Source organism: Ictalurus furcatus, chromosome 23 (genome assembly GCF_023375685.1).
Source record: "Ictalurus furcatus strain D&B chromosome 23, Billie_1.0, whole genome shotgun sequence".
Taxonomy (NCBI): domain Eukaryota; kingdom Metazoa; phylum Chordata; class Actinopteri; order Siluriformes; family Ictaluridae; genus Ictalurus; species Ictalurus furcatus.
In genome coordinates this window covers 6,229,066-6,373,244 of record NC_071277.1, presented here as the reverse complement: position 1 = coordinate 6,373,244, position 144,179 = coordinate 6,229,066, and the positions used below count along the sequence as shown (strand labels likewise).

Below are 144,179 nucleotides of genomic sequence, written 5' to 3'. Positions count from 1 at the left end.
AACCTGCTTTAATATCATGCATAAATTTAACAGAACATTGATCCAGGGCTCTTTATTTAGCTGTTAACTAGCCGAGCGGCTTACGTCCCTCATTAGTTGCTCAAGCTGGTCACTAGGTGTAATAATAATTGCATCATTAAAGCTAAAGCTCAGAGACGTCCTCCGAGCAACTCTCTGAGCGATTTCCAATGAATTCCAGCCCTATAAGCATCATAGGTTTGTGACAGGTTTAATTAATTCTCCCGAGCCTGAATTTGGATGAAACTACGATAAAGTGACTCAAAGGAGAATAACTCATTTTTATCTGAAAGCAATAATCGTGGTAGTGTAACCCAAAATGCACCTTACAGGCTGGTTTATTCATGTGGACCAGGCCTCCTTCATCTGGCATTCCACATCGGCAGATATAAATTATTGTCCTTACACCTTCACGACCCTGGCATGCCTGCTGTGTTACATAAGATACTACTCATTTAATGTGTCTCTTTTATTTGGCCTCACTGTGTAATTGGCTTAATCTGGTGAGGACATTAAAAACATCTTACAGGGAACTTTTACATGCACTTTTGCAAGTTCTTTCCTTCCTGCTAAGGCATAGGATAGACCAGAAATGATGCAATTGACTGATCTTTATAGAGCTTAAATTTAGAGTTCAGTATCCAATTAATAGCATAGAGTTTAGATCAAAAAAATAAAAGAGGCCCGTTTTCTATCCCTAACTCTCTTTTCTTCCAATGTGTCCACTCGAATATGTTTAACCCTGCCATGAACTCTCATCCTCTCATATCCATGACCACACGAACATGCGTGCCCGCGAGTAACCACAATCCCTCATTAATGCAGCCCTCCATGTCTCATGAACACAACATGCGTGTAAATCGCATATAATAAAGGACATTGCATTCGGGAAAATGGAAAACAACAGAAAAACAAATGCAAATGAGTTGCCTTCAATGGACCCAGAAAACAAATCGAATAAATGAAATAAATAAATAAATAAATAATGTGCTTATGTGGTTCCGAGAGCTTCTTGTATAAATATAGCCACTAATTCACTTTTAAGAGAAACAATCTGTGTGGTGGTAATTGATTGTTTAGAAATGTGTTTTTGAGCTTTTCTACCCTCCTGCTCTGCTAATCACGTCAGTATGAATAGAAATGTGCCGTTCGTTTCAAGTGCACAAATGTCTGGAGTAAAAGAATAATTGTGTGACGATGTTAGGCCATATGAAATACATATGAAGCTGTCTATCAAAAAAAAAGTTAAGTTGCTTGAAAGAAAAACACAGTTTACAACAATACACCCCCGTGGGAATGGAAAATTTGAATAGAAAGCATCACAAAGTCACTTGTCGTGACGTTCTAACGTAAACCAACCCGGAAGGTGTTATAGCACAACCTCATGTCAATAGAAATCTGTTGCTTGATTAGAAATGGATGACAACAATGCCATGTTGGGCTTATGTTAGGTGCCATGTGCAGTGGGGTCCAAAAGTCTGAGACCACTAGTGAAAATACTCCTATTTCGCAGTGTTTTCTAATGTAATACAAGAATTTTACACAACAACTTGAGTGAAAAGTAGAATCTTTGAACTATTTAAATGACTTTACATTTACATTTATGGCATTTGGCAGACGTCCTTATCCAGAGCGACTTACAGAAGTGCTTTGAAGTCTCTATCGATACATACTTCCTGATACTGATTCACTAGGTCATGGACTAAGAATACCATCAGTCTTAAAACTCTGTTGGGAGGTAATATAGTATGAAAATACTGATTTATTTTTTTTTTCAATGAAAAGTAAATGAAATTTAAGTACTTCAGGAAGAGGTAGGTCTTCAGACATCGTTTATAGACTGCCAGTGACTCAGTGGAAGTTCATTCCACCACCTAGGTGCCAGAACAGAGAAAAGTCTTGATGCATGCCTTCCTTGTACCCTGAGAGATGGTGGCACCAGTCTAGCAGTGCTAGGGGTTCAGAGGGAGCATGGGGCAGTGCAGGGTGTAATAAGTGATTTGAGGTAAGTAGATGCTGGTCCATTTTTGGTTTTGTAGGCAATTATCAGAGTTTTATATATGGCAAGGGCAACACAGCTTTATGTTGTTCCCATTGACAGCAATGATGCTGAGACTTATTGGCAGTCCCAGCCACCTCCATAGGAAGTTGCTAATCTTCCTGTCAAAGCTCTCAATCATTCACCAGCAGTGGCCACAGGATCTTTGGTAGGACGCTGTGCTGGTATATCAATGCTTTGGATTTACCAGGCAAAGTCTTGACCAGTCACCTGCTCTCAGCGAGTTGTCCAGCTCCTGGCAGGCTGCCTGGAGTGATGTTCTGTTTGTCAGCCTGCTGTTGGGGCTTGCCAAGGCTCTTCACTGAGATGGTATAGAATTATTCATGTCTTAACACACACTTTTGTATGATTCTTAGTGTTCTTCATCTTATCATGTGTTCTTAGAAAAAAAAAATGGTTAAGGTTTTTTTTGGTTTTTTTTTTAGATTTTTCTTTGACTGGACTGTATCCTGTATCATTCTTTATCATCTTTAGAATTCTTCAGTCTCTTCTGTTTTGCCTTTTTGCACAAAATGGTTTCTTAGTTACAGTATACCCTAAAAGACCATTTCCCCAACATTTCTCACACTCAATGTGTGGACTTTGGTGCCAGATGATTCTGCCAGATGCCGAGCAAGCATTTCACTAGCTTTCTTTCTGCCCCATAAGGATTTGACCTTTAACCACTGTTCATCATGCAGACAGCTTTTTGGATATTTCACTATTTCCTGCATTTCTTGAACTTTTAAACATCCCATCTTGAAAATCTAGTTTGGCAGGTGATTACCATCCAATACACACAGGTTTTTCTCAATTCTAGTTATAACACACATGATTTCAGCGAAATAATGGCTTATTTAGGTTTGGGCACCAATCTTGTACTTTAGACTGTCTCACAAGGTGTCAATAACGTAAAAACTTTATTAATCGTAAAAGTATATTTTCTTTTCTCCCCTTTTCAGTTAGGGTTAGGGTTATATATATAGATGATCTCATAGACTCTTGGTTCTTTGGTTAGTGGTTCTAGCATTCTAATCGGGTTCCTATATAGACATTTCTGATGGGAAATTTTCCAGGTAGGGTTCTACATAGAATGCAGAACCATCAGAGGAACAAGTTTAAGAACCATTTTCTGGGCTAGATGGAACATTTTAGAAAAATGATTCCTTATGTGTTTTTTGGAGTGTTTTCTTTGCTTTCTAATGGGACTCTAATTGGAACCCTCTCTAATAGGAAAGCACCCTATTGTAGGGTTTTACATAGAACCTTTTTTTGTGTTTTCCCTTGAGGGACAAGCCAGAAATGCTTAAATCTAAAACCCACAAGGGTTCCTCTACCCTTTGGGGTTCTAGATTTATGCTTTTATGGCTATTGCTGGCAATCTGGTGAGGAAGAGGTGTAGCCCAATAAAATAAAATGCACCACTTTGGTGTCAGAAATGTCATTCCAATGCCACAGGAACTTCTTCATAACCACTGACGTTTGTTGCCATGCCATAATAATTCCCAATAAATGCATGTAGCTGTCGTCTGAGCATTCTGTTGTTTTGCTCTTATCTGTAATTCATTTGGATGTTCGAGGTCTCGGATTAGCATGTAGACTTGTGCATAATGCAGATACATCAGATAGTAATTGTATTATTGTCAATATCCTCGATGCTCTTGGCAGTCCTGATTCGGCCCAGTGCCTGAGAGCTTGTATTAACCACATGCTTGTGAAGCCAAGTCGACCGGATTTAATCAGTCCACGTGCTAGACTTAATTTCCTCCTGGAGCGCTTTGTTGGAGGAATTTGAATGCATAAAGCATTGCAAATGCAGTCACGAAGCATTTTTAATTTAATTGTGCCGGGATGAAATGACTTAGAGTGGGAGACTCATTTGCATTTGTTAATGAGTGCTTTGTGAAAGATGAAAGCTGTGTGTCGGTTTTTAATAAAATTTCATTTTGATAGGCAGAATGTTCCAGTGATTCCATAATGCATACAGTAATATTGTATATTTATGTATATTTGTATTTGTATGTATATTTGTTCTGATGTATAGTCAACACGGGAAGATTGGTTCATAACCCTGAGTGACAGGGTAAACATGGACAAATTCATAATCATGTACAGTCCCCTCTGGAGCTATCGGAACGGCAAGGCCAATTCAATTGTTTTTGCTGTAGACCGAAGACGTTTGGGTTTGAGATCAAAAGACGAATATATGAAGAGAGTTTTGAATTTCAGCTTTTATTTCATTTTCTTTTATGACATAGAACATAGCACATTTGGTATCAGACCACCTAATTTAGGTAGGTGAGCAAAAATATTGGAACATGTAACTGACAGGTGTTTCTTGTCTTGTTTGATTGATTGTTTAAATAGCTCTGAACTTCTACTTTTGGTTTTAGCCTTCAGTTTCACCTGTGAAGATCAGAGAGCTGTCTATGGGAAGCTGAGAAAAGAGGGAAAATCGATCAGAGGTACTGATTGCACAATGCACAAAGATTGTGCATAGGCAGTACAACAATGTCCTGAAGAAGAAAGAAACCAATGGTGTACTGAGTAACAGACACCGAATGGGTCGGCCAAGGAAAACAACAGCTGATGACGAAAACATTGTGAGAGCTGTGAAGAAAAACACCAAAAACAACAGTCAGTGACATCACCAAAAACCTCCATAGAGCAGGGGTTAAGGCGAGAGCAGATATATAGAGGCCATACTACAAGATGCAAACCACTCATCGGCAGTAAGAATTGGAAAGCCATAAAAGTTCTGGAACCAGGATGAACCTCTACCACAGTGATGGAAAGACCAAAGTGTGGAGAAAGAAAGGAACTGCTCATGATCCAAAATGTACAAGATCATCTGTATACAATTATAGAACGATAAAGATTTATAATCTCATCATCCAGCATCACTCATTAAAGGTTCCCATTTGAGTCTGGTTCCTCTCAAAGTGTCATCTCAGTGAGTTTTTCCTTGCCACTGTCGCCTCTTGAGCTAAATCAAAATCGGGATTTCTGTAAAGCTGCTTCATGACAATATCTATTGTTAAAAGTGAATTAAAACTGCGAATTAAAACTACGCACTGCTGAAAGCACTAGCAAGACCCGAACGTGGGCAGTACCAAGCAGGCGGTGTAAGGGGCGGAACCACACTCTGCCAGCCAATCAGCAGCATAGAAAGTGATGTAGGGCAAGAAAAATTCCTATTAAATGAAACAACTGCAGCATTTTTTCATAAATCAAATCTCATGATCAAATACAATTCATAAAGCATGCGCGTCTCTTCATTATATGGCAATAAATCAGAAACTGGTTTCTAGTGAATTTGTGGGAACTCAAAAGGCAGGCCACCGCAAAGGAAAACAGCAAAAATATCATAATGAAGTACTTTTAAATCCCCCTCCTGATCTAAAACGTCATCCCTCCAGCTCGCGTCCTGCAGCCGAACAGCAAAGCCTCCTCTAAACTGGTTTTAAGAGGCTGTGGCATCGCGGCCATGTGGTTTCTGGTGGAGCCTAGCTGCATGAAGGATTCCCTCTCGTCATCTCTCCATTTCTTTCCCTCTCCCTCTGACTATCTCTCCATCTCTCCCCTGGGGCTGGTGTGAAGTTCAGTGATATAGAGCATTCCTGATTTTTGTGCTGAACATGTTGCAATGTCAGGCTGGGAACCTTATACATGCACATATAATAAACACCATGTGTGCGTGTGTGTGTGTGTGTGTGCTGGCATGGTTAGTATGTATGATGTATATCATGTGTGTACCTATGTGTATAATGTGTAACAGGTGTATAACATGTATGACACGTGTGCTAGCGTATAACGTATAAAGTATAAATCATGTTTTACATGTATAACTACATCTAGAATGTGTGTGTGTGTGTGTGTGGTGACATAAACTCTAATCTGATTGGTCAGAAGGTGTAGATTAATTATCTATAACAGCAGCTCTGACAGTAGTTCAAATTGATCGTTTCCATAGTAACCGCTCATTCACAGGGACTTGTGTGTGAGTCTAATAATAAATCAGTTTAGAAACATGTTGTTATTTAGCAAAGAAAAACATATAGGTGACGTGTTATTCTGAGGCGTTTATTTAACATCGATGGAAGGAGTCTCCAGTGTCAGCGCCAGTATATAACAGAGCGAACGACTGTTTATAGCTGCTATAACATAAGTGGTAACAGGAGCTACAGGAACTTGTTTTAACAGACATGTTTCACAACATGACATGTAACTCTAAAAGGATAAAAAGCACAACACGTCTTGCTTCAGTAACTACCCTTGGACGTCACCCTGTCCCTGATTATTTTCCTAAAACACGATGCCCTGTCACGTTTTATTCCTTGCATGTTATATTCCTGTTTCGGGAGCCACAACGTATACACAGTGTGTCAAACGTGTATAACTTTATCTGTGCGTTTGCTAGCTAGCATGCATGCTAATACTCATACTAATACATGCCAAAGGTTCATAATATGTATCAAAACATGTAACAGGTAATGTATGTGATTTTATAACACATAATATGGCATGTATAACATATGTGTGTGTGTGTTGGTCTGCCTGTGCGCAATGCGTAACTCATCGCATGCAACACATGTAGCTGCTAGCTCATTATATACTGTAGGTTACAGTATGTATGCCAGCTAGTGCATGTTATACACATTATATACATTATAGTGCTACGTTATAGTGCTGTAGTGTGTTAATGTGTCTAGCTGCATGTATAACATGTTCAGTGTGTGTGTCCTGGTGTCTTTTGCAGCTCTATACACCAGGCCATTAAAAGCTCTGGCTTTTGGAAACTGTTTCCAGTGGATGTGGCCACACTCGGCACACTCGAGGGCTGTTATGGCTGAAACTGTGTGGGGTTTTAATGGTTCACTTGCTCAAAGTGGCCTTTTGGCCCGTAGTTGACTGAGGCTCACCATAACTGGGTTCACTGCAGCCGCTGGCCTCTTATACTTACCACACACACACACACACACACACACACACACACAAAGAAATGCATATAAAATGCACACACACAGCTTCTCCCACCCACATGCATACCAGAAGAGATCTTTAGATGTGGACGCTCACATCTAAACAGGGTTCTCATATTGACTCGTCAACATGGATTTCACTTCTTAAGAAATTGGATCCATATCTCCCAGTTGGACAGAAGGGTGTCCAAAAAGCCTCGGTCAAGACCTCACTTTAGCAGATCCCACTTGCCGCTCGTAAACGGAAACGCCGGTTTTGTGTTCGGCCGATAAACAACTCCGGCCATCTCAAGCAAGCGAAAGTTTCCCTCGTGTGTACGGAATTAAAGACTCATCGCGGTTCGCGTTGCACGCACGCATCATGATCAATACCTACAATTGCCTTTCAAAAGCCACAATCATTCTATAGCGAAGACCACTGCCTTTCTTTTCCAGATCATGATGTCACTGAGAAAAGTCCTTGTCTGGTTGGAGCATTCGGTGATCCCGCTAATATATGGGCCAGAAAACCACAAGAGAAAACACTGGAGCGGCAACAGAGGGAACAACAAAAAAAAAAAACGAGGGATTAAAATCTCCACAAACATTAACATTGACATGCATCGGTTAAAATATGTCTAGTCATAATTCACTAAACGAGTTCTGTAAAGAGTTTTTCAAACTCGTTTGTCGTTACAGAGGACGAAGACGAAGACACTCGAGAGAAGCCGAGTTTTCCACATGTTTAGACTAACGACAGTCAGACGGGTCGTAAATTCCGCTAACGTCAGACCGTGTGGGCTCAGAGGTGTTTCTTATTTGTGCGTGGTTTGTCTGGTTCTCTTTCAGGAGACCAAACACTCCCATGATGATAGGAAAATGGGAATATTCTAATGCTGGGGAAAAGATAGTAGTACAAGTAGCCGAATACTGTCAAATAAGTTGCACCCTTTTTTTCGAATGCACCTTGTGTCTTCGTATAGTCTCCATGAGGTTCCATGAATTCCTGTCCGATGTTGAAACTCTCATTTATCAGAGTTATATACATCCATACATCCATTTTCTGTACCACTTATCTTACACAGTGTCACGGGGGAGCCTGGAGTCTATGCCAGGGGACTCAGGGGACACCCTGGACGAAGTGCTAAACCACCACAGGGCACACAAGTTCACACACTACGGACACCGCATGTCTTTGGACTGGGGGAGGAAACCCCCGAAGCATGGAGAGAACATGCAAACTCCGTGCCCTAGTTGTTATACATGTGCACTCTACTGTGTGTGTGTGTGTGTGTGTGTGTGTGTGTGTGTGTGTGTATATAAATATATATATAGCCTTCCTGTCAGCTCGAACCGATCTGGCTTCAACAAGGCTTTTCCGCCTGCAGAGCTCCCACTCACTGGATGTTTTTTGTTTTTTGCACCAATCCGCATAGTGAGACCGTTCTGCGCAAAAGTCGCGGGAGATCAGCAGATCAGACGAGCGTAATTTCTTTCTTGGTGGGCGATTTGATCGAGGCCTTGATCTAGATTTATATTCAGTTCTCTTTTATGTATTTTTTATTACATTTTTTTTTTTTTTGTCATAAGCTTAAAATTTTCTCCCAAACTGTGCGGTTTATCGTTTCTAAAGTGCAGTAGCAGAACTCCTGTCAGGCACCGTGCCAGCCGTCATGTCCTTCTTGATCGTTTGGATTTAACGATTGCTGATTCGACGCTCACCCACAAAACGTTCCTCATTACCCATGAGCACTTTCATCTCCGAGCTGTGTGGTTTTCACTGTTTTTCTAGCGCATATTAAAATTATAGTTGCCTCGTTACAACAGATATGGTTTCTTTTCGCTTCTTATGACTTTCTTCTCTCTCCCTCCTTTTGTGTGTGTGTGTGTGTGTGTGTGTGAGACAGCGCTATCCTGCATGGGCGTCGGACGTGAAGCCGGTGAGAGGCACAAGCCCACAGGCACAGCGCCGTGCTCTACAGCTGGAGGAGCTTCTCTTTTCTAAAGAGCTGGAGAACATGGGCAAGCACCTCGCTGGTTAGTATTAAACACACACACACACACACACACAAAACAAAACAGGCGGTGTCTCTGTTTTCTCACATCAGAGAACATAGTGACAAAACCCTCTGCTTACTCCAGCTATCTTTGATTCATTTCCAGACGTCTCTCAACACAGTTAAAGCTTGTGAGTGACAGAAAAGGAGCTCAAGCGGTGTGTGTGTGTGTGTGTGTGTGTGTGTGTGTGTGTGTGTGTGCACCAGGTTTGATCTCGCATCTCTTTGGGTTGTGGTCAAGCTCGAGAAGCATGAGAAATCACTCGTTTATTAAAAGCACAAGCACACAGAGTTGGAAATCTCTGAGATCTGACATGTGTTAAGCATTTGTTTGTTTATGGCGGTTCTCCATTTATTTAATACATTTTTAAATCTGGTTAGCTGTTGTACAGGACATAAATTTCGGATCTTAAGAGGGGCGTAGAACTCGCTGAGAACACTTAAGGGCTTTGAGTCAGCATGGTTTGCAGCTGTGTGTTGTGTTTGTACCACACCTACAGTATGTGTGTGTGTGTGTGTGTGTGTGTATGAGACACAAATATTATACTTGGTCCTTTAATTATTGAGGAAAATGATCCAGTATCACATATCGTATCTGTGAGTGGCAAAAGTATGTGAACCTCTAAGATTAGCAGTTCATTTGAAGGTGAAATTAGAGTCAGGTGTTTTCAATCAATACTGTAGGATGACGATCAGGTGTGAGTGAGCACCCTGTGTTATTTAAAGAACAGGGATCTATCGAAGTCTGATCTTCACAACACGTGTTTGTTGGAATTGTATCATGACAGGAACAAAGGAGATTTCTGAGGACCTCCGGAAACGCGTTGTTGACACTTATCAGGCTGGAAAAGGTTACAAAACCTTTCTCTAAAGAGTTGGGACTCCACCAATCCACAGTCCGACATGACCAAGTATGATATTTTTGTCTCATTTGTTTAATTGGGTTCTCTTTATCTACTTTTAGGACTTGGGTGTAAATCGGACAGTGTTTAAGGTCAAATTTATACAGAAATGTAGAAAATTCGAAAGGGTTCACAAACTTTCAAGCACCAGCATACTGTATCTAGGAGTATCCGTAATCATAGTCGAGAAAATAGTAATGAAGGTCAAAAGAAAAGCAGAAAAACACGGAAATAGGAAAACGAGGCTAGAAACAAGGCTCAGTAATGCGCCGTAACACTGGTAAGACTTCGAAAAGAGACAGAATCAGTACGTTTACACGGACAACAATAATCCGATATTAACCTGATTAAGACGATACTCTGATTAAGAAACTAGCATGTAAACAGCAATTATTCATGACCTTAATCCGATTAAGGTCATACTCGAAGTAAACACAAATGGAATTAAGACGTGTAGAGTAGTCCTGTTTTAGTTGCATTATCGACGTGCGTTACAGACGTGTACACACCATAATCACACTATTAACACCGTGTGGGAGTTTTCACCGCATTTTGCGACAGGACACGTACACACACGGCAAACGAGAGAGCACGGCTGTGTCCAAAACCACGTACTTATGTGTCTCGGCTACTATATAGTAGGTAAGTACGCGATTTGGGACGCAGCCCACGGCTTCAGTCAGTCATCTATTTGCACATGACAAATAATTAATCGCACTTGAAGCGTTCGTAAAATTAAAAATAAAAACACCCAAAACTGTATACGGGACCATAACGAAGATGAACCGTATGTCGATACGTGAAATTCTGGAGGGAACGTCGAACAGCGTGGCGCGGGGACGTAATGACGTGTGACGTTAATCGTTCTATGTTCTATGACATGTAAAACCTGAACATGAAAGGAATATTCTAAACGTATATATATATAAACATAATATTCTATGACTCATGTAAACACCTTAATCAGAATATTGTCTTATTCAGAATAAGGCCAATAATTAGATTACTGCTGTCCATGTAAACGTACTGAGTGAAACAACAATATTAGAGACTAATCAAGAACTAAACACAAAGCAGGTGAATACAATAGGGTTGCACGTCAATGACAGGACGGGGCAGAGACAAGGATGGAACAAAAACAATGAGTAGATGTTTTTAAAAAAACACGACAGGGCCTAATTACAAAACACGGAAACAGCACTATTTGGACGAGAGAAAATACAATGCAATGTTTTAGAAAACAAATTCTAGCTTGATCTTAAAAATCACTATAGTCTCCCGTGACATCAAAGTGGAGTGTATCTATTCCATCCATCCATTTTATATATATATATATATATATATATATATATAAATATATGTATGTATATATATGTATATATTCAGATAGCCTTTAAGAATGCCTTTGACAGAAGAAGAACATATTAAAATCATTCTCATGGCTGGATCGGGGAAACTGTCGCAAGGTTGCAGTGCAGGAAACATGGCAAGCACATCACACATGACACTGCTGCCAAACTTATTAACAATATTCGAAAAGACCAGAAGTGTTACGGATCGACCGAGAACTGGATGTCCGCGAACGTCCGCCGACGAAGGCACGACCGACGTGGTGCTGGCAAACATATGTAGTTCCCTGTGTATGGAGACTTTTGGGGCACCTTGTATAACAGATCAATGGAATTCCCAGATTTTTTTCGCTAATTTTCCCCATGAGGAAGTGGATTTGACCGTCCAACAGCCTAATTCACTACTTTCATGCTTTTATTAGCTGTTAATGCCTTCCATGTTGAGAGCTAGCTCTTTTGCTTTTGTGTACTTATTCCACCCAGTTATGTGGTCAACTAAATCTCCTGGCTATTTAATAAAAATAAAAAAATTCCTACAGTATAAAGCAGTGAATCTACATTATGGCTGTATCGTTATTATTATTATTATTATTATTATTATTATTATTATTATTATTTCCTCCTGTGTAAGAGCGTTTTTTGCTTCGTGTGGATAACTCGTGTATGCTGTAACCCCAAACGTCTGTCTCTTTCCGTAACAACGTTCCACATGACTTATCTTCCTGCTTAGGGATGAGTTTCGTACTTCATATTATTCAAAGCGACAATACATTTTTCCTTCTTTTTCTGATCAAAGACTGTTGAGAAAAGCTTCGATTAGATCTACTCCCGAGCTTACGTTTCTTCGCCGTTTCTTTAAAGTCATCCTCTCTCGTTTAATCAGTCCTAATCGAGACCGAGATCGGATCTGATTTAGCCACACGCCACTCAGTACACAGACATAAACAATTATTCCAGCCAGCCATGATGATGTGAATTTTTCCAGAAAAAATAAAAAAATCATTTCAGTAAAGTGATACGCGTACGGAGAACGAGAATGAGCAACGTGATAGACATTAGGGAGATGGTTCCAATATCCGAATTAAATCTGATGAACATCTGGATATGCTCTGAGAGCGGAATTTTGGCATTCCGTACAGTAATATTAATTACGAACGCGATCGTTAATAACGTCAGGGTGCCAAGACAGCATTTTATTTAACTGAAAACTGTGAATTTGCTCCAGCTGTTGAACTTTACCACAAAATGAAGGGTAGACTATTAATAGGTTAAAAGATATCCGATCTCCAAGAAGCGAGTCTGTCTTAATTAGACTTTGGTCAAGCCAAAAATGACTTCATTTATTAACGCGTTCATGCTTGATTTGAATAGCATTTCAAGATCAGCAATTAACACACATCCTTACACCCATACAGTTGATGAACAGAGGTGAAATTTATCTAAGGTTGGTTCCTGAAAATGTGGAAAATGGTCAGGTTTTAAATAACATCTGCTCGGCTCAGTACAGTCCAAGAGACTGTGTTAGATTCCAGCAATTTCCTCGGTTGACGTGAAGTTTAATTTGTGCTTAAACCATATAGAGTTCATGGCCCTACTTAAAAATAACAATAACGCAAATATAGTAGTTTAGCACCTGCAGTGTGATTTAGCGCACTTCAGAAGCGACAATGGTATGTGCTCATTGTTAAAACCGAAGAGCAGGTATTTTATTTGCACAAGCCCATTTCCATCAGTTGAAGACAAATTTATACTACTAGCACTATGTTTAAGTAATGAGAAGGTTTATCATGATTAAGCTGCGTTCAAGCCATGTCGTAATTACCGTAATTACCAGATTCCGAATCGTAAAAAGGCGTCCAACAACTTTCAACTTGTAAACTAGGAATTTTCTGAGCGCTCCGACTTGTACCACATGACTGCTGCGACATGCGTCATGCGGAAACACTCGAAATGGGGCGGCTTCAGCGGTAAGATGTAATAAAGTGTAATCATTTGTATAATTGACTATTATTAATGTCTTAAAGTGCACCTGTTATGGTTTCTCAAATAATTACCTTGCATGTAGCGTGTTATAGAGATGTTTGTGAATGTAAAAACGTCTGCAAAGTTTAAAAAATCAAAGCGCACGACAGACGGAGTTATCGACTCCTGAAAGAAGGAACCGATAGCTGAAACGAGTCGTTAGTGATTCCAGACTTTACTTCCTGTAATAACCTACGTAGGTTTGTAACAAAAAGCCCCGCCTCTGGTCTTCATTGGCTGCTTGCTGACAGCAGTAGACCAATCACAACAGACTGGGATGTCTGAGCAATCAGAGCAGAGTATGCTCTCTGAAAGGAGGAGTTTAGAACGAATCCTTTAGAACGGATCATTTAACGAGTCGTTTGTGAGACTGGGGGGAAAAGGTAATGCTACAGTTTAAATTATGAGCACATTAAAGTGTTTTTTTGACCTCAGACATGCAATACAGTTGCAATTGTCAACAGCATAATCTGAGTCTGAGGACGGGAACAGCTGGATACAGCTCCGGGTTGTCATCTAGTATTTACGATAATTCTGATATGGCGTGAACGCAGCCTTACGCCTCAGTAACACTAAATGTTAAAAATGATGACTTAATATTATCATGGATCAACCTATGACTTTTGGGACTGAGCGCAACAAAAAAGTCATGGGTTAATCATCATTAGAACGTACTGAATATGCATTCATTGCATTCACTTGTTAGTGTCAGTGTGCTTTAAAATGATTTACTTATATTACTTATGTATATTACTTATATTAATACATCAAGGACAGGAAAAAAAGGAAAGGAAAAAAACTTCTGGAATGGGGTGGGGTGGGGTGGGGTGTGGAGGGATTGGTCCAAAAAATAGTTTTATGGATTTTTATTACTTGAATTAGTTTAAGTAATAAAAATATATTTAAAAATGTGAAAGATTTTTTTTTTTATTGGGGGTAGTTAGTAAATTGGCAACACTGTGCAATGGTGGAAATTATCATATAGTAAAAAAAACAACACAAAACCTATCAGTACAGATCAAATGAAATGTGATCTATCATCACATTTTCAATAATAAAAGTTGCATTTTTCAATAATATGAGTTTATTATTGCCTATCAAAAAAATTGGAGATAAATTAATTGTTGCCATATGGCAACACCATGTAGTAAAGAGTTACATAAATGGTGAGCTCTGATGCTGTAGTTAGAAATAATGGTGATAATGTCTAATGTCTAAACCACTGGCAACAAAAGTGAGTACACCCCTAAAACAATTCCACACTGCTTTATGGAATGCTTTTATAAATAAATGTAAAATATAAAATTTTATATATATATATATATATATATATAGTGTGTGTGTGTGTGTGTGTGTGTGTGTGTGTATATATATATATATATAAGAACAGATTCTTAGCACCAGTGAAGGAATTAGTGCATCCCCGGCATCCTAAATCCAGATTTAACCCTGACTGTTCCCACCAGAGCGTGTGGCAGAGTCATTCCCTGCATCCTGTTTACATCTGTGAGTGTGTAGCTGCGGTTTTTCCACTTTTACAGCATAAACAAGATCATGTGACATATCTAAACACAACCAGTCTTGCACCGGAGCTATATAGCTAACTCCTTCACTAGCTTACACTTACTTCTGACATTGCGAACCTGTTTTCAGTGACTTCTGACCTTGCTAACCCATAGATGAGCTTGGCTAGTAACGTAAAGCCGAATATGGTGTACTGTACAGAATATTATGTTTACTTTTAGTGATACCGTACAGTCTAGCACCTTGTTCCAGACAGTTTTAGATGTACCTTCAACTGTGTTTAAGGTATTGTCATTAACCAGGGTTGCCAGGTCTCAGCAAAAGTTCTAGCCCCACTACAAAAGACCTGAAGCTAGCCCCAATAAATTTTGGCTTTGGAAGAGGATGCATTTCCGAAGCATCCACTTCATTATCCCTAGAAATTGTTCTGTACATCATAGACACATTGTCTGCAGTTACACTTTGCCTTTTTTTGTAGAAATGTATTAGATGTAATCAGATCATTAGCTTTACAACTAGATCTTGATGAGTATTTTTACACTCTGGGAGCCTGCCAATAACGACCTGTCTGCTGATCGTACCCCTAGAATGGGGCAGAGTGATTTGTGCCCCAGTGGGCCTCTTTTAGTGCTTTTTGCAGTTCCCATTTTTGACCATCAGGTGCAATGATAACTTTATGGACTATAGAGTAAGTGTGTCAGTAGCTGCCCTATGATTGCCTTACATCAGCTTATAGCTGAGAAATAACAACATTTATTTATTTATTTTTTAAAAATGTGGACAAGCTGCCACTGTGTGCTTGTTTTTTTTTTTTTTGCTCTTTTTTTTTTTTTAACTGTTTGTTAAATTACAATTTGGAGTAAGAATGTCAGAGAAATACACAGTACAGTAGAAGTAAATTCTGTCACAGAAGGTACAATGTAAATGTAGCCTTAAAGGTACAGCAATGGACATTAAGAGTCAAAAAGGTGAAAAATGTAGATTAAACACACTGTGTCTTTGTAGCACAGTAAGAGTCTTCAGTGCGGAAGACATTGCGCGTTCAGGTCTCTCGGCTCTCGAAGTCTTCGTATGGTGGATTGTGATACCTTCACCCATGTGGAGGTTGTTGGTGATGTCACTGACTGTTGTTTGAGGGGGTTTCTTCACAGCGCTTGTTGTTGTTGTTGTTTTTCTTGGCCGACCCATTCGGTGTCTGTAGCTCGGTACACCAGTGTTTTTTTCTTTGTCAGGACATTCCAAATGGTTGTATTGGCTATTTCCAATGTTTAAGCAGTGCCTCTGATTGATTCTCTCTCTTTTCTCAGCTTCAAAATGACTTGCTTTTCTCCCATAGTCAGCTCTCTGACCTTCATGTTGGTTTATCCTTTTTAACAACAAATGCAGTCCTCACAGGTGAAACCGAAGGCTAAATCCAAGAGTAGATGTTCAGATCTATCTATTGTTTAAACAGTCAATCTAACAGGACACACCTGGGAAACAAGAAGCACCTGTCAGTCACATGGTGTTATGTCCTATGTTGTTTAACACATTTACATATAAATACCAGGAAATAAAAGCTAAAATTCGAAACTCTCTTCACATATTCAACGTTTGATCTCAAACCCAAATGTCTTATACTAGAGCAAAAACAAATGAATTGGCCTTGCCGTTCCCATTAGTTTCTGAGGGGACTGTAGATAAGATTTATGTCACAACATTTCATCATTCTTCACTAACCTAAGTTTACAAAAAATTAACTCGGTAGGGACTGTAACAAATAATACATTACGGTCTGACAAACACATGAATCTAAACTGATCAGAAACCAGGAAATATCTACAAAACATAGATAAATCTGGAATTAATTTACATAGTTTTTTTTTTTTTCGGCCATGTTTCCCGCAATAGACGTCTGACTCTGTGTGTGGACGACATGTGGAATATACATACTCTATGTGATCCGCATTTGTAATCTCGTAATTCTGTTATGAACATGATCATTTTTGGCCATGGTAGAAGAAGTGATGCTTTACGAAATACATATCACCGCGTTCTTGCATGTCACGCATGTGTGCTTCCCAGGACTCCCAGGAGTCCTATTTTGGAGAATAGAACTCTTCCATGAAGGAAAATCCCAGAAAAAGAACGGTGCTAATCACATAAAAGCGTAGTGAGAACAGCCCAGATGTTCTTTCTGAGAAAGACGGAGCAAACAGCAACATCTGAACACCTACCAAAGCCAACAAGTATATTTCGGAATCGAATACTGAAGCTGTGGCTCTGTTAAGTGTGTTTTGAACGCTGTCAGAGGAAGCAACCTCTCACACAATTTACACAGCCAGTAAATACTCCTACCCGGAGCTATTAAAAACACTCCGGGACAAACAGCAGGAAACGATGCTCTCACGCTGCTGACTAAATATGTGAGGGATTAGACGGCAGCCGCATGTGTGTATCACCACACGCATAAGTGGATGTGGGTGACTGTAACACTTTTAAATAGTTTGTACATTCATTTATCCCATTGTTCATTCATATATTTTTTTTAAATTACCACAGCTCTTGAATTCTTGAATCTGATTAGGCAGGAGGTCCATCCATCCATCCATCTTGTATACCGCTTTATCCTTTTCGGGGTCACGGGGAAACCTGGAGCCTATCCCAGGAAGCATCGGGCACAAGGCGGGGTACACCCTGGACAGGGTGCCAATTAGGCAGGAGGTGTTTGATTTAATTTTCTTTAAATCACAGGTTTATATTAACCCTTTCTCGGAGGGCACGTGCGTTCCATTACACCGGCGGAATGGAAATCGAATGATATTTTCAATCAGTATAAACAAATGAGTTATTTAATCGCCACAAGTCTGCTATACGATTAGTCAGGACACTGTTGGGTTTCTGTTTGTAGAGTATCGTGACTCTGTGTTTAGCTAGTGAGCAGGGCGATGGGAGAGGGGAAGAGTTTGAGCCCAGTGCTGGGCAAACAATTCACACGTCTCTACAATAACACTGGTACATTTATATTTATGGCATTTGGCAGACACCCTTCTAAAGACCGACTTACTTTCATCTCATTTATACATCTGAGCAGGTGAGGGTTAAGGGCCTTGCTCTTTTCCTATTACAGCACACCACGTTGTATTTTATTTCTTACTTCATTTATTTCTTTACTTGCTAATGAATTCATTTAATATTTTTTTAATATTCATCTATCCCATACATCAGCTGGTTAGTATTATGTGGAATGTTTTCTTAAGTTATCCCAAGGTAACATTGTGCTGCTGTTCATCCTACAGTAATGCCAGTCTTTGAAACACAGCGCACAGCTTATTTCATGGGTTTTTGTTTCGTTTTCAACAGTTGTTTTAATTCTCAGGTCAAAATGACCCAAACATTTGCCAAATGTTCCTCTACTTTACAGTTTATTCATTAAAAGAACCAAAAGCAAGAAAGAGAAGTTTTATTTAGGCCCTCTTATTCGAATTGTGAGGATCCAAAAGCTGGTCAGATAATAGGAAGATGTTGGAGACAGCTCTAATGGGCAAAACGGTTTAAAGAATATGTTTATCACTGTCAGAATGAAAGATTAACGAAAATGATCAACGACAGGGTAGTGTGATGTGGTCCAGTGTAAAACGGAGTTATCTGTTATTGCCACAAAGTTGATTCTTTTCTTATAACAGCATGCATGAAGTGCTTTATCCCTCTTACACCTCTTAAATTGTCTGTCAAGTTCGTGATGATTAGTCGTTACTATAGAAACGATAACATATTTGAATGAGTGGCCTCGGAAAACTAAGCAGCACCTTTCAACCAATCAGATTTTCGAATTCGATGACACTCTGGTATAAGTACCATGATAAAGAAAGAACGCCTGTGGAACCGTAACCCACAAAATGAAACCATTGTGCATTCTTCGTTTTGTCCTAAGGCTTATAAAAACTTTTGGACTCGATGTTATCGGTTGAGAAGCTACATTCATTTATTCCATTAATCCACTTTTATTCTCTCCAGAGGTGGAGAAGGACTTGGCCAAGCTGGCTGAACAAGGGAAGCTCAGTAGAAGTCCCATCAGCCCTCACAGCAGCCTGCTCCTGCCCGTGAACCCCCACAGTGCCAACGCGCTGCCCATGTCAGGCTTCAGCTCCAAGCCCAACTCGCCAAGCAAGACTCCCATGCTGCCGCTCATCATCAGCCGGACTAAATCTCCCAGCAACCCCTGCAGCCGAGCCCAGACTCCCAGCAGACCACAGACGCCCAGCAGGCCCCTGACCCCCAACAGCCTCATGATGCGCTCTCTACCCACTACTAGCCACGGAAACCCAGATCGTATGTACAGGCGCTCAAGGAGCAGACCGGTTACCCCGACTGGGCAAATAACACGACCTCTTCTGACCCCGCCAGGTCTCAGCAGCACGGACAGCTTCAGTCTGCGCAGCACACTGTCTGAGGTGAGCCGCGTGACACACGGCCACGAAAGCCGAATCTTTCCAGATACGAAAGCAAAGTTCAAATACAAGATGATGTCTAAACAGGAAGTAGACCAAAATCCAAAGGTTTACTAACAGCACATACTGTCTATTCAGTGCTACACTTTTATAGAAAATAAAGAGTGGTAAGTAGAAAGCTTTTAGGAAGCCAAGTACCCTTAACTGTCCAAAAAACCCTTGAGGAACCCTTTTTCTAAGAGTCCTGGAGCCATGCTTATACAGTAGATGTTTGGCTAGAAATGGCGCTGTCATGGTGAGGTTGTTTATTAGCTGTGGTTGTAGCAGGAGTCACAGAGAGCTTTTAGCTACAGGACCGGCATGCTAAGCTAGCTAAATCTTAGGTGGTATATGGTATACTTTGACAGGTTTGGCGTCTGTTATAGGTCATGGAGAAGATGCTGATCCATATCGAGACTCAGATATTGAAATCCTACAATTGTCTATCTATTAGCAATGCAGGCTAGCTTATTAGCAGTTACGAAATTGTACAAAGGAGCAAGAACAACCGGATTTATTTGTCAATTGTTTTGCAGGCGCATTTACTCCGGAATGGGGGTGGGGGGCGGTTAGGGGGGTGGTTAAGAGGGGTTATCCTATGAGAACGAAAATGAGCTATGTTAATTCTATTTCCAGGCCATTTTTGAATTAAAATGACTGGAAATGACACTTTCATGGATACTAAAGTAATTAATCTGAGCCAGAAGTTGGAGCAGGGTTTCTGGAACAGATCTGTGTGACACTCAGACATCACATCAGTGTTAAATCAATCTCGGCCACGTTCAGATACAGCAGCGCAGCACGACCGGAGCGTCTGTCATGGGCCCAACGCAGGCTTGTAAAGGATCTGGGAAGCGTGTAAAGCTCGTAAACCTGAGGTCGGTGATTTAGCCACCAGTAAAATTTGACACATATCTGAGATTAGATATATATATGGACTGGTTTTCTCATCTTCCTGTATTTCATTTTTAGTATTTTTCGTGGACCTCATCACAGGAGCGCTGTTCGACCCGAAACGGCTTTATTAGGCACTATAATCGTCACTAGCGGGAGTTTACAGTTTCACCGTGGCTCCTTAACAGATCCTACACTTAATACTCTAGTGATGTTATGAGAAACATCAGGTCACTGAACGCTCTTTGATTCGAGCCACCTGGCGTGCTGTTGAAGTGGAAACAGTTATTCGGCAGCGTGCCTCGCAGATCGGATGTGCAGGAACACAGGCGATGGAGGACGATTTGTCTTTCTTTTTCGCCTTCCTGTGGGTAATTAAGGCTTGAAATGTAGCAAAGATGCATGACTGCATCCTCTGCCTGGTAGGCCTTGGACCACCGTCACCTTATAGCACTGAAAGACAAGAAGGCATAAAAGTGCACAGAAGGGAACGCAGGGCAATTTATTTATTAGACGGTGGCCCCGAGGACCCGACTCCGAGGTGCACTTTAGCTCAAAGAAAAATAAAAACATCTGTAAAAGTAATGGGTCTGACATGCACGCGTGCCAGCTCTCTTCCTTTCTGCTTCGAGTTTGCCGTAGATGAAGATCTCAGCGTAATGCGAAGATTGGACTTTTCCGTACGCTAATACACCAGCACTGATAGACTCATTCGACATGGGAGCAACTAGAGTGCTGACTATTATTAGGGCTTTGACTGATTTACTCAAAGTTTTCCTTAAGCACTGATATCATAGCTCTAAAGAATATTAACAACATACAATATACAGCTGTTATTTCCTTTCTGTCCTTTGACTATGTACAGTATCTGAATGTGATCTTGAAGACTTTCTTTTGACAGAAAACTGAAAATGACAGTTTTACCTCTGAATGGTACAAAGCTCTGACACTGGAGACTCCTTCCGAAATGTAGAAATAAACGTCTCCGTACAGAAAACTTCAGCATTGTAATGTACAATATACACATTAAAAAAAATCAGTATATGTGACGTGTCTGCCGTACAAGTCCCTGTGTAAGAAGCAGGAATGTTACTGTGAAGCCAGAACTATTGTCAGAGCTGCTGTTCTAGAAAAATAAACACATTCTGACCAAAGCATACAGTAATAATCCTTTACCATCTCAGACCATGTGCTGTATATCAGAGTGTCCAGTTCAGCGTTCTTTTTAATGTTATCATGAGTGTAATTTTCAATCCTGTGTGATCTTGTGTGTGTGTGTGTGTAGGATGAGTTTTACCGGCAGCTGCAGGCCGTCAGACAGCCTTGGCTCATCCCCAGTGACACTGAGAGTGAGTGCATGGAGCGTCCAGAGCAGGACAAGTGTGAGTATATGAAAGCTTTCCAACACGGTTACATTTACAATCAACTTTACTCAGCACTTACCGGAACTGCTGTAGTGCTCCCTGTCTCTCTCTCTTTCTGTCTCTCTCTGTCTCTCTCTCTCTCTCTGTCTCTCTCTCTGTCTCTCTCTCTCTGTCTCTCTCTCTGCCTCTCTCTGTCTCTCTCTCTGTGTCTCTCTCTCTCTGTCTGACTCTGTCTCTCTCCCTGTCTCTCTTTCTGTCTCTTTCTCTCTGTCTCTCTCTGTGTCTCTCTCTCTGTCTGTCTCTGTCTCTCTCCCTGTCTCTCTTTCTGTCTCTCTCTCTCTGCCTCTCTCTCTCTGCCTCTCTCTGTCTCTCTCTCTCTGTCTGTGTCTCTCTCCCTGTCTCTCTTTCTGTCTCTTTCTCTCTCTCTCCCTGTCTCTCTCCCTGTCTCTCTCTCTCTGTCTCTCTCCCTGTCTCTCTTTCTGTCTCTCTCTCTCTGTCTCTCTCCCTGTCTCACTCTCTGTCTCTCTCTGTCTCACTCTCTGTCTTTCTCTGCCTCTCCCTCTCTGTCTCACTCTCTGTGTCTCTGTTCTCTCTCTCTCTTTCTCTGTCTTGCTCTGTCTCTCTCTGCCTCTCCCTCTCTGTCGCACTCTCTGTGTCTCTGTCTCTCTCTCTCTGCCTATCTGTGTCTCTCGGTCTGTCTCTGTCTCTCTCACTCTCTGTCTGTCTCTCTCTCTGTCTCTCTCTGTCTGTCTCTCTCACTCTGTCTGTCTCTCTCTGTCTCTCTCTCTCTAAAATACAAATTGATAAATACAAAAACTAACCCTAAATTCACATCCACATGGTCTCAGACTTGCAAAAATCGTATCTATTCCAGCAACTTGAGTCGTATGGAGTGATACAAAATTGAAGATTAAGGTTAAAACAGGATTCGCTTTGGTACTAGATCTCCGTCCACGCTACACGAACGAAAACGCATGTCACATGACCATTCATGCACACTAGGCATGCGCATACAAGTGTAAACAGGAAGTTGGTTTCTAGTCCAAACCGGCGTTCCATGTAGGCGTTCTTACGCCGCTTGAGATGAGATTTGTTGCCGATCGCTCTAATCGTAGCTCACCTCTTGCGCATGTAGGCAGCTGCGGTATTCTAAAATACAGAACTGAATTGCGCAATGGCTGCTAAGAATGACGACAAAGCCAGCAAAGCTTGCGGTTCAGTCTCCGTGTTGTTGTGTGTACGATCAAGGTAGTGTAATGGTCATACGGTAGGGGCTTGACGAATCAGGGACGGATACACAATGATCTAGAAGACCCAATCAGGAAGTGAATGTGGGCGGAGCCACGCCTTCGTTTTTAAAAGTCTTCGTTTTGGTCTGTTTACACTGAAACGCGAGCCTGGAGTTTTCAAAAAAAGGGCTAGAAAGGGCTAAAGAAGTCCTTTTCCTATTATAGGATTTATAGTTTACATTTAATGTTGGGGAACTTCTGCAAGACAAGTTACTTCCTGTTATCTCTTACGTTGTAGTAGCTCCCTCACCAGCCTCTCTTATTTTCTCTTTTATACAGTTAATCAGACAAAAAAGAAACATCTTGTCATGTTATCGAATAACCCTGAATCGCAAAGTCCTGAAGACTTACCCATGGAGAAAAACTCGTTGACACTGGAGACTCCTTCCATAAATATTATATAGAAATATCTCCTGCTTTTCGTTGTTAAATAACAATCCGTTTGTTATTGGATATCGGTTTCTTATCCGTAAATCATAATCGAGCACTTAACGTCGCAGTGGTATAGCGGTATATTAAACACATCATCAAATAGAGAAGGATGTAGCGGTGGGGGTTTAAATTAATATTGATTATTGGTGTGTATACAGAACGGCTGTGTTTGTGTCTTTGCCGTGATATCTTCTTACCAAGAATATGAGAGCGATCTGATTACAAATGATATATACCCTGTTTTTATTCATCGCAATGCTTTTGATGCGACATTCTTCTAAAGTAATAGACACTGTCTATTAGGAGAGGAGCTGAGGTAGAACTGCCTGTGAGTTCCTTCAGCGTGCCAAGACGTTTTTAAAGCCCACCTCTCTCGGTATCACTGCGCGGCTGCGCCTTGTTTGGCTTGGAGGCTGAAATGCAGCAGGCGCTTTGATTGTGTTCATATTGTCTAGTGGATTATAGCTAGGGTTTCGTTTTCAAAGGAAATACTGAAAGATTTAAGCGTGCACCAAGTCAGCAAAGGGATGGTTTTCTGCCCAAACTGTACCTCGGTGTCATTAATAAATACCGCTGGCCTCATTTTTCTCCGCTCGCATGGCTCGGCCGGTGCAGCGCGTCCTCCAGGAGCCGTTAGTCTTTTAATGACATTAATGTTGTTTTAAATCAAAGTCCTGGCCCAGAAACAGTGCCTTCGAGCTTGTGCATTACGTAAAAGTGTGTGCATGTGTGTGTGGACAGCTGATTACTTCTTAATCTTTCTAAGTATTGTATTTAAGGGATTGCACAATGTTTTTTTGCTCCAGCAAATGACTTCATTCAAGTGGAAAGGTCAGCCATTTTGGCTTAACCTTCATGTGTTATTAAATCTCAGTATCTTTTTTTTTTTTATCTCAGCTGACCCGTCTGTTCTCTAAAACGCTGAAACGTTCTCCGATTAACATCCAGTAAACAACGTATCCAGATCTGAAACTGCAAAATTAGCAGGACAGGGCTTCGTCCAATTTTTAATCGAAATCATGGGGCAGGAACAACCGAAGTCTGACGAAATGCTACGCAAGAATTGCAATCAAATAAAAAAATGTAACTGTATACGAGAGCTGATCCAGTGGAATGCTGGTTTTCTTTTGCCAAATCAAATCTCATCAGCATATGCAGTAAAGCATAGGTTCCTATATAGGACGAGAGTCGTGAGCCAGGAAGCCACTGGCACTGCCAACTAGCAGACATGTCTGTGTACTGTCTGGCATGCTGAAAGAGGTGCTCATTGAGTCGATCAGCAGGGGTTCACTTACCCCTCCTTTCCTGTCTGCACTTCCATGCCAGTGGTTGTTTCTGAGCCTGTTCCAAGCCTATGGTACGAACGCGAAGAGAGCGGGCAGCGCTCATAACCATTTCCTGTTATTCCGGAGACTTCCAGAATGGGCTAACCACTAACCCTGAAAGATGAAACACGGCCTTTTCGCCTTTCTCCTTCTTTTATTGTGGTTCGTGCGTTTGACCCAATTCCCAATGTTAGTTGATGAACAACCTGCTGTGGGCTAAAGTGTGTGTTCCACAACATGTGCAACATCACACTAAAACATCAACCACAAAGCAAATATTGGTTAAATCTCCCCAAGGATAGCCTGGATAACTGATTCCTTTATTAGAATAGCATTGTGTTGGAGTACAGACAGGGTTTGATGTAAATCTAGACCCAGTGGAATCTTGGTACAGGATATTTATATTTAACCCACCCATCCACCCATCCGTCCACCTATCCATTTATTCTTTAATTCATAATGTAGGTACTTCTATGTATCCATCCATCCACCCTCTTCATCTATCTTTTTATCTATTCGTTCATCCATCTGTCCAACCAAACATCCATCCAGCCATCTATGTCAGTGATTCAACCATCCATCTACCCATCCATCTACCAGCGTCATACTGTCCCCGTGTCAGGTCCACTCCGTTCCGGAACTCCAATTCCCAGAATGCACCGCAGCCTAGAAACATGGCGGAAACGGACTACAACTCCTAACTGGCACGCTTTCAGTCTCCAGAGTACTAAGCCTATCGTATTGGATTTGTTTGCTGGACTGTACAACCTTATCCCTAACCATCCACCTATCTATGCATCCGTCTGCGTCATCCAACCATTCATACACCAATCCCTCCACATCATTAATTCATCCATCCATCCATCCATCCATCCGTTTATCAATCCATGCATGCTGGAGGTGCTTCTGTACATTTATGCTGGGTTGATACTTGCAAACCCATCTTTCATCCTACTTTCATCTATCACATCATCCATCCATCCATCCATCCACACCATTCATCTGTCCATTTATCTATCCACCCAGCTATCAACATCATCCTTCCCACCTTGCTGTAAAACCATTTCTTACATGCATCCATAACCATCTATCCATCTACCTTTCCATTAGGCCATCAATCCTTCCATCCATCCATTCATCCATCCATCCATCCATCCATCCATCTGTGCTTCTAGTCATCAAGCAATCCATCCATGTATGCATACATTAATACATTTAGACGTCTTTTGTCCTTATGATCCATCCATTCAACCTCCACCCTAGATCTATCAATGTATATATGGTCTATAAATGATTTATTTCAGTGTCTTTGCCTGTTTCCTATTTATCTATCCGTCCGTCTGTCCAAACATCTATTCTATTTTATTCTAATGTAGAATGGTTCCTTATGAAATCTTTTCCATCTTTGCTTGTTCGTAGGTAACCCTGGCGGAATGAGAGACGCCAGTAAGCGATCGGTGTTTTCAGGTAAGCCTGCTAAATGTTTGCTAAGCTACGAAGGCGTAAAAGCATCACGACACCACGAGTGTACGAAACCTGACAACCCATTAGGAGAATTTAATGTTCCCCCACGGTCTGTGTCAGTGATTTCATCCCAGACAAATCTCTGACGCTTAGCGTTTCCCTCCAAATTAGTCACGAATGAGTCAGATGCCTTCGCCTGCGTTTGTAGAGCTGCCTATTATTACCACATCTTTATTAGAAGATATAGAGCGCCTGCGAGAGTCGATGGCGCACCAGACTGCTGCTGAGAAAAGAGGCTGTTTTTGATGCCCATTTCCATTGACTCAGGCAGCTCCAGAAGTAAAGAAGTGAAGGAAGCGTCTGGCGGCTTCGTCTGCGGTCGTCGTTTCTTATGAGGGGGGGATGGGTGGATTTTACGGAGGTTTCTCTGAGCAACCTCATCTAGATCCATGCACAAAAACACACATCATAAAATATCAGATTGGATGGCAATTCATACAGCAGTTCATTTTTCCACTTTCATGTTTATCTTTGGCATGTTCGAATATTAAAGGGTGTGTTTGTGGTCATTACCACAGTCATTATTCTTTTTAGTGGTTGGATTTGAATGAAGCCCGTTTCCAAACAGCTAACGATTTTTGCCTCTGCTTTCTTTTTATTTACAGGCTTATAACATGACAACTGCAGACCGAGACCCAGTCATATTTATGCAATCTAAACGGGCATTTTGAACATTGTGAATAAGCCAGAGAGACTTATTTTTTATAATTCCTATTAAAAGAAAAAGGATTGTGTACTCTTTTTTTTTGTTTGTTTGTTTTTCCACAGAGGTTAATATTTCTTAGAACCTGGCACATCTGTATGCTAAAGTACAAATACTTGAAATTAGAGAATGTAGTATGTTGGTAAGAATGCTGTCTATCTGCTCTGTTTGATTTGTTTGCCTTTTTAGCATGCTTCCCATTACTGAATTTTGGGAGAAAACCTTGACCCATGGCCTTGCATTGAAGTTATTTATGTATACGATTTTATGTGCCAACTGATTTCAAAAAAAAAGAAGAAGAAGAAGAAGAAGAAGAAGAAGAAGAAGAAGAAATTTTTGATAACCATTTCCAGCAAAGGAAATGGCAGCCTTCTTTGGCGTTAGTTGGATATGTGAATGTTAAAGCTTGGTAGAGAAGCACCCTTAAGCCGGGTTTACACTGTATGATTTTCAGCCCAATTTTATCATTGCATATCACAAAAGAATTCGGCTGCGTGAGTGCGGCAGATTTAGTGCGATCTCATACAAAGAAATAAAGTTCTGTCAGTGTTTGAAATGTTTAAGTAGCAATGTCGAAGCGTAAAGAAAACCCCATCCTTATTACCTCAAGCTCACGTTGAAGAATGTTTCTGTTTTTCTGCTCAAGCCCGAACTTGAATGTAAACAAGCAGAACGTAGACATTTTTCTTTAATCGCAGGTCTATCGCTAGAGAAACTTCATTTGAAATAGAATTTGAGTACGATTTTTTGGGGTTTTTTTCGGGGATCATCTCATACAGTGTAAAAGGCTTTATTCTGTATCACTGCCCTGGATGACCAACACAGCAAGCACTCTTTTACTTCCTACGATGAATGACAAAAGTAGCGTGTAGAACAAGATGAGATTTATTTGTTATTTTGTACTAATGATGCAGTACGTATATAGCCTGATACACCTTGTATGATGCAAATTAAACGGATTTATACGGTTCCTTGTCTTGTCCTGTGTCCGTTTGTACGGGATATACGATATACATGCGTACCGTATAGCCGAATGTATGTGGACACCCCTCCTAATGATTGAGTTCAGGTGTTTCAGGCACACCCATTGCTAACAGGTGAATAAAATCAAACCCTGGGAGGAAACCCCGGGAAGCACATGCAAACTCCGCGTACACAGGGAAGAGGTGGGATTCGAACCCCAAACCCCGGAGGGGCGAGGCAAACGTGCTAACTACTAATCCACCGTGATTATGAAAAAATAAATAAATAGAATAAATTACTTTCAAGATTCCACTCTCAAAACAAAGAGGGGTGAGGGTGTTGTTGTTGTTGTTGTTGTTGTTCTCTTTCTTTAAACCTTGTCATGATGGAGGTGGTGTCTAATAGCCGATTCTGAAACTTGCCAACCCCAAAAATCTTACTGTGCATATATGCATTTTAATTTATGCCAATTTTTTGTTTTTAGACTTTTTTGTGGTGCTGATTGCGCTTAATGCCATGCACTTTATGCACTTTTTAACACCTATTTGCACCATCATCAGCCATCTGTATCACATGTTGACATGGGCATTGCCCCAAGGGTGTGTAAACTTTTGCATATATTTCTGTATCAGTTGACAGTCTTATTTATTTATTTCGATCATCATCAAGCCTAGTTCCATTGCTGTGGTGAGACCCACTTCAGTGAAAACAGCTCGAAGAGTGACATCACTTTGAGCACTGCTAGTTGTTGCCATGGCAGCGGTGAGGTCAGAAAATAAAAGGAAAAAGTAACTCATTCTTCTCGCTCAGCACTTTGGAACCGCACAGAATAAATTCCATACGTCTCCGTATTTTGAATAGGACCTGATATTGATAGAAGTCTCAGTGACGTCGAAAGCACGGATCCTGTTCAAGCTTGACCTCTGAACTCGGCGCTGTTCCTAAGTAGGCTGTTTCGTTTGTTTAGAACCGTTCGGCTCGGGGGAAACATGAAAGTCCGGCTATTTTGTTTCTGGGCAGGAATTTTGCTGGAAAAGATTCATTCGTATCTGAATGGGGTCCAAGTCACACTTGGTTTTTAACCCTGGCTCCACCACCGCTGACATATATTACAACAATCACACATTCGTGTGACATTCACTGTATACTCTGGAAGTTTTACTTCTCTTCAGAGTCAGTAAAGCCCCACGATTTCTCCATCAGCCTGACAGATATTGTTTTCCGAGCTGACGCGATTGCGATTTCAGCAGCTCTTGTTTCATGCCTCGAGTTCTTCGAGTTGTAACGATCTTGGCGTTTGCGAAAGCTCAGCACGGCCTTAGATAAACGCAAATCAGCTGGATGCACCTTCCTCGGTACGCGATAAGATTTACTGGAACTAATATTGAACTTATTTTATCAACCTCTCCCAGGAATGAATCTCTCCAGGCTCCATCACCTCCCTTTTTTCATTGCAATTTCTCAAAAATATCACCGGGGTGTGTGCGAATGACCTCACGACTGATCGACAAACAGCAGCCTCACACTCGTTTTTCAGTGCAGACCCGTTCTTTCAGACAGGAGCGTGAGATCACCAGGCCGCTGCCAGCATCCTAAGTATACTAAGCTGGCCCTCTCCAAACCCGAACACAGCTTTTAAGCAGGATGTGGGTTTTGACAAGCTTCAGCATGTCTGCTTTTCCAAAAAGGAGTCATGATTGAACGATCATAAGCGTTTCCCGTGTAAAAATGATTTTTTTTAAATTGCAATTTTATTAACTGTGGTATGTGTACCATCTCAATCAGGTATTTCCCTTATAATGTTTAGACTGCTGTTAGGAATGAGGGATGTGGTTAAAGGGTTCGGAGAACATACCTCACTTTGGATCGACGTTATTAGCCTTAACTGTTCGCATGTGTGCCGTTCGAACTCATTCGAAGTCACTGATTTAGTGCTTCGCTTGTCCTTACTCTGAAGCATCACATTCCTGCTTGAAGCAAACGGAAATCGGCTAGATGTTATTTTCAGTTCATCTCCATGGAAGTTTATACTTTTAGTGCTTTCTTCTTTATTACTTTGGTTTTGATTGCAAGCACAAATTGAGCAGATTGGGGACTTTAGTTGGGTGTAGATTTGTCCAAAGGAACACTCAGTGTATATCTGTGTAATTCAGATTGTTTCGTGTGCAGAGGAGGTAAAAGTACACTGATTTTTTTTTAAATGCATAAGCTGGTCCAAGTGGACGTAGAGCTGCAAAATCTTTACAGAAGTTCAAGTAAAAGTAGAAACGTTTCTGCATAGGGGTCCTTCAGTTTCCTTCCACCTTCCAGAAACATGCCAGTAGGTGGATTAGCTATTCTAACTTACCTCCAGGTCCTGCCAATTCCTTGCTTTTCCAGCAACTTGTGCATATTTGAGTCCTTTCCAACGGCGTCTATATGATGTTGAGATCCATCTTTTCACACTGCGGACAACTGAGGGACTCGTCTCATACACGACTATTACAAAAGATGCAAACGTTCACTGATGATCAAGAAGGTAACACGATACATTAAGAGCCGGGGGGGTGTAAACTTTTGAACAGGCTGATCGATGTAAAGTGTTATTTTGTCTTCTGGGAAACATGGAAATATGTATTATGTAGCTTCTAAATGAAAAAAATAAAGATCTTTAAACTAAAATAATGACAGTTTACACCGATGATCCTGTTCAAAAGTTTACACCCCCTGGGTCTTCATGTAATGTGTTGCCACATTGTGTTAGCCTCCGCCATTATTTTTACTAACATCAACGTCGATCATCTCTTCCAAATATACTGTCCAACTTCCCGTACGTCCTCTGTTTAATGCTCTCTCTGCTATAAACTTAAGGGGAATCCTTTCAAAGACCATGGGCCACCCAAGAACAGAGCAGAGACCTTGAAACACAATTTTTGCGGTCAGCTGCCCTCGCCTCTGTACTTATTACTGAACTTCGTCGTGTTAATCCTGACATAATGCACGTATAAATCTACAAGTTATGCTTTGAAGGCGTGCACATGACATGCTGGCCACGTTCTGCTCCCATGTGCTGCATGAATCCAGTCTGCGCTGTAAAGCCCAGCTCTTCGGGTCAAACCCAGCTCTTATGATGGTGTGGGGAAATATCAATTTCACCTGCTTCATGAAACGCCCTTTCAGTCGAAGCTTTTGGGCAGCAGTGCTTGGCTGGAGGAGAATGCAGCAAACTTCCAAGCAGATGTTTCAATCCATGCCGTGTGAATCGGAAACCAAAGTCTGGCCTCTGAAAATTTTGGGGAGATAATTTCTCATTTCTAGTACTGTTTCCATTTCCCAACAAGCCTGGCTTGAAGAAAATTATGAATTTGGCCATAGATGGCCACAGATGCGTCACTGGTCTGGGTAATGGGAAGTACTCAATAGACATCAAGGTTTGATCCTGAGTTCAACCCACAGCATGAATAAACATCCGAAAACAGCGTGTAGAACACCAGAAGTTTGTCAACAAATGGAGAGCAGGAACCAGCTGGGGATCCTTGATTAGTTCAACCCTTATGTTCTGTTCACTACACTCTTCTTCAAGGGTTTCTTTTATGTATTAAACGCTTCTTAGCTTCCTAAAAGTTATAGTTTGGAATCTTTTCTGTTGTAGGGTTTTACATAGACCAGAGTCCCACTGTCCATTATTTGTTTTACACTTAGTCCACATACACACACATAACAGATATTTACATATAATCCACAAGACACAATAATGAGTGAATTTACACAAATGAACCAGTTCAAAAGTTTACACACCCTCGATTCTTAATCCTGTGTGTCGTTACCTGGATGATCAACGACATGATGTTTGTATGTTTTGTGATAGTTCTTCACGAGTCCCTTGTTTGTCCTGAGCAGTTAAACTGCCCACTGTTCTTCAGAGAAATCCTCCAGGTCCTGCACATTCTTTACTTTTCCAGCATCTTCTGCAGATTTGACCCCTTTCCAACAGTCGCTATATGATGTTGAGATCCATCTTTTCACACTGAGGACAACTGAGCGACTCGTCTCATACACGACTATTACAAAAGGAGCAAACGTTCACTGATGATCAAGAAGGCAACCTGAAAAGAACAGAATGGTTAATGCTGTGTATTAGATCCAAATGCAAGTTCATGAGTTAGCGCTACTGGATGCCTACTGTACACTGACTCCGTTTACACGGACAGCAGTAATCTAATTATTGATCTTAATCTGAGTAAGATAATAATGTGATTAAGGTGTTTACATGAGTCGCTTTTAGAATACTCCTGTCATGTTCCCGTTTTACATGTTATAGAACATAATTACATTAACAGCCCGCATCATTACGTCACTGCGCAACGCCGTCCGACGTCCTTCCAGAATTTCACGTATCAACATACAGTTCATCTACGTTATGGTACCGTATACAGTTTTGGGTGTTTTATTTTTTGTTTGTTTTTTTTTACGAACGCTTTAAGTGCAGTTAATTATTTTTCATGCTGTACGTGCTAATAGACAACTGCTTGAAGCGGTGGGTGTGTCCCAAATCGCGTAGTTACCGTCTATATAGTAGCCGAGATACATGTATTTTTCCCCACTACAGGCCTATAGTAGGAAAGTATGCGGTTTGGGACACAGCCGAACTCTCTTGTTCGCCGTAAAACGTAAAACTGCCGTGTGTGATCGTGTCCTGTCGCAAAATGCGGTGAAAACTCCCACACGACGTTAATAATGTGATTAAGGTGTTTACATGTCACTACTACACGTCCATAATGCGACTAAAACAGGAGTACTCCACCTGTCTTAATTAGATTATTGCTTACTTCGATTATGACCTTAATTTGATTAAGGTAAGTAAAAATTGCTGTTTACATGGTAGTTTCTTAATTAGAGTATGGTCTTAACTGGATTAAGAGTGGATTATTGTTGTCCATGTAAACGCAGCTACTGTCCCTCACTGAAGCAGAAACTGGATCTAAAGCCGTGCTGAATGATACTGAATACATAAAATGCAGTTCATTAGGAAAGTTGAATTCTATCTAGATGTATTTTCCTCCCCTTGAAGAGACATTTGGAAGGCTTAATGCTACAAAAAGAACTATTCAGACTAATCCAGACGTGACTGCATCACTTGTACTTGCCATGATATACACCAATCTGCTTTGACATACTGTTTAGTAAAGTAGTCTGCAGTTTTGGACACTTCTCCTGGGATAGAAAAGGATCTGTCGTGCTTACATCCTTCAGTTCGAATGAAATCGCTGTCACTAAGTCTGCTGGATCCCATCTGATCAGCCAGGCACACTAGGCCCATCTCTCAAGGTTGTAATCTCACTAAAAGAAAATAAAAGTGTACGTTGCTTTTGTAGTTTGGTCACACGGCCCTGCAGTGTTGTGTTGCTGTAGGGTCTGTAAATCAGCCTTAATGCTCTTATTAAATTGAATAATTCATCATGCAAATATCCCCAAATTTTACATCATGTTGAACTAATTACTAAGTGACTTTGCCTACAGCCTTACAAAGTCAAAGCAGCATGTTTACATGGACGCGTTGAGTGTGTTTCATTAAAAACACAGCCATGCTCCTTCTGGATGCATTATGCAGATTTTGGTCAAACATAACGATGAAATTATTGAAAAGAAAAAGTATGGATAAAATATTAGCTAGCGCATGAGGTAATAGCTTTGCAGTAAAGATACTGCACCTAATATACTTGTACCAACGGCATAAAGTGTCACTGCTTTTTCATATTATATATATATATATATATATATATATATATATATATATATATATATATATATATATATATATATTAATATTTTGTCATATTAAAGGTGGCCCAGATGTGAGAAGGGTTATTCGTTTATTCATTCATCTTTAGTAATTCATCTCGTTTATTCGTTCATCTTTACTGTCGGGGTCACTCTGGATCCAGAGCCAGATCCGAATGTTTTTAGGAAACCAGAGAATCCGGAGGAAACTCTCACGGACACGGCCGAGACTCCACACGGACATTGGAACCCGAACCCGGGACTCTGGACCTGGATGGGGTTTTTTTTTTGTCCTTTTTTTTTTCCAGAGAAGTTTAATTCAACTTTGTTATCATTATACCAATATAAGAGTTCTACAGTACTATAATGATACACTATTAGGCTTCTTCTCTGGCACAAGACACTTAGACAAAGACAAGCAATAGGTGCATAGGCAGTGAAAATAATACATGAAATGAACAGTAACTGTACAGGAGGTCAAAGGGAAGAGATAGAATTTTAATGTGTAAAGTGTATTTAAGCAATTTATACAGCATCTTCAGGCAGAAGGTTTAGAGCACATCCATCCATCCTCTATACTGCTTATCCTTTTCAGGGTCACGGGGAACCTGGAGCCTATCCCAGGGAGCATCGGGCACAAGGCGGGGTACACCCTGGACAGGGGGCCAATCCATTGCAGGGCACAATCACATACACACACACCCATTCATACACTACGGACACTTTGGACACGCTCCGCACACACAGGGCCACGGTGGGAGTCGAACCCCTGACGCTGGAGGTATGAGGCAAATGTGCTAACCACTAAGCCACCATTTAGAGCACAGCTGTTATTTAATAATAATAATAATAATAATAATAACAATAATAATCCCAAAGCAGATAAATCCTGCTGAAATACTGCTTAAAAGGAGACAAAACCAGGACATTTATTACTCCATGTACATTTGTGTACTTCTTTCTCGCCTTGCTGCACTTTGCTAGTAACAAACTCATTTTGGATCCTCGAGAAGATCCGCGGGGGAAACCCTAAGATTCCTTAAATATCTTGAATAAATCTGTAAAGAAAGTCCGTGTATTTACATGCTTTCCCTGTGTTGTAAAATCTGTTTGCTAATGTATGTTAACAACTGTCCTTTCTGCGTCCCTGACATGTCAATCTGTTGGAAGATTGTGTTAATTATGTTCAATTTACATATTGTTGTTGTTTTTCATGCAATTGTAAGGAATTTCTTTGCAATGCTTATTTTACTGTTTTTCAATTTCATGTATTTAAAAAAAAAAAAAAGAAAGAAAGAGAAAAGGGTTTTGGGTAATAGATGGTGTCCTGTGTGGCGCATAGAGGGCGCTGGTGAGCAGCGTGCACTTGATGATAATGAATGTCTGGAAAATAGTTTCCTTCCATTAATTAACTCCAAGCCATATTAACCCAGGCGAAAGGAGAGGGAGGGAAACGAATCAATAGCTAACTTTAGTGAGCTCCAGTGAGGTCGTTTTAATGAAGGAAGTTAAATATAATTAGGTTGTTTTGAATTTTTTCAGGCTGTAGGCTACAAACTCTTTAAACTCGTTAAGGCATTAATGGGCTTCAGACTTCTGTTTAAGCAGGTAAGTGATCCAGCACTTTAACTCAATTCTTTATTTTCTTTAATGCACAGTCATCTTTAAAATCAGTTCTGTTTAAAATGCTCAAGCAAACAGCTTTTCATCACATCATTTCATATGAAGGCCCAATAAAGGGGCTTAATTTAGCTTAGAATCCCTGGTTTTAATAAAGTTATTTCTTGACACTCAAATTATGTTGTAAACAAACACACTGGTGAATTTTATTTGACTTAACTAAAAGATGCAAGTTAACGTTATACAGATATTAGGCAACATTAGACAACCTGGATGGTTGAATATTAGAAAAAGACCAGGTGATTCCTCCTTCTCCTAATCCTAATTGTCAACTGTCTGTCTATTTTGGGTGAGCCTGCACCCATGATTCCTGTTCTTGGCTCACAGGAGTGGAAGTCGATGTGGTCTTGTAGCCCATCCACCTCAAGGTTCAATGTTTTGTCCATGCTGAGATGCTTTTCTGCTCACCACGGTTGTAAAGACTGATTATTTGAGTTATTATATTCTTCCTGGCAGCTTGAACCTGCTCAATCTGGCAATCTTCCTCTGACCTCTCTTATCAACAAGGAGTTTCCACCCACAGAACCGTCGCTTACACAATGTATTTTGCTTTCCGCACCATTCTGTGTGAAATTCCCAGGAGATCATCAGTTGCTGAAATACTCAAACCAGCCCATCGGGTACCAACAACCATGCCACGATCAAAGTTACAGAAATCACACTTCTTTTTTTCTTTCTTCATTCTGATGTTTGACGTGAGTATTATCCGAAGCTCTTGACTTGTATCGGCATGAATTTTACCTTTTTTTTTTTTTTTTTTTTTTTTGCGTAGCGTTGCTGCCACATGATTGGCTGATTAGATAACTGCATGAATGTGCAGGTGTATAGGTGTTCCTAATAAAGTGGATAGTGAGTGTATTAGGCTACATTGTCGATTTAAAAACATACCATTTCAGCTATATTGCTCAGTAAGGTTTAAAAAAAAAAAAAAAAAATTCAACCAGAGGATAGTCTTTTATTTCTTTTATACTACAGAAATCTGTAAACAGCTGCATTTATTTATTTGTTTATTAAAAAAAATTAATTTAAACAAAAATGTAATTAAAGAGCAACATGTCATACATTTTATGTTGTTGAAGTTAGTTCCTGTTATCATTTATATTATAGCAGCTATAAACAGACGGCCCCTCGCCATCATCTTTATTTATTTATTTATTTATTTATTTATTTAATTTTATTTTAGTTATTATTTTCAATCAAAACAATAAAACAGCATTTGATGTTACTGAGGAAAGTGTAAACTCCTATTGTGAAGACTGTCATGTGGTGGAAAACCTGACTGTTACAAAGTACCGAAACCGGAGACTCCTTCCGTGTTATTAGACATGGAAGTCCCTGTGAATGACTTGTTGCTATAGAAACAATAACGTATTATGCTGGGAGGTTCGGGAGTACGATTTCGGAGGTAGGGATTTACATGGTTTTTGTTTTTATTAGTTTTTTTGTTTTTTGTATCACGATTTTATTTGTATTTCTGACAGTGACTCGAATTGCAGCCGGAGCTCCTGTCAGAGCTGCTGCTGCTGCTCCAGAAAATGAATCGACACCTTCTGACCAATCAGATTTGAGAAATCGGCACCACTGTGGTGTGATCATTTTTATATTGCAGAGCAGATGATGATGATCATCGCTCGAAGGAGGAAGCGACCGAAGTTCCGAACACTGACCGTTTGCTCTTCACGGTGTCTTCTGGTCTCGTCCACGCTGAGCTCTGCGTTCTGCTCTACTTGCGAGGATGGATTTTTTTTTTTTTTATAAATTTTTTTTTTTTTTCTTCTGCTGACGTACTGAGAAACTTTTTAAACTCACTTTGCATAACGTTTCCCCAGACTTGTGCTGCGTGACCCCGTGCGAGTGATTTACCAGAATTTCTTAGTCATTGTGTGTTTGATCGTACAGCGAGCGGACTGGGAACTGCTCTGGCGGTTTTCGGTGTTATCCTGAGAAACTGATTGTGAAGACTGCAAATCATGGAAGCGCTTATGAGAAATGAATAACTGAACCGAATGACTCGTATAAATAAAGCCTCCTGGGAAAGCTGCACTTCGACCCGTTTGTTTGAGCGTTCCTAAGATAAGCCGTTAGTTAGAACAATGCCTGGAGGCTTTTCCAGCGTTCCTGGTTTGCGATTGCCGGTCACTTCGCTTTTATGAAGAAGTGTTTTGGAAAAGTTCGTCACCTGATGAGTGTGAGCGATCATTCTGCCATGTCGTTAAGTGTGTGAACCTGCTCAGGATCAGACCACACTTGGACTGTTTATTCCAGGAAAAGTGGATTTGATGCCAAACCTTTTTTTCCCCAAAATGAGGAAAGGTCAAAATGCGTGCAATAACACTCCAAGTGCTTTCTTTTTCTTTACACGGTTGTCAGGAAAGGGGATTATTTCTCTCTCTCTGTCTCCTTCTGTCTCCATCTATGCCTGTCTGTCTCTCTCTCTTTCTGTCTCTGTCTCTATGCCTGTCTGTATCTCTTTCTTTCTGTCTCCATCTATGCCTGTCTGTGTGTGTGTCTCTCTCTTTCTTTCTGTCTCTATGCCTGCCTGTCTCTCTCTCTCGCTCTTTCTTTGTCTCCATCTATGCCTCTCTTTCTTTCTGTCTCCATCTATGCCTGTCTCTCTCTCTCTCCATCTATGCCTCTCTCTGTCTCCATCTATGCCTGTCTCTGTCTCTCCATCTATGCCTCTCTCTGTCTGCATCTATGCCTGTCTGCCTCTCTCTTTCTTTGTCTCCATCTATACCTGTCTGTGTGTGTCTGTCTCTCTCTTTCTTTCTGTCTCTATGCCTGCCTGTCTCCCATAGTCTCCCATCTCTCATAGTTTCCATCTATGCCTGTTTGTCTCCCACTGCCTCTCTCTGTCTCTCACACTCTCTTTCTCTATCTGCCTCTCTCTTTCTGTCTGTCTGTCTGTCTCTATGCCTGTCTCTCTCCGTCTCTGTCTCTCTCTCTGTTTCTGTCTACTTCTGCCTATATCTCTCTCTCACTCTGTCTGTCTGTCTGTCTCTCTCTCTCTCTCTCTCTCTCTCTCTCTCTCTCTCTCTCTCTCTCAAGAGAAAAGGTCTGTCTCTCTCTCTTTGTTTCTCTCCCTCTTTGCCTCTTTCTCTCTGTGTGCACATTATGGCAAGTACACAGTGTGAACTCAATGGTGTGGGTTTATGGCTGTGGTGACTGACCAATGTGTGGTCACAGCAAACTGTGCAAGGGTGCTCTACAGGGCTGTGTGTGTGTGGGGCCTGAATGTGTCTGTATGTTTGTGTATGCGATTGTATGACTGTGTGTTTGTTTATTGTTCTTTGTGTTTTTGTCTGTCTGTCTGAGCGTGTGTGTTGAGAGTTTGTTTATGTACATGTGTTTGTGTTTTGTGAATGTGTATATGTGGGTTTTTGTGGGCATGTGTTTGTCTGTGATTGTGTGTCTTTGTGTAGGTTTTTTGAGCCTACATGCTTGTTTTAGTTGGTGTGTTCCTGTTTTTTGGGGGGTTTTTCTCTGTGAGTTTGTGTTTGTGCCTGATCGTATGTGTGTGAGATGACTAAACTGTAACTGTTCGAAACTGTAATTCCATGGCAGGTATTTCCAGCTTCCTCACGGTCTCTGGTTGAGTTACACCCTGACCTCACTCCGTCTCCCGAACTGAAACCTGGTGTTGAGGTTACTTTGGAAGTTTCCGCGTTGTTCTTCATGCACCCGTGTCGTGTTTGTGTTTGCCGGGTTTCAACCTCTAAAGTAAACGAGCACAATCTTACAGAATGTGTCATTTTGCCTTTTTCTTTCATGCATAATTATATGGAGAAAATGTCATGAGACATTTAATCCCTAAAACTGTTCCTGGAGTAATAGCATCAGGCTAAATAATAAATAAATAAATCATAATTACAATAATAGATTGTTGACTGCCTTTCTGTATTTATATGCAAAATGCAATAAAAAAAAATGATTGTAATTACACAGCAGGTTAAGTTTCATTCGATTATGAAGTGATGCGTGGCATTTTGTATTGATTAGCATCAGTTCTCCGCTCCTTTTTTTTTGTTTGTTTTTTTTCTTGTTTTGTTTATTTGACTAAACAAAACAAGAAAAAAATGTACAAAAGTTTTAAATCTACGATGGTTTAGTAACATGTGCAAGCATTGACTGAAATTACATTTGCTCCAAAAAAAAAAAATCCCCCTTTTTTTTTTCACCGCTCATGAGCGTTCGTCCATCTCTGTCCAGATGTTCCTCAAAGCCAGCACATCTCCTTCCAGATGTTTGTTCCACCTTGTTCATTAGTGGTTTACCGGGAGTTAATGAACAGAAAGCAAAATGTGCACCGTTTATATAGTGAATAAATGCTTAATGGGCTTAACAAAGAGGCTTAATCTATCGTTGACTTGGACTTAAAGTTATGATTAGATATGTGAAGCATGACAAGCAAAATCCTTTCAAAATGGAGATCTTTTCACAGTGGTTGTTAAACTGCCAAAGATATGGTCAGTTTTAGAATTTTTTTTTTTTTTTTTTTTAAAAAGCTGTGGTTTTCAGCCTTTTCCAGCCAGATACTTGTCTGAATATGGCGTGTTTGGATTTCCATACCGCGGCCCACCTTTTCATGGTGCGGCTCAGCAAATAAATCACTCTAATTGTCTTAGGTCACTGATGGAACATAATGCGCTGACAGCGAGTCAGTCCTCCGTATTGAATTTCTGCGGATCGTCCCAGAGTTCAGACCTGCTCTCGATACAAAGCACATGAGTTTAGCATTGTTCTCCTAAGTCCTATTAGTCAGGGCTGTGCATGATGACACGGCCACCGATGCTGGGTGTGACGGGCGAACGCTTCCTTCTTTAATCCTCCCTCAGGGAGCGGTGATCCTTCAAATCGTCCCGGTTCCTGATTCAAAACAGGCTCCGTGATTCATGGAGGCGATTACCGTGCGGCGCATGACGACTCAATTGTGTAAATGGCAATTAATTTTCACTGGGGGGGCTGGGAAGTGTTTTCAGCTGGCCTGCACCTGCAACGTCTGACACGTCTGATCGGTCCAGGCCAGTTGTGTGTGTGTGTGTGTGAGAGAGAATGATGGCTCCAGAGAGAAAGGAGTGGAACAGGGTGAGTGGGGTGGTCAGGAAACGAGAGCGTTCGGATTAACGGGTGCCGTGCAACTAGCGAACGTCGCACAGCTCTGCCTTTTCCTCATCACAAGCCAAAAGTCTGATCTCAGTTTCTCCTGACGCTGATGGGACTCTGGATCTTTTCCCATTCTGAAACACTTTAGTTCCATTTCAAGCTGATCCCTGATCCCAATTTGAACAGATGAATCTTCAGAAATGACCTCATGTTTGAAAGAGTTTGATTCGGTTCTGTTCTATTTAGCATGGACCTATTATTATTCTCTGCTTGGAGCTTCAGCACTTGTGACTCATCATCTTGTTGTTGTGGGTGGTCCCCATTATGGATCTCCTGAACTGTCTTCATGTCCCAAAATCCCCATTTATGCCCAAGTCTCACCCTCGGTGCAGTGGATAATCTCATCTGGATGCTGTAGCTGTAGTCATGAGGACTATCCTGTGCTCATCTCATGAGTCCTATTCACAATACTGAACATCCTTTCAACACTCGCTCGCTGTATTGGTTGACGTGACTCTTCCACCAGATCCACACCACACACGTGCTTCAAGACCGCAGACGATCCCCACTGGACGTATCTTGGCTGTGTTTCCGTACTCGCTGCTTGAAGGAGAAAGAGCAGTAGTGCACTTTAATCTGTTTTTAGCAACTGCGGCGTTTGATTCTCGTTTACAAGTAAGCGAATTTAAATTTCCAGCGATTTTTAACTGTTTAATGTGTAATAATTAATTAATGGAATAAACCTGGTTAGCTCGTCAGTCTCCGGAAACGTGAAGATGGCCCTCGCTGCAGAACCAGATGCTCAAGGGGTGGAGCTGGACATGATCCAGCCCATCAACTAACTCTTAGTTGTCTCCACCCCCTTTGATTTTCGAGTAGATTCGACTTGGTTAAGAGAAGCTGGCTCACATCTGACATGGACTTTTGGTTCTATGTCTCGATCGGCCCAAACTCAAACAAACCGTATATAGAACGTCAAATAAAGTTAAAAATCGCTAGCATAAATAATCATTTGAGACAAGCTGCATAGGTTTGTAGACGGAACTTGGTGGAGTTCGTCCGCCTTTTTTTTTTTTTTGCCCCCCCCCTTCCCGAGCTGAGAGGCTTCAGAAAACATGATGTAATTTCCAGTAAGGGAACGTAGTGAGTATCGACGCTCCCTGGTTTCTGTGGTGCATTCTGGGATTTGTTTATGGAGCAAACGTTACCGTGCACTAGAAGGATTTCACAATTGATTAGTTCCTTGACTACAGAACTAGGGATCTGATCGAGACACAGGGTTACTTGGGAGCGTCTTCTCTATCTGCCCTCTTCCACATACACGATTAGCTAGTGTCGCTACGATTAATAGGGGAGAGACAGTATGCCATCCGTGCCACCCAGAAAGAACGGCTAATTCTGTTCTCTTCACGCCCGGCCATTGATGACCATGGATCGCGATCTCCCAACGATTGAATCGTGACCTCTTTTAATTATGCACAGCATATTGAAAGTTTGCTTTTGTGATTTCATCGAGTTTCTATGGAGTTTATGCTTCTTTCACGTCTGAGTGGGGGGAAAAAAAAAAATAGACACGAAGCGTAGTAAAGCAAAGGGCGTAGTGTGGAATTGTATACGTCACTAATACGTCTTGAATCGAAGTCCATCAAAACTCATGGAGATGGACGAGACAAGGCGTGTATACTGTAATGATTTACAGAAAAGAATGGGTTCCCTTTCAAGTCTGGTTCCTCTGAAGGTTTTCTCCTCATCTCAGGGAGGTTCTCCCCACCGCTTTCACCTCTGGCTTGTTCATTATGGATCGAAATCTACATGTGAATTTCTGTCCAGTTGCTTCGCGACTGTGTGTGTTGTTAAAAGCGCTATACAAATAAAATCGAAGTGAATTTCTTAACGATTGACGAAATGAGTCGTTAAAAGTGCTTGGCTGCACGTCGGCTTTCCGGCCTTTTGATTTCCTCGCAAACGAGACGTCAAAAACAGCTGTCTGAAAGGACTCCTCTCTGCAGAGTCACCCAGATGAGTGTTTCATTCACCGCTTCCAATTATCTGGACGTGGATTACCAGGACGGCGATCGTTTCTTCGTCGAATGCCTCGGCGAGTCGTTTGAACCTTGAAAAAAAAAAAAAAACCCAAAAAAATGCTGCTATCCAAACCCGTTGGAGAAAGTACCTCGGGGTCTGTTCGAAGCAGAGCAACATAAATGACTCGAGACATGCAGCGGCAGGGAAAATATACATGGGTCTAATGTTGCTTTCACAAGCTGGACTCGTCAAGGTTGAACTCACAATTAGCCTTGTGAAGGCGGCCAAGCGGGCACTTGGGTCCAACTGGAGTTTTGAAGGGTGCAGGTGGAGTTTGTGGGGAGAATGTTACAAGGAACAGACTGGCTCATAAAGCGATCAGAGGTTTTAGGAGCTCTGGACGTGAACAAATCTTGTATGATCTAATGTGTGAGACGAGTGAGGACGTGAAGGGAGAGGGATCTGTACGTGTTTGGCAGTCGGACAGCCTCGTTGCTGTTTTTGAATGTGACTCGAAGACGGTTCTCTGTTCCTCAGATAAAGCATTCCCTCCTCTCTTGATTTCCTTAATCCTCCCATTTGTTTTGTTGCTAAAGTGATCGTATACACAATGCCATTGTCTGTTCCAGGTGTCGTTAAAAAGCGCAGTATTGGCACAAATCGCTGATTTATTGTCTGCGAAGCCGGTCCTGTTACATCTGAGCGCCAAGAGGGGTTTTATTTATTTATTTATTTATTTATTTATTCATTCATTTTTTAAACCATCCTATCACGATATGGAGATTATTACGCTTTGTGGTCAAATATCATTTTTGGATGCGGATTTGCTTCGTCGCGATCTCGTTCTGCTTTGGAAAGCCAGACAAGTGTGTTCCAGAGGTTTTCATCACAGTATGTGAAGAATAAAGTGTTCAGAAAGATTGAAGCTGATGACTTCTGTGCGCTGGCGACGCTCACAGAAGCGAAAGGTTCTGGTTTCTTTTTCTTTTTTCCTCCTTCTCTCTTCTAATATCACTGGTGGAATATCATAAATATAAAGTTACCTTTTATTTCAAGTGGGTGGCATGTATTATGTCTTATGCGTTCTAAGGACGGTTAATATTTGGCTCGCAGTCTGCAGATCTGAAGCAGTGATGACTTTCGCACTTGGCTGATCAGGCTTTTTTCCACCCTTTGTCCAGCTGTGTGCCGTTGCATCATTTGTTCATGCATGAGAGGAATAACAAAAGGTCTGGACTCTGCACTCAAGGAACGGTTCAGCCAAAGACCTCAAACGTGCACAATTTTTATTTTTTTTTTCTTTCCCCCTTACCGCAAATAAAATCGCTCAGCCAGGACATGTTTAGTGTCCAACGTTCCTAATCTACGCTAATGTAGCTAACAAGTGAATGGAGGGTTGGTATCCAGTTAATTTATCAAACTCTGTAAACCAATTGCAGAAGCATTTGCATAATAAAAGTGGTCTTCATGAAAACGTTTGTATCCTATTAGAGCTCCTTGGTTAGGTCTAAATTTACACACAAAGAATAAAACTAAAGCTAATGTTGACCTCAATTGTTTAGCTATAAATCAAATGGGTGGTGATGCAGTTTTATATAAACCGTTATGCTGGCAAGATAAAAGTGCTTATTTATTTATAGATTTTTAGATCTGTTCCATCCAGATAAGAAAAGGCTGCACCGTTTTTACGTATTATTCAGTGCATAAACTCTTAAATGTCCAATATTTAAGGACTGCAAGCTCTAAAAGATTCCCTTCCTTCAATCTTTAAGAGGTTGCAGTAGTGGTGCATGGAGCAGTGTTCCTCAGACGTGCCTGCCTTCCACAAGAGGGCATAGACGATATGACGAACTACATCCGTGCTCTCGGATTTCGTGCATTCGCTGGTGGAATTTTTTCCCACTGTTTTGGAACGCCGTGTCCAACGAGTCTTACTGGAAAAGGCATCGACTATTAATCCGCGTTCCGGTAACGGCTCTGCGTCCTCGGGAGCTGTTTACGACGGCTGATCCTAACAGTGAAAGCTGTGTCTGATCATGGCGTGTCTCTCGCACGCTGTGACAAACCGCAAAGGGGTTCGGTCATGACTGGCTACTGACGTTTTTCCTCTTCCTGTCATGTTTAGGGTTTTACTGCTCCTGTTAACGTGTCGCACGTTATTTCTAGACTTAATGAGTGGACCGTTGTACTTGGAGAGTCGAGTTTTTAGAAGTTCGCAAATTTCCGCCGTTTGTTTGACGCGCGAGCACATCTGAGAGCCATTTCCTTTATAAGAAGTCTAAGAGTATGTCTTTAATTCTCACATTTGGCATTAGAAGGCATTAATTTGAGCGGAGGCCGCCGCTGATTGCACTCTCTCTGCTGCCGAGCTAATTGATACTCAGGGCTAAAAAAAGGAGGGTAGAGTAAACACGGGACAGCTGCATCGCTGCTTCAGCAAGGACCAGGCTTCCCATAATGCCCTTCCTGTGAGGTCGGAGGATGGCCACACAAAAGCAATATTTGCCCAATCCATTCAAGCAGAGCTGCTCAATTGGGAAGTTGAACTTTCCCATCGCTTTGCTTTGCCGGTCCTCTCTGAGTTTTAGGGGTGTGTGTGTGGGGGGGTGAATGATGCTTTCAAGTTGACTCGTTGACCCTGAGTGAGTGTGTGTGTGTGTGTGTGTGTGTGTGTGTGTGTGTGTGTGTGTGTGTGTGTGTGTGAGCATGTATTTGCCTTTTTGTTGGGACCTTATGGGAACAATCATCCTGGATCCTGATGCGTTGAAATGAAAAATCTTGGGCGAAACCAAAAAAAAAAAAGTTATTATTGTGGACAAGGATTAAAAGCAATCCTACATGAACGCTTAATTGTACATAACGAGTCGGATTTATTCCACAAAACTGAGGTGACGATAAATAAACACAAATAGCATGAATGAATGAATGCTAGCAGGAAACAGTTTTTGCATTGCACTTTATTTCCATCAGTGTTTCCACTAGGCCTTTGAGATCGCATGTAACACGCCATTGACTACGTTTACACTGACAGCAGTAATCTAATTATGGACCTTATTGTGAATAAGACAATATTGTGATTAAGGCGTTTACATGAGTCGCGTTTAGAATACTCCTTTCATGTTCCTGTTTTACATGTTATAGAACATAGATCGATTAACGGCACACGTCATTACGTCCCCACGCCACGCCGTCCGACGTCCCTCCAGAATTTCACATATCAACATACGGTTGGTCTTTTGTTATGGGACCGTATACAGTTTTGGGTGTTTTACGAAAGCTTCAAGTGCCGTTAATTATTTCTCATGCTGTACGTGCAGATAGATGACTGCTTGAAGCTGTGGGCTGCGTCCCAAACTGCGTACTTGCCTACTATATAGTAGCTCAGATACATGTATTTCTCCTACTATGTAGTAGGTAAGTGCGCGGTTTGGGACGCAGCCGTGCTCTCTTGCTTGCCGTGTGTGTACGTGTCCTGACCCAAAATGCGGTGAAAACTCCCACACGGCGTTAATAGTGTGATTAAGGTGTGTACATGTCTGCAGTGTGACTGAAACGGGAATACTCCACATTTCGATTTGTGTTTACTTCGAGTATGACTTTAGCCAGATTAAGGTCATCAATAATCGCTGTTTACATGGTAGTTTTTTAATCAGATTATCGTCTTAATCGGGTTAATATCGGATTATTGTCGTCCATGCAAACGTACTGAGTGTTAGTATCGCCTGTGGCTCTAAAAGGGGAGGGGTGGGGGAAGAGGGTGTGTCCAGACATACATAGTGTGTGTGTGCGTTACGTTATTACAGCGGGGGGGGGGGAACGTAAGCTGTAAACACGTGGTTTTATTTTGTTATTTTAAGTCTGTGTTTGTTTGGCAGACACACTAAGATGCATCAAAGAAAGGTGTGGTGTTGCTCTGCTCCGAAGTCAAACAGCAGGTTATTAAGGTTTGCTCAAGATTCAAAACAGACCAGAAGCATATTACCAGATATAACACTTTATTTTTGTCCATCTTGACGCAACGTTTAAACCGTCTGACTTCGTAGCCATCGCAGTGGTTGGAATCTATCCTGGTAATATCGCCGATCGGCCCAAGCTTGGTTTCCACGTAGCTGAGTGTTCCTGATTCTGAAAAGATGGTCTGAAAAGATGGTGCTTGCTGCTGTAATGAATTTGAATCAAATCGGTAGAAAATCGTTCAGAGGATGTGTGTAGTGCAGCAGGGGGTGGAATTTGAATCGAGTAGTGGACACTTGCTACAGCATCAAGCATTTGTCAATAAGAATTTTCAGATTTTGGTTATTGAACCAAACTTTGAACACAAAAACGAATAATCCTAGTTAGTTATTTGCCACACCTGAGACACAGTACAGGAGCCAACAGTAATACGTGCGTGTTTGTTAATCTATGTGAACGTAAACAAACTGAAATCCGTATAGCTAAACAAATCACTAGTTCTATGAAATAGAAATCCATATTTTCCCATTAAATTTGTTTGACCCTTACCCTGCGTAGCTTATTTGAGCTAAATGACTACCATGTGTGCGATGTGAACACACTAGCCGTGATCGACAGTTGGTGCTATTTCAGCTTATATAAACTCTTAACAGTGTCTCGAGGGCAGGTCTGTCATTCGATGTGTTCCTCCGGTCAGCTCGTGTTGTTTGAACGTTCTCTATGCAGTGCTGGTTTTGAATACATTACTGATCCGTGTTGTCAGTTGCTAGGCTATGAGTGTGGATTGTTTGCTCGTGTCTCAACTCTGAGGATGGATGAGGGCAGCACTGGACAGATGGGTCGGTCTGACTTTTCCTCGTCTCTTTCTGACGCTGTTTGAAGAGCCGTGGAACCCCTTCCAGTTAAGGAGAATTGTATTTGACAGGGTGAAATACGCGACCGCGGCCTAAACGACGCAGATGGAGGTCTATTGATGGGAGTGTGAATGTCCCTCAGCTTGTCTAGTTGTGGTCATTAAAATGAGCTCACCTGGCCGGGCGCCAAAGCAAACACCCAGGCTTTTATTACCGATCTGCCTTTTGTAGGATTTTTACAAACGTCTCTTCTGTGTACCGGCACAGTCTTGTAGCCTTCGGATTCCTTAATTGGAATAGAAATGTAATATAGATGATGTTGGCGTGGTTGCATGATTCAGAAACGGGAACAAGCCAGATAGACGTGCCCGCTCTTAGTAAAGCTCGGCGAGTAAAAATAGCCGGTCATTGTTCGGGCGACGCTGAATGCCTTTCACAAAAGTTATTAACCAATGTGCCTTTTTGTAGCAAGGAAGTGAAGTGAATCCATCGTCGTGAAAGGGTCTATAAGGAGCGCATTGAGTTGGTGTTTACCAGGAAATACAGCACACGGAAGAGACTAGCTCTGTGTTCATCCAGCTGTCTGATTCCTCATGTAGGATTTGTTCTGATCTGTTTATCACGTAAAAAGAGTCAGCTGTATTTATGTAGCACTTTTTTTCAGTATTTTGAATTGCTAAGTAAGGTATTAATGATTTTGTAAAGCAGGAATGCATCATTTTCAGTCTAAAGCTGGGTATTTCAGCAGTCCTTTAAGATTATTGTTTTTATTTATTACACTGTATGAGAGGATCCCAAAAGAATTTGACTGTTCGATAACACGTTCTTCATGTCAGAATATACGGCAAAGATCCTCTTACGAAAGACCCGCGACTAAAGAAAGTTACTACAGTAGGACCCCTGTTTCTGCAGGGGATAGGTTCCCCCCATGCCTTAAACTTAGGCATAGTGTTCGCTACTATCCTATGAAACCTATGCCTATGATCAAGTTTAATTTATTAATTAGCCACATTAAGACATTAATAATAACTAATAATAAAATGGAACAATTACCAGTCCGTACAGGATTTCACTGAATTTTTTAACAAAAAAATTATTTTTAATTGTTGCTGCGAAAAATGCTCAATTTTGCCGTGCCTCCCCCACCCCCCCATCCCCCGAAATTGGTGCTGCATCTTGTAGAGTGTTTTTTTTTTTTTTTTTTTAATGCGTTTTTTGCGGATCACTACTCAATTTGGCAAAATCACGATCACACAAAATTGTTTTGCGCGGCCTTTCGCAGTGATGTTTGTCGGTAAATGAGACATTTTTAGCTGTAATTTGACTGAATGCGTGTTGTGATGTCACATGACCCAAATCTTGCGCTAATTTTGAACAAGTGGAATTTTGTGGCGTTTCCTTCATTTTGCGTTCATTTCTGCGATCGCGAAATCCTCAAGGGGCTAAATTATTTATTGAAAAATATCCATCATACTGTAATCACCCTCCTTCGTTGTTCTTCTATGCAGGACAAGGGGATGATTAACGTCCTGGGTGGGACCGCAAAAGATTTAAACGTGCTACTCCGAATGGCGCGCAGTTTAAAGGATGCATGTTTACAGTATTTCTAGAATTTTCTATTAAATTTTTTGGACCGCAGTCATCCATGGTTAAGTTAAACCCGTGGTAACAGAGTGATGACTGACTGCTTACGTCATCAATCAGCATGATCATAAAACAGAAACCTTCAAAGTGAGCTTGAAGTAATAAGTGTATGTTTTAATTTACATTTATGGACACTTCTCAAGTGTCCTTTAAATTGTATTTATTTCTTTCTTTTTCTCCCCGATTTGGTCTCGCCGATTCCCAACCGAACCTCCTGATGATGGGGCTAATACTTTTCTCTCGGTCAATCGAGAGATGTATTTGTAGCCATCTCATGAATTTCACGTCATCCTATTCTGTCCTGCTATTGGTGGCTTTTTAGACGAGCATCAGCAGCGGTCACGCTGAGATTTTAATTAAAACCTTTGAACGCTACCAGAATTTTGTTGATTGCTCTCTTTGGTCTCAGTGGCACCAAATTAGACAGCAGTGAGAGTGTCGGTGTCATCTCTGCTGAAAAGACAAACAATTGAAACGGTCACAGAAATTCTAATGGTTTCCACTACAAATACCATTACAAAACCATCGGTTAACTATTAAATCCATTACCATTATTGGGCCTTAATGGTATCCATTAGACATAACGTTGTCTATAGAAGGCAGCAAATTACCAGTAGAGACCCACAGGGACCATTACAGTTTCCATTGGAATCAATACAATTCCCATTATAACCATGAATACCATTACAAATTCTATGAAGGTTTCTATTGTTTTTGTTTGTTTTGTTTTGTTGTTTTTCCCAGCAGGGACGTTAAGACTCTCAACCAAAGAATTTTTATACAATGAGCAAAATCGGGCCTGGCTTTAGAAGACACTTGGGCTGGACACTTAAAGTGCTGTGTGAAAAGCTAAACTAATACTCTAGCTTCTTGTAAACTTAACTCCCGACGCATTTTCATGTGATGAGGAAAAAAACCGAAAAGCTGTTTACTTGTAAACACTTGTTTACCAGGCATTTAGGGTTACATCGTGGGTGTATTTTTAATTTCATTGCCATCACTTTTAGTCCGAACTACTCTCCGGGATGCTGTCAAACTTTCTGACCAATCAGAATTGAGAATGCTGCAGGTCTGGCTTTACAGGATTCCTCAGGTCAGTGAAAGCAGGAGGTCGGGTTTCTGAGCAAGCGGTGGAACCCTGCAGACACGTGCATGGATCTGGGTCGAAAGGTCAAACACGTCAACCTTTTCTAACATGCTGGAAAGTCATCATCTCTATTAGCTTCGTTCCCAAGCCGAATGAAGAGTTTAGGATTTTAAGCAAAGCTTTGTTTTTTTTATTATTATTATTTATTTTTTTTTAATATCAGTCTGTCCTGTTGGTGTTTAGACTCCCGTGCTGGGAAAATGTCACATTTGGAGGTACTGGGTAAAGGGGTCCTTTTGAAAAGGAACCCCATGGAGGTGTACTAACATTGGTGTTAAACTAACAAGGAGGGAGAGGAGATGATGTGAGCCATGTTTTATGTGTAAAGCCTTGTATCCAGACCTCTGGGAGCCAAAAGTGTTGGCCTTTCCTCCCTGAACACATTCGTGCTGATGGGCTGTCAATCAAACGGGCCAGCCTTTAAGTAATAAAATACACAATTTGTTTTATGAGGAAATTCTTGGTTGCTCGTGTTTTTCCAAAGAAAATATCTGAAAATGTTTTTATAGTAGTATCTTTTTTTTTTTTTTTTTCCTTCTTCTATTTTCTTGTCAAGTCAGACAAATTACTCACTTGTAGAATGCTCAGCCTTTTTTCTGTTCAAAATAAACGCTATACCACCCCATCCATGGTGTCCCCTGGGATAAGCTACAAGCTTCCCGCGACCCTGTGTAGGATGAACGGTGCAGAAAATGGATGGATGAACACCATACCCTAAAAAAAAAAAAAAAAAGTTACAAATAGAACCTTGAAAGGGAACCATTAAAGCTTATGTTTCCATCAGATAGGGTTCCAACTCGAACCCCTAAGAAGCTACTGAGAAATGTGTCCACTGTACTTGGGCTAATATAGTGGTCCAACGGCTAGCTAATTAATTAGTAACAATATGCTAGTCAGATGGCTAGCTAGCTAATTAACTGGTAATAATATGCTAGTCAGATGGCTAGGTAGCTAACTAACTGGTAATAATATGCTGGTCAGACGGCTAGCTAGATAATTAACTGGTAATAATGTTCTGCTCCGAAGGCTAGCTAGCTAATTAACTGGCAATAATATACAGGTCAGATGGTTAGCTAGCTAATTAACTGGCAATAATATACAGGTCAGACGGTTAGCTAGATAATTAATTGGTAATAGTATGCAGGTCAGATGGCTAGCTAGATAATTAACTGGTAATAATATGCTAGTCAGATGGCTAGGTAGCTAACTAACTGGTAATAATATGCTGATCAGACGGCTAGCTAGATAATTAACTGGTAATAATATTCTGCTCTGAAGGCTAGCTAGCTAATTAACTGGCAATAATATACAGGTCAGACGGTTAGCTAGATAATTAATTGGTAATAGTATGCAGGTCAGATGGCTAGGTAGCTAACTAACTGGTAATAATATGCTAGTCAGATGGCTAGGTAGCTAACTAACTGGTAATAATATGCTGGTCAGATGGCTAGCTAGATAATTAACTGGTAATAATATTCTGCTCTGAAGGCTAGCTAGCTAATTAACTGGCAATAATATGCAGGTCAGACGGCTAGCTAGATAATTAACTGGTAACAATATGCAGGTCAGACAGCTAGCTAGATAATTAACTGGTAATTTTGGTGAATTAGTTTTTCTTTAAACTAATCTTTAATGCCAAGTAAAATAAGTTAAACACAAAACTATTCTCTCCTTCTTGTGAAATACAGTACTGTGCAAAAGTCTTAGGCACCCTATATATTTTTTTTGGTACAAACTTTATATTTTTATTTTCTGACTTCTACTGTACATTATCGTGTCAGTACAAAAAACATTTTAGATTTCCAAATATTATTAAATGATGCACAAAATGAAATGTTACAGAAAAATGTTTGTATGTCAGTAAAGAAAGGAGCATGTTGCATAAGAGACCACTTTTCAGACCAAAAATATAATGAAGGCTGCTGGGTTTTGTTGCAGAAACAAGAAGCGAGTGTGACAGACACTTAACCATATAATTAATCCTTTTTATGCACATTTTGACCCCATTTTTAACTTTTTTTGCCAAGTGAAAGCCTTCTAAAAGAAGGTCTGAGGTAAAAAAGTATAGAATGAAGGCCTCACTGGTTAGTACTTTTCAGCAAAAGATGTCTTCTGCCAGGTGTTGGGTAAAGGAGAAGTATTTTGTGAGGGCAAGACCAGACCAGTTAGTTTGCTCTCTAAATGAGTGGAAATTGCATTGTGAATCATGGCAGAACAGCAAGTGTGGGAGAACAGGATGCAGGCGGCTGTGGAATGAACACAGCTGGCCAGGTCAGGGTGTTTGCTATCTGGCTTTGTGGAAAAAGCCAAAAGTACGGAATGTGCCTAATTGGTCTAAAACCTTCTTTGGAGAAGAAGAAGACAACAGGATGGTTAGAGGATCAGTATGACTCTTATTTTGAACAATTCAGACCAAGGAAGCTCAGCCAAGTGAGCAGAGGGATGTCCTGTCTGAAACGTCTCCCTATATGGCAACACTCGGTTAAATAGTTCCACAACATTTTCCTAAGTGAAGACCTGACTCATCTGTCCTGATCTCCACTGTTTACACTGCGGTCTTGGTTTTCAGCAATGACTTTGCGAGATTAGGATCTCAGGTGTCTTCATCATGGCAGGAAGTCAGGAGTCAGAGCTACTGTTTTATAAGGCAGACAGCCCGAGACACAGGAAAGACTCCTCCATGCGGTGACATCATCAATGATGAGCTACCTATCTTCCAAATTTTATTTATTAGATGTCATGCTGTAATAAAACATGTGAGCATTTTCTATCATTGACCTCAAACAGCTGATTTTATTTAAAATAAATAAATAAATTTCACTTCCAGTGGTTGTTTTGATTTGCTCTTGATTTGAACAAGTCACGCAATTCTCCTTGGACCTCTTGCAGGCATTTACACCCATAGGACTGTCACTCACTGGATGATGATGATGATGATGATGATGTTGTTGTTGTTTAACCATTCTGTGTAAACTCTAGAGAAACTCTCAAATCCCAGCTCAGCAGTTTTGGAATGGCATTAACATTGCTTCAGAGCTTCTTACATCTTGCCACATGGTTATACATCCAGTTTATTTCTTTATTACAGTTCATGCCATATTAGTTAAGGTGTAAGTCTTTAGAGCATCTGCTAAGACAAATGTTGTTTTATTGTCTTTTTATCTTTACTTCCTGATTCGTCAGTGTGAACGACTGATCTCCATAGTTCATAGGTCATATCGCTCCAATAAACTTGCCAGGCTGCACGGCACAACTTTGCAACCACAAAAAAAAGTACAATTGAGAGCATAATTTATCTAGCTATCTAGGCCTACATGTTAAAGCGTGTTTCCTACTCTAACCTATTTACAACCAGAGATTAGACTCGTTCAGGCAATTCATGTCTCTTCACTTCCTCTCCATTCCTACCTGTCTGCTATCACCTTCCTCTTTCTTGTAGTCAGAGGCTGTAAAATGCTAATGCTAACTCATTACGAGGGCTGAGCGCAAATGAAAGAGGGTCAGGCTTTTTTCAGATATGCATGAGACGCCTGTTATTAAGCCACCTCCTGTTCAGCTGAATGACTTAATTATCTGTCTTCTTCTACAGGAAACTGGATTTAACACCCCACCCAACAACACACACATACACATGCACTGCTATTCTTGGTCTTTGTGCTAACGTTATGCTACAGTTCCCTCTTTTGTTTGGCACCGAATAGTACGTCTTTGTAAGCAGTCAAACGCTGTAGTTGGTCCGTCTTCCGGCGTGAAGAGATCGTTTTTCCCTGACGTGCGTCGTGCTTGCAGACAACAATGTGTGGTTGAAGTCTGGAGGGTTAATTTTGTACCCAGGCTAGCATTTAACAGCATTTAACAAATGAAGGCTTATGACACCCATCCATGTGTTTTACCTCCTCGTTCACCTTTCTTAACGCCACGGCATTGGTTTTTGATGGACTCCATTTAAGAGCCCATAAACTCCAGTTGCCACAAGCAGCTGGTAGGATTTGGTCTCTCGAGGATCTCTGAAAATAAAATGTTGCTACTTGATACGGGCCCTTCGGGAGGGCCTGCGTAAGCTCCCCATTCAAGTCTGGACTGAAATTTCATTGTGGCCGTTTCTCCGTACCTTTTTGAGATCATCGAGGAAAAGTGATGGCTTTTGAAAATTAATGGTCCAGTTTGTTTGGGTTAAGTCTGAGACGGTTTTATTTTTAATTACCGTGCGTTTAACTTGGCATGCGCTAAAGATTTATGGTGATGATTCGAACGTTAAACCACACGCTTGTCGTAATTTGTAATGTCGGCCCTCGTGCTTAGTGCTAAAGGAGCTGTTGTGAAAACTGAGGTTTTTTTGTTTGTTTTTTTTGTCCGATGGCAGGGCAGATTGTGGTGCTGATTAATCAGAATATGAAACACTAATATTAGTGACCAGTAGAGCGGAGCGATATGACCACATACTATCAATATTGTGATCAAATATGTTACATGCTTTTCTGAGAGTGATTTTTGCAATTTTTTATTTTTATTTTTTTAAGAAAATAATTACAACCTGAAAGCAGCTTATGATGATAAAGGTTTGTTCTTAATCTTGATTGAAAAAACATTTTTTCTGTTAAATACTTATAAATAAAATATCATTATGAATGAAAAATGGTATTTTTAATGTATTTCTTTATTGTAAATATATCTATGTACAATTTCTTAATATAAGCAAATGAATAGATTATTATTATTATTATTATTATTATTATTATCAGTTTTTAATGCAACATTACGGTGTTCAAACTTCCTGCACATGCCACAGTTACTGTTGTGTTTTTTTTTTTTTTTTCAATTTTATTTTATTTTATTTTTTTTTTTAAGTTCATCAGATATAAAGTCATTGTGCATTTAATATTGTTGCTGCAGAGGTTGTTTACGTCTTTTCAGTTCAAAAATCAACAAGGTTGGGGCGCCCAGACTTCTGTGTACGACTGTATATCACCCACCGCTAGTGACCAGTGTATTCGCTAAATAAATAAATAAACAAATAGCCTCTCCGTTATTACATTGAACGTGAAAGCATTGGATGTGCCGGCTTTATTTTATTTTTTTTACGGTTGCAAACTGCAGGAACTAGTCTTTTTTTTTTTTTTTTTTTTTTTTTGGCATTTAGAAAGTGTTAAGTTTATGAAGTGAGCCAGGAGTTGGAGAATTGGGTGAGGTCTGTGGTGCCAGACCTGGTTCTCAGCCTGGTTCTCTAGGTGTTGGTTTAATTTGAGGCCATTTTTTTTTTCCTCTGTTCTGAGAATCTAAATGTTAGAGAGCTATAGGTAGAGCAGGCCAGTTCTTGTCAAGGAAAGTGTAATTTCTCTTTCTCGTGCCTTTTCCGATGTCTATAAAAACCTGCCGTTGCAGTGCCAGGAGCACTGGATAAGGTGTGATCCTGTCGTACTGAAGGGCCAGCTTTTCCTCGCCAGCTCTCATTTCCTCTCTCACATGTCTCTGTTTTAAACGTATGCTAATATAATGTTTATTAGCCTGTTGGCACGCGTTTCACCAATCGACGCTTCCGCTAATTTAGCCGGTGTGGCAGGTGTGTTAAACTTTCAGTCGGAAAATGCTTAAAAACGCTCTTTTAAGTGGGGTTCTGGCTGGAGTGCTTGGAAGTGCTTGCGATGAAGTTTCCAAATTTGCTTATACAATCACTCTTGTTAATGCCCCCCCCCCCCCACACACACACACATACAATCCCCCATCCCTCCCAGGTCTTTCTGAACCAAGAGCTCTTCCATCAGCTTTTATCCCGAGAGCGGAGATGTGGGTCAGATCTGCTTGGATGAGTGTGTCGGCGTGATGCTCACGAAATTGCCGCACCATAACAAAACTCCAAACAAAAGCCTGTTGCTAATGGAAAGTTTTAGCCAGGGTCGAAGGGTTGCTGGGAGCCGTAAAAGCGTTGGCGTTCCGGGATGGAACAAACGGCCAATACCGCCTGGAGCCGCTCCTTGGGATTCGGGTTATTTCAACACTCATCCAAGCACAGTGTTGCGCTTACACAGTCAGAAAATCAGCCTTAACCAGGACAGGAACATTACGACCGCTTGTCATGAACCGCCTGTGATGGAGCTCTGAATGTTTCAAAAGACTTTTTTGATTTTCAGAATCTTGATTTGTCTTCTAAGGCAAACTGAGGTCATCTCGGTTATATGGAACATTCCAGTGTTTTAACAATGGAATGACTGTTGTGAGACCGCAAAATACAACACGTGCATCTCCCTGATGCCATCATGATGCCGTCTCAGAGGATGCTTTTGAGCACGCACCCATGCACCTTCTCTAAACAAGCCCTCATGTTGATGGCATCCACAGACAATGGTATGCAGCAAACGTAGCCATGCACTAATCTGATCCTGATGCCTACCTCTGCTTTTCCGTCGTCCATCAGAACAGCGTCCTGAATCTGAAGGGCATCTCTGATAAGGGAATCTGCTTCTCTTTTTTTTTTTTTTGGTGGAGAATTCAATTTGCACAATCAACCAAGACATGTTTCCTTGTAGCTCTGGAGCTACGTTGCTGATATGCTGTAGCTATCTTGCCAAAAACCACATCCAGTTCTTTGGCTAATGATGCCCCGTACTACTATGGGGTGTCCATCTTGTACAAACAGAATTTTTCCTCAGCGTAGTTCGGGACCGTTCTTCCCCTTAGGTCCATCTACCAAAGTCTGAACATGGAATTAAACCTAAAAGCAGTGAAATAGAAAATAAGATTGCATAGTGGGCGGCACCTCTTTTTTTATTATTTATTTATTTATATTTTTTTTACTGCAGTTATTAATGTTACCACCTCACGGCTCCAAAGTTCCCAGGTCGGTCCTGTCCTCGAGTTACTGCATGTTATTCTGGTTTTTGTGTAGGCTTTCTCTGGATTCTCCAGTTTCTTCTCCTCTCCAAAAACATGCCGGTAGTTAGATCAGCTACGCTAAATTGCCCCTAAGACCTGGGTGTATTCTCACCTCTTGCCCAGTGATCCCAGACGCTGGCTCCACCATGACCTGATCAGGATAAAGCACTTACTAAAGCTGAATGAATGAACGAATTCATGGATGAATGAGATGACTTCACTTAATGTCATTTTCTTCCCATCTGGAAGGCACCAGCTCATGTTTCTAGAGTCGTTCATGGTTTCTGTCCCATGCGGTCTTCAAAAATCAAATTTACACAATATAACCTTTGTCCTAAATGATGTTAGCCAAGACCTGCTTAGTGTCCAGTATTTGGTGGCTTTAACTTGTTTCACTTCAGCTACAAGGCTAGCGTAGCTACACTATATGGCCAAAAGAATATGAATGCCTGACCTTCACACCCATATGTGGGCCTTCCCTAAACTGTTTCCACAAAGTTTGAAGCACAGAGTTGTCTAGGAGCATGTCTGGAGCATACAAAGCAACCAAAAGGCCCCAAAATCTATTCCAGCAAGACAATACCCATGCATTGTCCATGAAGACATGGTTTGAAGTTGGAGTGGAAGAACTCTAGTGACCTGCACAGAGCCCTGACTTCAACCCTCTTGGGATGAACTGGAACACCAACTGGGCTCCAGGCCTCCTCCTCGCCTGACAATCAGTTCCTGACCTCACTAATGCTCTTGTAGCTGAATGAGCACAAATCCTCACAGCCATGCTCTGAAATTTAGTGGAAAGCCTTCCCAGAAGAGTGGAGGTTACTATAACGGCAAAGGGGACTAAATCTGGAATGGGATATTCAACAAGCACATAAGGGTACAATTGGTTAGGTATCCACAGACATTTGGCAATATCTTGCCTCAAAGTCATCCAGTTTTTGAACATCTGGAATCTTGGTGTCATTCAAACGTCTTAGTACAAGATAGTTAGAAGCGATGACATTGGAAGCAAGTGAAGATATGTTCTCCTAACTCCAGTGAGAACAATCATGACCTGGCTGATTGACTGCATCTGAGGTAAATACTACATCTTAAGCTCCACACCGAATTTGTTTCCTCTCTAACCATACGGGACAGCGATGTTCCTTCTGTCTACTATATTAAGAGAGCTGGTTTGTTGATCGCACTGGCTCCAAATAGACTTGAATTGCTCCTGTGTGTCCTGTAGGCCAATGTTGGAGGCTGCTATTACTCTGTTGGAGCTTCTTTACAGACCTGAGCGGAGGTAATCTCATCGCCAGCCCTTCCACGTTCCGTCTTAACTGTTTTGGTGTCCTGCGAAAGCTTTCAAACAAAAGCCGCTGAATAAAAGATCTCCTCAGGAATTACCCAGGGAGTGTATGTTTCTAAGTTTGGTTCCACTTACGGATTTTTTCCGTCTGTCTTAACTGCATCTTACGGTATGCTTGCACTGATATAAATTCTGTTTTATTTGTGTCTCTTTTCCAGAGTCAGTCAAATTTCACCTAGTTTTTCCAATCCTAGAGGGGTTTTTTTTCTTTTTTTTTTTTTTTTTTTAAAGGGCAAGACGCAACAGGTGAACAGGGTTTTTTTTTCTTCTTTTAAACAATAAGTACCACAATCCAATCAGTCTTTGCCCAAGGAATGCTGTTTAGTTTATATTTTTTCTTCCAAAATTTGTATTTGTTTGTGTCCTAATTAAATATGCATACCAAAAAATCTAGTCTTTGAATGCGGTTAGAATTGAGCTATTTATTTCACTGCGAAGACACACTCTAATTCATTCAAAGAAATGCAGTAGTTTCATTAATTATGCCACATGGGAAAAATCCACTGACCCTTCCAGTGCTGGTGTGAGATAGATACAGAGATAATGTATAAAATTTCTTTTTAAATAAAAATGTTATTCCTCTCCCCCCAGCATTCCTTCTGCTTGTCTATTGTGTGTATCATGAAGACCAGCCACAGAACTCGCTATGTCCACGTTCTCCCTGTCAACTAGGAGCTTGTCTAATTTATGACTTACTTCCTAAACAAAATACAGTCACGGGGCTAAGTGCACATATCGCAGACCTCGGAGAGGAAGATGGGGGGGGAGGCTTTTACGGCACTTTGCATTGGGCGTCACAGCAGGTATAGGCTGAGATGCTGGGGGCGAGAGTCTCGGGCGAGATTAATGGAGCCCTTGTGACAGGAGCTGACATCTGGAGAGTGACGCAGAGAGCAGACACCTGAACGCCGCCACTGGAGCGGAGGTTGAGCTCATGGTTTATTTTCACAGACAAAATAGCTGCTTATGAGCGAGTGCGAGCAAAATGAAAACGCTGAGGTCAAACTTGGTCCCCCCAGGACGTGCGCTCGTCTTCAGGGAGGCCCATTTCCAGATCGAAGTACGGTTTGGCGAAGAACTCTGAGGCGCGCTCGAATTCAAGAGCTATCCGTCAGGGATTTGGGAAGCTTGTGGGGCCAGACGTGGTTGTCATGTCATGTCATCTCATGTCCTTCACCTGCTCTGAGATTCCCAAAACAGCAAAAATAAAAGCTTCAACAGGTTTGAATAGGAGGTTTGAATGTAAAGGATTGTGAGGGTTTATAGAAAGTCATGTTTGATGGATATCATTTGCGATGTAGTTACTCTCCGTTTCACTCGGCTTGTAAAACGTTGTCGATACAGATGGGGGTTACGGGCTGTTATTTCAACACCTGGTGCTGAAAAGTGGAACAAGTGGTGTACGGTTTGAGATCATGCATCACGCATGTGGAAATGTTCATGTAGAAGGCACCATGTCGTGTTTCTCGACTCGCTCAGGCGTTTATATCTGCATTTTATATCTCTGATTCAGTCTCAAGCGAGTGTTTAGGCAAGAAATTTCTTTAACCCAAATGCATTCCATCAGCTGGGACGTGCGCAGACTCTGAGCTTTAGCTGCTATACTTTCACACTGGGAAAAGGGTCATGGGGACTTTAAAATAAAAAGTGCTTCCCCTTTCTTTCTGTCTGTGTCTCTCTGTCTGTCTGGGTAATATTTTTCTTTAGGTCTTTCTTTATGTCTCTGTCTTTCTTACAGTTGTTCTGTCTCTCTGCCTGTCTCTCTCCTTGTGTGTCTGCCTTTCTGTCTGTCTGTCTTTGTTTCAGTCTTTTTCTGTCTTTTGTTCTAGCTCTCTCTGTTTGTTTTTCTTTCTGTCTGTCTCTCTGTCTGTCTTTCTGCCTTCTGACCACCTGTCTGTCTGTCTGTTTATCTTTGGGTAATATTTTTCTTTAGGTCTTTCTTTGTATGTCTGTCTTTCTTTCATTTGTTCTTTCTATCTCTATGCCTGTCTCTCTCCTTGTGTGCCTTTCTTTCTTTGTCTGTTTGTCTTTGTTTCAGTCTTTTTCAGTGTTTTGTTCCATGTTTCTCTTTATTTATTTATTTATTTATTTATTTATTTATCTTCCTGTCTGTCTGCCTGCCTTTCTTTTTCTTCTGGTCTTTCGGCGTTCTTTCGCTGTTCTTTTTTCTTTCTTTTGTTCTCTCATCGTTCTTTCTTTTGTTCTCTCATCTTTCTTTGGTTGTTTTTTTTTTTTTCTTTTTGTTCTCTCATCGTTCTCCCTTTCGTTGTTCTTTTTTCTTTTTGTTCTCTCATCGTTCTTTCTTTCTTTCGGTCTTTCTTCGTTCTTTTTTTTGTTCTCTCATCGTTCTTTCTATCATTCTTTCTTTTGTTCTCTCATCGTTCGTTCTTTCTTTTTTTTCTGGTCTTTCTTCCGGGCTTTCTTGCGTTCCTTTGTCTTTCTTTCTCTCATCGCTCTTTCAGTCTTTTTCGTTCTTTCTTTCTCTTGTCATTTTTTCTTTCGTTCTTTCTTTCTGTCTGCCTGCCTGTACTTTTTTCTTTCTGGCTGTCTATTTATTTCAGTCTTTTCTGTTTTTTGTCTGTTGTTTTTCTCTTTCTTTCTTTATTTCTTTCTAGTACTGGGTATTGAGAGGCACTATGTAATTTCATTTATTAAACTTCACTTTTTTATTATTATTATTATTATTGTTGTTCTCTTGCTTGCAAACTTGAAAGCAAATCTCTTGTATTCCGTTCTTTGGCACCAGTAATCATGTTCCTCGCCTCAGTTTGGTATCATTCCTCCTCTTTGGCCTCGCCTCTCACAGTCCGAAAACGGATTTGTAGCCGAAACCGCTTACCTATGAGGATAACAATGACGCTCTGCTTTGAGGACAAATTTTGTAAAGACAGACTCGTCCTGATATTTTACTAAACTGTTTAGTTGGAGAAGAGATTGCATAGCCTAACAAGTTCACCTGAGGCATGGGAAAATTTAAGCGTGTATTTAAGAAAAACCTTTTGGGTGAGGGAGACTTCCATTATTTGTAGGCTACAGCATGTCCTCGTAGGTGTAGCGCAAAAAGTATAGAAACGCGTCAAATTCTTCCCGTTTTATCAGATTAGTCTTTAGTGACGGTGTCAAAGTAGGTTTGGTTAAAAAGTAAAACTTAAGACTGCACAATGGATGTGTAAGCGTTCTGTATTTTTATAAATGGAATCTACGGAACATAAATCCCTCTGTTTTTCGGGTACAACAGAGAAACTTAAAGGGGTTCCCAGAGGGACAAGCTGAAGAACCCTTTAGGAGCATAATGAGCCTATTGGGCCAAGTGGAAAATGCGCATGATCAAAGTATACTTTCATGACTTCTCACAGGACAGTAGGGTAAGTAGCATAAATCACTATGTATGGATGACATCGCTGATGTCCATCTGGAATTAGGAATCAGCCCCTGCTCATGTGCATGCCTAGCATCTTCTTGGGTAGCATTAGTGGCTATCCGCTATAGAATACAGATTGTTACACCACATAAATAACTCCCGTTGACATAATTCTCCAGCGTCTCAAAGCGTTTGCCACAGCACTGCATGTGCTGAGAGCTACGTCCGTCCGCATCGCGTTGCAAATAATGAAGCCTAAATAATGACAGATGACCATCACCAAGTTGTGAAGGGGGGAAAGAGGAAAAAAAAAGAACTCTTTTCCTTTGTTGGATGCATGTGTTTCTTCTTTCTTTCGGAATCAGATAATCCAGATGTTTCAAGCAGCACAGGTATGATCAGAGAGATCGTAAATCCTGATGCGAGTGAACGGTCTTTTCAGATGGTCAGTAGCGTCTTGACTTTCCACTAGCCCCTTTAAAGCCTTGCCCTCCTGCGGCTTACTTTCACGATGGCAATAACAGGTGAACCAGTCGACTGCCTCAGAAGCTCTTTCCGTATTCATCCATCTTGTTTGTTCGTTTGTTTGTTTTTGGAGATTGCGTGCGGTGTAGCACCTTTGTCAAAAGTGAACAAATGTATGATACTGGCATGCCTCAGAGAAGATGGTTTGTGGCCAACACGGAGCTCGTTTAATGCCAGAAGCAGGATGGTATGCCGCGATCCGTCCAAATATGCCTTTATGATCTAATGGATCGTGTCCCGAAATGATTTAAAAACCAACTCCGCGAAGTAGACACTGAAGCATGCAACCGATCTGGAGGTCCGTTCTTCGATTTTATTCCAACCCCACCAAGCGTCTCGTAAATTCTTGCCATCCTTTTTCAAATACGAGCGTATATAGGCATCGTGTTCCGAACCCTTCCTTTTGATGGGATTAATAGCATACCCTCGTTGGTTTAAAGACCCAGCCAGAAAGACATTGTAAAAGTCTTTGGAGATTTCTGGAAGTCAGCAGAAAGTCACGGGAACAGACGAGCAGCATGTTGTCCAATATAAAGCAGTGTGGAGCCATATTTGCTGACTTGAGAGCTGGCCTCGACGTCCTATTGGGCGACACGAAAACATGGACGTCTTCCCTAAAATTGTTCCACTGGCCTGGCTTTTCATTCAAGCGTTCTGAGGACAAGAAGGGGGCAAGAGGTCAAAGTTAATGTTTCAGTTTTTTCTTCGTTTAAAGGTTCAGAGAGCGTTGCATTCTTGCTGACAAGTTTATTATCTGGCCAATTCTCCAGAACTTCCTCCAGAGTAAATGATTCTTGCTCTAGTTCTTATACAAGCACTGTTCCTGCCAGTCAAAGGTCAACATGTCATCCGTCAATATGTTGGCTCATAGACACCATTTGATTCAAAATGCACCCGTTTATGGAGGCCAATCACAAATAAGCTTCTGATACTAAGGTCTGTAGTTTCAGGAAATCCTTATTCTTCTCATGCTTGCATGTAATTGAATTAAAAAGATAAAACGACAACCTTCGAGGCTCTTGAGGGGTGCAACAGAAAAGCATGCATCGTATTGTCAGGAGGCCGCAAGTTAGAATCCCGACATTGCCACGACCGTCCATGGCCGGGAATCAAGAAAGCAAAATTGGCGGTGCTGTGGTTTCTGCGTGATTTCTACCCAAAATGCACGGGCGTGTTTGCTTCGATTCAGAGTCCGATCTCTCTTTCAGACTGCAATCGAATCATGCTAGAGCTCGCTTGGAAGTAAACCGCTATGTTCTCCGAGAAGTTGATGTTCTCCGGAACAGAGTGTGATTTTTATTGAAAACCTATGGAATCACCATTAGGCTTCAGAGATACCATCTGCTGTAATCTCTCATTCCTTTTCTTCCAAATCGGATTCCTTCCACAGCAATAGCTTTTAAGTTGAAGATGAATTTTGTTACTGTAGCGAATTGTAAAGGCACCATAAAACTTCACGCGTGCATTATGAGGTCTGCTGGGAAGTTTTCAAAGGCATTGTCGTGATCTGTCTAAGCCTAATAAAACTCGCACCTACTTTATTATCGTTCGTTTGTTTGAAAAGCGGAACCGTTTTATGCCAGATAATAATTGTTCCCAAGATTTCAGCCTTTCCGTTTTGAGGTTTAATATTCGATCGCGTCGGCGAGGTGAGCAGATGTGCTCGAGTGCAATCTGATGATCTTCAGTTGGCAGGGAAAGGACCTGCTTATGTAAGAACCCGAGTCATTGAGGCCTGATTATACAAGAGTGAACATTTTTATTTATTTATTTATTTATTTATTCTGTAGGACGGCGTTAGATGAATCGATCAGCTGTGTCCTTGATAGGATGCTACCATCGTCCTGAGCCTGAGTGTGTTTATAATATGTACCATGTTACCATGGTGGGGTCTGTGCATGTGGTCCAAGCTCAATAACCTTAATGCAATTTTCTGTAGTTATCCGTTTATTTGATCTCGCGAGTCTCGAGGATTATTTTTATAGGGTTCTGATCTCTTCATCTCGCCTGTTTTTTTCCGTTTTTGTTTTCCGAAAAACAACCAGATTTACTGTTTTTGCACAGCAGGACTGTGATTTAATGCTTGGCATCGTGTGCGTCATGATCTGCAACTTATCGAGTGCAAATTTCAAGGTTGCAATAAGGCGTGGTTTATTTGGACGTCTTAGTGTGTTAATTAGACTCATTCGTATACTTGAAGCTCTTGATTGGGACCCGCGGTGCTTTCCAGTTCTTGATGGTTTGTATTTGGCGTCATCAGTGGTTTCATTCAGTGCCGCAGCAAGCTGTGAATTTGGTTTTAACTTGAGCAAAAGTTCAAGGACGATATGCTTTTCCAGTTTATGGTTGATGTGGTTTGTTCCCAACTGCACATTCATCATCCAGCCATCTGAATGAAACAGTCATGAATGACTGATCGTTTGACAAGTCTCGAGTCTGATGACCACCAAGGCACTGGAAGAGGGTAGCTCGAATAGTATCCAGATTCGAACTAATGGCAAAGCACCAACTATGTATGTTTGTTCTCTCAAAAAAAAAAAAAAAAAAAAAAAAGACTTTAGTTCTATAATAAGATCTTTTAAAACACCACTATAGTAATGACCAGAAAGTTCCACCAGAACTTTGTGTACTGATAATTTGTCCTAGTGTATAGTGGCTAATGTCCTTGTTTTACTGTTAAATATGTTTGCATATTTAGCATGTCCAGTGCTACCAGTGTCACATGGCAACTGAAAACAAACAAACAAACAAAAGTCATGAATTTAGAATTCTGTATTTCTGACCATCTAAAACATTATACTAATGGACTGCCCTGCTCTTAACAATACTAGACAACGCTTTTAGTCAGAAAATACGTATTTAAGTATTCCGAAATGTCTGACCAGGAAAAATCCTGGTGTTCTAATTGAATATTAAAGTGAAGGATCTCTTGTTGATGCTGCTGAAATGTCGTAAGATTTTATTGTTGTAATGCTGTAAGAATGACTGGAATGCCCTGCTTTACCTCCCTTGATCTTGCTATGAAAATAGCCACTGATGCTGGCATGCAATTAAAAGAACAATAAATAAATTCTGAAGGTCCGATCAGGACATTTACTTATGTAAAGAATACAAGAACTTGGAAGTGCAGTTATGGCTGAAAAATGAGGTCGTAAATTCAGCGTCAACTCGTCCGTCGTGGCAAGTGGAGCAGAGCCCAACCGTAAATATTAACTAATGTTTAGAAAATCCTTCACAAATCCATCATCTATCCATCTGTCCATTTTCTGTACCGCTTATTCTACACAGGGTTGTGGGGGAGCCTGGAGCCTGTTCCAGGGAACTCTGGGCACAAGGCAGGGGCCACAGTGGACAGCGTGCCAACCCACCGCAGGGCACCATCTCTCTCACTCGCACATTCATGATGGACAATTTGGAAGTGGGAATCAGCCTGGAAAGCATGTCTTTGGACTAGGGGAAGGGACGCTGGGGTACCTGGAGGAACTCCTCGAAACATGTGGAGAACATGTAAACTCTGCTCACACACGGCGGAGGCGGGATTTGAACCCCCACCCCGGAGGTGTAAGGAAGACGTGGTAACCACTAAGGCACTGTGCCCCCCTTCACAAATCTATACGTTTAAAATATTAAAAAGAAATATTAATTTACCTTTTTTGAGTGAACAATGATTTTAAAAAAAATTGACAAAAATTGGGCGTATATCTGTTGAATTTTCTATTTGACAGTTATAAGCCCATGTTCCATTGATTTGTCCACCATTCTTCTTCTTCTTCATTCCTTCTTCTTCATTCTTCTTCATTCATCATTCCTTCTTCTTCTTCTTTCTTCTTCTTCCTTCTTCATTCTTCCTTTTCATTCTTCCTTTTCATTCTTCCTTTTCATTCTTCCTTCAATCTTCCATTCTTCCTCCATTCTTCTTCATTCCTTCTTCATTCTTCCTCTTCCTTCATTCTTCCTTCTTCCTTCCTTCCTTCCTTCTTCCTTCTTCATTCCTTCTTCCTTCTTCATTCTTCCTTCTTCATTCCTTCTTCTTCTTCATTCTTCCTTCATTCTTCCTTCTTCATTCTTCCTTCTTCCTTCATTCTTCCTTCCTTCCTTCTTCCTTTTCATTCTTCCTTCAATCTTCCTTCCTTCATTCTTCCTCCATTCTTCTTCATTCCTTCTTCTTCATTCTTCCTCTTCCTTCATTCTTCCTTCTTCATTCTTCCTTCTTCCTTCATTCCTTCTTCCTTCTTCATTCTTCCTTCTTCATTCCTTCTTCTTCTTCATTCTTCCTTCATTCTTCCTTCCTTCATTCTTCCTTCTTCATTCTTCCTTCTTCCTTCATTCTTCCTTCCTTCCTTCTTCATTCCTTCTTCCTTCCTTCCTCCTTCCTTCTTCATTCTTCCTTCCTTCATTCTTCCTTCTTCATTCCTTCTTCTTCATTCTTCCTTTTTCATTCTTCCTTCATTCTTCCTTCCTTCATTCTTCCTCTTCAGTCTTCTTCCTTCATTCTTTCTTCTTCTGCTACAGGAACCACACCTGCTATACTGAGCACATTTTAATTTCTTTTTATTTTTTTTTAAATGAGTTCTGTCTCGAAACGTTCACAACATGCAGTATTTACACATATACATGTATATTGTCTTGTTGATGTGTGACCTTAAGCTAGATTTAGTCTGTTGGTTCTCGAGAAATTGGTTGAGCTCGTTCTCATCTCAATCTCCAAGGAGCATGTACCTTTTTTATATCAAGTATTACATAATTTACAGGAGGAAAAAACCAAGTTACTCTTCTTGTAGCCGAATCAAAGGCGTGTCTGACTATTTTTTGAATGCGTATTTGATGTAAGTGTATCTAGAGATCAGGCACTCATTTCCAGTGTGCAGCAAATTTGTGGTCGCTGCCTCACACGTCAAGTATAATTGCGATCACATGATGATGTCATACACCGAACAATGTGGTTCTTTGTGGCCGCAACAATGTGGTTCAGACGATATGCTGGAGGATCCTGTTGCTGAAAGTGTTTGATTAATGATCTGGGCTGCCTATAAATGGTGTCTGGTATGTTCTCGGCTCTCTCTGTTGCTGAGCAGAGAGTACCGTCTCTGTTCCTCGTTGCAAGAGCTCTGAACTGTCATTACACTCCTCGAATGCCTTTTGTGTAACCGAAATCCACTGGCTCCTGACTGCCTTGACACAAATGTGGTATACATTCGCGGGGCAGCTACAGGGACGTGCTTGCCTTGTGGAGGCCCGTAATGGTTGGCCGAGTCACTTTGATAACGACTCCCACTGCCCTCTCGATTTCAAGAAATGACACAAAAAGGAGTCATGGTCTCGAGGGAGATTATCTAAGGCCCAAACATCTCAACTTCATCTATCTGACAGGTTTTTCTTTCACGTATGGAAAAGTATGCTCTGGATAATGCCTTTCATGTGATAATGTCCAATGTGGCGAGTCTTTTACAATGTAAAAACATTATATCCTGTGTTTGGACTACAGCTAGACCTGGACTTGCTGAGGATTTTATGCTCATTTACCTTAAAGGTGGTCATATGATGCGTTTTTAATCTTTTCCTTTTCCTTTAGTACGTAATGTATTTGTTTGTACATGTATAAGATCTGCAAAGTTACAAAGCTCATAGTCCCCCCCAAAGAGATTTGTTCTGTCTATCTAACAGAGAACGGTGCTCCAGACCTGCCTAAAAAAACACCTTGATCCAAGTCCAGATATTGCTTCCGCAAACGTCTACGTCACACTTTTGAAATATTATGGGTCAGCTGGCCAATCGGAGCACTCTGGGCTTTTCGGAAGGAGGGGAGTGTCTCCAGTGTCTTCATAAGCTCCATATTGTAGAATTGATTGTCACTTAGTTTCTGTCTAGGTAAGCAACATTTTTTTGGGGGGGATTTTTTTTTTGGGGGGGATATGATCAGGCCAATTCAGAAGGCAATTTTCAGACAGCTTTAAAGCCATGGCAGTCAAAAACCCTGGCCCTTTTAAATGGAATAATTTCTCGTGGACAGTCTGGAAAAATACGGATTTAAAGGCAATTTTCCAGACACGGAAAGCATGGAATTTCAGAAAACAGTTTGGGGGGGGGAGTATAAATATTCTGTTGACTGAGTAAAACCCAGACCATTACAGTTCAGAATCCTTAATACCTATTAATTTTCATACTTCCACCCCCCCACCATGTTTTCACTTTACAGTTAATAATCTTTAAATATCAGGAAAATGAAACAACCTTAGGAAATCTCAATGTTTGCTGGAAACATCTGGAATTTGTTTCATGATGAAAAGGCAAGAAATCCTCCCTTTTCTGAATAAAATGCTGCCAAATGTCAAACAGGTAAACATCGTATTCGAAATACATTGTATACTGTAATAAATGCTATGCCAATTTATCCTGATCTGAGAATTAGCAAATCCTGTTTGTCTGTTCTCAGAGATGAGTGTGTGTCTCCGTGCCCTCACTTCAGCATTCCCCTAATTAGAATTGCTGCCAAACCTCTGGATCTCCTTAAGGTATATCTAAACACGTTCCGCTTTGAACATACAGAAATGACTTTACAAACAAACCTGTCATGACCATGTTCAGAAATTTAGATCTTCCTGTCTGGTTCAGTAAATACTCATCATAGACTCTCCAAGCATTCATATACGGAATTTATCAATATGTACTTATCCTGCTCCGACATGTAATGCGGATACGATCGGCTTTGATGATTAAAGTCTGTAGAAGCTACCACGGCTCTCCGAGTTTTCTTCTCGACAACATCCGTACGTTAGTCATACATTATGATTCAATGTCTTCTGGATCTATAGATCTGAGCCTTAATCTGAGCCTTGCTAAATACTACCTGCACCAAGTCTGTACATCCAATGGTGCCTACGTGTGTCTGTAAATAAAACTTCAACAGTACCAACCCCCACCGGAGTGTTCCATAGCAGAACTAGATTACTACTTGATGAATAACCTGACTAGCTAGCTAGCTAGCTTACCTAACAACTCAGCTGCAGAAGTTCGCTACAGTACTTGAGTGGGAGGATTGTGTTGTTAGCTAGCTAATATTACCAATAGCTAGCAATCCGTGAACACCAGTACAAACACAAATATGGCTGTTGATTACTACACAGGCAAATTTCTTGCATAACCTGTAACAAAAAGTAGCTAGAACTAATGAAGGACATCACTATGGAAGATGCTCGAAGATCTCTACTTGGGCTACGGATCTCAAGTTGCTCGACCCAGATGGCCTGTTCATCTGCAGAGCTTTCTCGGGTCAGGCTTAGCTCAGCCCGGTAACATGAGATTGCTGGGAAACTCCAGGAAACGCAGGTTGTTTTTTTCCTCCAGCAAAAATTTGCTCAGCATTTTTGAATCGATCTTTTGTAGTACTGCGCAGTATTGATGGTCTGACCTCAAAGCTGACCGAGACTAATAGACTGTACTTGATACACCATACAATTATTCGAAACTTCTTGACACCGTTTCATGCTAAGATTGTGCCCGTTTAAACATGTGTAGTGGTGGCAAGGCTTCTGTTTTTATTTTACATGGCTATAATGTAGCAGAGTTTCCATCCGTCATGTTGCCGGCCAGATACATGGGCTTTTGGGTTTATGGAATGTCTGTCTGTCTGAGCTTGATCAGTCTTCAGATATTAGTTGATTTTCACCTTCTGGCCTCATGGACGCATTTCTCTGGCGTGTCGGCAAGAACTAGAAGGTTCTCCAATGGAGGTGTTCCATTTTTCTCATTGCGAGAGTTCATGTAGTCCTTCAGCATCCTGGATCCTGGCTTTGTTGTTCTGCTTTTTCTGCAGCTAAACTTTTGAACTTTTGGCCTGCTCAGTCTCCTTTTCTAGGGTTTGAAGAACTTCAAGATGAAGTTCTACTAACGGACTAAGTTGAGTACTAGCGGAAGCCATTTCACGTGAAAAGGGACTTGTGTGGTGGATTCTCCATATAAAAAAAGGATAGTAATAAACTGATTTAAAAGAAGCGTTGTTTAACAAAGATGAAGGTTTTTTTTTGGTTACGAGTTGTTTAACATTTTTGCGCTTAGCAATTATTATTATTATTTTTTCGGTTATTGGTGAACGAATGTTTACGGTTGCTATAGCATAAATGATGCTATCACTAGTTTTGTGGACATTCCATAACATTAAATGTAACTATAAACGACATGTTCATTAATAAACAAAAAAAGCCTGTAATTGTTGGCAAATCAGTGATGGAAACGATATAAAACGCTTCATGATTTGCTGTTATTAGAAAATGATCTGCTTCCAGATGCTAACGGTAACTCTGCTTCGCCTCGGGTTGCCTCACACTACCCTAAGATTGGTCGTTTTCCTTCACCAGCATGGCCCATCGTGTTCTTCCTTATCTCCTGCTTTTGTCCTCACCTTGTGCAGGTGGTCATTTCTCATCAAACGATTCCAATAGTTTCTTAATAAGAACAATTTTCAAACCGGTATGAAAGAATCCTTTTACTGTGGGTCCAGGGAATAAAACCAGTGGCATTATAGCACTGGGCCCTGCAGACAAAAATTCCCTTTGATGTTGTCCCTGGTTATTTTTCTGGTTGACAGATCAGAGCAGATTCTGAAGTGAAGTGCTTTTGATGCGCTGGGTAAATTGCACATCAGCTTCTTACAGTCCTGACCTGCAATGGAGAATAATTTCTCCACAGGGATGCAGAACGGAAGGGTACCCCACAACTCCGCTGTCAAGAACATATTAGCTTGGGTGGGTGGGTTGTAGGCGGAGGCAGAGGCGGGGCTTCCATGTGGTGTCGGTTAATATTGGAGAGTTCAAAACATCAACGCAATATCATTCCAGATTCGGATCAACACTTGTTTTAGTTGGGAAGTAATAGACTGCTCTTTTGGTGTATTTTTAAGGGATAACTCCATACTAGTGTACTCCTGCGCAAAGTGGTCTGGTAAATATATCCTCAGAGTAAACGTCACTGGATATCGTGGCAGTATAATTTAACAGACATGCTTAAATTGTTATATCAAGCTTACTGTAGTGGGTGGATGTGTGTGTGTATATATGTGTTATATATATATATATATATATATATATATATATATATATATATATATATATATATATATATATATATATATATATATATATATATATATGTATGTATGTATGTATGTATGTGTGTGTGTATATATATATATGTATATGTGATATATAACATTATTTATATATATATATATATATATATATATATATATATATATATATATATATATATATATATATATATATATATATATATATGTGATATATACACACACACACACATACATACACACACCTCTATCTCAGGTATATCAATCCATCATACAATACACCTGCAGTTGTGTGTGTGTTGTTTTGGATAAGCAAAGAATGACGAGAAATGTATCCAACTTGCCCAGAAATGGAAACACAGCAGTGTTGCAATAGCTTGGCTTGGGTTTTAATATGTTCAATCCTATGTAACATCAACAAAATGTTTCTGAAAGCCCATATGTACGTGATAGCATTATGTTTTTATTGGGTAGTGGTGCTGACAAGGTAATTTGTAATATTCGTGATATCAGCCTCTGGAAAAACAGTTTATAAAGCTCTACACCACAGACGGCCTCATTTAACAACATCGGGGCAACCAAAGAGGAGCTATTACGATGTGATTTATTACAATCATTTCTACTAATAAATCAGCATGAGAAATAAATAGGCTTCATAGGGTAAGAATGAAATGTTAGGAAAAGCTTCTGGCATTTCAGGACCGTGAGAGCACAGTGCATTTTCTTTGTCCCCCCCCCCCCCCCCCCTCCATAAACAAACTATTGAAGCCTGAGATACGGTCAATTTAACTCGGTGCTCTGTGGCCCGTCTTCCCTGTAATAACCAGCGGCACTCATTATGATGCCACGCCCGACTCATCCTCATCCTAGGCTCCAGTGAAGGTATGGTAAGGATTTCCACGTGTGTCGGTTTATTTTCCGATGCCTGGAGGTTCATCAAACCTTGGTTCTAGAGCAAATGGTTTAAAACAGTCACACTCCAAGGAAGGCCTGGTTCTGGTTTTGTGGAGATTGTTGGGTAAGGCCACACTCAGAGATACAATCAATCAGTACCACATTTGCTCTGCCCAGGAGAATACATACTGGGTCTGCCAACTGGGAAAGCAGTGGCGTGTCCTCACCATGTGTTGAAATATGGATTGCCTTTGTTCCATGTCGTATTCTGAGCTTGATATGTTATTAAGGGTAGTTGTTGAGTGTTTTTGCCACCATTTGGCTTGTTAGATCGTTTCTCCGTGCCATACTGTCTGGCAAAGTTTTTATATTAATGCAGCTATGTACAGCATATATCATTTTGTCACTTCTGTCGAGTTTGTTAGTCTCCATCAAAATTCTTTGGAAGAGCGCACAAACTTTTTTTTTTTTTTTTTTTTTTCTTTTCACAATTTTTACACAGTTTGTATTTCCCAGGATACAATGCCTGTTGAGGGTATGTATGTAAAAGATTAATGATAAAATTTTACAAGCTGCTTTAAAACATTAACACAATTGGTTTGGACAGATCTTTTTATTTTGATTTTTGTTGCAAAATTTCATTCAAAGACTGAACAGTTATTGTGGAAGCACCCATTTGAAACTCGCAACACCTTATTGGCAGTAAAAGTTAAGGAAGTAATTCTGAGAATTATAACCAGTGACCATACAAAGCCTCACTTTGTATGGTCTTGTCAGACATGATTGAGGTTTGTCCAGTGGAGCACATTCTCCCTCAACCTTGCTATGACGAGTCTAGGATCTCAAGCTAACTAGACTGTATGACCTTTGGCTGTTGACCTCGCTTGTTGGTGTTTAGAGGGTCTTTCTCTGGTGTCCTTTTCAGGATAGATCAGTGCTTTGACCACGTCCATCATAAAACCTTTCAGGTTCTGCACTTCCTGCTTCAGTGCTTCTGCATTGCGGAGATGGAGCAGCAAAGCATCGTTTACAGGAATGTCAATCATTTGCCAAAATATGCCTAGGTACCATGGGTGGGACTTGGCTGGAGTGTGAGACAAGACAATCATCATGTCTGAAAAATTGACTCTATTCAGGCATCATGAACATGCATCATGATAATATTTCGGATGTGTACAATCAACATGCCAAATGAATGCAGGATACAAGCCGCTGCCGTCTTGTTTATGCGCAGGTCAGTATAAGTCCAGCTTAATAGGTTATGAATTTTTACATTTATCCTCGAAGTAATTAGAAATTTTGTTTTTATTACTACTTCTTACCTATACACTTTTTTCGTAAATTGTTTAGGTAGTAAGATGGTCAGTTTTGTGTAATCTTCAGCACTGCTGTGAGCAAGTTGATGATGTACCTTGTTGTCCTCTGGGAGAGCTGAGGCTCAGAAAGATAGTTCTGCCTTCTATCTTTAGCTATCTTCATTAGCGACAAATAAGGGATGCTCTGATCGGTATCGGCCGATAATCACGTTCTGACTCGATCGGTAGTCTAACTTTGGCCGATCTCATGAACCGATTTGATGATGTACAACACATGATGTTCAGTGTATTTTTAAAGGCCGTATTAAAATGTTCATTGTAAAATGAATATTTGTTGTGCTTATTTATTTGATTCACAATTAAAACAATCTACAGCATTAATGTAAATAATACAACCGAGGCAACGTCTGTGGTATTACTTTATCTGGGTGGGGGAGGAGGTTAAGCGATATACATATTGCGTATAAAGCTTGAACGATCGCGATTGGTGTCAGCCGATCATGATGACAAGAAATCGGTAATGGGTATCTGTTTCAAAAATCCTGATGGGAGAATCCCTAGCAACTTTAGCTCTCTAAGGTAGGAGTGAAAGTTGATGTTTAAAAACCATGTGTCCTCTACTGAAGCGTGTGTCACCTTTTCTAATAGGCCTCCCTGCTCTAGAGAGGTGAGTGCTGGAAAAAACAAATTCTCGTGACCGGGACTTGCCAGTACTGTATTCAGTAACTCAGTCCAAAGTGTTTTCTTTACACTGATACGAATGTCTATATACCTATTTTTCCAGTCTGTGATGTTAAGTCTTAAATCCAAAGCTTATCTTTGCATTATCAGGGTCCGGGCCCATTCACAACTCCCCGTAAAATCCCAAAACAAACATTCCAGAAAAAACAGTCCCAGGCTCATAGAAGGTTAGCCGTAGCCCCAAGTCATTACAAGTCAGCTTTGCGTTAGCTTTTTGGCTCTGTTTGCTTATTGTAAATCACAAGTGGCATTCATGCCTCGAGGTCAGATTCACTCGTTGTTCACTGAGAACAGACTAAGGTAAGTATGAGAAGAGTAACTTAACAAGGTAATGCCTATTTAGACAAGCATCTCTTAATCTATCTAATTTAGCTTAAGATCTAGCAAAAGGCATTGAAGAAGAAGTTATTAATGGCTCCAAGGAAACTTTGAGAGTTTTCATGCTGATTTACCATGTGTGCAATCAGCACACCCTCTGGATAAATCTAGAGGCGGGATTGATTTATGAGGAGTTCCCCACACTTACCCCTACCTCAGGCAGCCATGGCAACACTGCATCCCTTGGCTGTAGGCGCTGAGAGGAATAATATAGGAACTGATCCCAAAGCACTGTACTTCTCACCTGGACCTACAAGGCATTTCAGACGTGCTACCGGACCATCACACCATGCCTTCCTGAGGTTTTGCTGTGCTTTTGCTTTGAAATCCAGTTTTTATGATGCTTACCACAGTCCACGTCTTGCACAAGAATACATCTGTGTTCCAGTAGAAGATAGTTGGATTTTTTTGGAACTGGCATTGCATTGGATAGAAGGCAATCTGTGCAAGCGATGGAGGGAGGTGATGTGTCATGTTAAATGCTACTTTTTTAGTTTAACCTTTACCGAATACCGGCCAAGACATTTCTTGGCCCTTGCTGCTTTTCTTGGCTCGGAGCTTTTTCCTCAAGGATTCTATCTTTCAGTTTATTAAAACTCTGAAATATCCAGGCACCTGCTCCAATACTGTGCTCCCTGTTATTTTCACACAGAGTTGCAACTCTGTAAGCTCCAAGCCCCCCCCCCCCCCACCAAAACAGACGAAAATTGGCCAGACCAAACTTGCAAATTATGACTGGTATGTGCCGATTTTCTCCGTAGGCCCTGCAGTCCTGTGTCGATTGCAGTCCAAGACTCTTGTGGAGCGGCATGTCATGTTTTTAGAGCTTAGGATTTATATCCGTGCTTGCTTATTAAAAACTTGCTGACCTCGACATGGCAAATCGATACTTCTCTAAACAGCTCGTCGAGTTTCATTTCCAAAGTAAACATAGGACGTAATGAAAATAAATAAATGAATGAATGCTTTTAGACGCTTTTACAGGAACACTGCTTGGGTTTTAAATGCTTCTCTCTTATTATGCAGAAGCAGCAAGACTTTTATCAGTCTTTCCATAAACCTTAATGTGTATGCAGATGTATTTAACTCCCAGCCTGGTTGCTCAGCACTGCTGCATGGAGGCGGACTGGGATCCATGTTTGCAGGACACTAAAACCCCTCTTTCAGTCAATTCCTATGAGGACATTCTCTTCCAATATTTGTCATTGCTTCTTGTGCTATTTGCCTTTTCTGTTTGAGGCCTGCTTGCAGAGCTATTGCTTTTTCTTCCCTGTGGCAAGGTGGTGCTTTTAGTAGTAACGATGCATTAATCGTGTATTCCGTTTTTGGTCAAGTTTCTGAACCCATGCGTTAGGCAAAGCAGGGCTGAATGGAGTGGTGGCCCCTATGGGGATTATATTAGACTGTTGTGGATGCCCCAGACTTCCTTCATTGTGAATATGATCTGTTCTGTTCTTTGAGATGCTGGGTCAAGCATTCTTTACACTCCCACTCAACTCAGTCCATCACCCCATTCTATGTTACTTGTGTACTCCAGTGAACACCGCTCATTGACATCCATTTCTGTAGCACTATATCAAAACTCTGATCAAAATTTTGATTCGGGCATTCCCGTAGTACTCGTTGACTGAAGTGGGAACTTGACCTGGCTGTCTGGGCAGCTGAGACGTTAATCACTTGGTTAATCCTGGAGTCTGAAAGTAATCTTGGGGCTCATTGGCACTTCCCATAGTTCTTGTGATACACCATAAGCAATAGGGCTTGTCGTGCCGTGACTAGCGCATCTACCCACAGGACTTTTATTAGGAAAATTCAACCCAAAAGTGCTGCCGACGCACTATGCGAAAACACGTAGCCTAACAATCTGCATACTCACAAGACAGCATGTGATTCTATTTATAGCTCTATTAATGATCATTAAGCTGTTGTCCAGATGTTCTCCTCTGCAATGTTTCGTGTCTAGTGAGTTAACCAGCACAGTGGTTCCAAGCGTTTGACTTAAAAATGTGTTGTTGCCTGGGAATGATTTTGAGTACATTGGTGGTGTCGGTGCAATGCGTGTCCCCGCTTACAAGCTTCATGCTTTGGCATAAATCTGCATAGCTTCAAGATGGGGGATCTGCATCTCAGAAAGGACCACAGCGAACGATTAACATTTTAAAAAGCAGACATTTGGTATACCTCCTGGTAAGGCAGATGCGGGTAATGGTTTAGTGCCGTGGCTGCGATGGTGCATGCTGGCAGGGGGCTGTCACATTCAAATAGAGGAGGATTGATTTCACCACATTGGAGCTGCTGTAGGAGGCAAGAAATGGGAGAAGAGTTTTGAACCTGTCCTCCTGCTGTTGCCATAAGGACTTGGCAGTGTGGTGACGTGTGGCCAGCTGGCCTTGCTTTTGGCTTTAGTGGTGGGATAGGAACGAGTCCTCTGAGAATACGCACACTTGCACACCAAAAGAGAGTTGCTAGCAAAGATAGAGATCCTAGTCTAAGAGCTGGGTGGTCTCGGTAGTCCTTGTTCTGCCTTAGACACGTCTTTTTCCTGCTTTGATTTCATGTCCTACTAATGGAGCTGGTTTTCATATTGCCACGGTGGGGTTATTCCCTTTCGTAATCTGTGGGCTTTAGAGAGATCTATTCAGCTGGAAAGATTTTACACCAGCCATGTCCAGAAAGTGTGGCATAGCAGGGTGTATTACATGGGCGGGTTTGGAAAACATTTGGCAAAATGATGCATGTTAGGCCTTGTATAGTCAATTGAAATATCCAAGCCAGACAGCACTGAGTTTGTGTACGAGGTATAAAAATGACGGCTAAGCTGAGGGCCGCTTGTTGAAAACGAAATGATTCTGTAATCATTTTAAGGTGTAAATGTTATTTTTGTGAACGTGTAATTATTTGTCCTGCCGCCTTCTCTTTTATTTCACCAAGAGTGTCAAAGGTGTCTGTAAAACATTTAGCAACGTCTGTGTCGGAGTTTATAATTTCAGCTCTGTCTCCAGTACAGATCTCATTAATCTTCTGTAAACTGCGCGTGTTTTCTCAACTTAGCTGTACCCTCAACGAAGGTTCCGTTGAAGCATTATGAAACTTTTGTGCATTAGTGTAAACCAGTTTTTATCTAGGATTTAGCTAGTATAAGTATTTAAGGTAAAATTGCTTTAACAGTTGATTGGTGAAAACCTAGAAAGCCTGCCTTGTGTTTTTTGCTAGCTTTAGGATTTATTCTGCCTGGAATGTAGGAATCATTAGTATGAGATGTTTTTCTTTTTGTCTTTAATTGCAAAGATGACAAATAACGCAGAAAAATGTGTAACAGGAAGGAGTTGTTTGCAGTTCCTGTGTACATTTTTCCTTATGGAAATGCTCTAATCCAAGAAGTCAAGTCATGGCTCTTCCATCTCTAGTCTGTAGCAAACAGGATATGAGGTACGAATGATTCATGGGTGCCGTATTCCGGGATTAATCAGGACTAAAACATGACTCAATCTTTTCGTTTAGACTTTTGAAGCCTGGAGAATCCACCCATGTAATATAGTTGTCTACACTAAGCATGGTACCAGCTGGTACTATCTAGCAATCATGCAGCATGTACTTGAGAAGCTTTATCAGGTTGTGAGCTGTCAATAGGCTCAGGTAAGATCTTTTTATTTTACTTTTTGGTTTCGCTGACGCTCCAGGAGAACAAAACCTGTACTCTCAATCAGGTGCTTTAAAGAGATCAGTAAAGTAGATTTTACTTTCTTCTATTAAGTCAAGATGGAGCTTCTTCATGGGTCCGCCTGTTTCAAATTACTTAATTGCCACAAGCCTGCATGTCTGAACGATTATGGTGCCCGTGGTGTGCGTAATCGGCGAACTTTCAAGATAAGCCACAATTGGATGGATGCTCAGAATTCCTGGGTTTCTCTATACTCTGTGGACTTGCTTATGAACGGCAAAACAGGACAAAGATTTATGTCATGGACTGAGTGGACTCGGATGTCAGTCAGTAATGCAGGTCGTAGGTACGTCTCTAGCTGCCCTCAGGCGCCTTGTCACATGTCCGATCTGATTCATCCCTCCTTGCGGACCGTGGAAGATGGTTGAAACCAACTGAATGATACTCGGCGATGTAAAGTAAAGAGTAAACAGGGCTTGAAGGAGGCAGGAGAGGAAGTGAATATCTTTTATCTGACCCACCACTGCATCGAATCAGGGATCAAGATGATCTTTATTTGCCAATGGAAATTTGTGCTTCAATTCCATGCTGAAAATTTCTGCAATGGGGCTGGATCTTTTGGAGAAAGACAATGTGGTATTCGTTGGCGACATTTGTTAATTAGACCAGTAAAATGTGCCCAACGCTGGAACTGAATCCTTTGGTGCAGTGTAGTGGGGAGAGGGCACCTAACCTTCTGCTCATACATATGCAAGCACATCTTGAGAGAGAAGTTTGGCTGAATGTCAGGGGAGCACTACAAAAGATTGGAGCTTGACAAGAGCCTGAGCTCCCTGCCAGCCCTGAGGGTTACGGAGTGGAACGGAGGGGTTCAGCCATGTTTACTAAGATCTAAAGCAGATCTCTAAAGCTCTGTTTACATTTTATTCACTAACTCAGCTGAAAGGTACATAGAAATCCTTTCTCTCTCTCTCTCTCTCTCCTTCCTCGTCGAGCATTCTTCCTCCTTTCTCTTTGACCAAACGGCAGAATACAACGAATATGTACAAGACCCAATAATGTGGACTAATTGGATTATTAGTAGTTTTGTTCCAGTGGTCCAGGCACTGTGGGCTTGGATTACTCCCCGGAGACCCACTAGCAAGGGTTTCTTTGGCTAAATGTCATCGCATACATGAAAGGGTTTCCAGTTTCTGGTTTTGTATTTGGAACTCCTAACTCGCTTTATTTCAGACTGCTGATTGAGCTTCTGACCTCCGTGTAGGAAAAAGCACCATGGCTTGCCCCATTGAAGCCAACCTGACCAAGATCAAACGCTCATATCCTGAATGCAGCACATTTCTTAGATGCTTGTAGGGGGGATAGCAGGCGGACAATGGGGGGGTAGGGGCTGATGGCAGCACAGGATCTCAAGCCCCCTTTACATACAGGCCTTTCTATTGCTCTCAAGAGGTTTGTCAGACCATCCTCTTTTCTTCTTTTGTCATTGTTTACTACCTATTGTTTATTCAAAGACATAGTTAACATGAAGGTGACAGAAGAGTAGTTCCTCTGTCTTTACAGCATATGCTGGGTTTACTACTCTCAGAAAAACAATGCCTGGTACAGAACGCTCGTGGCTTCCTGACTAAACTTTGGAATACTGCGGGTGATCTCAAATTTAAAAGAATTATTCGAATGTATTTTGGTGACAAAAGTATGCTAGAGCCATCTGAAGTTAAAAGTGCCCATTGTGGCACTATAGAACACGGTTTAAATCCCAAACACGGTGGTATTGCTGGAATTTGCACCTGTTTGAGAGCTGTGTGATCTTTCTCAGCCTTCTCAACCATGACTGTGCTACAGCTCTATTGGCATTCCACAATAAAATGTGATCTGCAAGGTCAGCTGGGCATATCAGCAGTCTATTTCTAGATGTTTTTTTCTTTTTCTCCTAATATACCTTTCCCGTCCTCGGGTATTTTAGTGTTGGTTCAGCTTTACTTCACAATGGCACTTTTACATGGATTAGGCATGTGTAGTTTGGAATCAAAATGACATAATTCATCATGCTTTTGAATGGTCATTTCTGATTGGTCAGAAGGTGTTGATTTAAGCTGTAGTTCCAGCTGCGAGATTTGTATTTTTAAACTTAAACAAGGACTTTTGTAGTGGACGCTACACAATTTTATTTTTTTATCCTTTTTTTTTTTTTTTTTTTGTAATAAACGTGTATAATCATTGATATGGTGAAGTTTTCTGTGAAGAGAAGTTTAACAAAGGAATCTCCAATATCAGCAGTAAAGCTGTTCATTTAAGTTTTCTATAATGGGTGTGTTTGCAGTTTCTTGGTAATATGACAAGCTCCACATCTATTTTTTTTTTTTTTTTTTTTTTTGTATTATTAAACTCGTATGTTTTTAACTAATTTCTGATTTCCCACAGCATTAAATGGATTAAAAGCATGACTCGTCTTTTTTTTTTATTATTATTATTAAGTTAAAAAAAAGTGTTTTATTCCTTACACATCACTGAACATGAGAGTCAGGAGACTCGTGGCTTAAATCTCACATAAAGGGAAAGGTCACTTCTGTACAGAGCTATGCTTGGAAATAATGTGCTACACCAGCAGTTTGTCCCAGCAGAGAGTTTTTCATATCTTTTGCTTGTATCTTTCTCATTTGTAAGTCGCTTTGGATAAAAGTGTCTGCTAAGTGAATAAATGTAAATGTAATCTTTGGACCGGTCGATTTTGTTCCGAATTGTACGGGAAGTGGACTCATCCTGTGCACGTTTTTGTTCTGAAAAACGTGAAAATGAGGTTGAATTAACAAGACCACACATTATTTTAGCAGCAGTATGAAAACAGCTTGGTACCTCTTTAGCTAGTTTATTTTGCATTCTTTAGCTAGTTTATTTTGGCTATTTGATCATTTACAGACTCAATATACAGTTTTGTATTGTCTGAAAAAGATTTTCGGCTTCTTTTGAACCGCAAAGATTAATCGGGATCATGTCGAAGAAACGATGTACGTACGCTCTGACTTCTCTGAATGCCGTTCTTTGTTATTGGATTGCTGTTATCCGTAAGTAAACGTACCCACTCTAGAGTCCTTAACAGCAGCCATTCCCAGCACAGCAGCTGACGTTGTTCGTTACTGCGAGTGTGAGTGGTCCAGACTCGATCTATTGTAGCACAGGGGCCATAATGCCCTTTTTCTACTGCCCCCTTCATAAACAGCCAAGTGTGAGCACTCTGGGACGAGGGAGGTCTGGTTCTCCACACCTAGACGGAGTATCTACATTTGCAGGCTTCCTCACCAAAAGGGTGTGCTTGGAAACGTTATTAATAACTAGTGGGGGCGATAAAGCTGGAGTACTCCTGCCATTGTTGCTTAGTTGGTTGCTTGATGATGATTATTTCCTTGAAGAGAGGAGGAGAGCACGGGGCCAGATTAAAGCGTTTCCCACCCCGAGTGCCAATCACGACTTGCTAGCTCCATGCTGCTTTCACTGCTGGAGAAGCCCAAAATTACCCATTAAAATAAGCCACAGCCAATCAGGCCTCTTTGCATCTCCTACGCCTGGGTTCCTCTTCAAAACTCGAGTGTTTGCGTGCAGCGGAGCCGTGTGTGCCTGTGAGTTTACAGTGCGTTTGCTTTAATCAAACTTTTATTTCGACTGGCAGGGTGCATTTGTGTCCTTTTATTCCTTGACGAACACCACTTAAAACTTGAGCAGTTTTAAAGGCTGATACTATGCTCTGACCTTCTCATGCCCCCTTCAAGATGGAGATTATTTTTTCTTATATACCTCAGCAATGAACGACTGCTTATCTTATGCCGTCTTGGTGATGCACTTTCTTTCTTGCCTTGTACTACAGCTCCCCTTATTGGTTTTCGTTATCTAGATCATGCCTCCACACAACACACCAGACTTAAATTTGCTCCCTTGCAGTGCCCCGGAGGCGGCATGCTTTAAAGGATTATATCCGTCCGGGCATTTGGGATGTCGTAGAGTGTATAGGGCCTCCGTGCTTCAGGATTTGGCCTTTCTGCCTTGTTCTTGCCTTTCATTTTGAGGGTCTGAGAGGATTAAAAGTGTGCTTCCGGATACACCACATTGTTCTTGCAGTAGAAGACGGAGGGCCTTTCAAAGGTCTGAGGGGTTAATATGGTGGCCCAGCAGGTGTAGCCGGAAACCACTAACGGTGCCGAGTACAACCTTCTTCATTTCTAAAAAGCAGATAAATGCATGCTTATCTTGTACATGAGCAAGCTTTAATAGTTTATTGGCTAATCCATTGACCATCTTGCGTTACATAAAGTGGCATACTGATGCCGGAAGACTCGATTAATGTTATAGATTAGTCAATGTTTTCGGTCACGTAAGTCATGTAGACAATTTTTTTGAAAATCTGCAACCTCAGCTACTCCTAAATTATGATTAGATGTTGTTTATGCGTTCTCATAATGTTTGCTTATTATGTTTTAAAAGGGTTTTAGTCTGTATATGCTCGTCTCTAATGGAATTAGACATGGTGCTTTCACAGAAGTAGTGTATGTGTGTGTGGAAATGTGTATGTGATTAAGGAGTTGCATGTGACTAGTTCCCCTGCAAACCCCCCCCACACACACACAGTCTCTAGAGAAAGTCCCAGAACAGAAAGGTCTACGGTTACAGCGGAGCAGGAGAGCTCTTGGTGCATTATGAGCAACCTACCCCTGAGATCCTTGATCTTTACTCTCGCCGACTTTCAGCCACGAACGTCTGAATGACTTTGTGCCGCCGTAGTGGTGTAGTTCCTTTAGGGCGAGTGCTTCCTCTCATAATGACAGTACCCGGTTTAAGGTGCAGTGTTTTTTCGAAATTGCCCCTATTTTCTAGATTTATTTTTTGTTGTACTCCAGGTAGAAAGGACCCGTTCACATTGATCAAAGGGATGCACTTTGCTCCCCTCTGTCATCCTTAACCACAAAACTCTCACCTAAACTCTGCAGCCATGTTTTGTTTTGTTTTGGGGGGGGGGGGGGTTTCTCCATTTTGAGGTTTGATTCAAATTTGTCACAGGAGGAGGCATGCAAAACCGAATTGCTGGTCATAAAAGTTATGAAACTAAGAACTTGGCCTCAGGCTTAACGATTAGCATTTCTACAAATGTTGCTTTGGGTTTGGGAAAAAGTGCTTTGAGAATGGAACCATGAGCGCAGGTAAGTTAGAGAAGGAATTCACGGTGGAAAATCTGTTCGAAAATCCGAACAAGTCTTTTAAAGTATTACTTCTCTAAAAGGTAAGAAGATTGTTTGACCTCTCGTGCTCTGTATGAGTCATCTAGACTTTTTTCCTCTCACAGAAGCCTTCAGTTGTCTCCTTCTGTCTGCGTTTTAATTGAGCACTGTGAGTGAATCCAGAGATCAGGTTCAGACTTTGAACTTGTCTCTTCCCATTAAATGCCACATGTGTCTCCCTGCATGAACTTTTTGTGTACGTGTGTAAATCCTGTTTGAATCTCGGAGCAGCTAGGCTTTTATTTACTCTGTTTGTACACGGTTTGTTTACCAGGCAACAACCCAATTGAAATGCATAGGACTTTTCTCACATGTCAATGGGATTTCCGGGTGGTTATTTTTAAGAATGTGATGCCTGAATTGACTTCCGTCTGTACTCTGGATTGTACTTAATCCTAGTACTCGCTCTGTCTGTCTCGTTCGCAGCTGCTCCCTATCTGCCTTAAGTGTGGAATTAGGAGTGCTTTTCTTCTAGCCTCTGGGACTCCTTCTGGGTAATCATTTTTGTGTGTTGCCATTCTTAGGCTTAGCATCCTGATGCACGCGAGGTACTGATGTAGGCGGTGACACCTGGCTTCACGGTTCCTTTGAGCACTGAACATCCCTCCCTACGTCACCGTCGCCATCCAGATGATCGCCTTGTGTTTTATTTGACCCATCTTCTCCTTCAGTTGAGGGGAAAAAAATGGTTTTCAGCTGAGGTAAAGATTTGGATTGCAGGCAGGGGGTCCAAGGGTCCTTAAAAAGTCTTCAAATGTCTTACATGTATTAATGTAAAAATGAGGCCTTAATCAGCATTAAAGTGTGTTAAATTCACGTTCCGAAGGTTCAAAAACGCAACCGAACCGACACAGTCAAGCAGATTTAAAGCAGTGTTGGACAATTGTGACCTCATTCGAATGAAAACGCAAATCTCGTGTTACCTTTTTTTTTCATTTTCATTTAGACGAACGTACAGTGTCTGGCAAATTTCAAATGGAAACACAAAGTCCATTTGCAATTGCGTTGTCCGTGAGTTACGTGTTATGACCCTGTCATGTTGCCTTGCACAGAAACCTGCCAATCGGTGTTGGGGGGGCGTGAGTATACTGTGGGGTGTGTTTGTATTTGGAAGTGACGTCACTCACAGTCGAATGCATTTTAGACTGCCTTGCGGTCACCGGAGATTCACTGCACGTTCGAGATTCTCTTCTATTTCTCAAACAATAAACGCACACACGGGACAAAATGTGTATTGTCTTACTCTGGTGTGGAACGAGAAGCAAGTACAATTGAAATATATATTTTACATTTTTCTCCCATGCTATCCCCCTGAAGCTAATCTCTCAAGCGCAGCTCACCAGCGCTTTATAATAATAAAGTCAGTAAGGGACCTAAAGGTCTAAAAATTGCATGAGCTGGGCAAGTGGGCAACTATTTCACAGGATCTCTAACGTATTGCAGTATGGATACAGTATTTATTTATTTATTACAGCATATTTTATTCATAATTATTAATGATGTACATTTTATGTGATTTTACACATATAAACATTATATAATAATAATAATAATAATAATAATAATTAATATAAAGTTATGGAATTTTTTTAACAAAAATTGTTGTCTCTGATAGGAATATAATGGTGTAAATCATAACATTTGTTGAGTTTCATTTCTATTTGTATGAAGAAACAAATGTAGCACTAAAAAGCACTTGGGTTTTTTGTTTGTGTTTTTTTTTTTTTTTCTTTTTCTTAAACAGCATTTTGCTGTAGTTGCTAAGCATCGTCATGGTACCAGTAAAGCCTGATTGGATTGGTTGGGCTTTGTCAACTCGAAACTAATCCCGTAACCCTGAGTTTGTTTAACTAGCTTCATGGTACAGGCCCCTGGGCAACTATGTAAGATTCTGCCAAGATTATATTCATCTACTTCACAGGATATCTAACGTTCAATAATAAAAAATTGTGCCACATAAAACCCATAAAAAGTGAATTAAATCAGAAATATATTACTATTGTTGTTGTATTACTTTTATTACTTATTTGTACCCCCAAATAAAATGTTATTTATTGTTATTATTCAGTGCAATAGTAATATTACAAAATAGCTAAGGTTTTTTAAAATATATATTTTCTTCTTTATAAATTTATAACACTACTTGTTCCATTACCCTGGCATTAAATTACCAAAAAAACAACTTGTACGAGGGGGTTTCTAATACAACTGCTGAGGGGAATTCGACATCATCTTTTCTGACAAAGGTCTATGCTCTCTCGCTCTCACTCTTTCTTACTATTTTTATATATATATATATATATATATATATATATATATATATATATATATATATATATATATATATATATATACACTTTTTCTTTTTTCCCCGTCTCTTGGAAAGGAAATACTGGATTGTTTTTTTTCCTTTCACTGTTGGAGCAAATGGTAATGCATGGTTTCCTCAGGTCTCCCATATCCCTCTATAGAAGTTTACCCTGCTATAGTTTACTTAAACCCAGAAATGGACGTATATGCATGAACGCAATCCATTATAGCCGATGTATCGTGTAGCATGGTTGAAGTGACGTTCAGGACGTAAAACTTTTTGGAAATGTCTTTAATATGGTATTTCAAAAGTATTACATCTGCAGTGCTGGTACCTGCAGATACCCTGTGCAGGGTTCTGCTTCTCTCTGGAAGGCCCATATAACCACTTTGATGAACATCAGTGATAATAATTTTAGGCCAGACTGGGCATGTGACAGATTCACAGGAAGGGGCTTGTTTTTAGTTTTCACCTCTGTGGGCATCAAGGACTGCTGGAACCGGTACAGTTATTGAGAAACACTTCAAACATCCAGCCCTTATTGATCATTCTGGAAGTTCTTAGCTGCTATTTATTTTTTTTTTGCATGGAAGTATACATGCATAAATTCATTTGTCAAGAAAGTGAGGTTTTGCCACACAGGATGTTCCTTGTTTGACTTTAGAAGTTAGTTATCAGGAGTATCGTATATCCACCAAACATGAATTGAATGAATTTTGATGGAACTTGAAGTCTGTTGTACATATTCCTTCACGTGACTTGTCCACTCTTACCCCCTGTGTAATTGGCTTTAAGTGACTCTTTGTATTGATCTTCATGCAAATTGATGGCTTACGTGAGGTTAAACAGAAGTTCTTTGGTGTGATTTCTCAAAAGAGTACTTTTTCAGAGTTTGGAGATAATGGCCTTCCCTCCCATCAGGTAGTCTTAGATCGGAGGCAATGATTGATGCGATCACATGTGGGTTTGCAGTTATAAGCAGGAAGTGTTTGCGAGTGTCCGTGTGTTCAGCTGTCAGGCTGTATGGAAGCGTTTTCGAGCCGAGACGCAATGCACCGTAAACCCTATACATAACCTTCAGTCCACCCCCACAGCTTCAGCTGTTTTTCCCTGACATGAAGTTGAAAAGAAGCCGCTCTGACCTCTGATCCCGAGATGGGAACCCAGCAGGATATTCCTATTTATACTTCGTATAGACTAGCTAGGTGCTAATGTGCCATGTAAGCTTAAACACTGCATCCATGTTGTCTGTAGCTATATCGGTGCGATGGAGGATTTCTCGGACCCGAGATCAAACGTGGCGCATTTTATGGCATTCAGATGTAACCTTGCGCTTAAACTACTAATCTAATCTAATAAGCAAGTCACAGGACTGCCAGAGAACCACTGATGGATCCTGAGGAAGACCTGTAACCTTGCTACTGGTATGTCTGTGAGGGGAGTCCCCAGTTTAGACCATTTCTCTTTGTCCCTCGGATCGTCCCCGCTGTGGTGCCAGGTTCAGGACTAGTGACGCCCTCCAGATCTTATTCAAGCATAATGAATGAGAGTAATGAACCCGAATAACACTCTCGAGGTCCTTGCTGCACCTGCAAGCCTCAGTCGAAAGTGGCATGCCTTGCAGGGGTTAACTCTTACAGGGATTGTCCTCGTTGTACCTCTGCCTTGTGCGTGTCTCTCTTCAATGACCTCCTGCGGGGACTTTAGGCTGTCCATGGACAGGATGAGTTCAAAGTGTCCACCCTCTTATTCTACCAGGCTTTCTCTGTTTATGAAAGACTCTCTCTTGCAGCAGCATTCAGCCTCTTATAGCCTTATAATCAGCAGCATAGAGTTCCCAGGCTTGCCCTACTCTCCTGTTCTCACCGAAATCGCCGAGAGTAACGAGCTTGCACGTCTAGCGAAGTTTTTCAAGTATTACAATAAACATGGAGAAGAATGTGTCCAAGGATATCATTAAATAGCAAACTGCAGCATGTGAATGGTGTAGTCACCATTAACCATGGCATCTTGGATGAAGATTCTAAAGTTCTCTGAGATGTTCTCCTCTGCCCTTCTACGAAGACTTTAGGGTTCTGTGGTGCAGGGCTTGGAGGCATGATTGAGGTATAAGGTGGACGACGAGCGGGGTGAAACTGATCAATCCAATTTGGGCTCTGCACTTCCCGTCCTTTGCAGATCTTCACTAAACCAAGAGCTGTGAGGTTCACATGTCCAAATGAAAATAGCTTGTGTTTCCTTTAATTTAATATCCTGCACACGGGAGGCGAGGACGGGAATTGATTTTCCGATGGCGCGTTTCCGCTGGACATGCCTATCCGGAACAGCACGCTGAAGAGTGAAGAGACGAAACACATGATGGATGTGTTTGTCTTGTGCGTCATGTCTCTTAGGTGAGCGTTTTAAGTGAAACTATTATTCGATTGCACGCACTGCATGAAGAGAAGACATAAGGGGGAAAACCTGTCAGACAGATGTGTTCAGGGGCATCCGACCAAAAGTGGTGTCTCATCCAAAGCTTTAAACAGCTGGCAGGAGACTAAATGTTATTCTGTTGAACTGAACTGCTAAGTCGTGTTTTGCCATCTGGTGGCTCCTCGTCTGCTTAGCTCTTCATCAATGCAGAATAAGCCAGATTGAACATATTAGCGGTAGATGAAATGCACAACACGTCGCTAGAACCAGCAGACAAAAGGAGCACTAAAGAGCTTCGGCTTCGTTCCCCAATGACGATTCGTACTTGTTTGGTTTTGACCGCTGAGAGGATTGTGGTCTGTGAAGATTGATTGATTAGTGTGTGTGTGTGTGTGTGTGTGTGTGTGTGTGTCACGGGGGTCCTCCCCGACTGAAACTAATACCAGGCGAACAGGTGTGAATGTGGCTTTACAGAATGCTAATAGGTCACTTAGCAGCCTTTGATTGCATTTCCTCACTCCTGATGAACTTACTCGGATGTCACGGCCATGCTGGAAAGTGGATTGGAGCAACGGACGGTTTTTCAAAGCTTTGACGAGAGATGAAGTACCCAGTTAGTAACGTCACACGTCAACGTAGACGTGAATAAGGGATTGTTGGATGTGCTAATATCGTACGGTGAAATCCGTAATAGAGACCGGTGATTTTTCAATATGTTCTCAGAGTTTCAGAGAATGCACTCTTGGGAAGAAAAGCGTTCCTTGTGGGTTCTTCTGATTGATGGTTAAGGGTTTCTAAATGGAGTCATCGTTAAACCTCTGTGAAAGGGAAATCCTCTGTTGTGGCATATTAAATAGCGACTTAAAAGGTTTCCCTGAGGGACAAATCACTTTGAAATGAAACTAGATCACAGAAATATATCATGGTATTTTTTTTTCTCTTTCTTGTAACAACACTTAAAATGTCAAACCCACATTTTAAGAAAAATTCAATTGAAAAACCAATTTTAAACCGAAGTACAGGGAGTAACGTATATTTTAACGTCCAATCTCTGTGTTCCTGAGTAGACTCTGCGAATATACATCATGAAAGTATCGCACCTCAGAAAAGTTTACCATAATGGAGTTTATCGCACTATCGATGATATCACCAGTTTGCCCAGACCCAATGGACGAAATGTCAGTATAGTTGAAATGAAATAAGCGTTCTTTAGCGAGTTCCTGTCGTCGTGTTGCATCTGGAAGTTTAGTGTTTAGTTAAACAGATTTGCAAAGATTAACAAGATTAAAGAGATTTACATTCTGTAGTCTCAGAAATGTTTCATTGCCTGCGAGTCCTTTCTGTTTGGGTGTTTTCATGCTGATGGATTGTGAAAGGCAGGAATGTTGCCTGTGGTAAAGATTTATCACACTTAGGTGTGAGTAGTGTAGTGTCAGTGTTCCACAGACTATTTTAGCGTGTGTCCTGGCTTCTACATGCACCTTGATTCCTGTGTTTGCTCTGTGTGTGTGTGTGTGTGTGTGTGTGTGTGTGTTCAAAACATGGGCGTGCAGATTTCTGATGGTTTGGAGTGCAGAGTTGGTCATAGTTGGTCAGAAGGTCCCCCCCCCCCATACATTCACCTCTCCACACACCCAATGCCCTCCCTTCCCTTTCCCCTTCCTCACTCTCTTTCTCGCATACTCTCACACACTTTCCCTCCACCCATCAACCCACCCCCTCTCTCTCTCTCTCTCTCTCTCTCTCTCTCTCTCATTCTCAGGTTACGGTGGCCGGAGTTTGCAGTCATCTCTAACGTCCCCCCCCCCGCCGCCTTTTTCCTCTGCCTTGTGTCCTTGTCCCTGCCTCCAGCCTGGGAAGAGCCACCCAGCGACCTCTCTGATTGGACCTGCTGGTTTGTCTTGACGCGGTGCGAGTCGGAGGACGTGTTTCAACAGATGGTTAGGGTTTGGTGTGTGTCATCACATCGAAGAAAGGATTAGAGGAGGAAGGTTGTTCTCCAGGAGCTGTGTGGTCCCCACTTACAGCAGCGCAGCTTCAGCTTCAAGAGAGAGCGCAAAGTGAGGACGCAATCCTCGCTTCGTCTGCAGCACGAGACTTTTCCGCTCCTGTCTGTCAGGTACTTGAGCTCTCTTGTTTTGTTTTATTTCTCGTTTTCATGATTTGTGCTGATTTATGTCTCAGTTCACGTGCTGTCAAATTTGTTTTTTGTTTTTTTTAAAAAAATTGTTTGTTCAAACTGTCCTTAAAAATCTGTCTGATCCCGCCTGACCTTTTTTTTTATACTATTGTTATTATATATATATATATATATATATATATATATATATATATATATATATATATATGTATATGTAATATAATATAATTTAATCCCAAATTGCCACATACCACTTCTATTGCATTTGAGACATTAGGTTAATGAAAGACCATGCTGCTTCAGTACTCTAAACTCAAATGAGTGAACAGGATGAAACTTTTGTCTGAACGGCTTCGACAAATTCCAAATATCCTTTTTGGGACGACGGTAACGCTGCACATCAGTCACTTTCAAATCGTCGTCTTTAAACAAATGTTGAGAAGCTTCCGGACTGACTGTCAAAGCAGAGACGTGCACTTGAGAAAGGAGGAGGCGGCGCTGCGTGAGGAATTCGTGGCTCGCTTCAGTTAGAGAGAGAGAGAGGCATCAAGCAAGGGTATGCAGCACTGAGTATTATTTATGTATGTTTCTGTGGGCCATGTGTAGCACAGATCATGTAATGAGAACAGGCAGGTGCCCGGAATAAAGGCATAAAAGCATAAAGTCCTAGTGTATGACTAATGTTTATGAGTAGTAATCAGCCGTGTATGTGTCTCTCACACACTCTCTCTCACACACAGAGCTAAATGTAACTGACAAAACCACAAATGCAAGGTCAGTGAGTTCAGCATGAGTCAATTCATTACTAATGATCAGCGTGGCACGTCAAGAGGATGTGAATTTAGGAGCTGCTAAGTTTATTGCTGTTGCCTAAAACGACTGCAGTCAGATTTGTACTGTGATTTATTTGACGTCTTAAACCCGACTAGAAGATATTTGCATAAATTGTTCAAATATTTAAAAAAAAAAAAAAAAAAAAAAAGAGCTCAAGTTTTTGAAGTCCTATTTTTCGAAATGGACAAAAGGTGAGGCCAAGGAAGAATTGAGGGGGAAGTGATAACCGGAGAACCAAACGTGTGTGTGTGTGTTTTTTCTTTCTCTCTGTCTATTCTCTGAGATTGATATCAAATAAATCATGAGTAATCTGTGCCAGCTGTTCAGAGCTCTCCAAAAGCCTCCCAAAACCTTTTCTCTTCTTCAGTCTTGTTATAGGTGCAAAGTGTGTTCTTTTGACCCTGCTCCTTTAAAAAAATAAAAATAAAAAAGCACCATGTCAGTCAACAGCACCGTTTTAATGTACGTACGTACGTACATCGCCTATTATTATGATTTTTTTTGGAAACACCGGTTCCATCATCAATACCGTAATCCTATTGCCAGCCCTCATGAGATATGACCACCATTTTTCCACTGATCCATAAACAGTGCTTGCAGCTGTTGTAGATTATTTGCGATTCCTGGGAAGGCTGCGCCAACGCAAATATTAGTCCTGTAGCCATTTAGGCAGCATGAAAGTTTTGCCTCAAAGATTGGAGGCACATTCGGTGTAAGAGGTCTCGGAAGAATAAATTGAAAGTGTGTGTCCTGCGCTCTGACGAGTGGCTCTCGAGCACACTCTTTATATTGTGCGTTCACGTTCCCTTCCTGACGTTTCTGCTTTTTATTCATGAACTCCAACCCAAAGCAGGAGCCTGTTTGTTTCTTGCCGACCTCCTCCTCCTCCTCGGCTGTTTTGCGGATTTGCTCCGCTCCGTCTGAGTAGTGCCGCACATGATCTGTCTTTCTGTCGAACAAATCCCCCGATGCCAAGCGCCGAACAATCTGCTGTTTTTTTTCATTTCTCCGAGGTTAGCGTTACGATTCTCAAGTTCGTTTAGGTGACGAGTTGATTCTAGGTGAAGGCTACAACAGACCTGAGGGTGATGGGGTTCATCTGAATCTTATTTACTCGTCACTGCACCAGATGATCTGATGATCCGCTTTCTGAATTCGTGGCTTTCTCCAAGGCAAAAAGACTACAACTGGTGTGTGTGTGTGTGTGTGTGTGTGTGTGTGCGTTAAACATGGAAATTATTTAAAAGCTTTATTTATTTTTAGTTAAAAGCCTCCTACTGTGTCTGCCTAAATCAGTCCATATGACGGAATGTGACACTAACATGGCATATACAACAAATACTCACTCACTCAATTTGGCCTGTTTTTGAGATTCCTTTTTAGCCAAAGTAGAATGTTATTACTCCCATATGAACCTCACACTCTCAGAAAAGTGGGAAAAAATCCTTCTGGGACCCTAGGAGCTTTCTTTGGTTCGTCCCTCTCTTGAAAATGAAAGACGTGGGAATCTGAGGTATAATTTAACTAATATGAAAAAATTCTTGCTTTTCTTTTTCTTTTAACGCGGTTGAGCTATAGTTGTACGTTGTTCTTATTTCTTTCTCTATTCTGCAGTAAAAGAATTGCTGCACAGGATTCTTTAACAATATCCTCAGCGTTTTTGTTTTTTTGTTTGTTTTTTTTTTGGGGGGGGGGGGGGGGGGTTTCTATCGCGCTTTAATTTGTGTAAGACCAAACCGAATGATGAAGCCAAGTCACTTAATACACTGCTCTTGAATGTGTTCGGAACTATTCGATTCGCACTAATTATTCCACAAAAGCACATCATTTTGTGCAAGGTCCTGAGTAAAACCATATAATAGAAGTTTAACCTTTCTGAAAAGGGTCCAAAGAACCCTCGAGGATCCCTAACCTTTATTCTAGAACCGTAAGCCATAAAGATTTTCTGCTTTTTTTTTTTTTTTTACGTTTGTCAATTTTATTTTGTGGAGACTGACGAGGCAGGGAGCGAGTGCGATTTGAAAGGGGAAATCACGCTGCGCTCACAAGTGGCTGTTTATCTCTGTACTTAATAACAGCATCCCACAGGAAGCGAGGCCGTGCCTTTTTGAAGAGGAGGACTGCGGATGTCATTGCTGTACTTGTCAGCACACAGCTTGCTCTCTCTCGCCCCCCCCCCCCGCCCCTCCCCCTCCCCTCTTCTTGTGTGTCACTGTATCGCTAACTGAACTATGTCGTAGACCTTGATGTTCATTCGTTGACTTTCAGTGGAGGGGAAAGTCCTCAGCATGAGAATGATCTGAAGTCTGGGAGGGCAAGAATCACTCCTTTTTTCTCATAGAGAAAAAGAAGCAGAAGGGAATAGTGCCGAATGGGAGAGGTGTATGAACCGGAATAACTAGAAAATTATGTCAAGAGAGAGCGAGAGACACACACACGCACACACACAGAGACAGACACAGAGAGACAGGGAGACAGAGAGAGAGAGAGAGAGAGAGAGAGAGAGAGAGAGAGAGAGAGAGACACAGAGACACACACACAGACAGACACACAGAGAGACACACACACACAGACAGACACAGAGAGACACACACAGACAGACACAGAGAGACACACACACAGACAGACACAGAGAGACACACACACAGACAGACACAGAGAGACACACACACAGACAGACACAGAGAGACACACACACAGACAGACACAGAGAGACACACACACAGACAGACACAGAGAGACACACACACAGACAGACACAGAGAGACACACACACAGACAGACACAGAGAGACACACACAGACAGACACAGAGAGAGACACAGACACACACACACACACACAGACAGACACAGAGACACACACACACACAGACAGACACAGAGACACACACACACACAGACAGACACAGAGAGAGACACACACACACACAGACAGACACAGAGACACACACACACAGACAGACACAGAGACACACACACACAGACAGACACAGAGACACACACACAGACAGACACAGAGACACACACACACAGACAGACACAGAGACACACACACACAGACAGACACAGAGACACACACACACACAGACAGACACAGAGACACACACACACACAGACAGACACAGAGAGAGACACAGACACACACACAGACACAGACAGACACAGAGACACACACACACAGACAGACACAGAGACACACACACACACAGACAGACACAGAGACACACACACACAGACAGACACAGAGACACACACACACACAGACAGACACAGAGAGACACAGACACAGACAGACACACACACAGACAGACACAGAGAGACACACACACACACAGAGAGACACACAGACACAGAGAGAGAGACAGACACAGAGAGAGAGACACACACACAGACGGACACAGAGAGACACACACACAGACAGACAGACACAGAGAGACACACATACACACACACACAGAGAGAGAGAGAGAGAGCGAGCTTCTCTGTTTTTACGACTTTACTACCAAGAAATGTATTTGAGATTAAATTGATCTGAGGCAGCCAATGGGATTCACCGATTCTGAGCGGAAGGCGGAGGACTACCCCTTCAGCCACACGGCCCTGGCCCTGAGCACGTTCTCCCCTCCGCCTCACCTCTGTCGCGCAATAATCCGACAATCTGGTTTAGATTTGAAAAGGGGAAAAAGAGCTCCACGTGTGTCATGTGCAATTAAGTGGCCGTCAGAACGGATCGGAACAAGGGCCGTTCAAAAGGTGACCCAGTCGGGGAGCTGGCGCTTTCATCCTCCGCTCCTCCAAAAAGGAGATAACAGAGAACAATGGGGGGGGGGGAGAAAAAAGATTGGGGGGGACAGATGAACGAGCACTCGGCTCTTCTAATAAAACGCAGCATGAGGCACTTTAGCGGCCTTTTCCCCCTTTGTAATGCTGCTGAAGAACACATCATGGGGGGGTTTAGTGCTTTGTTTGGACCAGAATTCTATTCGGTTCATCTTGTTGTACGTCTTCGTCTTCCTTTCAGAGCGACATGGAACCCACAGGTTTGTAGCTCTGCAGATTTGCAAAAAAACAACCTAAGGGTGGATTTAGCACGTCTCCACCGTTTCTTGAGTTCTTCTATATTATGATTGCTACAGTGATGTGAGCGCGTCCAATCAGCAGACTTCGCTCAAGCAAAACAAGGCTCACCTAGCCTTATTTATCGATCTGGTTAGTTCAAATAAATAACGTTAGCATGATCTGAGTTCAGGCTCGCTTGTTTGAATGCCTTTTCACAGTCACACTGAGCAAAAATGGAAAATAAAAACATGAAGGTTTCCTTTTGATAGTTATACGGACAGCCCCGGAGAAACAGACGGAGCGGAGTTTTCGGCCAAGTTTTGGGATCAGCGGTATTTATGCATGGCATGCTAGCAGACTTGACTCTCCACAGCTCGTGTTTGCTCTTCTGGCACAGACACAATAAATGTGCATGAATGAATGAATGAATGTTTGGCTGCGTGGTCCTCCCAAATGAATCCTATGATTGAAAAGCTCGTGCACCTCGACCGGGAGGCGGAGACTCGAAACGCAGGTGCTGGGAAAGCATGCGTGAGACGCCGAGAGTTAATTGAATTACAAATGGTGTGATTGCACGTTTCGAGGAAACCTCGCACGTTTCTACCACAAAGAGTGGTGGAAAGAAGAGCCAATCTCGGTGCAAATTATAGGCTCTGTCTCGGTCTTTCTCTCTCACTCACTCTTTCCCTTCTCGCCCCGTTTTGCTCTTGCGCTCTCTTTATTTTTCTTTCTTTTCCGCGTTCTCTTTCTTTGTTTATACACGTGCGAGTGGGAATACAGAGACAGGTTGAAAACCATACGACTTTTTATTTATTTTTTAAATTTTTTAAAACGACTGCCATCTTCACCGTTATGCGCAGTGTAAGAGCTCTAAGGTGTGACGGATGAACTTTGGGACGGTGGTTCTCCCAGTCCAGGTCTTTTCTCGCATCTCCCACGACTCCTGTCTGCACACGTTCCACATTCTGGAAGCGCAGTGTTTCGCAGAGAGGCAGAAGCTCCACGGCTGGAGGCTGCTGACAGGGTTTTCACCCCCTCTTCAACAGGGCAATGAGTGGAATTCCTAAAAGCTCCTAAATGCCCCCAAGAGCTTTGCAGATTTTTTTTTTGGGGTGGGGGGGGGGGTTTACTTTTCAACGCTGTTGAGTTGTAGCGTGTTAAGTCAACATGTATGGAAAAAGTGGGCTGATTGTTCCTCTCTAAAAACTTTACTAATGCACCAGACGCCACGTCTTGCTGGGACACTCTCTTTACAAGAAGGTATCGCTTCTAGTTTATATGACCTACAGTCTTTTATATCATTTGTAGTTTTGCATGAAATCACGGTTAAACGTGGAACCAGGTGGAAAGTTTAAATCGGAGTCATAAGCATGTCTTCAGCGTAATGAAGTTTAGTACAATAAACAGAGTAAAGTATAGGGATTATGGCTGGAGTGAAGTGTACTAAATTATAGCAGGTCTCTCTGGTTTAAACCATATTATATTATACAAGTCCCAGCAAGGACTCTGGCAGTCTCCAGTGGTCAGGCCTGGTGTTTTGTTGTGTGTATATTTTGGAATTGAAGCCCGATTCAATTAGGTCCACCTCGTTACAGTAGCACTCGTAATCCGTTTTCCCTTCGTAAACATGTGGTCTGGTGTTATTATTCCAAGCTTCATTCTGTAATCATTCAATCAGTCAAAAGCTCCCAAAGTCCCAATAACACAAACCACTTAGACAAGTGTGACGTGTTAACAAAGCCTTCGATTCCCGGCACGGCATCGAGCAAATCCGTGGAACAAGTGGACTGGGAGGCATGTTCATTAATCATTAATGGGACTGCACGGGTCATTATGTGTGTAAACTGCCTTGGTGGAGTCTTCATGCCCAGCCATGGGCGAGAGTAATGAGCCTGTGAGGCACGACAAGGCTCTGGAGATGTAAATGACTCGATTTTAGTTCCACCTAAAGAACCATTCCAGCGCTTTCTCTTTTTTTTCTTCTTCTTCTTTTATTTATTCTTTTTTAAACTCGCACCAGTAAAAATAAAGGAGAGTAATGTCTGATGCTTTTGCCATGTTTCTTAACCGGATTGCAGCAATCTTTATGAAATATAAGGATTATTGAAGTGGCAAAGTTGCTTTAGCTCAACTTTAAAGTGGGAGCCTGACAGTCATGGTTTATTTATGAAGAACAATTACGTGCATGGAAACTGATGTCTGATATCGTCGTCTTGGGGCACGTCGATGTCTCTTTGGATGCTTTTGACAGAAAAAAAAAAAAGACCACAGTGTGTAAAAAGTCTTCATTTGGCAGCCTAGTCGTGTGGTAACGCTTAGGTTTCTGAGCTGCAGAAGGGAACTAAAGTAGCACTGGAATATTTTAGATTAGATGTTATTTTACATTGACATCTGAACCGAAACGTCATGTTTATGTTGAAGCTGTCTATATTTTCCTCGGAACGATTTATCTGTCGTGTGGTGAGTTGGAACCGTTCATCATGGGAAATCTCTCTTTTTTTTTTTTTTTTTGTGGGGGGGAATAAATAAATATACATAACGAGACAAAGAAACTCTGTGTATGCATTCTTTATAGCAGCTGTAATTTTCCCGCAAAAATTTCAACTTTTTTTTTTTGTGTCTATCATTTCTTCCCTGCTCCCAAAATACCCCGTAAAAAAGATTTTTACTGTGCCTATTTTTTTTCTTTGTCATGTTATTTGTCATTCACTTTTGATCAAAGGCTAAATCGTATGACAAAGACCCTCTGCTGCTTTCATTAATTTTCCCTACTTTCTTCTTTCAGGATCTGTTTTTCTGTGCTTTCTTTATTAACTTAGTGCTTATTAAAAAAAAAAGCGTCCTGGAAGTCTTTTACACATGACACAACTCGACCTCCCGTCTGAGAGAGAGCAAGGAGAAAGCCTTGCTTGAGCAGCAGCAGTTTGAGCTTGAAAGGGAAAAAGGCCAAGAAGAATCTCCAGTTGGTTTCACTAGAAAGTTGCCAGATTTTAACAGTTAAATTTTATTTTATTTTTTACCATACCTGGCAACTTAACTCTGTTGAATTGCATGTTAAACAGCTTGGTAAGTAGCTGAAAAATGCAGGAGGAGGAGGATGTTCACTCTGCTCGGCCTGGTGCACCGCCTTGCAGGTGGCCTGGACCTCCCTGAGAGGCATTTTAATCACTTCTAAGGTCTGCTTTAACAGTTGACTTTGTGTACATGTGCAGCAACAACACAAGCATCGTTGTTCACATACTCACCTGAGTGCTTTTTGTACATCTGGGTGATTTAAAAAAAAGCATCCACATGGTGCTATACTTACCCCAGTATTAATGTTCTTATTGCAACATGTGTAGTATTTAATTTTTGGAGACATGCACAGTTGATGCTGCAAACAATTACTAGCAGCCATCTTGTATATGTGTATTATGCATGGTTAAAAGTAAGTACACATTCTGGCTAAAATTATATGGACATCTGACCATTACACCTCTACGTGCTTGTCGAATAGATCGCTCCAAAACCATGATCGTCCATTCCGTCTTTCCAGCTAGAACATCTTGAAGTCTTCAGGGAAGGATTTCCACTCAATTATGGAATGTGGCTGTAGGATTGTTGCCCCTTCAAGCATAAGAGTTTTAGTCAGGTACTGATGTTGTATAAGGAGGCCTGGGGTGCAGTTGACGTTTCAGTTCATCCCGAAGATGTTCAGTAGGGATGGGGTCAGGGTTCTGTGCAGGACACTCGTTCTTCCACTTCAACCTTGGCAAGCCGTGTCTTTAAGGACGTCGGTTGTGCACAGGGGCATTGTTATGCTGGAACAGGTTTGGGTTTGGGCTCCTTAGTTCCAGTTAAGGGAAATCACAATGATGATAATGCATACAAAGACATTGTAGACAATCATGTGGTTCCAACTCTGTGGCAGCAGTTTGTGGAAAACCCACGTACGGATGTGGTGATCTGGTGTCCAGATACTTTTGACCATATCTTGTGTAATCCAAGCTTAACGCTAAGCTGAGGAGTAGCGGAACTTGTACACTCACAGAGCTGCAGCAGGCCGATACTCGTACCACGTACTGTTGTGGAACCTTTGCTGTGCTGCCGTCAGTATCAGCTTGTGGGATTTCTGAGGTAATGGGGACCTCCTTTCTGTGGTTGATAATGGATTATGGAATATCGTAAAACTCTCCAAGGTCACGTTTTCTCTCTCTTCCCAGCCTGAGCTCTGAGACATGAAGGCTAGGATAGACGACAAGGCTTATCGTGGGGATTAGTGTAGAGTTTTGGATGGGTTTATGAGCATGAGCGGGCTCTATGACTTGTGACTTCCATACTGTCGCGTGGATACCAGGTGTTGGTTTCATCTGTGAAGGTGGTGCAGGCACTCCTCTATCTGCTGGTGCTCTCCGGGTTTTCTGCGATAGGATTCTGTTATTTGATTGGTGGCATGGCAAAGTGGCAAGGCTTCCTGACTGAATCAGTCCCTCCCTTTTACTGGTGCTTCATCAGTTCATACCTCAGATGAAAGTTTATAATCTTCAAGACATTTTGCCCAGGTCCATGTGCCTCGACTCGATTACAAGACTTTTCACAATGTCCGAAACACTGGCACTTTCAACAGTATATCGCAACGTATCCCTTGAAACCAGAGGAGCTTCTTGTGTGTTTTTAATAATTTTCCTCTTAGTGCATTCCTCTAGACACACACACTCAGTTCCCAGCAGACCACCTGGTGCCACCATAAGCAAGACTTTGAAGTCTCAGAGTTGGATTAAATTAATCACACATTTACAAGCATTTATAATTAATGAAAGGGCCCCTGCCAGGTCAGTCGACTACAAAGCTTTATTGCGCTTTCTCTGTTTCAGTCAGGGATTAGTTCTGGGCCCGTTCTCATTGTTTCCTCCAAATATTACTTGGTGCCATTCCTCATAAACCACATCATCAGTGTGTTAAAATTAGTGACTGTATAAAACTCTGGGCCTTTGTTATCCATGCCCCCCAAGCTGTTCAGTGTAATCACTAAAAGCTAACAGCTTTGAGCTAAATATAGTGTGTTTTTATAATTATTGGACTATGCAGGTAAGGTTGATCCTCCAGTGTTGTCCATGTGGGCCTTTTTAATTAATTTTTAAGCTAAAATCCAATGCAAATTATTATATTTTTTTGGAATGACCATTTCTGGAATTTGGCTTAGTGGTTAGCACGTTCGCCTCACACCTCCAGGGTTGGGGGTTCAATTCCCACCGTGGCCCTGTGTGTGCGGAGTTTGCATGTTCTCCCCGTGCTGCGGGGGTTTCCTCCGGGTACTCCGGTTTCCTCCCCCAGTCCAAAGACATGCATGGTAGGCTGATTGGCATGTCCAAAGTGTCCGTAGTGTATGAATGGGTGTGTGAATGTGTATGTGATTGTGCCCTGCGATGGATTGGCACCCTGTCCAGGGTGTACCCCGCCTTGTGCCCGATGCTTCCTGGGATAGGCTCCAGGTTCCCTGTGACCCTGAAAAGGATAAGCAGTATAGAAGATGGATGGATGGATGGATGGATTTCTGGAATTTGATTAATATTCCAAACACTTCTGTGGTTGTTGGTGAGGGTCAGGCATTGCAGAAATTTTGCAATCTCTGTACCAGATATCATACGATTTTTCTCTGTGGCTTGTGAGAACCTTAGATCCTGGGTACTTACCTCGTGTGCCCTCTTAGAATTTATTATTCTCTATGTTAACTTGATCTACAAGGCTGACACAGTCTTTCCACTAGGGCTTTGGAAAGTCACCACCAATTTAAAGCCCCCTGGCTCTTCACCAACAGGACTAGTGGCAGGGACCCAAAACCACCTCAAAATAATTGAGACTTTCCACCTATTTAAGGTGTGATTATTATATTTTGAATCCATATCACTTCCCAGTTCTTCCTTTTTTTTTTTTTTTTTTTTTTTTTTTTAACCTCATGTTCTACAGATTGTATATTCTTATGGTCACCACTAGCATGGAGTTCTGGACTTCATTTAGTTTTGTATAAAAGCACAAGTCTCGCTTACTTTTACATACTTATACGAGTAAGAGAAAAGGGCTGGTGTTTCATCTTTTAAGCATGTGGAAATGACTGTCTGGGTCACTCTGCAGAGGTGTGTGGTATGTCATTAGTGAAAGCCAGTGTGTCTGCTGTGTGTGTGTGTGTGTGTGTGTGTGTGTGTGTATGGCATTCTCTCCACAATGATTAAGTCAAATGACCCAGCGAACCAAGAACAAAGTGAAACCACTTCAGTGGGTCAGCACATTCCTTCTCTCACCACGTAATCAGCGCATAAGCCCACCAGCAAAACAGCAACTCTCCGAGCTCTGCTTCAGAAAACGAGTACATTTGGACCCTCTATATGTTTTTTATCTAGGTTGGATTCTTTCAAGGCCGGTGTGGTTTATAGGTCCATTTCTTCACTGGTTTACAGAGTGGTCACAGAACCATCCTGAATTTGACTTTTTTTTTTATTTCTTGCCCATACTCTAGGTTTTTATGGCTTTAACATTTTGGTTTATTCGTTCACATTTTTAAGTTCAGCCATAGCAACATAGTGTTACTAGGGCTGTGTGTGTGGACAGAGCACTCGTTGACGGAGGCTCTGTGTGCTTGCGGTGTGTTCTGGCCACAGGCCTGCTTGGCATGGTGGGATTTCACACACTGCGTTGCTCAGTATGCGCGTCCGCCGCCGCCAGATCCTAGCCTATTACAAAAAATGTTTGCGAAACCCAAACCTCACCGTACTTCACTTCTGCGGCTCCGTGGCCACAGCGCCCCAGGTGGGAATCATCAGCATACAGATGCATGCATGCATGCATGCTGCCCTTTATACCCCGCTAAAGTCACACACACTCCCTCTTATATATCTTCATCTCCCAGACGACTGAGTCAGCATTTTCACTTGCTTCAGTTCAGTTTACTGGTTTTAGGTTCATATCTACCTGTATTCTATTGAAATGGGATAAAAAAAAATGGCCAAATTTTAATGTGTAGATTAGCCAAGGCAAAGATACAAAGGAAGTTGAAGGTGCAACTGGAGATTAGGTTGATAGGGATTGGTGTGCTCTTGCCGCTTCCTACGTTTTATGAATTGGTGTCTCTTGGGTTGCTTGGGATTGGCGTTATCTTGACGGCCCTTACGTTTAAAAATTGGTGTCTCTTAGGTTGCTTGGGATTGGTGTCCTCTTGACGCTTACTACGTTTATGAATTGTTGTCTCTTGGGTTGCTTGGGATTGGTGTTATCTTGACGGCCCTTACATTTATGAATTGGTGTCTCTTGTGTTGCTTGGGATTGGCGTTATCTTGACGCTTCCTACGTTTTATGAATTGCTCTCTCTTGGGTTGCTCGGGACTGGCGTTATCTTCTCCTAACTTCAAGAACTGCTCTTTCTTACACTATGATGGTCAGGTCAGGCTCCTTTTTTTATCTGTAATACTGTAATCCAGAGTTCTCCAATTTCAAAAATTGTGAATTTTGATATTAGCTGGTAGATGCCTGCTCTGAAACCAGATGTGTGGGAAGTGTGAGCTGCTTGGACGTGGCAGGATGAAACGGTGTGGTTTGGTCAGATTCTGCAAGTGATCCTGATGCGAGTTGCTGCGGGCTGCCAATGAACAAAAAAAAAGTGGAAATGTGTTGCACAAAAGGATTTTGATGGATGAAGTGAAAACCCCAGGTTTTCAATTGGTTGCATCAGTCTGGTGGTGCAAGCCAAAGGGAATAAAAGGGCCTGTTATGCAACTGCGCTAAGTAGGTGGTGAAAGAGGGATTTTCCTTATGGTAAATAGGGGAACTCAGAGCTGTTACATTTACATGTACTTTCTGGATAATCCCATTATGGCTTAATAATACCAGTTTTTGTTGTATTGTCAGACAGACCCTATTTATGCTGAAAGGTCTGCAAGAAAAATAACCAATGTGAATAAACATGGCTCCAGTTATGAACATAGTGGTTTGTTTACAGGTCCATTAAGTGCTGACTGTGGATTTACATTTTCATTTAGATGATCAATTATTGATTTTTAAATGATTGCTAAACCCGTAATCATCATATAATTTCAAATATACCTCAGAAATATAATAACTTGTAATATTGCCATGCAACATCTCACTTATTTCTGCATTTCAGACTCTTGCTGTACAGTTTTCTGGTACACATGCATAAGCTCCACCCCCAGCCAAATGAGACTTGCTTAGCTTTTCCTAAAAGGACACATATGAAGCATTGATAGTTTCAGCAGGAATGCTGGGGTCTGTTTTGGTGAAAGGGAAAGCCTAGTGGTATTTTCATTGCAATTGCAATTTGTCCCAGCCACAGAGGGTGGTTTAAAAAAAAAAAAAAAAGCATAAACTCATCCTTCAAGTCAGTCTGATGGTACTGAACGAGCACCACCTTTAGATATTTCATTTGCCGTTTTCTGGTAGGCCAGATGACTAAATTATAGTCCTCCTTCAAAGATTAGTGCAGTTTGGGGGGAAAAAATGTTCCCCATCCGGACACTCTTTTGTATATTCATCCTCAGCTGTGAGCCCTGATATGTATTACATACTTTAGACCCAGGGGACTGTGGGTTGGATTAGCTTGCCTACATTGTAAGTGCATCATCATTTTGGGCTGCGCCTGCCAAGACACTCTTTGCTATTGTCTCATAAATCTACATGACCAAAAACACAGCTGCATTGCTGAGCAGAAGCCTTCATTACTTGGTGTACCATTGTTTATACAGAGAGGGCAGGAAAAAGGGGGGGGGGGGGGTAGATACAGCATAATGATGGAAGTAAAGATCGGGGATTGCGGTGAAGGACACTTGGTCTGTCTTTCCATTAATCTGAAAATTACCCCCATTTTCACCGGGGGCTCTTTTTGGCAGCTGTGCATCAGGCTGAAAGCTGGCATAGTGGCCTTTTTGTTTTTCTCCTTTGAACCTTCAAGGCTATTTTTTTCCCTTCCCTTTATCCCCAATATTATTCCCTGAGCTTAGTTCTGATTAATACAGTAGAGCTAATTTACCAGGTCATTTGGTCTAATCCCTAAAAACAATAACTGGTGAGAGATGATGCTCTTTTTGCTGGTTGACCGTGGTCCAGAAGAAAGGGGGGGAGCAACAGATGTGCCTGGGCTTGAAAGAAAAACAGTGGCTGAAGATTTTCAATGGTCTTTAATTTATTTTACACTATTGTCTGGGGTCTTGATGTGCTTGTTATAATTGTACTGTATTCATTGAAGCTGTTTTTTTTTGTTGTTTTTTGTTTTTTTTTGTAATTGACTGACTTAAATCCACCCTGAAACTGAACTTCATTCAGACTCCTTTGTGTGCTTGTGTTACTCACTCATTCGTGCACCTCTCCGTTTGAATCCATCCTTCAATACAGTACAGTCCACAGGATTCCTGACTGGCATATTCATTACAGCCTTCGGAGTCTGTGTGCTCTTTAGACCCTCGCCCCAGGCAAGTGCGGCCGCCCGGCTGCTTCTCTGTCTTTGCAGCCGCTCTCCTGGAGCAGCAACTCGTCCGAGAACAAAATGGTGCTTGTTTGTCGGACTACCTTAAAGCTCTGGCACCTAGTTGCACTTTGTACCTTCTACTGCAGCACAATTGCTTGCACAACGGTTTCTCATGAGCCAGTGCAGGCTGCCAGTTCTTCAGCCGGACGTTTCATCAATAAACATGAACGTTAAAATAGCTGCATGCCAGGCCTGTGCTATTTTGGCCGGGGTGGAACAGTGGAAGGCCAGCAGCAGTGGTCTGCTGCTTTGTTTCCTTCTGCTCATGGAAAACGCTAAAGTGGAAGACTGCACTCTCCTGAAAGCTCTGAGGCGGCCAAGCACTTTTCTTAAGTGCCGGGTTCGCGCAGGACTCGTATCGGCACATGCCTGAGAGGAGCCTCTGACTATCACCAGGCCTGTTGGCTCAGACCCATTTTTGAATAATGGGGGTAATTAAAACCAAGCCGTAATTCCTGACCTTCTAGAGCTGAAAATAAAATGCTATTTTCTGCTAACCGTTTTCTAAAATTGCAGCTCTGTTGATCTGTTCGACTCGTGGTGTACTGGTGTGGTAATTCTGCTGGCAGGAGAAAAATATCAGGAGGCTCTTTAGGTGCTAAATAGCCGGTTGATCATAAAACAAACCACGACTGGTGAGTTTTCAGAACTTTTAAAAACTTATTTATTTGTTTATTTATTTATTTTGAAACGCTGCACTGTCAGTGTTGGCCTGTGAATTCTGCTTCTGACAGTCGTCAGTTCCTCAACCTCAGCCACATCACTCCAGTTCATAATTGGTCTCAACTAGAGACGTCCTCGGGACTGCACGTTGCAATTATTTTTGTTTGTGCGCGAAACGTTTCGACAAAAAACTAATTTTCTAATGGTTCTATTTCCCAAAATATAAACAAAACCGGTAGCCTGATTTAAACCACTGTGACCCTGACCAACAAGGACAAAAAGTGCTTCAACCTGGACACTATAGATTTGTAACTAGGAGCTGCTGTAATCATAAACACCGTCCTGTTCTCATCCCTCATCAGGACCACAGCACGGGTTCTCTTTTCTGTCTGGTTTCTCTCAAGATTTCTTCCTCATGTCGTCTCAGGGAGATTTTCCTCAACACTCTTTGCTCATTAGGGATCTAGATCTACGTCTGGATTTCTGTAAAGCTATTGCCAATAGTGCTATAAAAAAACCAAATTGAATCGCCCTAGGTGCAGGCATGTGTGTGAAATCTGGTGTCTGTACCCTGCTACCCATCCACTAGGGGTTTGTACAAATAGCGCCAGTGTTTGCACAGCACTGCAGGAAGGACTTGGCTGGCTAACCTTCGCGCTGCCGGTCACAAACCCTCGCTGTCCAAAAAAGCACTTAAAGGTCTATCTGAGAAAGTGCTTATCAGCAGCAGTGATTTACTACTGAACCACTTTTATTTTTCCGTGTTTAACACGAAAGTGTGTGCTCCATGTTGTATGCAAGCCAGTTTCTCAGTAGGTTCTTAATGTTTGAGGGTCAGCAAGCAGAAGATTTGTGTATGGTGATGGCGAAAGCTCAGGTGCGTATTTGTTTCAGTCCTATTTGTTTCAGCTCATCAATTCCAGACACAAAGATCAGCCATAAGGCAATCTGGTGCCCCTGGAGATGTATGCGCCAGTCTTCTGCACTTGTTTTTTTTTTTTTGTACCGTAAATGGCCTAATTGGGTTAGAATGGATTTGTTTTCAAAAGATTTTTAATTCGTTTGAAAGGATACCCTGATGCATGTGTAAAACTGTTTCCCAAGGCGCAAAAACTTCCCGTACGGCGAAATGTGGCCAGCGGGGACTGCCTTTGTCATCTTCAACGATGCATAGCGTCCCCCTCCCATACCCTCCCACCCACAGTAGAGAGGTTAATGTAGCGGAACCTCCTCCTCCCTGTCCTCCCTCTCCTCGCTCTCCTGGGACCCTCATTCCCCACCAACCATCCTGCAGGGGTCATCACACCCAGATCATGATTGACAACTCAGCGCTAAACCCTGATTGGCTTCGTGCCGCAGTTACCAGCCAGTGGGAAAGCTTCTGTGAGTGGATCTCAATGGGGCAGACAGGGAGAGAAAGAGAGAGAGAAGGAGAAACTGTGAGAGAATACTGGTTTGTCAGCACACACAGGAAGCGAATGCGCTGCCCTGAGGTCTCTCCGGTTTTTGATTGTGTGTGTGTGTGTGTCTGAAGTTGAGGAGAAAGGGGAAAATAATGAGAACAGGTTAAGCACTTTGCAGGTAGGATTTAAAAGATTATATCAAGTTTTGACTTGTGGATTTGTTAACAGCTAGTAGCTCTGAGTAAAAGGACTTTGATGAAAGATGATGTTGTATAAATGCGTTGCAGCGAATACCTACAAAGGCATTTGAGCACCCATTTATCAGCAGATTTTGCTGGAAACGTTAAGTGGTGAATTTGATGCGACAGATGTTTCTGTAAAATCTTTGCTTCTTTTGGTTTGTGGATCTTGACTGTACAGAGATGACATTAAGTTTAAGAGCCTCTGTAAATGATTTATCAGGTGTGAGCGTGTTTAAATATTTAGCCACATATCTGGAACAGTCATTTACGGGTTTTTTTTTTTTTTTGTTCTTTTCTTTTTTTTGTGCCTCAGTCTTTAAGACCTATTCCATTCCATTTCTCTCTGCCAAAGTAACGTTTGCTCTTACCACAATTTTCCACACGTTTTTCACATATTCAACGCACTTATGTTGGGACACGCCATTTCTTCTTTTCTTTCAGATTTGCTCGTAAAAAGCTCCAAAGTGCGGCAGCATCATCCCCTCTCTCTCTCTCTCTCTCTCTCTCTCTCTCTCTCTCTCTCTCTCTCCTCACTCTCTTCCATCATGAAGCCTGCGTGCCTGGCATGGCTGTTGGTCTTCGCCCTGGCCGCTCCGCTGTCCTACTCGGCCTCCACCACACGGAGTCAGGGCCTCCGGGGACGGGTGCAGCGCGACCGCCGTAACATACGCCCCAACATCATCCTCATCATGACCGACGACCAGGATGTAGAGCTGGGTGAGCACGCTTCCTCTTGAAGAAGGTCGATTAAACAGAGCAAGAAAGATTCTAATAATCTGACTCGTAGCAGTTGAAATGGACGAAATTTTTACGAATGCACCTGAATGTAAATTTAGATATACAGTAAATAAAAAAACGTGAAGGTGATGGATAAAAGAAAGGAAGACTCGAAATGAAATAAAATTGTGAAATAAATAAATAGCAGTGACTGAAAGAAGAAAAAAAAAAGGGAAAATATTAAAATACAACAAAGAATAAAAAAAATAAATAAAAATATGAATGTGGGGGGGAAGGAAGCCTCAAAATGAAATAAAATGGTGAAATAAATAAATAAATAATAGCAGTGACGGAAAGAAGAAAAAAAGGAAAATAGTAAAATACAACAAAGATTGTATTTTTTTTTTATTTTATACAAACTATATAAAAGTAACATGCGAAAAAAAAAAATCTGAGGAAATTTCATGTTTCAGATTTTTTTTTTACATGATTTTAAAAAGGTTCGACGTTTGGCATCTAAAACATTTTGGGACATGAATTCTTCTCACAGTCTGTTCGATAAGGACATTTTGGAATGTGTTTATCTATTTAAAAACCAATTCTGAGACTTGTGAAAACCCCGAGCTGAACTGCTGTTAGGTACACTCTCACACTTGGAAAGTCTTTGTGCTTCTTGTTGCTATGGTAACGCTTACACTACTTCCATGTTCATAAATCTGGTTTGTGCGAATGTAAACAGAGATTTTTAACACGGTGTCGAATTTCGGGAGAAGATAAACAGTTCCTTCGAAATTTGCAGAGCCGTAGCGGTCGTGGTCCAGAGCCATGAAAGTCCTGGTTATGACTCGAAAGATGAATCGTTTTAATATACAGTTATACAGAGCTTAATTTCACCGCCTTGTCCTCTTTCTACTAAACACGCTTGTTTTCATGCAAGTTCTCCATTACTAACCTGAGCCAGCCAGCCAGGAAAATTTGATTTAGCGCTCAGCGTTAGTGTTTCTAGCCAGCGTGATTCAGCAGTCGAGCTGTTCTCTGGTTTGTGCCAACACAACTGCAGTATGTCAGACGCGATCTGGGAACTTAACTGTCGTATAACGCTCAGCAAGCCTCGCTCTCAGTGTGTCGCATTAAAGGGTTTTCCAACCATTCTGCATTTGTAACCTTCCAACTTTCTTCTATGAGAACCTTTTGGCTCCTAATCACTGCAATATTTAGAAGTGCCACTTCCAAATGGAAATACAAATAAACTTCCACCATATTTAGAAGGTTCTCGGTGTTTATTTTTAAAGTCGTGTAAGTATCTGGATCGGTAACGCTTTCTTCGTTTTTGTACTCGCTTGTCTCAGGCTCGTTGCAGGTGATGAACAAAACTCGCAGAATCATGGAGGAAGGTGGCACGTCGTTCACGAACGCCTTCGTGACGACGCCCATGTGCTGCCCGTCCCGCTCGTCCATGCTGACGGGGAAGTACGTTCATAACCACAACACGTACACCAACAACGAGAACTGCTCCTCTCCATCATGGCAGGCCCAGCACGAGCCTCGCTCCTTCGCCGTCTACCTCAACAACACGGGCTACAGGACAGGTACGAATATCACCATCCTGCACTTAAGTTCCAAGTGTGCTGATCGTGAATAGTTCTATTTCTCTGCCCTGATGTTAAACTGTTTGTACCTTGTTGTACCACAGCGCTGATGCATTCTCCCGTCTGATTGGTCAAAATGTGTTGACTAACTTTCTCTAACAGAATCTCTGAGAGTAGTTTTTTGTGTGTGTGTGTGTGTGTGTGTGTGTGTGTAATATATATATATATATAATATACACACACACACACACTATAGTAGGCTTTAATTCAGATGACAGGCTTAGAATAATGAAATGTTATCATTTCTATAGTAACAGCTCATTCGTGGGGGCGTGTATAGCGGGCGCTTCGACTTTCATAATAAGCAGTTTTAAAAAGTTGAAGCTTTCCGTAAGGTGTTTACGTGACATGTATGGAAGGAGTCTCCAGTATCAGCGCTTCGTAGCAGTCAGAGGAAAGTCTTCAGGGCCGAGCAAGCATCCTGTTTATAGCCGCTGTAATGTAAAACAAGAAGATTTAACTTGGCGAGGTCAGACACTGATTGTCAAGTGAGGAGGTCTGGAACGCCGTCGGCGTTCCCGTTCATCCTGAAGGTGTTCAGTAGGGATGAGTTCCGAGTTCTGTGCAGGACACTCGAGAAACAGGTTTGGGCCTGTTCGTTCCAGTGAAGGGAAATATGTAAACCATATAGCATACAAAGACATTCTAGACAATTCTGTACCAGTCAGGTGTCCACATACTTTTGGCCATGTAGTGTATGATGATATTCTGTCAAATGTACAAAATTTGTAACTATTCTCTATATTTTTAAAGTATTTCAGACCCTCCATCAGTAAAACCCCAGCGCCGTGTCGGTTCATGTTTATTCCAAAAGACAGATTTCGCACCCAGTGACCTCTCCATGAGCGAAACCGAACCTTGTTTATCAGTGCAGCGCTTTTAATAAAAGCCCCTTTTTTTTATTCAGGATGACGGATGAAAGTGTTTACATCTAGTATCAGTGAACGTTAGTCTGCAATTAACTTCTTACACAGACTGGCTGATTGGCCCAGCTCTTGAGAAGATGTGTTTTAATTCGGCTTAAAAATGATCTGAAGACTGAAGGACAGACGTAAGCAGACTTTTTAAAGCGGAGTACTCTTGGATACCATTAAAATGGAGGCATTGAGAAACTGAGCTCTCAATTGCTGCCTTTTCTTTTGAACCCGTAAGACGGCGGGCGAAACTTCTAATCTAGTAAGTAATGAAAAAAACATGCAGTAATGATAGTTTTGGTGTTTTGACGGCTTGGGTCTTGGTTTCTCGCAGCTTTCTTCGGGAAGTACCTCAACGAGTACAACGGCAGCTACATTCCTCCTGGGTGGCGCGAGTGGGTGGGGCTCATCAAAAATTCCCGCTTCTATAATTACACGGTCTGTCGGAACGGCTACAAGGAGAAGCACGGAGCGGACTATGCCAAGGTACGTGCCTGCTGGTTTCAGTTCACAGCTTTTGTCGCGGTCACGTTGCGGGGGTTCGTAATCCCGTCACCCCCCCGTCGTCGTTTTTACTTCATGCCCAATTGTAAGGTCTGTTCTGGTCTAATTGCAGGGTTTGTTTGCTCGTAATCCCAGGTTGATCTAAACCGTTTGGAATCTGATTAAATTAAAGGGAATGTTCTGAGCTGTAGCGGAATCTCCTCATCTGTGCGACACCGTCTCAAATGATCAAATGGTTCCCCACCAGGTCTCGGAGTGGAAATGGCCTTGGGGCACAGCTTTCCTGGGTTTTTTGTGTGTGTGTGTGTTTGGTTTCTTAGAAGATATGGGTGCCATGTAGATTATAGCAAATGACACCAATAATTATGAGCAAAGCGCCCAAAAAAAAAAAAATGACGGATTAAAGTTAAAGGGAGCTGTCAGGAATGGATCTTCTCAGACCTATCATTTTAATAATGTCTTCCAAAGTAGTACAGTTTTCCCTGTGTGGAATTTGAGCTGAGGTTTCGATTTTATGAGCATGTCTGATGGGTAAATAAATGTCTGGCCTGGTGCTCGGATGGCAACGACTTGCTTGTTTAGTTAGGCCAAGGTGTTAAGTTACCCTCAAGCTGCGAGGTGGCTGAGGCCAGAGGTTCCTGCACTGAGCTCTGGAGAACGCTCTGTGGCTTTAGTGGTTCTGGGGAACGTTTTAATCTGTTTCGGAGTAGATGTCCGGACTTCGCAGAAGCAGCTGGGACGTTACAGCTCTCTGCTTCGGCGCATCGTTTAACAGCCTAGAACGTTCTTTTTATTCCAGATCTTTTGACAAACCACACCAGCCACGGCTTGTCAAAACAAATAGTTTTCCAGAGAACCTTTTCCTGTTAGATAAGGCTAGTCGAGATATGATTTTATTTTATTCTTTTTTTTTTTCTTCACTCGTTAATTTGCGTGACGAGCTCAAATCCAGTGAATTCTTGGATTGCTTTCTGAGATTGATGAGTTAGTCCTAGTGTTCGCACGGTCTCGAGACGGAACAAGCGATATTTATTTATGTCTGGTTCACATCCGTCCTGAAATGCATTACTCAAGGCTAATTCATCTGAGAAATCCGAAAGCGAGTGAGCGAGCACCAAGATCATCATCGAGCGTAACTCTCACGATGATGTGCATGACTCGTTTGTGTATATCCAGGCCCACAGGGATCCTACAGCTGAACCAAAATCTACACGATGTTTTTATTTTCCGTGGCGAAGTCAGGAAAGGGATTTAGCAGGCTTTTGGGTAACTCTCATACCAGGCACTGTTTGTGTTTGTGGTAGCAGGAGCAGGCCCATGTGGCTGTAGCATAACTAGTACAAGGGCTAAAGCTCAACACTGGCACACGAGGTCCCTTCAACCTTCAGAGACCTCATAGACATTCCAGTGTCAGCCTCAAAGCTGGAAAAGAAAGACCTCACTGTTGAGAAAACAGTGTGCTAGCAGGGAGCCTTGACCCCCCTCGTGCACCACCGACTGTTGGTGTTAACACCAGTGTCATGTTCGATTATGTGCCGCAGCATCACACTGTGCCTCCCCGAGCTAACACACTTGGCTTGAGGCTACCAGGTCTTGTTACAGTTCTAAATAAGGCAATTCATTCATTCATTCATTCAGAGAGCTGACTTTACATTTATTCTTCTAAGCAATTGTACTGTTTACAATTTGTTTCTGAATAATCTCCTCCCAGGACTACTTCACAGATCTGATTACCAACGACAGCATCAACTTCCTCCGCATGTCGAAGCGCATGTACCCACACCGGCCGGTTATGATGGTGATCAGTCACGCGGCGCCCCACGGTCCAGAAGATTCGGCGCCCCAGTATGCGGAGTTCTTCCCCAACGCCTCCCAGCACATGTGAGTCTAAACCTGTTACTGAACACCACTGAACCCTGTGTCCTGTCTTCTGAATGCATGTCCAGTCTCCTGAAATAAGCAGTCTTCCTGGCAATGGTTTTTTGTTGAGTCTAGGTCCAGTGCCCTCCAATAATATTGGCACCCTTGTAAATATGAGCAAAGAAGTCTGTGAAAAATTGTCTTTATAGTTTAACCTTTTGATGCAAAAAATATTCTGCTCTCATGGATATCAAACAGTTGCAAACGCAATACGGGTTTATCCAAAATGTGTGTGTGTGTGTATATGTATGTATGTGTATATATATATATATATATATATATATATATATATATATATATATATATATATATATATATATATATATATATATATATATAATATGGGTGTATATATGTGTATTATTTTTATATATATATATATGTGTGTGTATATATGTATATACTGTGTGTGTGTATGTATATATGTGTGTGTGTGTGTGTGTGTGTGTGTATATATATATATATATATATATATGTGTGTGTGTGTGTGTGTGTGTGTGTATATATGTGTTAAATATAGGTGTGCAACAATTATTGGCACCCTTTTAGTCAATACTTTGTGCGACCTCCCTTTGCAAAGATAACAGTTCTGAGTCTTCTCCTATAATGCCTGATGAGGTTGGAGAATACATGGCGAGGGATCTGAGACCATTCCTCCATACAGAATCTCTCCAGATCCTTCAAATTTCGAGGTCCATGGTGGACTCTCCTCTTCAGTTTTTCTATGGGTTTCAAGTCAGGGGACTGGGATGGTCATGGCAGGACCTTGATTTTGTGGTCAGTAAATCATTTTTGTGTTGATTTTGATGATGTTTTGGATCATTGTCCTGCTGGAAGATCCAACCATGTCCCATTTCAAGCTTTCTGGCAAAGGTAGTCAGGTTTTCATTTAATATCTGTTGATATTTGATAAGAATCCATGATTCCATGTATCCTAACAAAATGTCCAGTAGACTGGAACTTCTTAATTATTGCCCTGATGGTGGAAATGGGCATTTTCAATGCTTATACTATTTTCTTATAGCCATTTCCCATTTTGTGAAGCTCAACAACCTTTTGCCGCACATCACAGCTATATTCCTTGGCTTTACCCATTGTTATGAATGACTAAGGGAATTTGGCTTATGTCTTACTTCGTATTTATAGCCATGTGAAACAAGAAGTCATGGTTGAACAATTTCCTTTTCCTAGTCACCCAGGTGTACTTAAAAAAACAAAAAGGAAAATATCAATGGGAATGCAATTCATATATATTTTTCTCAATATGAATTCATAGGGGTGCCAATAATTGTTGCACACCTATATTTAACAAAGATGTATTATTTTGGATAAACCTGGTGTTTTGTCTGCAATTGTTTGACATCCATGAGAGCAGAATTTTTTTTTGTGTGAATATTTTGAACAAAAGATCAAAAGTTTGAACAATAAAGACACATTTTCACAGCCTTCTTTGCTCAGATTTACCAAGGGTGCCAATATTATTGGCGGTAACTGTATTTCTAATATTTTGTACATTTTTTTTGATCATAGAATTTTTATTGAAAATTTACATTTTACATAACACCCCACCCAACAACCCCAACAAACAACCACAGCCAAAACCAAAAGAAAGGGGGAAACAAAAAAAACAATAAACAAACAACCAGAGAAAAAAAAACAAACACAAAAAAACAAACAAAAACAAAAAACTAACAAACATAAAAACCCAAAACAACAACAACAACAAAAAAAAAGGGGTAAGATAATCAGGAATTACAGTCCACCTCTCCTCAATCCACCACCAGGGTGCGTACATCATTGAAGTAGGTAATAAATTGTGCCCATTTTCCCAAAAATGAGTCACCCCTGCCTCTCATGTTGTACTTGATTTTTTCAAGTTTTAAAAAGAAGATTAAATCTTTAAGCCAGACTGATATAGAGGGGGGTTGTGGAGAGGTCCAAGACAACAGTATTCTGCACCGAGCAAGTAACGATGCAAAGGCCACAACCCTAGCTTCTTTATGGTTCAGAGGTTGACGCTGAGATGAAACACCAAAGATGGCAATTAAAGGACAGACATTTAATTTGATTTTAAGAACGTCAGACATAGTTTTAAAGAAAGAGTTCCAAAAGCTCTGCAATTTGGGACAGAGTGCAAACATATGACTGAGGTCACAGGGCGAAAGTTTGCATTTTTCACACGTCAGGAACATTGGGATATCTTTTAGACAGTTTACTCCTAGAGAGGTGAGCTCTATGGACCACTTTAAATTGTATGAAACCAAGTCTAGCACATGACGTGGTGGTACGTATATTATCTAACGCTCTGCCCCAGTAATCATCCTCAAGCTCCAGGCCCAATTCCTCTTCCCAAGTACTAATGGTTTCGATATTGTAAGAATCGTCCTGTGACCAGATCGTTGCATATATCCGTGAGATAATGCCACCCTTATTAGGATTCAGCTTGAACACCTCTTCCCATGCAGACTTTGTAGGTAAGGCGGGAAAACCAGTGAATAGGGAGGAGACACAATGCCTAACTTGAAAGAAACGGAATAGGTGAGACGGAGGCCGGCTGAATGACGAGGATAATTCAGAAAAGTTTGCAAACACATTCTTAATGAAAAGATCCTCAAAGCGTTTCAGACCCTTCTTTTCCCACAAAGAGAACGTGGAATCCATAAAGGAGGGGGGAAAGAGGTAGCTATTACATATAGGTGCCATGGTTGAGGCCGAGATGGATTTAAAATGACGGTGAAACTGATAGAAAATTTTTAGAGAGGTACATACTATTGGATTATCCGTGTATTGTGAAAGGGCTATAGGAAGGGAGGAGACCACCATAGCAGGGAGGGAGGTTGAAGTACAAGACTTCGCTTCTAAGTGGCACCATGGAAGAGAGGGGGCCTGCACCCAGAGCACCAGTTTCTGAATATTAGCCGCCCAATAATAATACATGAAATTGGGCAAGGAGAGAATATTTTGTACATTTTTATGGTAGCAGGTTATGTGTAAGACAAATCCTGTGTTTCTGGGGAACAGTAGAGTGAGCTGAATGATTTTTTTTTGTGTGTGTGTGTAAATCCTATGCTAATTTGACTTACAGGTAAATGTTCTGGAAGTTTCTGTTTTCCTCAGTGGGTCTCACATATGTTATTAAAAGGAGACTTTGCATCTCAGGGAGATGACAAGAGTGAAATGCTGCTCTAGCAAATGACTTTACCACTACGAACTTGACATGATTTATAATCCGAGTATACTTTTGGCACACGCACGCAGGATGAGCAAAGGAGGAGATGTTTTATGGAACACTGCTCTGGTGCCAAGCCCGCAACCGGCTTGTGGATCTAGCATCGGAACCAAGACACTTTTTTTTTTTTTTTTTTGGCTGAGATCCTTTTCCGACATGGAGAACCATGACAACGGGCCCGCTATGTCATTGATGCTAGCATCCCAACTATCCTACAACCCCGATATGGACAGGATTGCACTTCTATTTATCATTATTCCACCTTCAACTCCGACAGGACTTCCTGACCCTCGACAGATCATTCAGCCCATCCATTCACCATGTTCCTTCTGGGGTGCTTGGAATGCATTGTTTCTTTTCCAAGCACCCTTTTCGTGGAGTCATTAATATATTTTTAGCATGAGCTCATGATCGAGAATGGATGACGGAGGCCGCTGGGTTTGCTATGACTGGCATATTTTTTGTGTTGCTGAGAATCTGGCCAACGGAACAAGGAGGCAGATGGCAGGCAAAATGCAACACTTGGAAATAAATGTGCTGCCAGTTCGACAGCTCAAATCCATAACAGTCAAGTAGACTTGACGAGCGTCTGCTGCTTTTGGTGTCGAATGTAAATTAACAATTCATTCATCAAGAGGCAGGAACGTGCCAAGCAAAGCTATCGATCTCCTCGCGGCAGCTACGTCTGAGAAGCTTTGCAAGCATGTGCGTATTTCACAGGCTTGGAATGCGGAACTCTACCTAATCTGGAAATCAACGTGTTTGCACCACGAAAAGCAAAAGGAGTTGTTGATCTCATTAGCAAAATATTTTTTGAGTGGATTGGGTTCTTCGTGCGGTCTAATTTAAACCCCCCCCCAACACGATGCAGGACGTCACCTGACAGGGCTCAGGGCTAAAGGGTTCTTTACTTCCTAAAGGGACTTTACTTGGAACGTTCTCTAAAAGTCTGCTGTAGAACCTTTTAAGGATTCTCTCAGATGGACAAAAAAGATGATAAAATATAAAAAATGTAAGACTCTTGGTACTGTGTGAAATATCTAAAGTATGACTTTTGCCAAATTAGGCTCTCCACATTGATACCTTTGGTCTGGCGGTATCAAGACGGCTACCTTTAGAGCAACCAATCGGCTGGGAGAATGGATCAGTAAAGAAAGGCTAATACACTGGTTTCTCGATCGGTTCCCTAACAACCAAAGTTTATCCAAGTCCTTCATAAGAGGAACCTGACCACATGAACAAGCCTGTGGCTTGTTGAGTCGTTTTTGATCCACTTTTTACTTTCCCGCTTGTTTGCCCTCGTTTATTTCCCTACTTCTAAGTGCAAATGACTTGGAGTTTGCATCCTAGAACTCGTCACAAACCTTGCATTCAGTGCCGGAGCCTGCAGGGCTATTCATTTTCTTAAGCATGTGCCAACGCTCAAACAATTTCTCCTTTCGAAGACAGCCAAGGACTCTCAACTCGGTGGGAGAAGAGATCGATCCCAGGTTCTGCAAAAAAATAATACCTAGCAGAGAGAATGGATTGATTTTTTTGGGGGGGGATTTTTTTTAAGCAAACTTTAGGACTGCTGATTCATGAGTCTGCAAACAACATTTTACTAACCACACAGACTAACGTTGACCCGTGAAAAGGCAAGAAGGTGTGTGTCAAACACCCTTTGCAGAAAGTTAATATATTCCACTCCTTTCAACAGCACACCCAGTTACAACTACGCTCCTAACATGGACAAGCACTGGATCATGCAGTACACCGGCCCCATGAAGCCCATCCACATGGAGTTCACGAACTTCCTTCAGAGGAAACGCCTGCAGACTCTGATGTCCGTAGATGACTCTGTGGAAAAGGTTAGTCTTTGACATTTTTGTGTAAAATTGTGAAAAATGCTTGGCGGGCCCTCAAGAGAACTGTCTATATCTTCAGATATACAATGCACTAGTGGACACAGGAGAGTTGGACAACACCTACATCATCTACACGGCAGACCATGGTTACCACATTGGACAGTTTGGTCTGATCAAAGGGAAGTCAATGCCGTACGACTTTGATCTAAGAGTCCCATTCTTTGTGAGGGGGCCAAATGTGGAACCTGGAACCAGGTGAGTTGAAATTGAACCGATCACATTTTGGATGAGATGAAGCCTGCAGAATGTTCTGATAATACGTAAGTTAGTTGCGTTGTTTTGTTTAGATGTTGTTTCTGGTTCCCACAGGAACAATCAACTCGTTTTAAACATTGATCTGGCGCCTACGATCCTGGACATCGCAGGCCTGGATACTCCTTCGGACATGGACGGCAAGTCCATCCTGAAGCTTCTGGAGCAGGAGAAGTCTAACAATAGGTATGCGTAGTATAAAGTACCTTTTAAAGTGTTCCATACCTACCGGTGCAAAAAATGGCAACACTATGGACGCACTTGTCATTTATAACCTTGAACGAGAATCTGTGGACGTTCCGAACTCGTTTTGCGGAGCATTTGCAACGTCAGCGTGGTGCCCGTGTGTGATCTTCATGCCTGGTTGGTTATGTGAAATGCTTCAGAAATATGTTGAATTTTAAAACCATGTCCTCGGAGAGGCTGTGAATGGCATTGTTCCACATGAGCCTTTCATACGAGTTTGATAAAGCTGTTTGGTTTTTTGTTTTTCAGATTCAAGCTGAACCGCAAACCTAAGGTCTGGAGAGACACATTCCTTGTGGAGAGAGGGTAAACTCATTATCCTTTTCTGTTCTCGATTATTTATGTCAAAGTACTGTAGCTAAAGTTATTGATTCCATACTTGGAATACGATTGGATATTGGGAATGGGGTTAACGTCCCCATTAGTGTGGGAACGGCACGTCCAGTGATGGGTTTAAGTCTATTCTCTACACTTGTCCGATCTTTTCCAGTAACTCTGCGACACAAACACAGCCTCCCCTAGGCATGAACTGTATCGCATTACCTGTGGAATGAAAAGTCTTCATTTGATAGCTTAAACGCTTCAGATATCTCGCAGGGTTCCCGTGAGTAGAGCGAGGACCACAGCAGGGCTATCAGATGCACCCTTCGGTTTCTCCTTACCCCGAGGTGACTCTCTCAGCTGTCACTCCGCCCTGATGTTACTACTAGACATGTATAAGAATGTGCCGTGGATAATTTGATTACTCCTTATGTATCGCGTGCTGAACTGACCCAGCTCTGGGGGAGTGCATGTGAAATGCGAAACTCCTAAGCGCAGCAATCCCATCAATCTCATTGTGTGGCTATTCTCCTCACCGTGCGTGCGTGCGAGCGGACAAAGAGGAACCGCGGGAGACCACGAGCTTCTCACCGTGCGCTCGTGGTCTCCCGCGGTTCCTCTTTGTCCGCTCGTGACTCGGGAAGCTTTTCGGAAGCAGAGCGATAATGGAGAGCGCCGCCGATCAGAGCCGGCTGCCCCGTCATGTGACGAAACGACCGCTGCGCGTAAAATCCGACCCGTACTGCTTTTGTAAGCTGCTCATGAACGTCGTCAGGTTAATGAATCGTGAGATTAGTATTTTAACCACTTCGTTAATCCGACGTAATAAAACCGCAGCACTGATCCGCGTAAGCTCGGTTTACGACCGCGGTCTCCGGCCAGATGGTCGGTTTATTGATCGGTTCTGTTTTTGTTTTGGTTTGCGTAGCTATGTAAAATGCCCTGGCACATGGGCGGGCCAAGAGTCAACACAGTACCTCAGTGCTGAGACAGCTTTATTTAGTGTCAAGAGACCATAGTGGTTATTTCTGTGAGCTCTGACTAAGAGGAGAGGCTAATTGGATGAGAGTGGCGAGAGAGCTTGATTCGGCATGATAGACTGACCCGGGCGTGATGACCAGGCGTCTCTGGCATCCATAACCGCAGTGTACTGTAGCAGCCAGATCAAGCTTGCAGCTGAGCTCACGAAGCCTTCCTGTCGTTCCAGCAAAATCCTGCGCAAGAAAGAAGAGACCACGAGCAGCGTGAGCACTTCGCATACCAACAATCTGCCCAAGTACAAGAAGGTCAAAGAGGCGTGCCAGCAGGCCGAGCTTCAAACGCCCTGTGAACAACCTGGACAGGTATGCGTTTTGTTTTTGTTTTGTTTTTTTCCCCCAGCTACATTGATGGCTTGATACTCCGATGGTTCCGCGCTCACTACGTTCTCCTTGGTGATTTTATTAATTGGCGGCACCTCAAAACAGCACCTCTACCCTTCCCATCCAAAAGGCAGCGAAGCGTGTTCACAACAGTCGGTCCCCTGAGTTGCCGTATTGTAATCCAAGCTGCCATTTACAGCTATTGAAGTGTAATTCGAAGTTGGCGTGCTTAGCGAGTGAAACTAATTCCCTCGTAGTTCCTCTTTCATCAGTGGCCTATTAACCAGCGTGCAGCACGCCTGCTCCGCTAACCCTCAGCAGCATGGTGGCAAATTGCAGCAGAACAATACAAATTGTAACAATTTCAGGTAGCATTAAAACACAGCCTGGGTTTCCAGGGCAGCGTTAATGCGAACCAGACATGCTTTTATAGTTCAGTTAAGTGTTGCCTCTAACACCCAGTCTGGGAATTTGATTAAAAACAACAAAAAAAAGGTTCTCCAAAGGGGTTCTGGTTTTGGGTGTGAGGTGTGCAAACTGCGCACACACACACACACACACACACACACACACTCCAGTCGAAGAAGGAGTGGAAAAGCAACTCTATTGGATGTCGGGAGAATATCTACTCTCTGTACCCTAATAATTATTGGCACCCTTGATAAAGATCTGGTGGTTCTTTGTTTTTAAAGGATATGGTGGTTAATTACCTTAATATCATATTACTATATGTGTGGTTTTTTTTTTTTTTTTTTTTTAATCCCCCCCCCATGGTTATGGTCTATGTGAAGCATGTAGTCAAAACCTCCGGCACTGAGATCGAGTCTGGGCTTGTGGACAGCTTCTCTCCCTCTCCCTCTCTCGGAGTTCGCTAGGAATGTGACCCGAGCCGCAGCTAAAAGCTCTCTAAAAAGAAGCAGCAGTAATCCAAGACTTCACCTGATGACTGCTGTCCTCCTCCACTTCCTGCTGTGAAGTCAATGAGGGGGGTGTGTGTGTGTGCTCTCTTAAGTGCGCCATTTGAAAGAAGGGGCTTGTTTGTGTAAGCTCCTCCTGGTGTGGTTGTGTATCGTGTGAGAGTTTCTTTCAGTCCGTGTCATTCTGGAGACTCCGAGAGCGTGATGGCGTATGTGCGAGATCCCGTAGAGTAGGCCATGCATTACAGTTTGTCTAACTGTGTGTGTAAGAAGCGAGGAGGTACTTTTAGCGGGTTCACCTGCCATACAAACAGAAATCCCTGAGCCACTATTTCTGTCTGTCCGTCTGATCTAACGCGAGCATTACCCGCGGGCACAGAAGCAGGAAATCTGAGCACGGCCGTGCCTTTTGTTCAGACACTGTTTCCCACAGCTGGGAGCAAATGTTTGAACTGTGAGAGAGTCCCGGAGAGTGTGTGTTCATCAACTGACACCATTTTGGAGATTGGAGATTACGACCACATTAGCCTCTGGTCTTTTCTTCATGGGAAAGATTTGAAGCGTAGGGCCTTTCGCTGTTGCACGCTAGCCGGATTATATTTTTAACGTCTGTTCATGACGTGCGCTTTTAATGCTCATTAAAGAGGCCCTTGTGCTTGTAATAAATATTTGTTTAACTCTAGAGACGACGTTCATTATACAGCCTTTTGTGGTCGTGTCCGAGATATAACGTTATACAGTTTGAGTCACATGTCACCTGTGACAGTTACTTAAACAGGGGTCGGCACTCCAAATAGTCTAAGAGGAAATAAAAAATTGTGTGGAAAATGGATCATTCTTAATAAAGCCTTCTGTAAGGAGATGTTTATTTGTCGTTTTTGGAAGGAGTCTCCAGTGTCAGCGATTTTGTAACAGCTAAAATTTTGACCTAAAAAGAGTCTAGTGAGGGAACGACTGTATATGGGTGCTATAATGCGAGAGGTAACAGGAAGTACCATGTATTTCATTTTTTTATTTTTTTGGTGGACATTCGACAATCTGTTATATAGATCTACACTCAAACAATGAATTCGTTACTCTTAATTAATTTAATTGAACGTTCCCCCCCCCCCCCCCCCCCAACAATTTAATTTAGTACATTTCAAAGTAAATCGGTTTAGTTGGTTCAACACGGTTTAGTTGGTTTAGGTCAAATTTCTTTACTCTGGTATGTTGAATTGACTTTAATACATAAAGTAATAAACGTTGGTCCAACTTAATTTTTTTAAAATTCATTTTCTTATGTTTTAAACGAGCAGTTTCATCCATCATTATACCCAATGTATATAATCATGATCAGATAAGAAAAGCCTGGTGTTATAGATCACTGAGTGCTCACCGCCTATGCACAAGCGCCACTCTTCAGCACAAAATTCCAAAACATTACAGAAACTCCTTCAGCTATCCAACATCACTGAACATTAAACACCAACATGTCTTTCCCTTTACTGAAAAGCACATAAAATAACACTTAATCCCTACATTTACTCTCCTAATGCGGTCCCTTGCAAAGCATGCTGGGAACTTACAGCTCCACTGCCAAGTTAGTTATGTCAACAAAAATGATTCGTGTCGTTTTAACACAAATGAATTCAGTAAACTTCAGTTTTAAATATATTAGCTGGATTGAACATGAGTTGTGGCAAAATGTTCAAAAATGGTGCTACTTTAGCTCGTTCTGATTAATTCAACTGAACAAGAGGCATTTTTATTGAGTGTATAAACGGATAAAAACTGACGGTCATTCTTTAATAAATAAAAATGGCGTTTGTTGCCAAAAAAACACTTCCGGATATGCTTCTACAGGAGAACAATCGACTCCGCTTCACATCTGGATGCGTCATACTGTTGATTATTTTCCTGTAAGAGCACACCCTCACGATTTATTCCTTACTTAAACATTTTGTTAAATAAATTCATAATAACTTTTTACAGATTTTTTTCTTCTTCTTTTTTTTTCTTTCATTCTCTCAAAAGTATTACTAAATATGACCTCTCAATCGTCTGATTATCTATGAATACTACTTAATGGACTTACTGAATACAAATGAAATGTTTGGGAATCAAAAAAAAATCCCAACGTCTACTACGAAGCTATGAAATTATTTTACAGTGATTTTTCTTTTTTTCCAACGCCCTTTTTGCCTCAGACTTGTGTACATCATACTTGCCTGCTCTCCTTAGTGACTGTAAAGGCAGGTTGCCGTCCTGTCAGTTTTTATCCGGGTTTAAGGTTCGACAGTGACTCTTCTGAGGTTCTGGGATTCGAACGTACGAACTTTGCCGTCATTACCACAGATATTTAACCGTTGAACTCCCACTGACATTATTACCTCATTTACCGACATCAGTGCTGTTGCGTTTAACAGAAATGGCATTGCGTAGTGGACGTTACGGGGAAGTGGCGCCTGCAGAAGTGTAAAGGAAGCCTGAAGACTGCATCCAGGAAGAGGGCACGCAGCCTGAGACTGCGTTCGTACGGCGCCCGGGGAAAAGAGTGCCACTGCGAAGACCGGGCGTATAAAACGACAAAGAGCGAACGGCGAGCACACAGACACCTCTCGCAGAGTAGCAGACCGCGTGAGTAAATTTAAACAACCTTATATAACTAATAATACAGAGAGTGTACACGGGTATTAAATTAGGAGCTTGCTTTTATTATACAGCTCTCACGCTGTGCTGTATACGGTACTACAGAACTATTCGAAATGTGATGTTTTGCTGCCATCTGCTGGGTAAAACTCGCATGACCAATTAATTATATATTTAATTCTGCAAAAGTTTAATAAACTGGCATTATTGACTGACTAATGGCAGTATGCACAACAAAGCAATGCGTAAAGAACCAATCGGTTTTGTATTCTTTTTGGATTTTTAAGCAAATCATGATCTTTCAGATGAATACAAAGTGATATGTCTCAGCTTCATTGACTTTTCCTTATTAAATATTAATATAAACGGAGTAAAAAATTTTTTTTATTGGTTCTTAAAATGAATATGGCTATTATTAAAATGCATTTTAATGAAACATCTCATCTCATCAGGTTACAGGCCACGTTTTGTCCACACCCGGCACGCGCGCTCGCTTTCGGTGGAGTTCGAGGGTGAGATTTACGCCGTGGACCTGCAGGAGGACGACAGACTGGCTGCAGAGCCCCGGCCAGTCAGCAAGCGCCATTACGAGCCCGATACCTCCTTTGACCCTGACTTTAATCTGGAGTCAGACGACGCTTCAGAGGAGATGCTCGCCGATGACACTAACGCCGTTGGCTACCCCAATTCACTCAAAGTCACACACAAGTAAGAAGAAAAGCTCTTAAGCCCTGGAGTTAGTGATTTTCATTTTAAAAAATGTTAACGTTTACATTCTTTATCGTCTCATTAACTTTATTTATGTGTATGATATAATAATACTACTAACAAACAGGATTTTTTTCCCTTTGAGCAGTGTCCCTTTGCTAATCTCGCTTTTATTCCTACTCTGTAGCTGTTTTTTTGTTTTTGTTTGTTTATCTCAGAAAGTATGGATTTACAGGCACTTAAAGCTTCATTTACAGGTAACTTGACTAAACAATTATAGAAAAAAAAAACAAAACGTATATACATTTGGTTGATTGGCCAAATTCTCCATGCGTCCTTCTGTAGACTTCTATTGCAAGTAAGTTATAACAGAGAATAAAACTGGTTTCCTGTTACTGTCTTAATGCTGGGAAATGGGTCGAAATATTTCTACATGGTTATCTTCTAAACTTATACATACGACAGATGCAGTGATGGAGGTTCGGTTAACAAGCAAACGCTGGAGTACTCTTGTTAAAAACATTATTCTGAAGATTTTGCATGCTTTTACAGTCCTTAATGTGTAATTAAAGTGCTATTGTGAGCCTCTGTCTAAAGTTTTACTCTATGAGATTTAGTTAGTGGGTGGGAATCAGATCTGACTAAATTAAAGACTAAAATTTGTTTCAAAATGTTAGTCACCTGAGGGCTTTAACATCTCTGACAGTGATCTGTACTACTCAGGGTATCATATAGAGAGAGAGAGCGCTAGAGTGAGAGAGAGAGAGCGCTACAGCGCTAGAGAGAGAGAGAGAGAGTGCTAGAGTGAGAGAGAGAGAGCGCTAGAGTGAGAGAGAGAGAGAGAGAGAGCGCTAGAGTGAGAGAGAGAGAGAGAGAGAGCGCTAGAGTGAGAGAGAGCGCGCTAGAGTGAGAGAGAGAGAGAGCGCTAGAGTGAGAGAGAGAGAGAGCGCTAGAGAGAGAGAGAGAGAGCGCTAGAGTGAGAGAGAGAGAGCGCGCTAGAGTGAGAGAGAGAGAGAGAGCGAGAGAGTGAGAGCGGGAGGCTAGAGAGAGTGCGCTAGAGTGAGAGTGCGCGCGCTAGAGAGAGAGTGAGAGCGCGAGAGAGAGTGAGAGCGCGAGAGAGAGTGAGAGCGCGAGAGAGAGTGAGAGCGCTAGAGAGTGAGAGCGCTAGAGTGAGAGAGAGAGAGCGCTAGAGTGAGAGAGTGAGAGCGCTAGAGTGAGAGCGGGAGGCTAGAGAGAGTGCGCGCGCTAGAGTGAGAGTGCGCGCGCTAGAGTGAGAGTGCGCGCGCTAGAGTGAGAGTGCGCGCGCTAGAGTGAGAGTGCGTGCTAGAGAGAGCTAGAGTGCGAGAGTGAGTGAGAGCGCTAGAGAGAGTGAGAGCGCTAGAGAGAGTGAGAGTGCTAGAGAGTGAGAGCGTGCTAGTGAGAGAGCGCGAGAGCGCTAGAGTGAGAGAGCGAGAGGCTAGAGTGAGAGAGCGAGAGGCTAGAGTGAGAGAGCGAGAGCTAGAGTGAGAGAGAGTGCGCTAGAGTGAGTGAGAGAGCTAGAGTGAGTGAGAGAGAGAGCGCTAGAGTGAGAGAGAGAGCGCTAGAGTGAGAGAGAGAGCTAGAGTGAGAGAGAGAGCGCTAGAGAGAGTGAGAGCGCTAGAGTGAGAGTGAGAGCGCTAGAGTGAGAGCGCTAGAATAAGAGAGGGCGCTAGAGTGAGAGAGAGGGCGCTAGAGTGAGAGAGAGGGCGCTAGAGTGAGAGAGAGAGCGCGAGAGTGCTAGAGTGAGAGTGCTAGAGTGAGAGTGAGCGCTAGAGTGAGAGCGCTAGAATAAGAGAGGGCGCTAGAGTGAGAGAGAGAGCGCTAGAGTGAGAGAGAGAGCTAGAGTGAGAGTGAGAGCGCTAGAGAGAGTGAGAGCGCTAGAGTGAGAGTGAGCGCTAGAGTGAGAGCGCTAGAATAAGAGAGGGCGCTAGAGTGAGAGAGAGGGCGCTAGAGTGAGAGAGAGGGCGCTAGAGTGAGAGAGAGAGCGCGAGAGTGCTAGAGTGAGAGTGCTAGAGTGAGAGTGAGCGCTAGAGTGAGAGCGCTAGAATAAGAGAGGGCGCTAGAGTGAGAGAGAGGGCGCTAGAGTGAGAGAGAGCGCGAGAGTGCTAGAGTGAGAGTGCTAGAGTGAGAGAGAGCTAGAGTGAGCTAGAGAGAGAGCGCGAGAGCGCTAGAGTGAGAGAGCGAGAGGCTAGAGTGAGAGAGCGAGAGGCTAGAGTGAGAGAGCGAGAGCTAGAGTGAGAGAGAGTGCGCTAGAGTGAGTGAGAGAGCTAGAGTGAGTGAGAGAGAGAGCGCTAGAGTGAGAGAGAGAGCGCTAGAGTGAGAGAGAGAGCTAGAGTGAGAGAGAGAGCGCTAGAGAGAGTGAGAGCGCTAGAGTGAGAGTGAGAGCGCTAGAGTGAGAGCGCTAGAATAAGAGAGGGCGCTAGAGTGAGAGAGAGGGCGCTAGAGTGAGAGAGAGGGCGCTAGAGTGAGAGAGAGAGCGCGAGAGTGCTAGAGTGAGAGTGCTAGAGTGAGAGTGAGCGCTAGAGTGAGAGCGCTAGAATAAGAGAGGGCGCTAGAGTGAGAGAGAGAGCGCTAGAGTGAGAGAGAGAGCTAGAGTGAGAGTGAGAGCGCTAGAGAGAGTGAGAGCGCTAGAGTGAGAGTGAGCGCTAGAGTGAGAGCGCTAGAATAAGAGAGGGCGCTAGAGTGAGAGAGAGGGCGCTAGAGTGAGAGAGAGGGCGCTAGAGTGAGAGAGAGAGCGCGAGAGTGCTAGAGTGAGAGTGCTAGAGTGAGAGTGAGCGCTAGAGTGAGAGCGCTAGAATAAGAGAGGGCGCTAGAGTGAGAGAGAGGGCGCTAGAGTGAGAGAGAGCGCGAGAGTGCTAGAGTGAGAGTGCTAGAGTGAGAGAGAGCTAGAGTGAGCTAGAGAGAGCGAGCGCGAACTAGAGAGATGTGTGTGTAAATATGTATGCATGCGTGTTTATATATGTATGTATATGAGGGAGAGATGGATAGAAAGAAAAGATTTTGTATTCTGTATAGTAGTAAAATGTTAGCAGGTGAAATGTACTTGCTGTACGTTATGTAAACGTATAACGTTTCTGTTCCTCTCACTAATTGCTGGAACGCTGTCTACCAGGTGCTACATCCTGCTGAATGACACCGTGCGCTGTGAGAGAGAGATCTACCAGTCTTCCAAAGCCTGGAAGGATCACAAGAGTTTTGTTGACCAGGAGGTAAGCAGTTACAGGCTGAGATCCTCTGCTTAAACTCGTGTGAATTTAACGTCCACAATGACATTCCGCAGCAGCAGATTAGTACGAGCATGCAGTAGCAATCGTGTAGAGTCCAAAGAGGTTTCACTTCATCTTGTCCGTCTTAATGACTGACAGCGAGAGGCCGCTGCTGGAGTAGGACTTAATGTTGGGAATAAAGCTAGGGTCTGAATCCATCTCCTTTCAAATGTTGCTATAATAGTAGCAGAATTGGCTGTACAGAGCAAAACAGGGTTCTCTCTCTCTCTCTCTCTCTCTCTCTCTCTCTCTCTCTCTCTCTCTCTTTTAAATTCTCACAGATCGAGCAGCTCCAGGATAAGATGAAAAAGTTACGAGAAGTCCGCGGCCACCTGAAGAGCAGAAAGCCAGACGAGTGCGACTGTGGAAAGAAAAGGTTCGTCCTAATTACACTCTCTACCTCCTTTCAGTTCCTTTTCCGAGCCAACGTCAATAATCCGTCACTCTTCACGTACAAGTCCCGCCGAGTGCTAACTGGAATTCAGAGCGGCCGTACGAGACGGGTGCTGATGGAGCGTTAGGAATACCATGACTCTGTGCCTTTTGAGAATTCCCCTTCCGCTCCATGCTGCTGTGGGTTGTTTCCTCCGAGCGGTTAAGTCACTATTTGCCACGACAGCCGATTCATTGCCGTTTGTTGAGTGATTGGCCGTCACGCCGCCTCCAATCCTCTCGAGTGCACTTTCCGCCTCTGACTGATGGCGACGGATCATTTTTCAAACTGCAGATCCAAGAGCAGCGGTGCACTTCTTCTTAAAAGCACATATGGGAGTAATGGCTTTCAAGTGCAATAATAGTTGTGGGAGAGACGGCTCTGTTCTGACTCTGAGCTCGTTTTTATATTCCGCTCTGAGACCCGCGTTACTCTGGTTAATCGCTTTTTTATTTTTTATCTCAGACTTGACTCCTGGGAACATTATACTGGTCGTAACATATAGACGTGTAGTAATAATGTTAAAATGATGGGGGTTATTATTAAATGCATTTCATCTGAACTGGCTTTCCTTGCATTTTAATCTCTTGTCCATGTGCTCAAGGCCTGTCCAGTGGTATTTAGCCGCGAATCCACAGACCGGCCAGTCGAAGCCGCTTTGTTGCGCAATAGAAGCCCCTGTTTGAGCAGAAGTAAATTGGCAATAAAAGTTATTATAAAATAGATAATCGTATAAAATAATAGCTTTCTCGCCAATACTTTAGTCAGCTAGCTAACTTGTCTGCTAAGCTAGTGCTTCACTCGTGACCGACTGTATCTTCTGACCCTGAACGCTCTATTTAAAAAATATTTTAAAATCTCTTAAAAAATAATAATAAATGATGGCCACTTTTTTTTGTTCGTCTTTCACATGGATGTAAAAAAAAAAACCTCTCAAATAGCTGTTAAACACAGCAAAAACAATTGCGAAAAGCAGTCCCGCGGGAAATAATATGAAATGCAAAGCACAAACTGTGTATTGCTTTTCATTAGTGAAAACGTACCGCGCTGACGAGCAAACACTTTAAAAAGTCTAAAACGTACTAGGGTTTCTCTGAGAATTCCAACTCTAAGAAGACAAACGGTCTTTTCGAGTGGGAATTGGTTAGGAGTCCGATCATATGGGATTTTCCAACCTGGAACTTGGACTTTTCTTACTTGGAGCTCGGAACCTGGTCATGAATGCACCATTAGCTAGCTAACATTAGTCATGTCTGGTAGTTAATATTACTTGGTAATATTACATAACTTGGCTAAAGTTGTTAGCTAGCTAGCAAATATTACCCAGGAGTTGACTCGGCTAAATTTAGCTAGCTGGCTAAATTACACTGCTAGCTGACTTGGCTATCGTTAGCTAGTTAGCTAAGATTGTGATGTGTGATTTAAGGCAGAGCTTTTATGAAAGATGTAAGGCTATATTTACAGTCGTTAACGTTCATCGAGACGTTGCTGAATCGTTGCCATCCAGTGATTAGTGCTGAGGCTTTTGTTTGGCTAAAGACGGTTGGGTCTGTAGCCAGATTTCACTCGTTGTTCTCTCTCTCTCTATTAAACACAGCTTCTTTAGCAAAGAGAAAGAGGACAGAAACAAACCGGAGAGGGTGAAGAGCAGAAATGACCGTCTCCATCCCTTTAAGTGAGTCTCTTTCCTGCCTCTGTGTTGTATGTGTGCGGTGTCTGTGTCCCCATCAGTCTCGGTAAACAATACTGGCTCAGTGTTGCACTAAATCTAAAGGTGTCTTGTGTGTTGTGGGTTAACATGCTGCCGGATTTCTTTCATGTTGTATGAATCCCCAACTCGGTGTTGAAGATGTTTTTTGCTTTGCCTGTAAAGGCTGATTTATACGTGGTGTTAACGGCTTGTACACATATACAAGATGGCTGCCAGATCACATATCAGAAATTGACGCAGTGTGTCCTCATGGTGCAATACCCAACATAAACAGTGGCGGCAGTATAACACTGTGATTCTGGGTCCAAAACTGAATAAACAAGCTGAAACTAAAATTTCATCTCGATTCGCGAATACTTATGTACTACTCTAGATCTTTATTGAGTACTAAAAATGACGGTTTTCGTATTAGTTATTTCAAAAACCTTTTAAACCTACCATAAGGTCTGCTTTGAGTACTGGAACTTCTGGATTTTCTAGATTAGTAAATTTTTTGCATGTACAGTGAGGGAGAAATGGAGCTCGTCAGTCTGTTTAATTTTACTGTGCCTGGAGTTGATGAACAGTTCGGTTGTGAAACCAGACACACTGATGTGCTTTGGCTCTGGAGTGCCATCTAGTGGATGCCACTTTTAATCCTCTAGCGGTACATAAGGTACGCAAGTGAGTATGTGAACAATGTCGCTCGCATAGAAGTAAACAATTTACAGGAACAGTTTACTAACTAAATGTTTATCATGGATGGACATGATGTATTTTTTTATTTGAGTAGAATATGTTTCTTCTTGTTTCTGTCACCCCAAGCCACTGCCACATGACATCGAGATGGCGACGCTGATCGTGTGCTTTACTGGTTGAAAATCTTGACAAAATTGATTATATTTACCCGAAATGAGCTACTTAAGTCTGAAACGATCACGGAAATCGTTTTAGCCTTTTAAATTTCTGTCCCACAGGTCACAGAAATATGGCAGAGTTCTAAATTATTGAAAATGTTCAAGCAGCATCTTTCTTTTCATTAAAATAATCGGGAACGTTGGTAGCGAGAACGGACGTTAGTTAGTTAGCGACGCGTACAAACTACTAAGATTTTATGCTGAGTGTAGTAATTGTTTTCACGTTTTCACGTTTTCAACTAAAACAGTTATGCTTGATGTTATGAGCCGAAACGCAAACCTACACGATAATCGTTCCTGTCTGGAAGCCAGATGTTTCCTCAGGAGGGTCTTGGATGTTGCAGAGACGTTCACGAAGATAAAGATCTAGATGTGTGTGTGTGTTCTGCAGAGAAACCGTGCAGGAGTTGGACAGTAAGACTCAGCTCTATAACGAGATCCGACGAAGGAAGAAAGAGAGGAAAGAGAGGAAGAGGCAGAGGAAAGGAGACGACTGTAGCCTGCCTGGTCTCACCTGCTTCACCCATAACAACGACCACTGGCAGACCGCCCCCTTCTGGAACCGTACGGAAATAATGCCCTCGTATTTGAATGCTTTTAAGGAGTCACAGCACTCTTAATCAGTCCGTTTCCTTCCAGTATACGATGTTCGGCAGGCTTAATCGAATTTGGATTTGTTTGTACAGTGGGAGGTTTCTGTGCGTGCACCAGCTCCAATAACAACACGTACTGGTGTCTGAGGACCATCAATGAAACCCACAACACACTCTTCTGCGAGTTTGCGACTGGATTCCTGGAGTACTTCGATCTGAACAGTGACCCTTACCAGGTGAGTCAGTCACAGCGATCATTTTTATTAAATATGTAAAAACTGTTTTATTAAATACTTTACAGGGGGAAAAAATCCAATGAAAATCTAGTCTATTGATTGTAATTTTTTTTTTTTTTTTTTACTGTGAAGACAGAAATAAGATTTCTTTATTGTTTAATCAAGAAAATACCATGCACCATTTTCAATAATAAATAACCTTATTAATAGTAATTAGGGATAGGAGTGAGCATCATTTCATAAATGCAGGTCCGTTAGAAACGGAGGTTTTCGATCCAAGTTTTCTTAGAGAAATTACTTTGTGGTTAGTGTAATAAAGTTTTTAAATGCATCACAATGACCCATGAAGAGACACGTAGATCAGCTCTCTCTCTGAAAGGAAATTCTCTTATATCATGTACTCTTATATTATGAACTGCTATCAAATACCTATAATGAAATGTATTCATTTAATTACCTTTTATTCATTTAATTACCTCTTTAAATAAGCTGATCAGCTACCATTTTTCTTATAGCGGGCACATGTATTTTCTGTGTCTTGAAAAGACTTATTTTCATAGTGTGCTGTGTGTTTTGTTTTGTCTATCTGGCCGGCACCTGCACCAGTAGAAAACGTCCACGCACTGCCGTTATCAATGTATATAAATACTTCTGTTTTGAATGAATAAACCGGAAGTCTCTGTGAACATTCGTATGTGTCAGTGTGTGTGTGTGTGTGTTCATTCGGACTCTCCAGGTGCCTGAACTCTGCGGTAAACCACACTTTCTAGCTCATAGCAGCACAGAACTAAAAGTTCATAGTTAATAAGTGTAGAATAGGCTGAAAGGGCTGACTGAGATCTGGAAGACCCAACCTGAGATTTGGAGATTCCTGAGATACATGGAAATCTAACACTCTCCCTCCCCAACTCTCTGTCTCTCTCCCCCCATATCCCTCTCTCTCTCCCCATCTCTCTCTCTCTCTCTCTCTCCCCAACACACTCTCTCTCTCTCTCTCTCTCTCTCTCTCTCTCTCCCCCCATATCTCTCTCTCTCTCTCCCCAACTCTCTCTCCCCCCATATCTCTCTCTCTCTCCCCATATCTCTCTCTCTCTCTCTCTCTCTCCCCAACACACTCTCTCTCTCTCTCTCTCCCCCCATATCTCTCTCTCTCTCCCCATATCTCTCGCTCTCTCTCTCTCTCCCCCCATATCTCTCTTTCTCTCCCCATATCTCTCTCTCTCTCTCTCCCCATATCTCTCTCCCTCCCCCCATATCTCTCCCCATATCTCTCTCTGAGGTATAATTATGTTTTGGTGCTCTGCCACAGATGCATATAGGCACAGTTTTGTTTTGTTTTGTTTTTTCCCAGGATTTTCCTAATATGGTGGCAGATCGTTTTGACATGCTTTATATACAGTTGTGAATATAACCCTGACTGAGAGGACGCTCGTGTGTTCGCAGTTGAGCAATGCGGTTTACACGGTGGACCAAGACGTCCTGAACCAGCTCCATCTGCATCTGATGGAGTTGCGGAGCTGCCAGGGCCACAAGCAGTGCAACCCCAGACCCAAAAGCATCGACACAGGTACCATATCGGTCCTTTTTCGCTTTTGGCCGCTCATCTGCTAGCTTTAAAAACATGCTGGACCATCACAACAAAGATCTTGTGAAGAATATCATCATGCTCATATATGTTCCAGCATGTTTTACTTGTGCACCATTTCTGTGTACTGCATGATGCATGACAACCTGACCGTATATCTGTGTGTACTTGTGGGTTCTGACACCATGTTCTTCTTTCCATCTGTACACAGCCTTCTTTAATAATTCCCAGTTTATTCCCCTAGGAAGCAGAGTGCTGGAAAGCCATGTTTTACATTTGTCTCTCTTTCCAGATGTGCAGCCAGTGGTCATATCTGGAGTGAAATAGTAGTAGTAATAATAATAACAATTTTGTCCCCTTTCATCACTTTTTGAGGCCTGTTCAAAATTCCTATATGTTTAAACCATTCAAAGGAATATATTTATAAAGAGCTCGACCTGACCCTACCTCCTTCTTCTACTGTATTTATTCTGACAGTGGAAATAAAGTGCTTTTTTGTATCCTGATGGCAGTCACTATTTTGCAAATCTTTCTACATCACCACCAAGTATTTCAGTGATTCACAATCTAATACTCTGGAATTGATTTGGGTTAAACCAATCATTTTAAGTGTTGAGTATTTACAGTGCCCTCCACAAATATTGGCACCCTTGGTAAAGATGAGCAAAGAAGGCTGTGAAAAATTCTTTATTGTTGAACCTTTTTGATTTTTTTGTACATTCACAAAACTATTCGGCTCTCATGGATATCAAACAATTGCAAACAAAACACAGGTTTATCCAAAAAATATATAGCTTTAATTATTGGCACCCTTTTAGGCAATATTTTGTGCTACCTCACTTTGCCAAGATAACAGCTCTGAGTCTTCTCCTATAATGCCTGATGAGGTTGGAGAATACATGGAAAGGGATCTGAGACCATTCCTCCATACAGAAACTTTTTGATATATGATTTGGATCATTGTCCTGCATGACGATCCACCTATGGCGCATTTTAAGCTTTCTGGCAGAGATGGTCAATGATGCCATGTATCCTAACAAAATGTGCAGGTCCTCTGGCAGAAAAACAGCCCCAAAATTTTAAAGAGCCACCACCATGTTTAACTGTGGGCATGAGGTACTTTTCCATAAGTCTACCTCTCTGTGTGCACCAAAACCACCTCTGGTGTTTATTCCCAAAAAGCTCTATTTTGGTTTCATCTGACCATAGAACCCGATCCCATTTGAAGGTCCAGTAGTGTCTGGGAATCTGAACACGTTCGAGTTTGTTTTTGGATGAGGGTAGAGGCTTTTTTCTTGAAACCCTTCCAAACAACTTGTGGTGATGTAGGTGACTTTGGATGATGGTTTTGGACACTTTCTGACCCCAAGACAACTAACTTTTGCAATTGCGCCAAAAAAAAAAAACAACCCTTCCATATAAAATGATTTTTCATTGTTAAATAACACTTCTTAAAATATTTTTTATTCTATTTTGCAATACAAGTCATTGAGTTGTTGCTATAGAAAATGATAACACATTCGAACAAGCGCATTAATATAAAGCTGTGATTTGAATTACAGCCAGAACTTCCGTCATATCTGCCGTTATAGACCGTTAATAAATACCTTCTGGCCATTCAGAATCCCAAATTCAGCAGTGCTGTGGTATAAAGTCGATATAATAAGGGTTTAGCAGGAACTATAAGTTTGCAGGATTTTACACTTATCCGAAATGTAGTCGAACAGCCAGGAGATATCTAGTGCTGCACTGTAAAACCGGATAAGTTCATTTAACTCAAAAAATCTGAGGACACTAATTACCTCAACATTTTTAAGTTGATAAATCAATTTCTTTAAGCCAAATACACTTAAATATAACAAATTTGAGTGAAATTTTTGTTATATTTAAGTTAACTCAACTTAAAAATGTTGAGGTAATTAGTTTCCTCAGATTTTTTGAGTTAAGTGAACCTATCCGGTTTTACAGTGTGGCGTTTATTTCGAGCTACGAGACTTCTTTCAAATCTTTTCTGTGAATACCTGCCTCCAGTTTTTCCCAGTAGTTTTAAACAGACCTGCTGATGTGCTTAGGACACAGCGTTTATTTATACTTTTATTTAAATTTACACTTGATTTCAATGGCTTAACAAAGCTGTGACGACGTATCTCTGTGCAGAGCTAAATTAGCAGATTCATTTAATCGATTACGTCTGGCGTGAGTGGAGAATCGTGTAAACGGTGTATTTTAAGTGTGTTAAGCTTAAAACTAGTCTCACATTTTCTTGCATCATAAATGTATAGAGACATTTACCCTGTAACCTTTTTCATCAGTTAGGACTCTTCTTATCTAACAGGATTTCTCTTTAAGGGTTCGATGCTGCGCATGCAGAACTACAGCATCAATGTCTCTTAACGTTTTCTTCTTCTTTTTTTTCCCTTCCCCCCCATCCACATTAACATTCAACTGCTCTTATTTTCCTGATCAGGGAGTAAAGATGGAGGAAGCTATGATCCACACAGGTATCCACTCTCTTTTGTTTTTTTTTTACATTTTTTTTTTATATATATATATTTCATCCATGCCTTGTTTCCATATAACTGCATGGGCCAGCTCATTTCCACTAATCCACATCGCATCGAGCTAAACGTGTGTGTGTGCGCGCATGCTGGGATTTGTGCTAATTACATTAATTCAAGCGGTTAATTCCAGTTTGTTTTATAAATCAGCAATGAAATGAATAATATTGATGTCTCGTATGGCAGCGAGGACGCTCTGAAGGAAGCTCGGTCGAGAATTCAACCTCGTCAGTAAAGCTACTTGAACAAATATTGCTGCAGATCTTCAGCCATTGAGAACGGGTGGACTTTTATAACTGTGTAACTTATATGTAGTTTTAAAAAAAAAAAAACCTGTTAGAAATTAGAAAGGTTTTCTTCCAAGATTCTATGGGACACAGTATTTAAAGTCTGTAAGTTAAATTTGTCTTCTTAGCTCCCTATAAGTTTCAGTACAAGTATATTTCAGTGCGTCGTCATGGAAACAATGTAAATATACATGCAATGGTTCATCTTTAAAATACAATTATATGCCTTAATGATGTATGTTCCTCTAAGTAAAGATAGAAAAGAGGTACCCTTGAAGTTATGACACCAGTGACGAGCATTTCGTATCTTTAACCTGTAAATAATCTTGTACTACGTATTCTCTTAAATACGATGCCGCAAAAAGAATCGATTTAAAAAAAAAAAAAAGGCTGAAACTGAAACCAATCGTTATACACCATTGAATCCAGCATTTCATTTAACATTCTGTATTTGATGTAGGTCCTCTTGTCGCTCACTATTCTTTTTGTTTTCACTTTTTAAAATTCTTTCTGCCACTCGTGACCTCTTGACCGACTGTGTTTTTGGCTTTACCTGCTTACCAGGCAACAGCAGCATCGAAATTAGCCAAAGTTGAGGAGGCCAAGCCTTTCATCCCTGTGAGTCTGAAAGAGTCTGAAACACCCTCTCCATATTCATCCCACCTAGTCATGTATACCGCTTACACGCCAGAACCTAGATACCGTTGAGCGAGGATACGGCGTGGCGATATTGCCTGATCTGCTTTGGGAATGCTTGCTCCACCTTTTCCTAATACACTGACTTGCAGATTTCCATTTTCTTGCATTCTTCTGTGTATATTTGTGGGGACTTTTCCCTGTTTCATTCATTCCAGGTTACCTGGATTTCTCTTTTCAAGCTCCCAGAAACAAAAAAAAAGACATTTTTTTTTAAATACATTTTGTTGTGTGTTGTTTTTTTTTTTTTGACAATCCTCAATTTATAGGGATTTTATCCATCCTTGTGTTCAGGCCATCGAGAACTTCTGTTTATCTGCCAGTTTGATGCCTTTCAGTGCTTATTGCTTTAGATGGTAGTGTCTTTTTAAGCAAAGTGTTGCCATCATGTTATTCTGCACTAATTTATTCGCTCCATTATAATTTTTCGAGGCCATGCATGGCTGCATGCTTTAGACACCATGCAAACTTGTGCTCCAAAGAGCTTCTTCTTCTCTCTCTCAGACTTGGCTGACCGTTTTCTCCTTCCCTCCCTCCAGCACACAGCCTACATGGGACAGGCGCCGATCTTAAGCTGCCCAATTTCACCGAGGACGCCAACTGGCAAGGACTGGCACAACTGTACAGCTTGAACGAGAGTCTGTTTGAGCACAGACATGACTACAGTCCCAGCCTGGAAGACTGGGCCAACTTTGCGAAGGATGTAGATAGTATGTTTGCACTGCTGAGCAATTTAAAGAATCCGAACCGAACTGAGACGCTGGAGCCGTGGGCAGACCTGGGGTCAGGGGCCGGGGGTCTGGAGGAGGCTAGTGGTGCAGGTGTCGCTGAGCAAGTGACCTTTAAAGGACCTCAAAAACCTACCCTCATGACCCCTTTGACTCCTCAGTGGACCCAAAAATCAGCCAATGATCTCCCAGAAGGCCTTCCTACTAAATATTCAGACCATGCGTCAAACCGCCGGGAAGACTTGCGGCCTCAGAACCTGCTAAAGGAGCTGGACCGAGATGACTTGAGCTTCAGTGGGAATGGACTCACCGAGATCGAAACACGCCACGATTTTCTCTTCAGCAGCTCCGTCTTGGACATGGGCCGAGATGTCAGTAGAGCACGAGGAGAAAAAGGAGGACATCTTACAGAAACTGAGGAAGAGGAAGACATCTTTGAGGCCCAGATCTACCTACCAGCCAGGCTTACATCCCAAGCAGAGGATACGACTCCCTCCCAACCTCCTCTCCAAAATCTCCGTAAGCTCCATGCCCAAATGCCCCATGACTCTCAGGACTCAGAAGGCAGTGGTCTCCCAATTTCCCCCTCCAGCACATTGCTCTGAGAAGAAAAAAAAATGACCCCGAAGCCATTTGTGCTCAGAGACACTTAAGTGCTGGAGCTCACAGATCGGGCTAAATATCACATTATGAAACACAATTTTATTGTTTTATTATTTTATTTTTTACCAGTGCTTTCGTTTAATAGAAACCAGTGTTATGTGTTTTGTAAGATATGCCTATATATATATATTTAGAGATCAAGAGCTTTAATGCAGCTTAAATGTTGGTTTTATGTAAATTTCAAGTGGAGAACGCCAACACCACCGAGCTGTAATGTATTTTTTTAAAAGATCGCAAGTTCTGTTGGTGAAACCGTTGCACTCGGACATAAAAGAACACACGGTGGAATGGTGAAAGGTTTAATGCACTTTCTCGAAGACTGACCATCTCAACAGTACATGGAGGACACCAGGCTTTAACCTGAGAGCAGAGAACAACCAGAAAGAATCTACAATATTATCTCAAGTATATCTCAAATATTCCTGGATGACGAGGTTAGGAGGGAGGTTACGGTCCTAACATCTACATTTTTTTTTCCATTGCCCTTATTTTTAAAATACCATTCAGATTTTTATGCATTAGTCATTGTATAGAAGGTGTTTTTGTTTTTCTGTCTTATTGCACAACACATGTAGGTTTACAGTATTTACACCCTGCTTGAGCACATTTTTTTTTTTTTGGTCACAGTTTTGAGAGATTATACGGTGAAACCGGCTAATGGGAACGGTTTTGGTTCATTCCGCGGCTGTATTTAGTTTACATATAACGCATACACATGCACACGAACACGTTCATAAGATTTTCTGAAACCGTCAGCCGGGGACGTTAGCAGATCAGAGTAAACCGTGGCCATTGTGAACCTACAATCAGAACTAAGTGCTGCTCTGTGTCTGTACTCGGCATCTCGCTCCATTTTTTTACATTTTAGAAACAGAAAAATATCTGATTTTATGGCTGAATTAAAATATGTTGATCTCTGGACTGGTTATACTGAAATGCATAAAATGCTGGGGGGGTTGGGATTGGGGGGGTTTAGCCATCGGAGGTGTTGAAACAATTCTGGCTTCTGGAAAGCCAAGAAGCTGTTGTGAATTAAACCTTTGTTAAACCTGATTGTCACGTGTATATATATTTTTTCACTGCTGGTAAAATGAAACCTTCTCACACTGCATCTTTCCATCTGCGTAATCAAGCACCGTGGAGGTTATAAAAACTGTGGCTTTTACCACAACGACGATCCTCTCTTAAGCACGGATCATTTTTGGTTTCTGGAACTGAAGAGACTATTTATAGGCAGAAATGACGCCAGTACCCATAGTTCTTCCAGGGATCTGCTGTTCTGATCAATGTCTTTCTTGGCCTGAATATACCCCCCCCCCCCCCCCCAATCTAGGATGATTTAAAAAAAAAAAAAAAAGACTTATGACTGTATAACACTAATATTATAAGACAAGAAGGTTAGGTTACTATTCTGGTAGCCATTTTACCAAAAAGTACTGAGTTTTCACCAAAAATGGCAGGTTTTGTGTAAGTGTGTACATCCTTTTATACTTGGGGATGTGGCTGTGTTCAGAATGAACCAATCACATTCAATTTCATGTTCAAAAGTAATTATCGTACAGCCGTCATCAATGAAATTATTCGGATTAACGCCAAATATAGATTAGCTGTTTCTGTAGGATTTTCTTCACATCATCTTGGTTTCAAGAAGTTGCTGAGGCCATGGTCTGCAAAGAGCTTACAAATCATGTACGGTATCTCAGTTGTTGAAAGGACTCGATCAGTAGAGGGGTATAAAAGAATTTCCAGAACATTAGATATATCTTAGAACATCGTGAAGGCTATCATCAATAAGTGGAGAAAATAGAGCACCACAGTGACCTCACCATGAACTGGACGTCCCTCCAAAATTTACAAAAGGACAAGACAAAAACTTACCCGGGAGGCTGCCAAGAGCCCTTCGGTAACATTAAAGGAGCTGCAGGAATATCTGAGAAGTGATTACTGTCTGCATGTGACAACAGTCTCTCATATTCTTCAGATGTCTGGGCTTTGGGGTGGGGTGTCTAGATGGAAGCCCTTTTTTCACAAAAAAACATCCAAGCCAAACGAAATCATCCCCAAACCATGTGGCAAAATGTGCTCTGGTCTGATGAGACCAATTCTGAACGGTATAATAATTCCAAAATGTATGTTTGGTGCAAAAACCACCAAAAGAACACCATTACTGTGGTGAAGCATGGTGGTGGTGGCATCATATAGTATATAAGTCTCAGTCTAAGTCTCTGCCAAGAAAGCTAGTTCATTATTATCCACAACTGATTCTTGATCCAATTTTGCTGAGTTTATTTGTAAAGCCCAAATGTGGGTGCAAAAGTTTGCATCACCCACTGTTTTTGAAAGGGGGAAAGTAAAGTAGTCTGCGGGAAAAGAATTCCAGCAAGTTAAACATAGCATGTGGGTGAATCCTGCAACAAGACAACAATCCAAAATATAAATCAACGGAAAATTAAAGAAGGCGCTGTATGATTGGATTATATCAGGTCAATGTCAGAGATGATCCAAAACGCTGCACACAGGTGAAGAAAAAGACGTTTGAGGGTTCTATCATGTTTAGAAATGGAAACACAATTAACATAACATATTTAACTATTTTTGTTACCTATGGCTTTAAAAAGCAATTACTTTCTGTTCCAATCAGCACTTTTCATTTTAGTTCCAGTAAAATGCAAGCAAAAAAAAAAAAAAAAAGAAAAAGAAAGGTATGAAAGTGCTCTATCTGCCAGTACAGTAGATAAACCGTGATTAAGTGTCCTCTTGGGTGCCCTTTACAGTGAAGGATGTGTGATGACGACCTAATGGATGCCATTCGAGTGGAGAAAATGAAATGCAGTGCCCTATATGCTCCACTACATGCAAGGAAATGAGATAAAGTGCACTCTAGGGTGTCTCTATAGTAGCAAAAATTTGTTAATGCCCTCTGTAACACTCCTAACCGCCCCCCCCCCCACCCCCACACCCCCTACCCGTCAGCGAGCCTGTGTCCGCCCTAAGTGAGTATTAAAAGATGACAGCGAATGCATCATCATTCAAATAATACTCATATCATAAAATATATCCACTGTAATGGCTGATTAATATTTTAATATCATTAATGATGCTTGAATCACTTAACCATCTTAAAGGTTCTTTAAGACATCAGGCTCTCAAAGTGAGTAGTGGAATTCATAACCCAGCATTATTAAACTTCTTGTTTTAATAAAGTTTAAATCTATTGTTGGACTGGCATCACATCCAGGGTGTATTCTTACATCATGCCCAGTGTTCCTGGGATAGACTCCAGATATAACCAGCAGGAACAAGTCCATCCATCCATTTTGTATACCGTTTATCCTACACAGGGTCGTGGGGAGCCTGGAGCCTAGTCCAGGGAACTCTAGGTACAAGGCAGGGGACACCCTGAACAGAGTGCCAACCCATCACAGAGCACACTCACACACATTCAAACAATTTAGAAATAACAATCAGTCTACAACATATGTCTTTGGACTCGGGGAGGAAACTGGAGTACCTGGAGGAAAGCTCCAAAGCACGGGCAGAGGCGGGATTCGAATCCTCAAACCCTGGAGGAGTGAGGCAAACGTGCTAATCACTAAGCCACCAAACCCTCTGGTTGAATATATTCATACGAAGGATGAATAGTATAATTGAACATGAAACAAATAAATAAAGAAATAATTCTGAATATATTATTACCCAATGTTATTTTATCTAATCTAATGTTATCTAATCTAAGATGAGCAGAATTAAGGGTTTTGTTCAATAGCCCAACAGTGGCTTTGGCAGTCCTGGGTCACTAGTACAATGCTTTAAACTTTGAGTGAATCTAGGCTGATTAGTGATTCTACCACCAGATGTCACTGTTGGGTCAGAAACTTAAGTTTGATGGCTGGTGGGATTGTAACGTTAAAATGAATCACGTGTAACTCATAAGTATGGACTCATGTAATATTGGTATTGTGTGTCCAAAGATGTTTTTGGAGTCCTACACACTTTTATGTTTTCCTACATGTGAAAAATCAAATCATAAACCCTACATTTGAAAAACTAACACGTGAATGTAAATTCATGTGAAAAGAAATCATGTCTTTGTGAAAAATGTGCATTTGAACAATGTGTGAAACATAACATGTAAAGTGTTTATAAAAAATGTACAAGTGAATCATCACATGATTTGTGTGACTTTTCTGTAGGCGAACTTGATACTGATATTGAAACTGATATAACCAACAAAGACAAACACAGGAAATAGCTATGACCTGATAATCTTGACTAAACTTAACGTCTTGACATGTAGGAAAGTCCATGTGTAGATAATATCTTGTGCCTATCTCCTAATTAGTAAAGTGTAGGTGATGTTAGCTAAAGCAGCCTGATTAGTGTGTAGTGTTCTGTAATGTAAAAGTAATTAAACCAGGATGCACTCAGCTCTTTCCCCCAGCACACTGTAATTGAAATAAAATGATGATTACAGAGTTAAACTGCGGTCCATCAGCCGCAACTAGAGGCTGTTTAATCTATAGTGGGTGAGTGGCCGAGTCAGTTACCCGATCTGAACCTGAGTGGGCTGCATTTCACTTGCTGAAGGCAGGACTGAGAGCAAAAAAGACCTGAAGCAAGCAGGACGTGAAAACAGCTACATATCATTAGGGGGGAAAAGCCAGCATGGATAAAGAACATAGTTTGAGCTATTCTTTTAATAAGATTTGCAGGCACATACTGAATAGGCCAGTTTTATTTAAGATGTTGGCTATTCCTGGTAATTACATTTGAATGGGCCTTGAGTCTTACATGGCTTACACCAGTGGTGTCAGTATTTTTATTTATTTATTTATTTATTATTATTTTGTTACAGTGGTGAAAATCACAACCCACAGTTATCATAATTATTGAGTTCTTATAGTTATTAGCCTCCTAAGCTCCGTGTAATCCAAACTTCAACATATATATGTATATATGTATATATGTATATGTGTGTGTGATCTCTTGATCGAAATTCAGGAATTAAAAAGCACTATGGCTCCAATAAATATCCAGAATATTATTGTACACATTTAAATATTCAATAACAAGCCCATTTATGCAATTATCCAATCAGCCAATCATTTGGCAGCAACACAATTCATAAAATCATGCAAATACAGGTTAAGGTTCACATCGAACATTAGAATGAGGGGAAAAGTGTGATCTCTGTGACTTTGAACATGACATGGTTGTTGGTGCCTGACCAGGCTGCTTTGAGTATTTCAGAAATAACTATAATAAAAATAATTAAAAATAATATAAATAAATAGAACTATATATATATATATATATATATATATATATATATATATATATATATATATATAGGTAACATAGGTGATATATAGGTGAGAGTGGGGCCAGTTACAGCACTAACAATTATTCCAATCAGCAGTGTTGACTCTCACTCACCACATGCTCCGTAGCATGTTCTGCCTCCCTGGAAAAGATTAACAGCTTAAATCACAGCTCTGTTATTATTATTTTTTCTCATCAGGAGTACAATTTGAATTTTTGTATGCAAATCAATCCAAAATAGACCAGTTATTATCATATATAGTAAGACTGATAGGATAAGACTAAGATGGTTAGCTAGCATATCAGATTTCAAGATGGTTGACTGAGTGTCGCCAACAACAGTGTTACCAATACAACTATTTAAGTTAAATTCCAAAGAGATTCCACTTACCTGAAGAGAGAGAGAGAGAGAGAGAGAGAGAGAGAGAGAGAGAGAGAGAGGTTTCCTTCATGGAAAACTGACACAAGAAAGAACCTCAAAGACCCGAGCATAGTAGCTGTTTTTAATGTGATCGATGTGATTGTCTACCATGCACCAAAACATTTAAATACACTTTAATGAAGAAAGTACTTCAAACGTTGTACACCAGAATCAGAGTTATTTACGGCATGATTAAATAATTTGCCATTTGTGTGTGTGTGTGTGTGTGTGTGTGTATATATATATATATGTATACATACACACACACACACACAATTAAATCACAGTGTCATGGTACAACCAAATAAATTGGTATGTGATAGATAGATAGATAGATAGATAGATAGATATTGACATGAAAATGTTTATTATGACTGTTTATTATGGTATGAAATTATGTATACACAGTATGAAGAAGAAGAAGAAGAGGAAGCAGAAGAAGAAGAAGAGGAAGAGGAAGAAGA

General features: G+C 41.6%; 2 protein-coding genes and 2 long non-coding RNA genes across 6 annotated transcripts in view; all 4 read left to right on the top strand.

Moving 5' to 3' along the window:
• c23h8orf34 (chromosome 23 C8orf34 homolog) overlaps positions 1–28,281 on the top strand; it is an 87,697-nt gene extending 59,416 nt beyond the window's left edge. Inside the window, exons 11-15 of the mRNA XM_053611596.1 lie at positions 8,925–9,054; positions 18,868–19,304; positions 21,520–21,616; positions 26,064–26,111; positions 26,774–28,281. Of these exons, the coding sequence (XP_053467571.1) occupies positions 8,925–9,054; positions 18,868–19,304; positions 21,520–21,616; positions 26,064–26,111; positions 26,774–26,781 (720 nt within the window). The 3' untranslated portion in view covers positions 26,782–28,281. The remainder of the gene's footprint in view (positions 1–8,924; positions 9,055–18,867; positions 19,305–21,519; positions 21,617–26,063; positions 26,112–26,773) is intronic.
• A 36,619-nt stretch (positions 28,282–64,900) lies between these two features.
• On the top strand, positions 64,901–65,756 carry LOC128599699 (uncharacterized). The gene is made up of 2 exons (XR_008384466.1): positions 64,901–65,310; positions 65,397–65,756. It is a non-coding gene; the product is annotated as an uncharacterized LOC128599699 (long non-coding RNA).
• A 462-nt stretch (positions 65,757–66,218) lies between these two features.
• On the top strand, positions 66,219–68,786 carry LOC128599700 (uncharacterized). The gene is made up of 3 exons (XR_008384467.1): positions 66,219–67,976; positions 68,305–68,444; positions 68,542–68,786. It is a non-coding gene; the product is annotated as an uncharacterized LOC128599700 (long non-coding RNA).
• Positions 68,787–90,054: 21,268 nt separating this feature from the next.
• Positions 90,055–139,233, top strand: sulf1 (sulfatase 1). 3 transcript variants are annotated; one of them, XM_053611594.1, is made up of 21 exons: positions 90,055–90,292; positions 107,468–107,743; positions 109,093–109,332; positions 110,641–110,792; positions 112,522–112,691; positions 117,659–117,809; positions 117,886–118,061; positions 118,176–118,304; positions 118,614–118,670; positions 119,893–120,028; positions 123,372–123,582; positions 124,047–124,302; positions 127,433–127,529; positions 127,868–127,962; positions 129,617–129,694; positions 131,018–131,190; positions 131,313–131,455; positions 132,899–133,022; positions 135,508–135,541; positions 136,450–136,503; positions 137,121–137,210. In XM_053611594.1, the coding sequence occupies exons 2-20, from the start codon at positions 107,572–107,574 to the stop codon at positions 136,469–136,471; spliced, it is 2,616 nt and encodes an 871-aa protein (XP_053467569.1). In that variant the 5' UTR covers positions 90,055–90,292; positions 107,468–107,571; the 3' UTR covers positions 136,472–136,503; positions 137,121–137,210. The 3 variants fall into 3 exon arrangements, with proteins under 3 accessions (XP_053467569.1, XP_053467568.1, XP_053467570.1); XM_053611593.1 differs by lacking the exon at positions 136,450–136,503 and having other exon boundaries at positions 90,057–90,292; positions 137,121–137,281; XM_053611595.1 differs by lacking the exons at positions 135,508–135,541; positions 136,450–136,503 and having other exon boundaries at positions 90,058–90,292; positions 137,121–139,233.
• The last annotated feature ends 4,946 nt before the right edge of the window (positions 139,234–144,179 follow it).

Bases quoted from the DNA above. Each gene is read 5' to 3' on its own strand.
- sulf1 (XM_053611595.1), top strand. From the start codon at position 107,572: ATGAAGCCTGCGTGCCTGGCATGGCTGTTGGTCTTCGCCCTGGCCGCT. The intron at 117,810-117,885 runs GTTAGTCTTTGA...CTATATCTTCAG, and splicing joins TAGATGACTCTGTGGAAAAG to ATATACAATGCACTAGTGGA. The intron at 131,456-132,898 runs GTGAGTCAGTCA...GTGTGTTCGCAG, and splicing joins TGAACAGTGACCCTTACCAG to TTGAGCAATGCGGTTTACAC.